This window comes from Malaya genurostris, chromosome 2 (assembly GCF_030247185.1).
Source record: "Malaya genurostris strain Urasoe2022 chromosome 2, Malgen_1.1, whole genome shotgun sequence".
In the NCBI taxonomy this organism is placed as follows: domain Eukaryota; kingdom Metazoa; phylum Arthropoda; class Insecta; order Diptera; family Culicidae; genus Malaya; species Malaya genurostris.
In genome coordinates, this window is record NC_080571.1 from 9,404,095 (window position 1) to 9,525,990 (window position 121,896).

Below are 121,896 nucleotides of genomic sequence, written 5' to 3' on the forward strand. Positions count from 1 at the left end.
TCCATAGCAAACGGGATCGGACAAACCGCTTTCGCTTCGGGTTCCAGTTCAGAGCAAATAAACCGAATAACTGCAACGGTCGTAAGACTAGAGCTCTGATGATGGTCACAATTCGATAGTTCGTTAACATTACTTCTGTTAGAATGCCGAAAGGAACGCTGCGGTGAGCTGTTGTTATATTTGGAGAATGTTTTTATAATCAATTATTGAACGATATTTGATTGGCATCAGTGGCGAAGAGAAGAGAAAACAGTGTAGAACGAACCGAATCAAAGGCAAATACGTTCATCATATCCATTGAACATTCATAAATGAAAAAATAGTAGAGTTGAAATAAATATGGATACGGTTCTACGGTTGCCTGGGTAGCCCATAGATCCGACAGTAATCGAAACGAATCGTCTATGTTACATGCTGACTTCTAGATCGATAACGATTCATACTTGCGAAAGCAATACTAAGAAACGTTCAAGCGTGTGATATTGCTGATCAATTCGAGTCTTCTCCACGAAATGTATTTTATATAATGTCTTTTTTACACAGACAAAGACGATCGAGTAATCCTTTAATTCGTTAATTACTACTTCCCCCGGTATATTAGTTTATTTATGCAGATGACCAGAAACTTAAGTACGATTCAGACGGTCCGGCCTCTTCCGTCACCGTCACCGGAACGTCAATGTCCGTCACCATCATTCTGATTCACACGATCCGGTTTCCTATCCGTGTCCGTCATGTCATTTTCTTACATATAGAATTTGAAAAACTTAGATTCGCACAATTTTATTCCACTAATACAAAATCTGGGAGCTTTTGAAGCCAATCGATCTGTTGTTTTCCTACCTTTTAATCGAATAAATAACTTTCAAAATTAACTAGAAAGAGGAAAAAACAAAACAATCAGTTCCACTCAACAACGTAACGTTCTTTGCAAATCTACAGATAAGTTTAATTACTTATATGTGGTATATTTCGTTTAAGAGTGGGATCTTGACACCGAATACATACATAGCAAATGTCAGCTCAATACCGTAATCATATAAATCGTGCATGTGTCACAGTCCGTCAAATATTCTTTCGGAGAAATGTTGACGGAGCTTGCCGTCGACGGACGTTGACGTTCCGGATCTATGCTGGATCGTGTGAATGCGCAAAGGGAAAACTCATTTGACTAATTTTGACGGAGGCTGACGTTCCGGTGACGGTGACGGAAGAGGCCGGAACGTCTGAATCGTACATTACTCTCATCATTCGATCCAGAAAACAGCATTATGTTGAAACGTCAACACGATGTATTCTGCGACAGGTGTACGCGAAACCGATTGACTCCAATTCTGTATCCAAATGCGAAGTAATTTCAGGAAAACCCTATTCTCTAAATTCAAAAGTCGGGTGGGTAATGTCAGAGACCTAACCGGATTGACGTGAATAGGAATTACATTGGCATTAACATTAACACCGGCAAACGATAAATCCAAGTTGAGATTGAACACCAATTATATAATTATAATAAGTCCAATATCTGCTATACGGTTCATTCTATAAGCGTAAGGTCTTCGGTATTGCTTTCCAGTATGTCTTGTTTCGACGACCGTTGCACAGAAAATAATAGGAAAAAGTTGAATGTTCTACTTTTATACCGATACAGATCCATACATTTGTGTTGTACGCATGTATTTGTGATGGTTTTTTATGCTCAGATCACAGCATGCTGTGCGTTTGGCTGTCAGCTTTCGTTTGTTTACTTTTTTGCAGGACGAGGTAGGAAGAGGCAGAAAGCCCGGTTCTTCTAACCCGAAACTGGACCAGAAAGTGTTATCTCTAATCATGAAGAACAAATCAATGTCAATACGTGATTTGGCCAAAAAAGCGAAACGAGTGTCGGAATGATCCAGCGTATCAAGAGGCGAAATCACCTGAAGACCTACAAGAAGCAGAAAATCTCAAAACAAAGTTTAGAACAGAAGAAATGAGCAGATGGACGATGAGAATTCTGTAAATGAGGACTTAAAAACCCTTCCAGATCCACAATACTTTACTGTCGTCGTTGAGGAGGATGTGAGCGATGCGGACAGGTCGATTCAAGTGGAGAAATTCGGTCGAAAGGTACTAGTATGGCAAGCAATATGTTCCTGTGGTTTGAAGTCAACCATTTTTTACACTACTGGAACTATAAATGCAGAAATCTATCGATCTGAGTGTCTCCAAAAGAGATTGCTGCCTTTATATAAGAAGCATAGTACACCTCCACTGTTTTGGCCGGATTTAGCGTCGGCTCACTATGCCAAAACTACTCTCAATTGGATTGCGGAAAATGTATAAATTTCGTTAAGAAAAATATCAATCCACCAAATTATCCCTTGATCATATTTCCGAAGGCATGCAGCAAAAATTATGTTGATATGTTAGATGCATGAGATATTCACGATCAAAACCTTATCACTCTACCAGAGGGTTAAGTTTTGAAAAGGCACAAAAGTAAAGTAAGATGTCAAAACCTTTTTTAATCCACTTAGTGGCGTAATGACGCCTTTCTCATATTTTTTTTCAAACTTGAATAAAATCAAAAACTTTCTTTGGTAAAAACTACCATCACATTTTCGATTTGTAAACAGATATGTTAAGTTAATATAGATTTAAATGTGGCAACCCTGCACGCTATATAAAATTGAACAAAGTACACTGTGTGCTAGGCGGATGCGTTTTCTTCTTCTTCCGTACCAGCACGTACCGATTTTGCATAATTTTGTGTGACAGTTTGAAAGTTTTGATACTTATTGCCCTATATCTACGGACCAGGAAGTCGGATCTGGATGAAATTGCACAGTGTCTCTTAAGACACTGAGAGCTTTATTTTGAATCATGATCTGTAAAAATCGGTTTAACCGTTGCGGAGAAATCGAAAAGTTCCGGTTTTGAATGTTGTTTTTCACTATTACCGGCGCGTTTGGAAGCAGAAACCGTGCACTAGTAGATTTATACATCCACAAGATCTGCCATTTTCCAGTAAATTTCCAGTAAATTCCGAATTTTCCAGTAAATTTTATTAAAATGTGCACTTCGTTTCGCTTGTGAAAAAATACACATAATAAATAATCGCATTGTAATTCCGGAATCGAAAATCAGGTCTGAATCATCTTCTTGGACACTTTTTAAACAATTTTAAGGCCTTTCATTTGCATCATAGTTTGTAAAAATCGATTAAGATATTTCCAAGAAAATTGAATACGTATTTTCCTATAGATTTGCTCAAATAGACTTGTAATTCGGGAACCGGAAGACGGATCGGGATAAAATTCAATAGCGATCTTTGGGACCGTAAGACCTTTCATTTGAATCTAAGTTTGTGAAAATCGGTTCAGCCATCTCTGAGAAAATCGAGTGACATTATTTGTCACATACACACATACATACATACACACACAGATATTTGCTTAGTTCGTCGAGCCGAGTCGAATGATCATTCAGTCCTCCGGGTCTCGGTTCAAAAGTCGGTTTTCACAGTGATTGTATAGCCTTTCTATATTAGAAAGGCAAAAATAGAATATTTGTGAAGATTCCCATTACAGACCAACCAGAAAATGAAGAGACAACCAAATTTAAACGTCCGTCGTGAGCTAAACATGATTTGTGAAATACAGAGGCACTGATTGACTAAGAAGGGCCAAATTTTCAGGAACTTGACTGATTTTTTTGGAAACGGGAAAAATTTACATACTCAGGGTTGTTGGTACCGTTCAAACCCGGGACAATCAATGAAAAAAAGTACAGTTTGAAAATCGGCTCGACATAAGTCTATTAAAAAAATGCAGTTCAATATGCAAAAATATCCAGAAATTTCATCTCAAGACCATTATCCCCATTGGGGGTATAATCATATGCTGACAGGAGAGACGGAAACAAGTATCTATCCCATGTCAGCAGAATTCCGTGAACAAAAAGCATGCAAGACCGTGCTTTGACGGAACATAAGAACTGTGCGCTGATCGATGACGAAGCATAAGTCAAACTCAATTTGCACCGTGACTGGACATGGGGATTTGCTGCGAAGACGTTCGTGTTTGTCGACCAGTTAGCGAAAAAGGCCACGATTTGGCCATCGATTTGCAGTTTACAAGTCAAGTTTACATCGAAGAATTCCAGAAAAAGTGTGTATTGCCGTTTACCCGCGAGCATACGGCAAAGCCATTCAAGGTTCAGGAGTTATATGCTGCCAACAAGTTCAATTTTGTCTTCAAGGTAATGAATTCTCCGAATTATCCGGAATTTTAATCAATCGAAAATACTGGGCAATTTTAAAGCAGCATACTGTGCGGGCGCTGAAATTTCCTGTTCTAGGTCTTTACGAGGTAATTGCCTTTACTAGGTCTGGGGAGAGGCGGTCTCTTTACTATCCAGCGAGGGTTGGGATTCGCTAGTCACGCCTTCGTCCATTAATTCGTCGTCGCTATTACTACTTCCGTTGTTACGGTTGTTGTTGTTCATTAAGAGGTGGATTTGTGGTGTCGTTGTAAGCTGTAGCTTTGTAAGTACCTTGTTGTATTTCATTATTACTTCTTGTTACAGCATCGATGTGGTTGCTTGGAGCCAGAGTAGAAAACTGTTCGATATCTTCAGTGTTTCTTTTGACTGATGTCTCGCAAGATCTTTCAAAGCGGGTATGTAACCGAATTGAACAAGCTCGCTCGAATCGAGTGCAAACAGATCTAGTTCCGGAGAGATTTTACTAAATATTGAAAATTTAATCAATGAATAATATGACGGCGTTATCACACCACTAGGCATATAATCTTTGCGTTACTATCACCTTATTTCCTGTTTAAAAAACCAATACTATGGTACGGATGTCGAGTATCGAAATCCTTCTTTTCCTCTGGTTAAGGCCGAAGTCGTTCTCAACCTTTACTGGATGTGTTAGATTAATGAGATATACTCAGCGAGAAAACAATAATTCTTCTGAACATTTGTTGATTTGTTGATTTTTACCTGGAGGAACATAATTCGAGTCAGTTTGTGATAAAAAAAAACAACAACATAATCGTTTTGCGTTCACTTGTTTAATTTTGCTGTTAGCACAAATACAATTTGTTTCGGTGACTAACACAAGACAATCGTTACTTTCTTTTAAGAGGAAAATAACCTATTTCAGAAAATGACTGAATTTTTGGTATCTAAACATCCTTCATTGCGAATTGAACCATGATGACAAGATATTGCGTCATAGTTGCAGCTACCTAAGATAAATGCAATAAAAGGATAATTGTTACAATTCGTTTCTGAAATGTACCAACATATTTAGAAATCAGTGTGGTGTGATTTGGGAATCCGTAAGGCATAAAACATACAAAAAAGATTAACTTATTTAATTATTAACATACGATAATTAAGAGTATCTGAAGGTCGAAACATTGGTTATCATCCCCAACAATTCAAACCAAGATATCCTTTGCTCTTTAAGTATGCAGTAACGGATTTAACTCTAAATATTATGAATAGTGAAACCGAAAACCTAATGAACATTCTCTTAAAATCCATACTACAATAGCTTTAACATATCAACTAGGAAAAAGACTTCCTTTCAAACTAGTATTTGTATCTACCGAATAAATTAGAGTGTAATCCACCGAAAAAAGTCCAGATATTTCAATGCTATAGTTGTGATGTAGCATTTCCAGAGAAAATGTCTCAATCTATAAAGAAAAAGTGAATATATTCTATTAGATCTAGCATGTTGAACTCATAGATTCCAATGAACTGAACAAGTGAAGTCATTCGAGTAGAAACATCATTATTTTACGTACACTGAGCTCAGCACGCACATCCACGTCATCTAGGAAAAAATCATTTATAATAATTCCGGTTTCCTCAGCCTGCAAAAATTAGATATCAAGAATACACTTATTTCAACACTTAAAATAATACTAACCCTTCTCTTGAATTGAGCACAGAAAAATACTACGCAATAGAATTGAAATCCCATTGTTCCGAGAAACATAACTGAACTTAAGGTGAGAATATAATTTGGGTGACGGCCGGCCAGGAAATCCGTCACTAGTAGAACATAGTTGTAGTATAACTGAAATGAAATTAGTTTTCAGTCAGCTACTTTCTCAGGCAGCCAGTGTCAATTATACCGATGTCAGCAAAATTATGCAATAATACAACATCATTAACATCACCGGGAGTCCGAACACTTGAATCATTTGGCAGACGGTTCCGTGGACAATTCGATGATAATAGGAAAGGCGATCAATTTCAGATGCTAGTTCACGGCAAACGATGACCTTTTCCGCTTTTCGTCGGTTCCAAAACAATCGATCTTTATCAATTTTAACCATTTGAGCAACTGTTTTAGCAATTCTCTGGTTAATGCAGCGGTAGGACATTGATCCGAAAATTGCCGTCGCTTGAAAAATGTTGCCCACCAAAGTTATTTGGAAGAAAGTAAAGCAATCGACTATATAAAATACAAGTATTTCAACTGTTATGCCTGGGTATTTCACTAAAGACATGATAAACGTTCCCACATGTAAGATAACATCAATAAAAACGAATTTTAATAAAACTTTGATCAATAATTTTCTTTCAAGATGGTTGGAATCTATGATCACATTATGGAACAGTTGCATGAACACATTTGAATAAAACTCCACTTGAGTAACGTTACGAAGTACTTGTACGTATGAGAAAACGATCATCAAATATAACATAGATATTTGAATTAGGATAAAATTTGAACTGAACTTCCACTCCCCTCTCAAGAAAACTTTAATGATGGGCCTCAAGATAATTGGCAAAACAAAGGTAGCAAATGTTGCGAAAATTGCACTCGTCAGCAACCATTTCCAGGATCGAAAGAATCGTTTCCGAGTATGACTCCATTCTAATGGAACTAATCCGAAAAACTGTAAGGTGCTGAACAGCAATATCCTTATACAAGTTACGAGCTGGTGATTCGTGAACATCGTTTTTGCTATTAGGTGCACGAAGAAGCATTCTATTTTCCATGCGAGTATATTGCCTGAATAATTTATATAATGATGATTGACGTGTTCATCGGGATAGTAATCACTTTGATCGTTTATGTGTTCTTGGAGGCATATTTCGAACAAGAATTCCATGATTAAGGATCATAGTTACAAAAATGCCTTCACCATAGTTCATGAGTTTCCTGAGCTGTATTAAAGTGCGACCCCAAATCACCCTCCTTGATTGGCAGAATAATTAGAAGTGCGTATTGAACGAATGATAAGATGCTTAGAAAGAATGAATGATTGCATAGGGAATATATTCTTAACATCGAACGAAATTTTTGTTGGCATTAATAAACCCCAAACACTAGGAAATTGCTTCGCGTTGCAACCAAATTCCTGTCGTATTGATGAAAAAGTCATGATTTTACCCGTGGTAATAATAAAATTCCGATAGATGTCATGATACACATTGTGTTTCTATTGGTAAAACATAGGTGTCGTTTCATTTCGTTATAGTCGTTCTTGATAGTTCCTTCAATCAGTTTTTATCACGCATCAAAGATGTCGGCGTACGGACTACGCAGATAAATATATAAAATAAAGATACTTAACACAATACTATATATTTACATGTCGTGTATTTTTTTTCTGTGCGAACTTCAAACATATGGGACATGCATTTCCATTTTTGTGTTCATTCGAGGGAAAAAGTGCCATTAAGGTGAAATGCGCGCAAAATTTTAACCGCTTAAGTTGACCGAATCTTCGCACAAAGCATAACAAGAAAACCCGACACATAGAAACCAGGAATATTTTCAGTGATTGAGCACAGTGGGCTAACCACTCGTTTTGCTGGCTTGTAGACAGAAATGGCATTTCACCAGAGTGATACACGCTAGAGTCAGATTTTTGCCACACCGAGGATGAAATAAACGAAGCACCGCACAAAGAGGAAATCGCACTTCTTCTCAGTGTCGAATAGACAGCATTTGAGTGTGTGCTTGTGGTTAAAGCAGCTGGCGCGAGTGAAACACATTCTCTTCGCATGAATCGCTCACACGCGCTCTCGTCTAAATACACCCAAGTGACCACTGGCGCGTGATGGTGAGCGAACACTTCTGTGAACTTCAATTAATAGAGAGTAGATCTGGCCTTGCTATGAAAAATTTGCAAGGAAAACGAAAATTTTACGATAAATTGTTTTGCTGATTTTGCGTGTCCACGCTTCATCTACGCAAACCATACAGCAGAGTGCTCACCGGCGTGTACACCTCTGTGAAAGTATCTGCATCCACCTCAGAGAATTTAATAGCTAATGCTCTAGCACTTTGGTGCGATTCAGTGGAAGAGGTAAAAGGAAATAAACAAACGCACTCATGATGCGTGCACACTTCATACAACAGTGGTGTATAAATGTGAAAGAGAAGAGCTCTCGTTGATGTTGTAAGTGCGAGGGGAGAAATTTTGCTTGCTCTTCGTCACACAGAGGAGATAGACATCTCTGCTTGTAGAAAATACTCATTCGTTCGTAATGGATTTTTGAATCCTTCACACTTTGAATATCTCTTAATTCAATCGTTAATGTTTGCGATTACTATTACACTAGAACTATGAATCATGAGTAATTATGATTGTCAAGCATGAGGTTATATGCACATGTGTTGACTAACTTGCTTACCATGTATATGCCTGAGTTTAGTAGCAAGCATGGATTCTCTTTCAAAAGAACGATTGAAAACAAGAAAACATTCAAATGTTTTCGGTATCTTTGACAGAAGTTCACCAGACCCGTCACGCCGATAAGATGAAATTTATGTAAAAGTATTCACTTGACACGCATAATAGAGCAAGGTCAAATTTCCTTATCGAATAAAACACTGTTAGAATAAATTACTGCACTGGAATTACTGCCAATATATTCCATTCTAATTGATCCTTCATTGTCATCTTCGAATAAGTAGAAAGTGGTTATATTATTATTTTGCTTTGTGTCAATAGGATTGTAGCTCTAGCTATGTAAGCTATGTAGCTATGCTACGAATCGGCCAAATTCTACAATAAACGTAATACCAAGACGTTGTTTTACTTGACGATGATTTTTCGAGTTTTTTTATCTAATGATGTTCTGAACCTCTATTCAGTATAATGAATAGAATTTTTAGTTTTGCTACAGTCTGAAGTAATACCTATTATATGATATTACACAGCCATGCATTATTGCTTCAGCAACATCAATGCATTGAACTCAACAGACTTGGACACAGTTATTTAGAAAATTTTAATTGTACTCAACTCGTTTTTATTTCAACACAAAATCGCAGCATTGGTGGTTACATTCGTGTCATTATTTGATATGTAATTTTTGCTCACGATAAAATGCCACCGTGCCCACAGTGCATTTCTCACACCATCTCAATACGAAACAGCAGCGCGCAAGCAATAAAAAAATGCGGAGAAGTTTATGTCAAATTTTCCAAATTTCAGTTGTTTTCGTTAAAGTTTGATAATTTTGAGTTGCATTTTCAGATTCTTTGCGAAATTTTGCTACAAATACTACTTTTCAATTCTAAAACCATCCCCGCGGAACGGAACAGTAACCGTTTATAAATTACAAAACCCAATTACAGCTCGGCGAAGCAAAATTTCAAAATTCCAAGAATACTTAGTTGTGATAAATTTAATTGCGAAAACTTAAGTGTTTTTTTTTGTTTTTCGAAAATCGGTCTAGTTTTCGAATAACTGATCTAAAACGCGACGCGCGCATTCCGCTACATTTCACCTTAATCATTTGAAAGTTTATGGCGATCGGGTTCTAACACTTCGAAAATGTGACACGCGATCTCTCTAATATAAGGAAGAAGTATTCAATCTTAACGACGTCACACGCTTCGGCAAGCGAAAATTGTTCAATGACTCCGAATTGTAAGCATTACTGAACGATGACGACACGCAAACACAACGACAGTTTGCAGAGACGATAAGAATTCAACAATAAGCCCATTCCAAATTTCTACAAACCATGTGAATGATTAAAAGTGTGAAAAGTGGGTGCCGCATGAACTGACCGAGAGACAAAAGTGGAACTGAAAAATAATGTACTTCAACAATACACAGTCTTTCCTTTATCGTATTACCGAAAAATGGATTTTTTTGGAAAACCCCAAACCCCAAAAATGGATTTTTTTGGAAAACCCCAAACACAGTCATCGACGGCACAACCAAATCGATATGGTGGAAAGATCATGATGTGTGTGTGTGAGTGTGTGTGAGAGAGAGAGAAAGAGTGTGTGCGAGAGAGAGAGAGAGAGAGAGAGAGAGAGAGAGAGATTGAGAGATTTATTATGATAGAGAACGATTGAAACTAGCTTGCGTTAAAATAGCAAACAATGCAATATTTACTTAAAGATACGAATCCTTTTCAAAACCAATTTCTCGATTAACACATTTTTGTTAGTTGTTGAAGTATTCTCAAAAATAAGATTCGTTAGATTCGGAGAAAACAATTTATTACTTAAATTTTTCGATAAAAAGCCAGTTTGTTTAAGCAAGATAAAGTTGTTTTTTTTTTTCCTTTATGGGCTACTCTGCCCGAGGGGAGTGATTACAAAGATCCGCACTTTCCATACCAGACGAACTAGGCCATGGTGCCCAAATGAACACTAGTAACGAAGGAGGAAACCCTCCAGCATGTAACCCAAGCGAAATATTCCTTTGCGGTTATCAATTTGCAACTAAAGATACGGCCGGAGTCGACAACTCGGTACATCAGTGAAGATATTGCACTTCGGTGTGAAACAAAAAAAAGTGTTCTGCTGATAGCAAAAACTTTTGCGTCTGTATAACTGCTATGTTGTATTACAGTTCGACATAAACTGTTATACACTGATGAGTCAACACAAAGAAAATTAAAAACGGTTATGTGCCCCAAACACAAAATAAGCCTAGCCTAGGTATTACATTCCTGTAGTGGAATTTGACCTTCTGTTTCAACAGACTTCGCAGCCGATTCAGAGTGTACAGAACCATTGCATGGCTGGTGATACGATTCTAATGAAACTACGAATTCTTCCAAGTCGGGGCTCGAACATACGACAACGGGTTTGTGAGACAAAATAAGGCTAACCGCTGAATGACCTTTTTTAATTATTTCGTAGTGTACGTTCAAGTATTATTTTTCTATACTTTATGCCTTTCTCATACATTTCTAATACAAATTCATACTCATATTAAATATCCAACTTCAGTAAATAATGTAAGTCGCATGAGCCCTGAGGAAGACCCATGTAGCTGAATCGTTTTGTCGACAAATCACCATGTGCGAAATACATGTGTTTCTCAGACAATAGATTATATAAAAAGTTGTTCAAAACTGGTGAAAGACCATTCTGATGCAACTTCTTAGATAGAACATTAATGGAAACTGAATCGAATGCCCCCTTGATGTCGAAGAAAACTGATGCCATTTGTTCTTTCCGAGCAAATGCCATTTGAATTTCTGTTGAGAGCAACGCTAGACGCCCCTGCGGAACCCAAATTGTGTACGTGAAAGCAATCCATTTGTCTCGACCCAATTGTCTAGGCGGAAGAGAATCATTTTCTCCAACAATTTCCGAATACAGGAAAGCATAGCAATCGGTCGATACGAATTGTGATCGGAGGCTGGTTTCCCAGGTTTTTGAATGGTGATAACTCTCACTTTTCTCCATTCGTGTGGAACGATATTACCCTCGAGGAACTTGTTGAATAAATTCAACAAGCGCCTTTTGGCAGAGTCAGGCAGATTTTTCAACAAGTTGAATTCAATTCTGTCTAACCTCGAGGCTTTATTGTTACACGACAAGAGCGCACGTGAGAACTCTACCATCAAAAACGGTGTTTCGTTTGTATTCGAAGTCGCGACGCGGGATATCTTCTGTTCCGGAACAGAATCAGGACATACTTTTTTAGCGAAATCGAATATCCAGCGGTTAGAATATTCCTCGCTTTCGTTCGCGTGATTTCGATTGCGCATGCGACGGGCCGTATTCCAAAGAGTGCTCATTGCTGTTTCTCTCGTTAATCCGTCAACAAACCTTAACCAGTAACCGCGTTTCTTAGCTTTAATCAGACTTTTCATTTGAAATTCTAACGCCGCGTATTTCCGATAATTATCTGGGGTTCCGTTCCTTCTAAACGAGATGAAGGCTGAAGCTTTTTTCGTTTTCAGCTCTAAACACTCTTTGTCCCACCATGGGTTGGGAGAACGCCTACTAGTGGTCGCGCTGGGTACTCGTTTCGTCTGAGCTTGAATTGCGGTGTCAAGAATCAAGCCAGACAAAAATGTATACTCTTCCTCCGGAGGAAGCTCCTGTGATGTTTCTAGTTTCTCACATATCGAGCTCGCGTAACTTTTCCAATCAATGTTTCGTGTGAAATCGTACGAAACATTGATTGTTTCCGATGGTCTTACACGGTTGGTGATAGAAACTAAGATCGTCAAGTGATCGCTACCGTGAGGATCACAGATTACCTTCCACTTGCAATCTAACTGTAGCGAAGTAGAGCAAAGGAATAAATCTAGCGCACTTGGTTGTGCTGGCGGTCTAGGGTTCCGTGTCATTTCTCCCGTGTTTAGAATTGTCAAATTGAAGTTGTCACACAGATCTTGGATTAACAAAGAACAGTTATCATCATATAAGCAGCCCCATCCTGTAACCATGCAAATCAAAGTCCCCTAAAACCAACCGCGGTGAAGGAAGAAGTTCTATGATGTCTGCAAGCCGACGATGCCCTATCGCGACTCTAGGAGGTATGTAGATGGAAGCTATACATAGATCTTCGCCTTTAATATTAATTTGGCAAGAAACAACTTCAATTCCCGGTGTCGAGGGGAGGTTAATACGATAAAATGAATAGCACGTTTTGATCCCTAAAAGTACTTCTCCATAAGAGTCTTCTCGATCCAGGCGGATTATGTTGAAATTATGGAAGTCGAGGTTGATGCTAGTAGTCAGCCAAGTTTTACTCAAGGAGAATACATCGCAGTTACGAGTATGTATTAAGTATTTGAAAGAATCAAGTTTTGGGATGGTAGTTTTATTTCTGTAGAATTTTCAAAAAATCGGAATTTTTTTCATTGCAAAAGGTCATGTATGTATGATCTTAAAAATAATATTCCAAACGATGAAAAGCGGGAAAATTTTCTAGACGTCTTAATTTCGAGTTTTACCGCGAGACTACGACTATTATACTCCGAGCGCCTTTTGTGTTCGCGCGCGTAATCCTTCTTTGCAGGTGCAAAACAGGCTAGAATCGACTTAAAGGAAGGCCCAACAAAAGGAGGATATCGACAACGAAGGCGAATTGTATGGTCCAGGCATGTAAGTATGAGATACGATCTTACAGTACCGAAGACTTTAAACGCGTTTATCTCAGAACCACGTTTTTGAGCTCCCGTTTCAAATTAAATTTTCTTGGAAACGGTGCAGAATATAGAGAAACCCACCTGATAATGTCTTAGGAATTTAGTTAAGAATATTTTGTGAAATTTTCAGAATGATTCATTGAGTTTAGCGGTCGTGTTGTATTTTTTTCTGACTGAAGAACTGCTGAAAATTGGAACGCTCGGAAATGCATACCTCTACTTCTTCATCGAATATCTCGGCTTTGAAGGCTTGTATCATAAATCTACCGTGAAAAAGTCTAGATAATTTAGTTTAGATGCGATTAGTACATAAAAATATATATGTTATCGCGATAAAAATAAAGTCTTGTATTTTTCTGTGAAACAAAGTCAGTTTCTGGAAATCCGGTACAATTTGCTCATATACGAAAGAGTACAAGAGAAATACGATGCGCAAAGGGAATTGAGCGAGCCACGTGGTCGATTCAACACGTGACCCTCTGTCACAGACTAACAGACAGGACACTCAAATTAGATGCTTTACCCATATAAACGGTCATTTCGAATATTCCTTTAATTGGGACAGTACTCGCATATGTTATGATGGTGCCACGTTACCCTATCAAATACATTCTGTCCGTCATCTAGACTGTGTTTATTTTTTTTTTCATTTATCAACCGAGTTGCCATTCATGCAGAATTACCTGTAATGTATTGATTTGTATACCTCCATGCGACTTTCATGCAGGATACAGATTTAATACATATTGTCAAAACTATATACAGAATTGTGCCTACTTCTCATCCTCCAACGTAATAATCGCAAAATCGAACCCGTTTTGTTACAATATTTACTTGCTTCTGGTCTGAAGCCACTTAATTTCGGGTGAAAATTACCAACACAATCAAAAATAGTCTAGATGAACAACATTGAGAAAAATAAATGTTTACCTTCCAACATCGCTGAAAAAGTTAAATATATTATCAACGTAATCCAATAATTTATTGTGACGATTCATTATCAAATATTTTAATGAAATCAGGCATCCCTGCAAGCAGTCTCACGAATCGAATGAAATAACGTACAGTGGCCGCACACGTTTTCACGAATATTTTATCATAATTCCTCTATTAAACGATATCTTAGAGTAATTCGCCCTTTATATCTTGGTGAAACTTGCACGAAGTTTACTGAAACTATAGCTTACAACAAAAGAATCGAATGAAATAACTTACAGCAAAAGAATCGAATGAAAGAACTTACACATGCCGTAAGAAAAGTTTATATGATTATTTTACCCTTAAGATCTCATAAAACGGAGGGATTAGGGTAAAAAATTAGTTTTTTATTCGATTCGTCTCCACACTATAAACAAGATCTAGTAAAAGTTAAACAAGTTTCCTTTAAGACTAAAAGGTGATTTACATTAATATATCAATATGAATATTAATATTAACATGATCTCATGAAACGGAGGATTTGTGGTAAAATTATCATTAGACCTAATATAATGAAAGATCTTGAAACTGGATCGCGATTTGTGTTAACATGGTGTATTATTCCATTGCGCATTTCTTAGACATTTTTGAGCTGAGCTGAGCTGAGCTGAAGTAGATCGCCCGTAGTTGCACTTCGTGATTGACCGAATGAGTGGAAATGTACAATGAACCAAGAAAATGAAGCTTGGGAGAAGCAAATCATTTTCACTGTACATACCCACTCACTCCAAACTTTTTATTGAATGATCAATAACGACGCTGGCTACGACCAAAGGCTGTGCTACTGAGGGAAAGGAAGGAATGTTAGTCCGATACTCGTTGTTTCTAGAGACCGCGGGTACCACTGTATCTCCACGAGCATCACGTGATAGGGGATTTGTTAGTAGAGAGGGAAAAAGATCCGGATATGTTTTGGTAAACAATATGATCTCAACAAAACCTGATTTTCGATACTCAGGAGCAATATAATATGCAAGAAAAATACAAAATATCTCCAAGAAACGATCTCACCAGTATCCCCTTTCTCCTGCTCGCTCTGCTGTCAGCAACGCGAGAGGAAACACGACCGCTGAAAGAATAAAATAAAAACACTCGCGAATGGGTCCGCTGCAGACCAACCCTAGACCCTCAGTCCGAATGACATGATCTACTTGTAAACTTTCACACATTCCACAGAAATCCGTCAACACCGACAATGACATGCAGACGGCGCTTCGATCGGTTAACAGGTTAACATCGTTGAATTTTGGGGCGGCAAACTCACAGTATCCGCCGCTTGAGCATTTTCAGTTTTTGCGAATCAACACTATTCAATAAATAACACTTTCACCACTAAAAACGCACTTTCCACACCTGCACTATCACTCAAAAAAACTATTTCAACAAAATTCTTAACTATACGTATCAAACAACACATTTAAATTATACCTTTTTTGAGAGCAGCACCAGGACACCGCATCACACTCCCAGTGATGCCAATTCTCCCCATTGCGCATTTCTTAGACATTTTTGCATGAGAAACGCTGTTGTTTATTTCTAGTGATTTAATGGTATTCTTTAAAAATCCTTACAATAATATTTTCGAAACGGGTTTGATGAGTATATGTCGGAAAACAATGGCGACTTCAGGTTTATTGATATTTCTTGAAGTCACCTACAATATGGGTATTTTCGAATCCAATTAGATGACTAGATGCCGGGAACGAACGTTTGAGGTGGTTCCGAATTTCATGATGATGACTTTTGGTTCAATTAAATTTCCTGCAGCTACTCATCAAACCTGTTCCGAAAATACGCACACTGTAAGGGGCTTCAAGAAATAACAAAAAAACGAAAATCCTGGATTTCGCAACGACTTAAAGCATCGTTTTCTTGCATCTATTCATCAAAGTCGTTCCGTGCATATCCACATTGTAAGGGTTTCAAAAAAATATTATTAAACCGGATGTCGCCATCTTGAATATCAGAATCACTTCGAACAACATTCTCTGACACCTACCCATCAAATCCGTTACGAAAATTGTGAGAGTTTTTAAGGAATTTCAATAAATCGCTGGAAGTTGAATTACGGGACAACCTAAAAACGTCGTTTTCTTGCATCCAATCATCAAATCCATTCTGAAAGTACCCCAATTATAAGAGTTTTCTAGGAATATCTTTAAACCGGAAGTCGCCATCTTGTATTTTGAAACGACCTTAACCATAATTTTCCGCCTACTCCTCATCAAATCCATCCCGAGAATATACATATTGCAAGGATTTTCAAGGAATATCGATAAACCGAACTCGCTATATTGAATTTCAGAGAAAAAAACTCAAATATCTTTTTCACGCATCTACTCATCAAATCCGTTCTGAAAATACCCATATTGTAATGGTTTTCAAGGAACCGGAACCTTAGATTTCGGAACGAAACCAAACATTGTTTTCCGGCATCTATTCATCGAATCCGTTCCTAGAATACCCATATTGTAGTGGTTTCCATGGAATATCAATGAGCCGGAAATCGTTTTCATTTTATGAAAAAAAAAACCCTCTTATTACGAAGTAGTTTCGTAAAATAAGTTTACGTAATTTGGGATTTGATTAGTAAAAAATGTTTACCTTATTTGGGATTTGGTTCGTAAAAAAAACGTAAAATGAGGTAACTTATAAAAGTGTACGTTTGGATGGGTACTACTTTTGAAAGAATTTAAGCTGGAGACAATTTTACCAAAATTTGAACCTTGGCGGAGTTGGAGGGTTTCAATTGATTTTCATTTTGCTCGATTTTTGAAAAACAATTTTTTTTTCAACTTTCGAAATATCAGGAATATTTTAGGCATTGCCGGGAAGTTTTTAAATTTTCTTCAAATTTTTTGAAAATTTCTTGCATTGAAAATTAGTAAAAAATTTTGAAACCAATTTCTTTAAACTTTTAATTTTGGTAACACTGTATTTTTTAGTAATAAATAAATTATTTTGGGTGCGTTAAAGTGTTTCTTTTTCATATTTTTTTAAATGTGTAAGACCACAATATTTGATCAAACACAAATAACAATCAACTATCCATAAAAGTGCTATGAAAAAACAACGCATGGTGCTTAGTTATAGCAGTTTATGGAATTCAAATGCAGGACTTGGAGATTGCAGCAGTGAAAAGAAGGAAATGGGTTTCGCCCTCTACGTTCATACTCCGCATATAACCTAGAAAGCTCTAAAGCAAAAAGAACCGATTCAAATGCTCATAAACATGTGTCTCATATTACGATAAAGCTGATTACCAAGAACAAAACACAACTTGCTCGTTTTTCTTAAGAGTAATATATGATTGTCGCGAGTATCACACATATTAGAGTCGGCTACGGCAGTATCGGGTCTCAATTTTCTACTGAAGATTGAGTGTCCGTTTTCTACGTGTTACTGATAATTTTCTTTCCAAAAAATTTTCTTTCCAAATTTCAAGGCTATGGTTATTTGCTGTATCTCATTTGCTATTCCAGTTAATATGGTTTTTTTTTTATTATTAAAATTGAGATTTATTTTTAGATCTGTTTAGCAATGTTCTGCTCTGCTTGAAAATCTCACAATTACAGTCGTAGGGGTATGAGGTGAGACCATCATCATCATTATGCATTTTATAAAAAAGGAACAAAATTTTCTAAATGATTTGACGGGTGGTGAAAATGCAGTAATTTTACAACAAATTATGGAGAGGTTTCTAACTTTGACTCGCGTTCTTCGTACGCGATATTCCAAACAATACACTTCATTTAGAAATGTTCACACCTTTATTCCAACACCTTGCTGAATGATTTTTGGCATTCCAATTTACGGTGCACGTTGAATGCAAATTAGCGAACATTTCCGAAATAGTTACCTAAAATAGTTTGTATGGGATTTAGTATGGAGAAATTCACTTTTAACTAGAAAAAATCGGTAGGAGGCCAACCCATAAGCTCTAAAAATCAGTGCATGAGTGATTTTCGTAGGAAGTTTATCGAGGAGGAAAACCTTAGAAGACCGCAAAACAATCCGACATTTGTAGAAAAAGTTATCAAAGGAAAACCGACACAATGCTCATCTCTTAATATATCTAGCATCACTGCTGCTAGTGGTGGTAATACGACTTTGCTTTCTTTTATTATGCTATAAAAGATGATTTGAGTTGTATGATGTCTTCACAAAAGTATCTCAGTCTATTATGAAGATTTTTTTTAAGTGAAAAGCCATGTTCCAAAACTCACTGTAAAGACACAAAAAATCTAACTTTTTTATTTGAAGAAATAGGATTTTGGAGTCTTCTAAAATATTTTAGACAAACTCAAATCCAATAACTTTGGCGATTATACAAACTTTCTATCTCTTATAGTTTGGAAGATACAGACGATACTATTTTATGCAAACAAAAACACAATTTACATAAATATTTGTGTCTTTACAGTAAGGTTTGGAGCATGGTTTGTTATTTAAAAAGACTCTTTATTCTACGCTGAGTAACTATCGTCAAGACATCAAACAACTCAGAACAACCGTTATAGCATAATAAAAGAAAAGCTAAATCATATTACCATCATTAGCAGCAGTGGTGCTAGATATATTAAAGAATGAGCCATCGTTCGGACGTTGTTTCGGTTTTCCTTTAATAACTTTTTCTACAAATGTCGGATTGTTTTGAGGTCTTCGAAGTTTTTCTTCCTCGTTAAATTTCCTACAAAAAAGACATACGCACTGATTTTTTGAGTTCATAGGTTGAACTCGAGCCGATTTTTTTTTTTAAAAAGTGAATTCCTTCAGACTAAATCCCATTCAAACTTTAAACCTCGGGCGCGAAAATATAGTTTCGAACTAAAATTTGGCATGGTGCTTATGGGACCCAAAAGAAACACGAAAAGTTGAGTGGAGCTGAACTCAATATTTTGTACCACCCTATTGTACACGGATTGTATGTATTATGCAAAGGGCGAAACACATCTACTTTTCGTTGTTTCAACCTCCAAGCCATTTGTTTAAGTTGCATTAACTACTAGAGCTAAACACAATGCGTTTTCTTCTAATAGAATTTTAATGGGGATGCATGGTCTTCCACATTTCAAAAAAATATGAAACTAAAGTACTTTATCACGTCTAAAACTGATTAATTTATTACTAAAAAATCCGAAGTGGTTCCAAAATTGGAAGTATGAAAAATATACATTAATTTAATTTAATTTAATTTTAATGCAAGAAATACATCTTCGAAAAATTTGAAAAAATTATAATGCTTTTGTAATGCCAACAATGCCTAAATAACCTTGATTTTTTAATTTTGTTCGGTAAAGCGCGATTGCTACAAAAATCAAACAAAATGAAAATCAATAGAAAATCTGAAATCGCTTAGAACAGATGATCTCTATGGACACGAGAACTGAACTATTTTGATGGAAGTTCAGTGAGCCCATAGTGTTCTCGAGAGGAAGGTGAGGCGAACAATCAACGGTGGAGTGGAGCAAATACCACTATATTTTAAAATCAACTTACAAATATTATGTCAAATAACAACAGTTATGGTAAATGATCATTATACCAAACGATCGTTGTAGCATGCAACATTATGTAAATTTTATGCTGAATGACCATTCCTCATAATGGCCTGTATACTAAGTAACTATGAAAAACGGTATAAGGTCTAAAATTAAATTAATTTACATTCTCATTCTCACAATACTATAGAAGAATCAAAATTGGTTTCCATTCCATTTTTTATCTGAATTTTTAAACCTACAACACAGTTTTAGCACACTGAAAATGATCGAAAAGTACAACTTGGAAAACATTCTTTCAGATTTTTTGATAGAAATAACTATACGAATTACTGTAGTTGAATTGACGTTTAAATATCATTATATAATCATTTCTTAAACAAAACATTATTCGTATTATTAAATGCTTCATCCTGAATTTCATTTCAGGATGAAATCTCTAATAATATGAGTAATAAAATTTAAACACAAACCTGCGAATAACCTGGGGAACTAATGTCACTTACTTTGGTTCGGTGTATTTGCCGAAATATAGCCAAACATGTTATAGATGTTCGGTTATCCAATCCTGAGACGTCGTGCTCCTTTACTTTTTCCTTGATTTCAGCCATCGGGCGAAGAAATATCTGCTTTACCGTAGACGATTCCTAATTCCACTTCCGAAAACCGCATTTCGTTTACTGTTTCACATTACGAACCAGTACACAGTTTAACGAATCCTTCATCAATCTCCCGGCATCCGATAGTTTATAAATGTTAGTGGTATTTCTTTCCTGCTCCACTGAAGAGCATTTTTTCGATACCATGTATCATGGTTTTACTCAATACCAGGAAATATTGGTTTGTTGTTGTCTTCAAAAGACAGACTGCATCAGTCCAATTACTTTGCAGAACCGGGTAACATCAGATCTTAAAAATTTCGGATTGAATATTGTCTCTCGGTGCTGTTGCTCCGGTGAAATGCTGACCAATTTCCGAGACACTTACAAATTTCTTCCGAAATCAAAGATAGTCCGTTACGATTTGGATGGGTAGTTCCGATCGTTCAATCCTATATTCAAAATAGTCCATCAGTTATATAACTATAAGGAGACGCAGTTGAATAGGCAATGTGAATAACGTTACAGTCGAATTCACAATGCATACATGGTACTGGTAAACTGTTATTCGTAGTGTATGTGTTCAATAATCAGATCATATCATTTATCATCAGTTGTCAAAATATGTAGGTTTTAACGAAAATTATAATGAAGACTATTACGCAAATTTCAAATGTTGTACAAAATAAAATCCCTACTGAGTACCATTGATATTGAATAAGACAAGTTGTAGCACCCATATTTATTAGATATAAAAAGACCAGAGATTTCGGACAGTAAATAACACAATTTATTTTACTAGTTACATTATTTAGTATTCATTAGTATAATTCATAGTATTTTTCATGATGTAATAATTATATAAGATTAGAATTTAGTCTATTCCATTTATTCGATTATGAAAATTGCATATCGTTCAAAGAAATGTTACTCATGTATCGTCAAAATAAGGCTTATTGTAATAAATTAAATATATGCTGTTCAAAAATACTCTCGAACCGATGAGGCATCGGTTCAGCTCTACCAAACAATGTGAAAAATATATTCTAAACACAGACTCTACCCTTCAACGAGTTCGAAAGTGTTATATTCAATGTATTGGACATCAGAGAGAAAGTATAGATATATAGCTCAAATTCAAACTATCAACGCAAGATAATGCATAATCTTTCCATTACTTTTCCTCATAAATTGTTGTTTAGCATCAAACTTTATGCTAATTAATTTTTCGGCATCCGATCGTTATTTGCAAAATATGTCTGAATTACTTGCTTGCTGCAGGATATCAATATACTATCCAGTATAAATAATATATTTTCTTAACAGTTACCTAAATCGATATAGTACCTAGCAATTAAAGTGCACTCACCTAAAAGAGAACAAATCTCACTCAACAGAAATACGGCTGCTAGCATGTCTATTGTACCGTTAACCCCAGCCTGCAGTTCAAAAGTTTCTTCGCACGCGCTCGATATACTTAGTCTTAGTGAGCGCACTGCCTCCCTCGGTTGGATCCATCATCCGGGACCAATCGGTAACGCCGACCACGAAGCCCATCTGGCGCATCTTGCGCTGCGCCTTGCGTTCCTCGATATCCGCCCAGCGTACGCGCTTCTTTCCGGATGACGATGCACCCCCCGCTGTGTCGCAGTCGTCTGTGCCGAAATCGTCGCCGTCCATCTGGAGGAAGTCCTCTATCGTCGGTGGACGGCGCGGTGGCTTGCTGATGCCATCCAGACGGGCTGCCAACGGCGCAAAGGAAGAACGAGATTAGATTTTTCCTGCGAAACTATGACCAACTTCGGAGAGTGTGTATCAGAGATATTCTTGCTAGAGAAAAATCATTTTTTTTTTCAAATGAAATAATAGTTCAACAGATACTATTTGAATAAGTGTGTGATAGAATATTGAATGATACCAACCTAGATTCTGCTCGGTCGTATCGGTGTCCCATTTGCTCGCGAAAAATCCAAGCTAGATATGTATTTGCCAATAGGTTCAGAGATTAAAATCGGTCGACGGGGCGGTTCGTCTCAAACGTTATTTGTTGTGATATATTGCTAGGTTGGTAGAGTCCCAAATATTGCTACAAACATTGGATCGATGAGGAGAATAATACGCCCATACCCTCTCTTAAAATCCCTCTAGTCTATTCAAACATCATCGTACTTAGACTTCAAATGAACGAAAGAACCGACATGGTCAGTTCGTAATAATGATATGATTTTTATCGCCGTCCGTTATTGGGGTAAGGAACGTAGGTATTTTAAAACTGACAGGATTCTAGTGATCATAAATTATTAAGGTTCAGACATATTGAAAGCAGGAGTGATTTCAACTATTTTAGTATTTGAATCATTGATTATATTTCCAACAATGATCTGTTTTTTTAGGCATGGAAGAAGCTTTCAAGAATTTGTGAGAAATTTTGTTTTTTTTTTCAGAATGGCTTCACTTATAATGCAAGAAAAGAAGTAGAAGATTAGGAGGAAGTAGTAAGAAGACAATATTTCCTGAAAAGTAAAACATCAAAAATCTTTTCCTATAATTATCCATTCACAAATATCCCAATGGCTGTTTTTTAGCTAAGAGTCTGAACAACTATCAGCAGCAATTTGAATTCCATTAGATATTTACTTAGTAAGCATTTTTGTCGTAGTTTTCAGGTCGAAGAAAACAAACGCGAGGCGAGCAGGGATTGTCTTCGATAATCCGAAGCGAGAACGATTGTGGATATGCATAGAAGAAAGATGAAACTGTAAGTTTGGTAGATTTTGAATGTGAACTGGCAAACTACATACAAAGAAGCACCCAGCCAAGGTGTCGTTTTCCATCGTGACAACGTTCGCTCACATACAAAAATTGAATTGGGAAGTTATGCCACTTCCACCGCGCAAAACCTCGACCTTGTATTTCCGAATTTTCATTTGTTTCGATTTAATCAAAATTATTTAAAGCACCAACAACTTCGAGAATGTAGATTTATGCAACTTTCCAAAAGATGGGCGAAGGCGATCGAACGAACCCGGTTAGAAGGACGTTGATTGGTTTTTAGCCGGTGTTTATAAATTACTCATAAATTTGATGAATAAATCTAACATGACTTTTTTGCCAATTCAATGTACACTATAAAATGTATACAGACTATTTATCGAGCACACTCGTTAGCAAAATTTGAAAAGAAAATCTTCCTTCGTCTGTTGTAGAAGTTTTTGACAAAATGCTTTGGGACGCAAGAGGCGTGAATTATTTATCATTATAATTATTTACTCTCTTGTTATCAAGTTCAAAATGAAGACTGTTTAAACACATAAAATATGCAAAGATTCAAATACTTATACGTACTGAATTTCCATCGTAAAACCTGCAATCGATTTGGAGCATGGTTGGGGAAGCTCCAAATTTCTGTCAAGATTAAGTATCTGAGTGTTACCCAAATCTATGCGCGATGGCTCTCTTCTAGCACCACTCCTTCCACCTCTGGGCATCTCCATTCAACTCCATTCATCCATCACTTTCCAACGTGTGGTTTGTTGAATACTGATAAAAAAAATCTATTCTTGTTTTACATGGAATTACGTTTGAGAAAATAAGTTTCTTGAAAACAGTGTCACATAAATTTAGAGAAACAAATCGATGCTATTTCATCTAGGAACATCAATCCAGAATATCTGAATATCTTAAAACGATCCGATGCTGTAGGAAAAGGAAGATAGGTCATTTTTGCTAGAGTAAACTGAAACGGACCCAGAGTAGTTTAATCCAACAAAAACTTTTCACGAAACTGTGTTGGTTTTGCACTTAGCAACGGGGGTGTGAGCAAACCCGATATAAAAATCAGGTTCGAAATTCAGTTGAATGACGTTGAAGGTTCGAAACTGGCTTCAAACACACGGTTTGACAGCAGCTGGGGTGAAAACTGGGTCCGATTTGGCATCAAACCAAAACGACAATAGAAAAAACCGACTGGAGGTCCGTTGAACGGTTCTGCAATATACCTTATGAATTGCCATTTTGCTTCATGTAATTTTTTTTCTTCAAGCCTCGAATTGTTCTGAGGACTTCGAAGATCTACTTTGTGTATCATTTGCTATGGTGAAAAAAATGAATTGATTTTAAAAGGTTTTTCAGCAGTCGGTTAAAGAGTTCCTGTTAGAATGATTGGAAAAATATTTGCGAAGAAAGGTATACTGTTTATATTGAAAGTAACTCTGGAAAATCAAGTGCCAACGATTTCATCACAGAAAAGTAGACATTTAAAACTTAGTTATGCATATAAATAAAAATTTATAACTAATCATCGTTGCGTTCAAATTTGTACGCATAACTTCATATACCAATTACTAGTTACTGATGTTCTTCATTCGTGTGTTTTTATATAATTTAACGTTTTTCCTATTACGACACGTAGAAATATCCTTTATGGACAACTCACAAACTGTGTAATTCTTTCCTTTCCCAGAAAGGAGTAAATGGTCAACAGATTGTGCGGAGCCCAATTTCTCTCTGTACCTGTAAACCTGTTTCTTGTGTTTCCAAATTGAAGCTATACTTGTTTCATTCGTAATTGTTACAAAATACTCATCACTAAAACTCGATTTCTAAAAGTTGCAGCTCATGATTACTTATTCTCACTAAATCTCACTCCCACCAAGACGATGTTACTCAGTTCTGATTGCGGAGTTAAACGATCACTCACAGAGCTGACAACAACTGATCATTATATATCAATCATTTATAGGAGAGCTTCTAAGGAGAATTTAATGGATAGAAGAGAATTACATACAATGATAATATATTACAATATATTACCTTATATATTACATATTTCTAAAATAAGGTGGACTATACCGGAATACAATCGATATTTTTTTAAGATGGTGCGAATTTGACGAATAGATCTGAGTAGTAATGTTTGAAGTCATATCAAAATCGAAGATGGAGACCTTTGATTTATCAATGTCTATTGAAATCCCACACAATACAAGTGTTTTTGAAACAGATTGAAGAACTATTCATACCTTTCCGATTAGGTTTAGTGCCGGTAAAGTTCCATGCACGGATAGTAATATTCTTTTATACTTTTTAATGCGTATACCAGCGTAATCCAAAAGTTCCCGGAATTTATTCAGAAAATTAAATACAAGATTATTGATTAAAATCGATACTGTCCCCTTCAAAGTACTTCCCATCTACTGTAACACACTTTTGCCAGCGCTTGATCCAAATCTCGAAACATTCTTTATATTCAGTTTTCGCTATGACCATCAGAGCCATCTGCGATTTTTCCATAATCTCATCTCGGTTGCTGAAACGCGTTCCACGGAGCGGTTTTTTTGAGTCGACCGAATAGGAAAAAGTCGCACGGAGCCAAATCAGGTGAATTCGGTGGTTGATATTCGTTTCGTTTTTAGCCAAATGTTCACAGATAACGCGTTTCAGCACCCGAGATGAGATTATGGAAAAATGCACATGGCTCTGATGGCCATACCAGAAACTGAATATAAAAAAAGTTTCGAGGATCAGATCAAGCGCTGGCAGAAGTGTGTTGCAGTCGATAAGGAGTACTTTGATGGGGACAATATCGATTTTGATGAATAATCTTGTATTTTTAATTTTCTGAATAAATTCCGGAAACTTTTTAATCAAGGTAGTATTCGCACTTGTCCAGCACCGTTTCGTGTCGGTACTGAGCCGGAAAAGTGTGAATACACGCATTAAAACGTGTGAAAGAAAGTTACCGTACCGTACACAGAACTGTGCCGGTACTGAACCTAGTCGGAAAGGTGTTGATAGTCCATTCATGAATAGATAGCGTAAAGCGATGTTTCAAGTCGTTTAGAAGTCCAAGAACTTCCGACTAATCAAAATTATTTTTTTAAACCTCTTACATTATGGGAACGTTTTGGGTTTTTCAAGTAACTTCGAACATCGTTTTCTAGTATCTACTCTTCGAATCCGCTCCAAGTCCATCCATATTGAAAAGATTTTCAACGAATGTCGATCAATCGTAAGTCGCCCTCTTGGATTTAGAAACGACTTCAAACATCGTTTTCCAGCATCTACTCGACTAGCCTGTTCCAAAAATACTTTTATTCTTAAGGTTTTCCAGGAATAAATAAACCGAAAGTCGTCATCTTTGATTATGAAACGATTTCAAATATCGTTTCTAATTTCAATTTTCACTCAGAAATAAGTGGAAGCTCGATGGAACAGAAAATCAACCAATCGCATCATATAAAGATAGCTCATCGTATCATCATTAATGACATTAATGACGCTCACCTACTGATTGATAGATTTTGCGAGGCATGAAATGTTTCTATTTTCTCGCTTTAGGTTGTGAATTATTTTGCGAATGATTTTAACTTAAAATGCGACATTTCGATAGTACATTTTTAAACTAGTAGTTACGTTTGACTGTATCATATGGAAAGTTATTTGGATTTGATTGCACTGAAAAAAATGATAATAACAACAGTATCACTTATAGGAGAAAATAGTAAGTTCGAGTTCTGTCTGAGGGGGAGACAGAACAAATAATTTTTCCGCTTATTTTTATTTTTTATTATTAAGATGAACAATTTCATAACGTGACCAAATCAGGATCGACTTGCTTCAAATTGGATGAAACTAGACACACATCTTCAGTATGGCGAACCATTTGTTTTGCCCGGATGAGAATACCCATTTGACTCAAGGCTGATTTTTACGATGATGGCGAATGTTTTTCGCATGCACTTTCTTCAAATCGTTGCAACATGGAAGTTATTAATTGTGCAAAATTGGTGTCCAAGACGAAATTATGGGAAATCGATAGCACATTTTAAACAATATACATTGAAAAATAGGTTTAGCGCATTTTCAAGAATTAGAAATCCATCGAAGAAATAAAGTTAATTGAAAACAACACCATTTTTTCAATATTTTTGTTTTAAATACGACAAAAAATCACATCTTGACGTTAACGGATTAACCCTTTTCAATAATGTAGACTTTACAGCAAAAACAATTTGCATGCATTTGTAAAACAAGTTCGGAATGAAAAAACAGTAATTTATATAATAGAGTATGATTCTACAGACCAATAAACGCAATAAATTCGCCCTTACGAGTATGTTTCCTCAACAAATTATGAAATTCAAAATACTCAGATTTTTCTTTTATTGCTCAAATTCAACAAGCTACAGATAATTTTATATTTCAAAGAAATAAACTGTTGTAAGTATAAAATTACGTTTGTCTTGTTAAAAGTGCGAAATTCAACAAAAACCTGTGTTTAGAAAAATCTAGGAGGAGGGACATTATGAGCAAATTTATTTATTTGAACCTGTGGAGTCATATTCTTAGATTCAAATTACTATTTTTATCAGGAACTTGAAGTTTTGCAAATGCCAGTTCGTTACCTGGACTGAAACTTCTTTACTTTTGAAAAGGTACTTTTCATTTTTATATTTATAGTAAAATTACCCGCTGCACCACTGAAAAAACATCTGAGAAACGACCTAGTAGAGGTTGTATAAATAGTCGGGTAATGCACGATTTCTTATATTTTCTTATATTTTATTGTACCCTCCAAATTTAGTGCATTACTCGACCATACACGGAACCACAGAACTACCTAGCTTTGAGTACTTTCCACCAAACTTCGGAGTTCCGTTCAATAACCTATTTTTAGGTAAAGTGGTTCTAATTAGTTTCCGGAGTGCGCTTACAAAATATGGTGAAAAATGAAATATCTACATTAAAACCTTACTTTGTTGCACCGTATTATTGAAAAAATGGATGCGTTTTTTAGTTTTCCGGGTAATTTCCTAATTATTGTAATAGCATTAACCTCTTTTCAGTGTATATTTTTTAGATTATCGGATCAATATTGTACAACTTCTTCTTGAACACAGCTTTTGAACAATTTACAGTTTTTGAGTTACAAAGATTCGAAAAAAGAACATGCAAAAATACATGCGCACTTTTTAAAAATCAACCGGAGGAGTCGAATTGATCTCTCCATCTGTGCAAAAACAACTGGAAAACGTGTGCGAAGTGTCAAGTAAATCGAAGTATGTCTGATGTCTGATGACTTGACCCATTTTTGGAATTGCTAATATGTTTCATTCTTCTGTAGTTTTCTCTCGATTCGTTTCTTGTTGGATAGTGTTAAAGAGTAAAAAATAATTGACGACGATTTTACGTCATTACACAAACCTAAGAAAAATTCATTAATATGTAGTTCACACGAAAGTTTTGCCAATATGACGATTCGAAAAGATTTTTTTATTGTTGAACTTGGTATAGTTTCAAAACATTAATTATAATATGGTACGTTTTAAGTAAATTTTCACTGATATAAATAAATTGTTTTTCTAGTTTTTAATACAAATATTAGTCTGATTTACCATTGTGTCAACATATTTAATATATAAAAGCAAAAGTCCAATACAATCTTTCTTGCAATTCTAGACAGAAATATTGCTATTGGACTTTTGATCACTTAAGTATTTTATTGGAAAAGTCAACCAAAAATATATTTGAAACAAGTATTACATTTCTTTAGCAGCATTTTTGTTTCTTTTTTTTCATTCGTTCCACCATTAGCCATTTTTAAACATATCTTTGAAATCACTGAACTAATTTTCTATGATTATAGATTAAATGAAAGATCTTCATCGTTAGTTTTCAGGAAAAAAAAGGAAATCATATACTAGGATTTGGTATCAAAAACTTCGATTACAATTTTTGGTTTCATAGTTTTTTCTTCTTCATCTTCTTCCTTAGACCAAACGACCTATAAAAAATCAGCAATGTTTCTATCATCGTTTTCGAATTACACTTATTACATTTACTTTCTTCCACTACCATTGATCATGGACTACAACGAGGGTAAATCGTCCAAACTGTACTAAAGATAAGAATATCGAGCTTCTAATCTATAACATGCTAATTTCTAAACAATCATTCCATCGGAACATATATACAATTTTATCTACATTGTCACGAAAAACTGTAATGATTGAAGTAACCAGAAAGTAGTGGATGGATTGATACGTATGACAACGTACAATTAGAACACGAAAATTATTGTACGTGATGTGACCTTGTAGCCAGTGATGGCATTTCACCAGAGTGATACACGCTGGTGTAAGATTCTTGTCTACACAGGGGATGCAGGAAGCCAAACATCACACAAAAAGGAAAGCGCACTTCTTCTCAGTGCCGAATAGACAGAATTTGAGTGTGTACTTGTGGTTAGAGAAGCTTCGCAGCAGCTGAAACACATTCTCTTCGCATTAATAGCTCTCACGCGCTCTCGCCTAAATACACTGGTGCGTGCTAGTGAGCGAACATTTCTGTGATTTAATTTTTAAATTTATAGAAGGTAACGATGGCCTTGCTATGACAAACTTTTTCGCACACCAGAGTCCTCACCGGCGTGCATACTTTGGAGAAAATATCTTCATCCACCTCAGAGAATTTCAGAGCTCTGCTCTAGCAATTTGGTGTGATCCAGTGCTAGAGTTGAAAGAAAATAAACACTCGCTCTTGCGATGCGTGCACATTTTATATAACAGTGGTGGACATATATGTGTGAAAGAGGGGAGGAATTATACTTGCTCTTCGTCACACAGAGAAGCACTCGATAACAATCATGACATGGATATGTAGCTATATGAAATGGAATGTTGCTGATTTTTTAAAAAAATTTAAATCTATGAAACTGTTTAAAAATACTACACTAACACAAACCAAAAGTCAAACAAACATTATCATTTTTCGATACAACATACTGAGAATATGAATATTTCTATAATTTACTTGAAAACATAAAATTAAAGAGCTTTTATTTGACATAAAACAGAAATATCAGTTACAGTGAGTCCATAGACTAAAGTCCATTTTTTAAACACAAAAGTAATTAAGTCAATGACGAAATATAAACAAAACGAACCTCAAAATTTTATAAAAGAAAGAATACTACCAATATTTACTGCATATTTCAAATCTATCCATGTAATGAAAAAAAAAACCAACACATATGAGTCTTATTCTAATCTGAAAATATCAAATTAAATACAATCTTTTCATTCTTTGTATCATTTTCTACAACGAAACTATCGAAAACTATACCATACACTGAAAGGTAACTCAAATTTGTTCCCAATTTCTCTAATTTATTTGGTTGGAATTTAATCAAACACAATAGTTTTCTTCAGTATGGCGTACCATTTGATTTGCACGGATGCAGAGACCGATTCGAATCAAGATTGAATCGTTGGAACTCAGAAAATGTTTATTGTATACAAATATTGCTTAACAAAAAGTTGCAGGACGACGATCGGACACTCTAGAAAATACACAGTGATTTCAATAATGTTTCTCATTCTTTCAAAAGCATTCAACTTTTTTGTAGGGTAGTAAATCGATTTCCTATAACTTCTTTTAAGTCATTTTTTAGTACAAATAACCGTTTCCGAGTTACAACGATTTGAAAGAAGTGCATACAAAAATATATACGTTTTTTACAAATCAATCTTAAATAAAATTGGTCTCTCCATCCGTGCAAAACTAACAGTCGTTCAACTAACTGAAGTCGTGAGCAAAGTTTCATCGAAATCGAATGATCTGTATTCGAACAACTTTTTATTTATTTAAGGAACCACTCAAATGTTCTTTATTTCGATTTTTTTAACACAAATGAAGTTTTCTTTGTTTATGGAACTCTTTTCTTGATTATTCTATGAATGAAATTTTTGAAGAAAAAATATAAAAAATATAATACCGGAAAATACTAATGTCAGTTGACGTTTAATTGAACAAAATAAATAAGAAAAACTAAAATTAAATGTGGTGGTAAGCCTGTTTTATGCTTCGTGGGAAAAATAATTGCCTGATGAAATCTCCAATCATTCAATTTCTAAATTTCTAGCGTTGTATGTGACCTCAATTGAAAACAAAGACAGTCCCACGCCCAAAGTGTTTTTTGTACCTCGATGAGCTTTTCGCTTGTAGTACCTCTAAAGATATATCATGGGTTCATATTTTGCACATTAATAAATTATATTAATTTTTTAATAGAGTCAAAGTGACAAATTGATGATGGAAATGTGATTCCTACATGTGATAAGAGCATCTTGAACGGTAGGCCCTTGCGAATGCTACCAAATAGAATGCTAATTGCTCGGCTCTATAATTTTTATTTGCACAAAATCGTGATGATCTCTTAGGTGGATCCTCAAAATGAGAAATTATATACAACATGCTTGAATTTAAAGCTTAGAAGCCGACTAAATAACTTTTTTTTGTAAACCTGACGAAGGCCTATCGTATTTGCTGCCAAATTTAAAAAAAACGAAAAATATTTTTTTCAAATTATTCAAACAAACTGCATGTTTCTTAATTTCATTGAAAAATCAGGTATAAACGGCCAAAAAGCCAAGATTGACCACAAGTAACATGGGACAGTTATGTGTAGAACGGCAGTATGATAAGGTAGAATATAGGTTATTTAGAAAAAAAAATAATCCATAAAATATCTTTTGAAACAACTACACACGAAATCGTAATCGAATCGTCTCTATGAGCGTCTATTTTAGGTTTGGGACTACTTTGCCTTATAGGAAAAATGATAACAACTATTACTAGAATCTTGCTTTGTTCTACGCAGAACTGTCCCATATATTTAGGAAATACTATAAAATATGAGACAATTATGCGTAACATAGAACGGCAGCTTGGTGATTCTCTTGCAACAAAACAGTTTTACAAAGTAGAATACAAAATTCCGAATGTCATAATCCAAACATACAAGTATTTTAATCTCTTTCAACAAATTACTTTTATGAAAATCATTTGATTCTATTTTCTGTTAATGGTTCAAATATAAATATTTATAGTCATACCTAATGAATGTGCAACATGCTTGTTCATACATTCGGGAAATTTGAAATAAAATGATGATAAAAAATCAATTCAAATCAAAAAACGGTTTTGATACTTTGTTGTAATTTACCTATGTTTAAGGAAATTTTTAACGCCAACCAACCGTTTTTCTAATCAGAAATCCGAAGGCTAATTGTTTTATTTTTGTTCAATGTAAAAATTTCTGCATATCAACTTGAACTATTTCAGCCTGTCTATGTTTTGTTATTTGTTGTTAGTTTTTGTTCATGACTTTTAACGACATTTTTCAAGATTGCCGGTTAAACCAATGGAATGAATTTTGTGTTTATCTTTCAACGATGGAACTGGTATTTTTGTCTGAATAAGCTCAGTATCGCGCTAGTTTTATTTGGATAACTTTTAATATATTCAAATTTTCTTTCCCTGAATATATGCTCACTATCTATTAAACGGATTAGGGTCATTTCGCCGAAAGCCATTTCGCCGAATGAGCTATTTCGCCGAAAGGGCCCATTCGGCAAAATGACCTATTGGGCGAAACGACTTTAGGTGAAGTGGCTTTCGGCGAAATGACTTGCCCCCTATTAAACTCGAAATTAACAACTTAGGCTAATTTGAAGCTACTTTAAAATATCTAGAAAATTACACTATTATTTTCCAAAACTGCGAATGTTAACGGAAACTTCACCAGACCCTAAAATATCCTTTCAATTATTGTTATTATTATTTTTATTATTATTATTTTTATTATTATTATTTTTATTATTATTATTGGAAGTATAAATTTTTGCAAAACTCCTTTTAGGAAAACATCGTGTTAATCGTTCCGGGATGTTCTATGTCACAATCAATTTTTATTGTTTAGTTAACCATAATTTCTCAAATAACTTACAAGACTTCTAACTAGCCAAATTTGTAAATTTTGATTATATATTTGAGGTTGCTCAAATCAGATGATTTAAAACTTATCTAAGTAACAATAACGTGAAACTGAGGTTATTAAGATTTTGGACACGATCATCAAAAACCCAAGTATACCGATGATAGATGCGTTCTAGCCCCATTCCACTGGTTTCACGAGCAAACTAATAGAAAAAATCCTAAGAGACATGTTTATAACTATATAACAGTAAAAGAAAATGCTGCAAAAATTACATTACATTGAGTAAACCAAAAACTTAAATTGAACAATACATTTAGACTGTTAATTTGAAACGTAGCTTGTTGATGTTACTTTTTTCTTAAACATACACAATTTACAACTGGTATTCACAATTGTGCATCGATTTGAACCTACTTCTCATAAATTTATTTCAAATGGAAGAATACATGCACAAGATTTGCATACTTCAAATCGTCGGTACATGTCCCTATTGTAAAACTTCAAAAACTAGAACACAATACATAAGAAACTGCAAGTTGCATTACAAGGTTTAAAGTACAATCAATAAATTCACCAATATTCGACTAACTCGGAGAAGGAAATTTAAAAGAGAAAAATTTGTGATTTTGCTCGGTAGAAAAAGTTTCATTTCTGACAACTTTCTTAATTTCTACTCAATTCTATAAGGAAGATTTAAAATTTGTTTCTATTAATCCGTAGCAATTTACAACAAATCAAAGTTGTTTCTTATTTTTCACATTTTTTTTAAATCATACTTTTAATAAAAGTTATTCACAATTAGTTTTTACTTAGTTTTACCCCTGAATTGTATAATTTCACAATCACGTTACTACATGTTATAACAAACGTTACATTACAGATACACATCTCGCGCTGTCACTTACAATCATTATCATTGTATCAATTTTATAAAACTCAGTCATCAGTGCACGGTGGTCCGAAACGGGGAGTTGGCGACACAAATATTTTGAATCTATTAAGTATAATTTTTTGGTGGTTGGTGTCTTCACAAAAGTTGTTTGTAAAAAAATGGTGTTTTTTTTCGATGTAAGAGGTCATTAGGATGGTCCATGGTTAGATTGAATTCTGGAATCTAAATTCTAATTCAATTTCAAGTTGATCTTAGTTTAGCGATTTTGCTGTAGAAGCCATTTTTCTAGATCTTCATTTGGTCGAGTTTCATTAAATTTTGGAGTAAAAGTAAGGATCTTTTATAAAAGTTATTTAGTTTTACGATTCGCCTTGGGCTCATCAATGCGTCAGCAGTTTATGTTTTATTGCTAACACCACATAACGGATCAACACCGTTGAGCAGACATAAAGTTAATGCTATTTATGAAACACTTATTGAAAACAACGTTCTGCCGTCAACAGGTGCTCACCGCATGGGTACCGGTTTTGTGCTAAGCTAGATGGCGTAAGCCGAAAACGAAACGTAAAAATGAAAATAGTTATGTGCACTTAGCACAAAATCGGTACCCATGCGGAATCAAACCCCCTAAATAAGCAAAGATTGTTTTTTTTTCAAAAACAGTCCTCGTTCAAATATCAAAATTTGATAGATGCCAGATCGATGAAAACAAGTTCTATATGGTTTCTAAAGGTCATAAATTAAGGAGAATTCGACAATATATCTGAGAGGTTGTTATTTTTGTAACTCTAAATGAGTATTCAAAAATCCTTTTAACATTCAAATCACTTTTAAACGCTATATCGTATCAACTTGCCATCTTCAGTAAAATAATGGTTTCAAACGAGTCCTACAAGTGTCTCATCCATCACTTTTTCGAAAAATGATGCATAAAAAAACTACAATCGAAAATAGATTTTCTGCTAAACAATTTGTATCACAAAATTTGGCTAACCCCTGAATGATCAAACCTGCATCGGCCAGAAAAAGTCGAAAGTTCGGCACGTCAGTATAGACATTGCATTTCGATGCAAAGAAAACAATTGTTCTGTAAGTAGCAGAAACTTTACGTCTGCTTAGCGGTTCAAACTGAACTGCCGAGTTTTGCATAAAGCAGTTCAATTTGAACTGCTATGCACTGATGAGTCAAAGACGAAACGTAAACATATCAAAATCGGTTATGTGCCCTAGCACAAAATTTGGCCATTGCATTTATTACCAAGATTGATTCGACCTGATTGATTTATTACCAAGAAGATTGATTCGACCTACATAACTACAAGAATCATATCGTAAACCCTTCAGAAACCGTATAGGGCTTATTTTTATCGATCTGGTATCTATTTCATTTTGATAAAAAAAAACAATCATAACTTCTTAATGGTAGCCGATATTAAAAAAAACTTAGTTCAGCAAAACTATACAAAATAATTAACTTCCTTCTGAAGACGACTTTCTGATAGAACAAAAACAAAAAATTTAGAACAAAATAAGTAATTTTTAAAGGTCCCTATTATATATCGAAAAATTCATGTAATTCGACAAAGTGAAGAATTAGGAGGATAGCTTCTACGGCAAAGTTGCTAGAAATAAATTTTCCTTTATAGTAAAGAGCAATCAACTTTAAATTCAAGTGATCCAGATTTCAATCTAAATAGAAACCATCCTGATGACCTTTTAACATCGAAATTTTATTACAAACAACTTTTTGTCGCGCTAATTTACTGTTTCGGACCACTGTTCAGTGTTTCAGTTTTATGAAACTGATACACTGATGATAACTGTAAATAACGCCTGGAAATAAATATCTGAGTTGTCGTTTTTTATATAATTAGTGAGTGTTGTAAAGAATTCTATGACGACGGAAAAGTGCTAATGTGTATATTTCTACAAAAAATATCAAAACCAAAGCAAACCTGTTTCCGGATTCAGGATTAACAACAGATGTTTCAAGCATCGTGATAAATACGGTGTAAAATTTTCATAAATTCAACTAATAACGCATTTTCCATTTCATGTTTGATTGAAGTTTCCTCAAAGATGAATAATTCACCAACTGAGGAAAATGCAAGAGAAATGATTAAGGAGTGTATCGAAAATAAGCTGTCCACATACATTTGTATTGTACGCATGGATTTGTGATGTTTTTTTTATGCTCAGATCACAGCATGCTGTGTGTTTCCCTGTCAGCTTTCGTTTGTTCACTTGTTTGTGCGGTTGAAATTCTGCGTTTTCAAAATGTCGTGTATTGAAAAGGAAGTGAAAATTAAGGTTCTGGACACATGGCTAAGTGAGAAGGGTATTACTATGCGAAAATTGGCGAAGCGGTTTGGAACTCATCATGCCAGTGTTAAAACCTTCAATAATAAGTTTAGGGAACACTATTCTTTGGATGAGCTACCAGGAAGAGGCAGAAAACCCGGTTCTTCCAACTTGAAACTGAACCAGAAAGAACAAATCAATGTCAATACGTATCAAGAGGCGAAATCACCTGATGACCTACAAGAAGCAGAAAATCTCGAAACAAAGTGTATAACAGAAGAAGCGAGCAGCAACAAGGGCCCGGAAATAGTATTCGCGTCTTTTGCAGTGTCCTGATGCATGCGTTTTGATGGAAGATGAGACATATGTAAAGGAGGACACAAAAACCCTTCTGGGTCCACAATACTTTACTGTCGTCATTGGGGTGGATGTGAGCGATGCGGACAGGTCGATTCAAGTGGAGAAATTCCGTCGAAAGGTACTGGTATGGCAAGCAATATGTTCCTGTAGTTTGAAATCAACCATTTCTCACACTACCGGGGAACTATAAATTCATAAATCTATCGATCTGAGTGTCTCCAGACGAGATTTATACTTTTATATAAGAAGCATAGTACACCTTCACTGTTTTGACCGGATTTAGCGTCAGCTCACTATGCCAAAATCACTCTCAATCGGCTTGCGGGAAAGTGTATAAATTTTGTTGAGATAAATATCAATTCACCAAATTGCCCTCAGCTTCGACCCATCGAACGTTACTGGGCAATCGTGAAGAAGGTCTTCAAGAAGACTGTTTAGGCAGCTGGGAACATGCAGGAGTTCAAAAAAAATTGGGCTCAAGCGGCCAAAAAATGCGATGCAATACTTGTCCGGAACTTGATGAATACGGTCAAAAGTTCGAACATTTCATCCGGTTTTCATTATGCTGAAGTTTAACCTCGTACAATAAAGGATCAATTTTTAGTTTGAATAAAATATCGTTTTTTATCATAATTTGAAAGAAAATTTTGTGGATAGCTTATTTTCGATGCACTCCTCATTTAGGAATCATAAATAATCCCAAGTTACAATACCGATACACATTTCGAACTGTTACTTACAGTTATCACCAGTGTAACAGTTTTATAAAACTGACTCACAGCTATTTACAGTCAACATCAGTGTACCACTTCAATACAACTGATACACTGACACTTACTGTAAGTAACAGCTCAAAATACGCACAGTATTTTGAATCTAATGCACTGATGGTCAATGTGAGTAGAAGCTGTTAATGTAGTTTTTTATTGGATTTATTCTCTTTGTAAAGCAATCGTTAACTCGTTGAATGATCAGTCGGTGTTGAACAGTCGTTCGCACCGCACGCGTATAGCTCTTGGCTCCTGGAATTTTTTTTCTGGCTACCTAGAGTTTCATTGATTCAAGGCTTCAGTCTTTTTCAAGGCTACCTGAATCACTATTTAAGTGACTAAGTGATACAAAGAGTGATATTAGAGTGACTAAGTGATACAAAGAGTGATATTAGAGTGACTAAGAAATTAATCAGCCTTTTTTAAGGCTAGCTAGGAGTGTAATCGAAGACTAATTTAGCCTAGTTAATTTAATTTAAAATTTCATTAATTTCAAAAATGCCTGCGTCCAACCGGAAAGGCAACAAGCCTAAGGCTAAAAATAATGCAATACGGAATAAATCACAATCCGTTATTCAACATTTTTCTAATAACATTCACGATCTTATAGAATCTGAATGTAAAAATAAAAGACAACGGACGGATTTCCCTTCCGTTGATCCTATGCCGTCTAACAATATTTACGAGATTCTTCCTGAATCCGATTGTAGCGACATAGAAGAAAATTCTTCAAAAATTCCCAAAATGGACGCTTGTCGTTCTGGGAAGAAACAACAATCTATGCCACCAGTGACGGTGATGATTTCCGACTTCAAAGCATTCCGTACTGAGCTTTCTACTTTTCTCCCGGAAGTAAAAGTCTCATTTCAAATCGGACGAAGAGGAGAATGTCGAGTCTTGGTGGATGGATTGGAAGATTACGAACGTCTTATTCGATATTTGTCCGAGAAACTTCATAAATTTTATTCATATGATATAAAATCAGACAGACCCTTCAAGGCTGTCTTGAAAGGATTATCAAATGATCAAAGTATTGATGAAATTAAAAATGAATTAAAGGAATTGCTTGGTTTTGCCCCTTCCCAAGTAATACTTATGAAAAAAAGAGCGAATGGTACTTCTAAACCACGCTCTGGAATTTCCCATGAACTTTACCTAATACACTTCAATCGAAGTGATGTAAACAATTTGAAAACTTTAGAAAAAGTACGTTTCATTTCCCACATTAAAATTCATTGGGAACATTATAAACGGCATAATCGTATTGCAAACTTAACGCAATGTCGTCGTTGCCAAGGCTTCGGTCATGGAACCAAAAATTGTCATATGGATATACGGTGTTTGAATTGTGGTAAATCGCATTCGAAAGACGTTTGTCCAATGAATGAAACCACTGATAAATTTTCATGTTCAAATTGCAATGGAAATCATAAATCCAATTATTTGAAATGAAATTTGAAAAAAATTTTAAACGCTCGTTCGCTTCGACAACAAGTCAAATCAACGACCTTAAATTTACAGAACATACCTGATAATCAAAAAACCGTTACAAATGCCACGCCTAATTCTTTTAAGGCACTGATTTCTTCGAAACAAAAAACAGGTACGCCTGTCAATTCGTCTTCTAACGAAAACAATTTATTGACAGGTAGATCGACCTCGTCATCATCTTCTTCTAATGTCAGTTATGCTGGTATATTAGGTAGAAATCTATCACCTATTTCTTCTAATGTAAATAATCAAAACACAGAACCGCCTTGCAGTTCTTCTTTTAACGAAAACAATTTATTAATAGGTAGACCGGCCAAATCATCTTCTTCTAATGGCAGTCTACCTACAAATATTCCTTCAATGCCATTCTCTTCTTTAAATGAAGTCGATTTAGGCGATATAACTGAAAATAAAATGATCTACCTACAAGATCAACTTTTTCAAATGATCATCCAAATGAATTCGACTTCATCACTTTTTGAAGCATTTCAAATCGGATGGAAATTTGCAAATAATATTATAATGAATTTAAAATTTAACAGTGATGTTAAATAATTATTTGAATATTTTAAATTGGAACGCTCGATCTTTGAAATCGAGTGAAGATGAATTTTATAATTTTCTCAAAGTTCACAAAATTCATATTGCCATTGTGACAGAAACTTTTCTTAAACCAAATGTAAAATTGAAAAGTAATCCACATTATGTGGTTCATCGATTTGACAGGTTTACTGGAATGGGTGGTGGAGTTGCCATTTTTGTCCAACGGCAAATTAAACATCGAATTTTACCTTCTTTCAATACTAAAGTTATTGAAAGCTTGGGAATCGAAGTTGAAACCATTCATGGAATTTATTTCATCGCTGGAGCATATTTGCCATTCCAATGCACCGGCGAACAATTAAATTTCTTTAAAGGCGATTTGCAAAAACTTACAAGATATCGATCGAAATTTTTCGTAATAGGGGACTTAAATGCTAAGCATGTCCAGTGGAATTGTAGGCAAAATAACAGTAATGGTAAAATACTTCATAATCAACTCTCAGCTGGTTACTTCACAGTTCTTCATCCCAGTAATCCTACTTGTTTCTCTTCCGTGAAAAACCCGTCTACAATTGATCTGGTTCTAACAGATCAAAGTCACATTTGTAGTGAACCGATTACACATGCTGACTTTGACTCAGATCATCTTCCTGTAACATTCAGACTTTCCAACGAAGCTATAATTAATCCAATTAGTTCTATTTTCAACTATCATAGAGCTAATTGGTTGGATTACAGATCTCACATTGAAAATCATGTGGATCATGAAACTATTTTAGAAAATTCTGCGGACATCGACACAGCAATTGATAATTTGAATCATTATATTATCGAAGCTAGAAATCTTTCAGTTCCCAAAGCTCAAACTAAATTAAATTCTCCTATCATCGATGACAATCTTCAACTGCTCATTCGGTTGAAGAATGTTCGTCGACGACAATATCAACGTTCTCGTGATCCTGCTATGAAAAACATAGTTAAGGATTTACAAAAAGAAATTAAACATAGATTTACTCTTTTGCGAAATGAAAATTTCGCTAAAGAAGTTGAACAAATTAAACCATATTCTAAACCTTTCTGGAAACTTTCCAAGGTTCTTAAGAAACCTCAGAAACCAATTCCTGCTCTCAAGGAAGGAAATCAAATACTTCTTACAAATGGTGAAAAAGCTCAAAAACTAGCTCAGCAGTTCGAGAGTGTCCACAATTTTAATTTAAACGTTGTGAGTCCTATTGAAAATGAAGTCTCACTGAAATATGATCATATTTCAACCCAAGTGTTATCACACGATGACATTATTGAGACGAATTTTGATGAAATTAAATCAATTATTAGGAAACTCAAAAACATGAAGGCTCCTGGTAATGATGGAATTTTTAATATTCTTATTAAAAATCTTCCCGATGTTGCCTTGAGACTCCTGGTTAAAATTTTCAACAAGTGTTTTTCATTAGCTTACTTCCCAAAAAGATGGAAAAACGCTAAAGTAATTCCTATCCTAAAACCTGATAAAAACCCAGCAGAAACATCAAGTTATCGCCCAATTAGCTTACTTTCTTCTATCAGTAAACTTTTTGAAAAAATTATCTTGTTGAGAATGATGTCTCATATAAATGAGAATTCAATTTTTTTACCAGAGCAGTTTGGATTTCGTCATGAACATTCAACTACTCATCAACTTGTCAGAGTAACGAACATGATAAAAGCAAATAAATCTTCTGGGTTATCCACTGGAGTTGCTCTTCTAGACATAGAAAAAGCATTCGACAGTGTTTGGCACAAAGGTTTAATAGCAAAAATGTCTGATTTCCAGTTTCCTATTTATTTGATCAAAATGATTCAAAATTATTTAACTGATCGTACTCTTCAGGTTAGCTATCAGAATTGTAAATCTGAATTGCTACCCGTACGAGCCGGTGTTCCGCAGGGTTCGAGTGTAGCTCCAATCTTGTATAATATTTTCACTTCTGATCTTCCAAATCTACCCGTTGGTTGTCAGAAATCGTTATTCTGTGACGACACAAGTCTGTTAGCCACAGGTAGAAATCTAAGAGTGATCTGCAGTCGCCTACAAAGAAGTTTAAATATTTTCAGTGATTATCTGTCAAAATGGAAAATTAAACCAAATGCAGCAAAAACGCAATTAATTATCTTTCCTCACAAGCCAAGAGCTTCGTTTCTTAAACCAAACAATAATCACATTCTCAAATTGAATGGCTTGGAATTGACATGGTCTGATCAAGCTAAATACTTAGGTTTAACGTATGACAAAAAACTCACTTTCAAGGATCACATTGAAGGAATCCAGGCAAAGTGTAATAAATATATTAAATGTTTATATCCTCTTATAAACAGAAATTCTAAACTCTGTCTAAAAAACAAATTATTAATTTATAAACAAATTTTCAGACCAGCCATGCTTTATGCGGTACCAATTTGGTCAAGCTGTTGTGCCACCAGGAAGAAAACGCTTCAAAGGAATCAGAATAAAATTCTGAAAATGATTCTGAAGCGTCCTCCCTGGTTTAGTACAAATGAGTTACACAGACTCACAAATATAGAACCATTAGATGTAATGTCACATAATATTATAAGCAAATTCCGACAAAAATCGATGCAATCTTCAATTGAATCGATTCGCTCTCTGTATTAGTTAGTAAGTTAGTATATAAGTTCCTTTTCCCCATTACACAATACAAGTAGGTTTAGAATTTTCCCTACACAAAAATCTCAGAATTGCGGAAGCAAATGATGTCTTCATGGTAATAACCAAATCATATATATATACAGGGCTGAAAAGTCACCACTTGTGGCTGAACACCCAATTTAAATCTTAATAATTTAATTTTAACTCATATTCCAATAAATAGTCATTAAAAAAAAAAAAAAACTCGTTGAATGATTGTGTTTTTATTGATCTCTCGTCGTTGGTTGAGATCGTTATGTGATAGCATTGACAAAAAATCGCATAAAAACAGCGTAAAAAAGATCTCAGTATTGATATTTAAAAAAAAAAAACAAGCTTGTAACATTGTATGCAAATTTCATTCAAAATGGACAATGTTTTAAATTATTTCTAAACCTAAAAAATGGGTGATCAAATATCAAGAAAAAATATTACAGATTTCAACGACCTAAATAATTTTGCAATTGCTTTGGAGCGATGCTCGAATAGACACACTGTTTCCATTAGTTATATCATATTGGCATTAAACGCCTTATTCAGGAGAACTGACCTCAATAATCCATCTCATTTTAAATCCGAAAAAATAATTCTACTAAAGTACAAAAAAAAACTTTACTTCATTATGCACAGTTTCAAATTTTATTTGGACATTAGCAGATTGTTAATATCAATAGCATTTGAATAGAATTATGTAGTTAATACAGGTAATCTGATTATTCAACTAGAGGCAATCAGGTCACATGCTTTAACCCGAAACATAGCCGATATCCTAATAAAATCTTCACATACAAAAACCATAATATATTTTGTTTTCCCTTCAAATAACCATAATAAAATGAATATAATCGATACAGTTATATAAGAATACATATGACATAAACGTACCGGAATGTGGATTTGTGTACAATAGTGAATAACTGAGCTATTTGAATTCAAAGTATTTTTTCAACAAAATTGTTTCCAAAAATGTTTCTCACTAATTATTTGTTCTCTGAAGTCTCCATTTGGATGAAAACATTGAGTACAGAACCTTATTATTGTATCATTATTATTATTTCCTCTAAATAAAGTATTGTGAAGATGATTGGAATTGTGATGAGATAAATCTAGACCAACATTTGAAATGGGCGGAAGTGCCAAAAGGTAAACAAAGTATATTATACTTTATTTTGGTAGACTTTCGCAAAAACTACATCTTCTATGGAAAAGTGATTCAAAAGATTTTCAGCTTACGAAAGGTCTTCAGCGTCTGAAATTTTGAAGTGCATAAACACTCTAATACTTGTAAAATCCATACCTTCCAAGTTGAAGCGACAAGTCCTGTTACCGGCGCATTTGAATAGCCTCAACAACTTGCCCATGGATCGTCATGACAGTTTTCATGTAATAAGAAAACAATCCATCCACATCCACTGAAATTCAAATCTGTGGCTATGTTTGAATATCGCTCTTATTGCTCTAGTGAGATAAACGATTTGGCATCTGATAGCTCCATTCCGCTGCCATATGAACAATTTTTGGATCTGAAATCATTGATGCCCTTCGTTGGGAAAAAGCGTTACTATGAAGCACTACTAAAGTCTCTAGTTATTCCAAAACGAGGTCGAAAACTGACATTAAAGATGATGATTTTGATAACGATACTGATGATAATCTGAATGAAAATTTGGAATACTGTTTTCAATTTTTGTAGTAGAGAAAATTATTATTCGTACGATATATCAACAAATAAAATTGCTTTTGTGCTAATGTATTATTTTATTTTATACGCGTGTAAGTTTATCATCCATATGGCACAATCAAAGAAAAAATATGAACTACTGACAAGGGTAAATAGCAGAAAACCAGCGAAGACGTAAAAACATATGATGTATGTGGAATGGCATAATTCCACGGCGAATTTACAGTGATACCAGATTTAATGGAGAACAAATGGACGAAATGACCACGTTCATGCACAACAGGGCTATTTTATTTTTAGCTTTTTTTAAGGATTGAAACACTTATCTGCATCAGTTTTGTTGTAAGATCGTCAGTAGTTTTATTTCAGAGGATATACGCGTATATAAGTTATTGTTTTAAACATTGTTTGTGAAATAGGATTTGATTATTGCGTCTCAAGTTTTCCAAGCTATTTTTTCGAATGCATGGGTTTGGAATTCCACTCAATTCAAATGTTGGTCTTGAAATAATGTAGATGAAACCGGGACAAATACGCGCACATTTACCACAGTTTCGTCCGAGATATAGATTCTAAGACGAAACGCAAAAAAACACTAATGATTATCGAATAACCACGTTTGTCACGCGCTTGTGTCTTTTCTAAGGAACAAAAGTCCCATAATCATTTTAATGGATTATTAATTATTAATTTTAAAATTTCATCGAAAAGTTTTAAATAGTGTCGAATTGACCATTCGAGAAAACCTTTCGGACAAATACGATTACCGCCCAGGGCAAATACACCCACACTTTATTCATTTAAGTATCGGGGATAAATGTAATAGAAAACAACAAACAGCTTTTTATGGACGTATACACTGTAACAGTTTTTAAAATTGGAATTAAAGTCCGAAATTCGCACTGCGGCGTTATCAAGTTTTTGTTAGGTTGATGTCAGAGTGCGCGCGGAACGCGGGTCGAAGCGAAGCGATTCGATGCGATGTACTGTTTTCACATCGCATTAACTGTGACAGGTTTGCTTTGATCAAATGCAACTAGCTCGCACGCGCGCCTCGACGTTTCGCGTGACGCTTTCACTCTGACAGCAACCTTAGGTTGATGTCAGAGTTAACGCGATGCGAAGCGAAGCGATTCAATGCAATGTACTGTTATCGCATCGCATTCACTCTGACAGGTTTGCTATGATTAAATGCAACTTGCTCGCACGCGCGCCTAGACGCATCGCGTGACGCTTTCACTCTGACAGCAACCTTAGTCGAAAAGTTCTCCGAAATCGAAATTATCTACAAATTTGAAATTTCAGCAATTAAGGCACTCTTTCAACAAGACATTTAGGAACCAGTTCATTGCTTTGTTTCTGAACTGTGAAGAAATGTGAATTGAAAATATGATTTATTAAAATTTCGAACTCGAATATTTTCTTAGATTTTAAGTTCTGCGAAAATTTACGAAGGGTTTTCCAAATTTGTAAATATGCAAAACAATTTTCATTTCCTGAGCTAGGTGTTCAATATAGCAGGTCGTTCATCTGGACCACCCTGTACATTCGGTAGCTGTATATCAGAACCAACCTGTGTTTTGATATAAACATTTATAATCTACAGGCAGTGAAACTTTAAAGAATGTGTTAGGTGAAACAAACTGGTCGTGTTTCACCCAAGCAACTTTTTTTTTAATTTTAAAAACACAATTTCCAATACGACAAAACTACTTGGGCTTCTAGTTGCTCTCCTACTTCAAATGACAGGAAAACCTTATTTGCCAATATTTGCATATCGGTTTGAGGTTGCTTGTTGTATGGAGCTCATCCTGAATACACTCAGAAATTGCAATAAAAATTCTGGGTTCGTTCAGTAAAACGTGAACAAATATCAACTCTTGTCTGCCCTGTATGCAAAGTACACGCAAATCAGTTCCATTTTGTGCAAATTACATTGATTTAATATAAAGAAATATTTATGGTTTATTACTGGTATTTCGTGCAATAATACCAAGATTTAGCGTTTCGTAGCAGAAAAATATAAAAAATTCGTTAATTAATTTTGAATTGTTTTTTTTTTCAAGCCGATTGATTATATGGGACTGAGATGCAAGTATCGGCTGTGCATAAGCAACGAGAAACAAAGATTGTAGATGTTATTTTTCCATACGCAAAACTTAGACTCTGAGACTCCGTAACGTCAAAACTATTTGCTTTTATAACCACAATATGAATCGAATCGATTTTTAGTGACTATGTCTACAAGTTTAGGTGCACTGGTGCGGAATCTGAACGAAAACCTTTGTAGAAAGAGCCACGTTTATCCCGGTTTCCCCAACCACGAATTTTGGCACAGCATTCAATCTCCATAAAGTTTATAACCAATCCTAAGATATAAGCCATTTACATAGCTGACACCAATGGAGAATGGAGCAATCAAGCAGATCTTGTATTTGAACCCTGGACCTTAGCTCCTAAGCCATTGACGCAAGAAGCACGGTCATAAATACTCGGAGAAAACAACAAAAATGAATGTTTAAAGCAAAGAAAATATTCGAATGAAGTTTAAATTTTTCTCTTGAAACTAATAGAAACTTGTAGACCTGATTCGAAAAAGCAACAAATCGGTTATTGAGTACAAACTTAACTCAACATCCGATTTGTTGGTTTCTCGAATAATCGAATTTCTTTCTTTTGTTACGATTATAGAAATTTAAATCATTTGATAATTCCGTTCTTGAATCAGCCACTTTTTGGCTCTATGTGCAGAGATTGGTTATCTAACCAAAATTTAGCTGCGTGAATTAATCACTAGATTTTTATATACGTAATGTTTAACGTCTCTCTCTCTTTCTCTCTCTCTCTCTCTCTCTCGTTGCTGCGGGAAAAATCTTCATCAAACTATAGCAAGAATATTCACACCAGTCTTTTGTTAATACCGCTTGAATCTATAGTAGTGTGAAATTTCAATGTTAAATTAACAACAATTTTAAGTGAAATCACAACAATTTTAATTCAAAGAATAGTTTCCAGATTGATGAAAACGTTTATTAGTTTTTGGTTGGCATAAATTCAATCAGAAGTGTTCAAACAATCGCGTGAATCACAGAGCAGACAGTATTTAAGAATATCCAAAAATCTTCTAGCAAAATGGTTACTAAACAGATATTAACTTACATTTCAGTGTCTACTCAAAAGCAGTCATAGTTTGTTCGGTATGTCGCTTAACCTGGGTTGCAATACCTAGCTTCGTGAAAGGGCTGCCTCCGGTAGTGATGTAGTCGACGAAGTCACCCTCTCCGGGTCAGACGTTGTTTTGAGCCGCCCCTAATATGAAGGAACAGACGTTCGTAATTTGATTACAAAATCTTCTCAAGAGGCATTCGATCTCATAAATATTTCCTAACATTTCTGTTATGAAATATTTCTCCGACCTCTCCTAGTAATAGTTGGTGTAAAAAATGACAGGTATGTTGACGAAAACACACTTATATTACAGAGATTCTCACTATAACAAATCAATCGACGTATATTTCTAGAGCTCTAGAGTTTAATAAGCAGCACATTTTGATTTGGTTCTCATTCGCCGCACAGAGTTTATGACTTTTTCTGATCAGAAACGAAACTAAACACAAGATTTAAACTTCCATAATCGAAACCAGACGTAAAGTTTTATCACATCCCATCGGGAATACGATTGAGTCACATTATATGCTTAGGTGAATAATTTTCGTGCTATTCTATATGCTAGCTAACCCAGTTTGCGATTTAAAATCGAATAGACCATATTCGACTCTCGTGGAGGACGGAAAAGTCCTCGGATACGATATAATTATTAGGTATTCAAATGATGCCGAATATACATGAGTTTCATTAAATCATTTAAGACAAATTGGATTGACATAAATTAGTATTGTGATGAATATTATTCAAACATTGTCCAGAAATCATTTGATTTACAGCACATGTTATAAACGTACGGCTATCGTATGTTTTCTTAAGATGTAGTTATGTGTAGACGAGCTTAATTGCAGGGCTACTGATTATAATTTTGATCCGAAGGATTTGATGAACATTTTCAATTCGTAGAACCTTTATTAACTGTTCTATAGATATAAGAAGAGACATAAGGCGAAAGAATGTCCAAAGTTATCAGACAATCCTCCGGTTATTAGAATTCACAAATCAATAATACCTAACGCAGCTCAAAATAACTATTATGAGGTATTCATTCAAAGTACTTGAATCCCAAAAGCTTTGCATGTTCCACTACAGAATAGTGACACTGAATGGTTATTTGGTGCAATAAAATGATCGTTATATTTAGCCGAGTGTAAAATAAGTTCTCTGAAGAACTTTGATTTGTGCTCGAAAAAAAACACTTGTTAATTCAAACAGGTTTACCCTCCTGCGAGAAAAAAAAAACGAGACAACCAAGCAATGGAAAGATTAGGTAGGCGTCACTAGCATCTCACCTCTGGAACATCAATATTTGAATCCTCATCAATGTCTTGCGGTTCAGGGGTTACCTGTTGAAATAGTTTTTGTTTGTCAGAAGACAAAGTGATTAGTAATCCCAAATAAACGCTCGGATTCAAAAATATTTAAAACTCAAAACTTAAGAACTCATACTTCGTGATTCGGCTCAACGGCATCGACTGACTGTGGCTGATCGTCTTCTTCAGTGCACAGGTCCATGTCGGCCGGTACAATATGGTTGTTATCATTCGGGTCCAGTAACGTACATGCATTGATCAACACATGGTCTGACGGACCGAGAGCCCACTTCTCAGCATAAGCTTTAATTTCCTCACCAGTACGCTTATGAATGTTCTGCTCAATGCACAGGTCGATATCTGTTTGCATTGTGCACGTGTAGACCTGTGGGTGGGAAATTGAAATGTTAAAACCAAAGAAAAAAAACCCTTCACTAGTAATACTTTCCTTAAATCCATTGCTACGAGCAAAATTGTGGAACTCGTTATAATGCTGCAGACGCTCATTCACACAATCAACGATGACAAAATTGTACAATTGTTCGGTGATCGTTCTTTTAAATGCTTTCACCAAGTTTTGCATGTACACCTCTTCCATCTCTGCATCGAACTGGTACTCGGATTTCGTTATCAATACTGGACGTCCAGTAATAGGATCCGGTTCACGTTCTTCGTTTTCTACCAAGAAATAATCGTCGATGCTCAACACCCGAGGAGCTTGTCCACCATTTTTGACTTCACATTCCTTAATCATACGGGCTAAATAAGATTTACCGCTACCGGGAATACCTCTCAGAATGAAACAAATTCTGGGATGTCTTTTAAATCTTCCAGGAGGCAGTAGAAGATCGTCGATAAGCACAATTGGATTGACAGCCAGATTCTTCGGATAATCGTCTGATCCACGTTTCATTTCCAGTTCGTAATCTTTAGGAGGACTCAGCTGAGGGGCGTCACTTTTACACAACTCCTGATTCGGTTCGTCAACATTGTTGGAATCCTCAGGATTCCCAATTTCGTCATCCTGTCTTAACTTTTGCTTCCGAATCGAAGAGGCTCTCTTACCTCGTTTCGTTCTTGGACGATTCGGACGATTATCGTTCATAAGAATGAACTTGCTTGGATAGCACGGATTACTTTCCTCTGGGTTCGGATTATTATGCATGCTGGTCAAACGATTGATCGAACTTTCCGTATAATGAGCCGGTCTGTCAACACAGAACGGAGTCAAATTTGCAACGGCTGGACCCACTGCGGTAGAGTTTGAGTGGTTGTAGTCAAAGCGCTGTGGTTGTAAGCCATCGTTGTGTGAGTCTACAGAAACATACAAGAAAAAAATATCATTCAGAAATGAGCAACTTTCCTTCTGGTTTAAATAGAAATTGTGTTGTTTTATTTATAAATTTTAAACTACAAGGAACAGTGAACTCTGAACGTAGAACTATACAACTAATGTCAAAATTGCCGTTAATATTTGTTTTGAATGTTCAAGCAGTAGTTTTTTTGTGCTTCTCATATACTTATTTGTATGTAGATATATCGAAAAATTTTTTTCACAATTTTGGATGCCCTGAAAAGGGACCCCGGGACTCAATCTCGAGCAGCTACGTAGCATTCGTACTGCAGAGGAATACGCGCAACAACTGGAGTTAGTGCTACCAACGGAAGAGCAGCTTGGCGCGGCGATTCTTGAAGACGGCTGGAGGAACATAAGGTCCGCCGTGAGTAGCACTGCTGCAACCTTTCTAGGTACGAGGTTATCGAATCGAGAAAATGACTGGTTTGACGGCGAATGTCAGCAGTTGGTCGAAGAGAAGAATGCAGCAAGGGCGAGGATGCTGCAACACCGCACTAGAGCGAACGAGGAACGATACAGACAGGCGCGGAACAGACAGAACACGGTTTTCCGGAAGAAAAAGCGCCACCAGGAAGACCAAGATCGCGAAGCGATGGAACAGCTGTATCGCGCAAATGACACACGGAAGTTCTATGAGAAAGTGAACCGCTCGCGTAGAGGCTACACACCACAGGCCGCAATGTGCAGAGATACCAGTGGTAGCCTTCTCACGAACGAACGTGAGGTGATCGACAGGTGGAAGCAGTACTATGACGAGCATCTGAATGGCGAAGGACAAGATACAGAGAACGGTACAGGAATCAATCTGGGTGCACGCTCAGCCGACGACAGATTCCCAGCCTCTGATCTGTCGGAGATAAGTGAGGAGATCGGCAAACTGAGGAACAACAAAGCCGCGGGCAATGACCAGTTGCCAGGCGAGCTGCTCAAACATGGAGGAGAGGCACTGGCTAGAGCGCTGCACTGGATGATTTCTAGGATTTGGGAGGAGGATTCTACCACAGGAAAGGATGGATGGAGTGGTATGTGCCGTCTACAAAAAGGGCGATAAGCTAGACTGTTGCAATTACCGCGCAATCACATTGCTGAACGCCGCCTACAAGGTACTCTCCCAAATCCTTTGCCGTCGTCTATCACCAATAGCTAAGGAATTCGTAGGGCCGTACCAAGCGGGATTTACTGGAGCCCGCGTCACTTCGGATCACATATTCGCGATAAGACAAGTACTCCAGAAGTGTCGTGAATACAACGTACCCACGCATCACCTATTCATTGACTTCAAAGCGGCATACGACACAATCGATCGAGAACAGCTATGGCAGATCATGCACGAATACGGTTTCCCGGATAAACTGACGCGATTGGTCAAAGCAACGATGGATAGAGTGATGTGCTGCGTCCGAGTATCTGGGACGCATTCGAGTCCCTTCGAATCTCGGAGAGGGCTACGTCAAGGTGATGGACTTTCTTGTATCTTGTTCAATATTGCCTTGGAAGGTGTGATTCGAAGAGCGAGGATCGACACGAGTGGCACGATCTTCCGAAAGTCCGTACAACTTTTTGGCTTCGCTGACGATATTGATATTGTAACCTTGAGAAGATGACGGAAACCTACATCGGACTGAAAGTTGAAGATAGGCGTATCGGACTGGCCATAAATGCGTCGAAAACAAAATACATGAGAGGAAGAGGCTCTAGAGAAGAAACACTACGCCTCCCACCACGAATATTGATAGACGGTGACGATATCGAGGTGGTTGACGAGTTCGTGTATTTGGGCTCACTGGTGACCGCCGATAATGACACAAACAGAGAAATTCATAGACGTATTTTGGCAGGGAATCGTGCGTACTTTGGACTCCGAAAAACCCTCCGATCGAGAAAAGTACGCCACCGCACGAAATTGACCATCTACAAAACGCTAATTAGACCGGTTGTTCTCTATGGCCACGAGACCTGGACTATGTTGGCAGAGGACCAACGCGCCCTCAGTGTTTTCGAAAGAAAGGTACTGAGGACCATCTATGACGGAGTGCAGATGGAAGACGGAACGTGGAGACGGCGTATGAATCACAAATTGCAACAGCTGCTAGGAGAACCACCTATCGTGCGGACAGCTAAAATCGGACGTCTACGATGGGCTGGGCATGTCATAAGGATGTCGGACGACAGCCCAGTGAAAATGATTCTTGAATCTAATCCGACTGGTACAAAAAGAAGAGGAGCGCAACGAGCAGGGTGGATCGATCAAATGGAGGGTGATCTCAGAAGCATCCGTGCCTTGAGTGGCTGGCGACGAGCAGCCATGGACCGAGTTATGTGGAGACGTAACAGATCGGCTGAAAAGTTCGTATCGTTTCTATGAGAGGGCGCCACTAGATTTAAATCCATACCATTTTCAGTTAGTACCAACCTTTAAAAGATACGTGTATAAATTTGACAGCTGTCTGATTATTAGTTTGTGAGATATTGCATTTTGAGTGAAGCAACTTTTGTTATTGTGAAAAAATGGAAAAAAAGGAATTTCGTGTGTTGATGAAACACTACTTTTTGATGAAAAAAAGTGCCGCCGATACCAAAAAATGGCTTGATGAGTGTTATCCAGACTCTGCACCGGGCGAAGCAACAATTCGTAAGTGGTTTGCAAAATTTCGTACTGGTCATATGAGCACCGAAGACGATGAACGCAGTGGACGTCCAAAAGCGGCTTTTACCGATGAAAACGTGAAAAAAATTCACAAAATGATTTTCAATGACCGTAAAGTGAAGTTGATCGAGATAGCTGACACCCTAAAGATATCAAAGGAACGTGTTGGACATATTATTCACGAATATTTGGATATGAGAAAGCTTTGTGCAAAATGGGTGCCGCGTGAGCTCACAATCGAACAAAAACAACAACGAATTGATGATTCTGAGCAGTGTTTGGAGTTGTTATATCGAAATAAAACCGATTTTTTTCGTCGATATATAACAATGGACGAAACATGGCTCCATCACTTCACTCCGGAGTCCAATCGACAGTCAGCTGAGTGGACTGCACGCGATGAACCGAACCCAAAGCGTGGAAAGACTCAACAATCGGCCGGTAAGGTTATGGCGTCTGTATTTGGGGATTCGCATGGTATGATTTTCATCGACTAACTTGAAAAGGGAAAAACCATCAACAGTGACTATTATATAGCGTTATTAGAGCGTTTGAAGGCAAAGGACAAATCGTACTACAAAAATGCTATCGAAAAGTTGGAAGATCGCTATAATCGCTGTATCGCCTCTGATGGCAATTATGTTGAATAATAAAAACGAATTTTGGCAAAAAAAAAATGTGTGTTTCTATTAAACGATACGAACTTTTCAGCCGAACTGTTATGCTTGATACAGCAAGGACACCCCAGGCCTATAGCTGTTAAGTAAGGGGTAAGAAAAGGGCCATTTAGTTTTCTAATAATGGTGAGATAAGATGAGAAATGCCGATCAAAATCATCATTTCCTCGAAGACGGAAAATCAGAAGAATTCCGATGAAAATGATAGCCCCCGAATTATAAATGCAGAAATCTATCGATCTGTGTGTCTCCAGAAGAGATTGCTGCCTTTATATAAGAAGCATAGTACACCTCCACTGTTTTGGCCAGATTTAGCGTCGGTTCACTATGCCAAAACCACTTTCAATTGGCTTGCGGAAAAGGGTGTAAATTTCGTTGAGAAAAATATCAATCCATCAAATTGCCCTCAGCTTCGATCCATCGAATGTTACTGGGCAATCGTGAAGAGTGTCTTCAAGAAGACTGGTAAGGCAGCTGAGAACATGCAGGGGTTCAAAAAAAATTTGGGCTCGAGCGTCCAAAAAATGCGATGCAACACTTGTCCGGAACTTGATGAAGAGCGTTCGATCAAAAGTTTGAAAATTCGTGAAGGAATAACTTCAATTCCATCTGGTTTTCATTATGCTCAAGTTTAACTTCGTACAATAAAGGATCAATTTTTAGTTTGAATAAACTATCGTTTTTATCATAATTTGAAAGAAAAATTGGTGGGTAACTTATTTCCGATACACTCCTTATAGGACAAAATACTCGTCCAGTTCGATGTAACTGTTTGTTGATGGTTTTTCCCGCAGAAAAGTGTAAACCTTTTTTAATCCACCTAACGGTGTAATGATGCCTTTCTCGTATCAATCATACTATTATAACGTGTAATACTGTGATAGTTGTTGGTGCCTCTTAGGTTCTACCGTCGAACTCCGGTGTAAAAGCTAAACTAGATACACGTGTGATGCGCATTAACAGCGATTTATTATTTAATTTTTCAATACACAAAATGGCGTCTTTTTTATATTGCGACTGAAAAAAAACTGAATGAGAATGCCTTACAAGAAAACGGAATGATGAAGTCGCTGCTGTTTTCGCTCCTTACATGCACACATTCCAATTTAAACAAAGAAACCTTCATACGTTGAATTACGAACGTCATCATTTCCTATAATATATTTACTTATATCTGCTTGAACATTTACAATTTTTTTCGGAGCAAGAAGTTGGTTGATAACCATTTAATTAATTGACAACTACTGATGTAAATTCCGCGCAGTCGTGATGATTATTGTTTACGTTGCGCCAGCGAATAATAGAAAAGAAGTGTTCAATACAATCCTGAGAAAGATTCCTTGTTCTTAAAAATATAAAACCTCAGTTGACATTAAGCTCCTGCCACAATTGTCTTAACGCAGTAATGTACACGAAAGAGCCAACCGTCAATAAAATAAGGCTGTCTGGAGTACTTCGCTAACGAAACGCTTTCGACAGTTAAATTTTCTTCGTATCGAGGGGATAAATTTTCTCAAATGGAGGGGAGGACAAAATTTCTTCAAAGATATACTTCAATTTTAATCTCGTGTTCTCACACTTGGCTTCTATTGAGATAATTTTTGAAATCATTCTCGGTAAAGTGAACTGAACACAAGTAGTCCTCTTTCGTGAACTAGGAGACGTCACATAACTTGTTCCATGCCTCAATATTGCGTGTCCTGTAGACCACTTTTGAATTTTGAAATTTCAGCCCTTATATAGAAAACATAAACGTAGTTCTACGTCAAAACATTCTAGCACGAATTGGAATTTAAAATTGGAGGCTACATTTTAAAACATTTTCCAATCTACTTACGTCCTCTTTCTCCGGGCAGACTTCCTCTGTTAAACCAATCTTGAGTTCCTCCTGAGCTGCTGTGGCCATAATCGATTACCCGTGGAATGCCGTTAGAATAATCGATTACCTGTTTCGGGCGGAAAATATCGTCCTCGTCGGCAAATGGATTCGCACGCTTGTAGTTTGTTGGTTCCTGTTTCAGCGGCTTAGGCATACCACCCTGCCAGCGGCTGGAAGTGTTCGAGTTGTTATTGCTGTTACTTCCATTACCAAATTCCGGTGGTTTGATGTTGCCAAATTCAGATTTAACAGTTCCAACGTCCACTGGTTTTTTTCCAAGCCCGGAAGGCTCACTTCCAAAAGACGGTTTATTTCCGAGCCCAGGAGGCTCGCTTCCGAACAACGGTTTAATTGCGAAACTGCCTGCAGCACCAAACTTTCGTTCAGCCTTTTTCTTGTGTTCTAGTAAGCGGATAGCAGTTTCCATCCTAAATTTACGCTCCTCAAAAACTTGAATGTGCTCAAAACGGTCGAAAATTTCTTGATATTCATCTTCTTCCATCCAATCTGGTTTGGGAACGGCACACGGTCTGCCCAGTTCTGGATCAATTTGCAATTCGTCAGCATGACCATCGTAAAGACTGGGATCTTCATCATCAGGAAAGTCAGAACCATTGAATGGTTCATCCTTCATGGGCTGAAGAGTTTGCTTTTCGAACGGTACTGGATTCGATTCCTGTTTGATACCAGGCAGAGTTTTATCTCCCCATAAAGAATTACGTTGTTTACCACCAACTGATGAAGTGTTGCTTAAAGCTGGTGAAGATTGTTCAGAACGTTGGGATCTAACTGGTTGAGAACTAAACATCGGCGGTGGTCTACTCAAATCGACATCCATTAGTGGAGGGGGAACTTTGGCATTGAAAGCTTGTGTATTCCTTTGTTCATTTCGATTCAAATGACCCGGAGGTCCAAAATCTGTACCGGGTGGCGCACGTAGATTTGGTGGACCACGATTATTTCCAATCAAGTCAGTGGCCGGTGGCGGAACACGACTAAAATCACCTGGACCAGAAACTGGAGGAGGGCCACGATTAGAAGCACCTAAATCATCATATCCTTGCGGCGGACCACGACCGAAATCATCGAAATCGCGTCCAGACAAAGAATTACGTTTAGGAAACGTATCTGGTCCCGAGCTACGATTGAAATCATCGAATTCCGGACCTCGCATAGGTCCACGTTGAAAACTACCGCTAGTACCTCCTCGTTGTGCATCCCAGTTGGGGTTATCGAAATCACGACCACGATTGGAGTCGTCAAAATTACGGCCGGGTGGGCCACGATTTGGACTATCAAAATTATTTCCTAACGAATCTCGGTTAAAATTTTCGAAATCACGACCCGGCGGTCCACGGAAAGAGCCGTCAATGTTACGAACTGGAGGAGGACCACGATTAAAATCGATAGGCGGAGGGACTCGATTGAAATTATTAGGATCCCCCGGTGGTGGACAACGATTATAATTGCTACTAAAGAGTCCAGGGTATTGATTCCGATTGCATTCATCGACGTCCCGGCTACGTTCGTCACCAGACTGTATCGAAGTATGATCTTCATGGAAAGAAGAACGACTGCGTTCGTCGTTCAGCGATGGCTGAGCTCCTGGCCAAGCACTTTGATTTTGATTTACCAATCCAGAGCTGCCATTTTGATTTGCGTTTATTACAGCTCCAGCCGCATTCTGTATTTGCTGTAATAATTCCGAGTTCCCTATGCTGGATAAGTTGACCCCTTCTCCGTTGGCATTCGCTGAGATTACGTTCAACAAAGCACTCACTTTTGGGTCCTTCAAAAGAGATGCCAAAGCGTTAACCGGATTCGACGGTTTATTCATACTGGCATTCAATTGATGAACATTCGGCTTTTCTTCCTTTTCATCATCCAAATCAATTACTTCGACGACGTCATCGTTTCGCTGATTCAATATTTGACCACTCTCGCCTATTAGGTCTAATCCAGGGATGCCTCCTCCTGAATTTACACCACCTCCACCAAGAGCATTTTTAAATAATCCGACGTCCATTTCACCACTTTGCTCAGGTGGAGGAGGAGGTGGTGGTTGATTGTATTGAGACTGATGTTGATAATTTGCAATCTGAACAGGATTAGCAGTAGTGTTTGGAATCGAACCGGCTTTGGCTCGTTCGGCTTCAGCAATCCTTTTCTTTCTTAGATATTCTCGACGTTCGACCAGTTTCTTTCGACAATCTTCAAACTTTTTTTCATACTCGCGATACGTTGCTTTGTCGGGATGATTTGCATTCTTACGTTTCCAATTGTCAAACTCTTCCTCCCACTTGCGGAATTGTTCGTCGAAAGCTAATTCCTCCGCTGTTTTCTGTACTTGTGAAGGATCTTCCGATGATGGTGGTGGCGGAGCAGGAGCTAGAAATCATTGTAAGCATCACTATTGTGCTATTTACATTTCAGACTGATCTATCTTACCCTGACCGGCAGACAATGTATCCGGATGTGGTTCCGACGGTGGTGGAGGAGCAGCACCAATTGGAATAGGTGGAGCAGTCGTCATTAAAGGCATCACCGGTGCCATCTGTGTTGGGACAATTGCCGGTGGAGGTACGTTGGTCGGCATGCCCATTGCAGTCATTGGCATAGGAGCCGCAACGGCTGGTAGCGGTTTGCCCATCTGACGAGCATATTGTTCGCCGTATTGTGCATGCCATTGTGCGTACTGCTGTTGGTATTGCTGCCATTGTTGCCACTGCGCGTATTGATCCGGTGCCATTGCTGTATATGAGTTTGGAATCGCAGTTGTAGCCATGGGAGCGGCTTGCGGTTGTACACCAGTTGTATAACCAGCATAGCTTGGCTGCATTTGCCAACCGCTTGGCCACGACATTTTTGTCTAATTCAACAGAAAGAAAAATGAAAGAAATAAGGTACCTCAGACTTCAAGAAAAAATCACTTTTCTCGCTTACAGTCTACTTTTTTATCCAAAACTAAGTAAAAATCAGATGCAACGATTATAAAGTTGCAATTGCAGCGCAATTTACCCAGGTAAGAACACTTTTACATATAGTATCTTCACTTTTTCCACTTCACAGCATTACTTTCCAACATTATCCATTTTGTTTTACACTATCAAACTGACAGTGTGTCTAGATGAAGTATAGGCAATGTCGGCGACGTGACATCGGTTCCAGGGATGCCAGGTAATTTTTCGACAAATTATATTAATCGTCGATATCAATTTGTTAATACCCACATTATCGAAATGACGGAATGAGCAATGAATTCTTACTCGACTGCATGATTTTTTAGTGCTCGATCGGTTCAGTGCTAGAATTTTCGCCTGAGTTGGCTGCTCGATCAACCTGATTGACAGTGACATTATAAATGTCATTGAATATTCGCTCATTTTATGAATGTGTTAGTGTAAAATTTAGGCGACTCAAGCCATTTCACTACACTCCAGCTAGAGGAATGGATGATGCTGACTAAGGTAGCCCGTTTTGTTAATTTCCAGCGAATTTCAACAGTTTAAGTTGGAATTCTAAGAAGAACCGAGGGGGACGACAGATCTGGTTTTTTCAAATAAAATACAAAAAGTCAATGGAAAGCGAAAAAAACTACATCTATTCAAACATCTAGATCGATCCGTTTGAAAGCGTTTCTAACCGTGTAAAAGAAAGTCAAAGAACATATGATCTCTTAAAAAGTTTCTGTTACTGGTCTTGACATTCACTGAGCGTCAACATTGATTCGTCAACAGATTGGTAAATGAAACATTGAAAATTTGTTCTCTTAGTAGCTGGGAGCATGAAGATGGAATATATTTCAATTTATTGTAGCCCTTTGAAGGTTTACCCGAAGATATCTCAGATATCGCAGACGTTAAAAAAATCAGACAATGGAACGTCTCTACAAGAGAAACTCTACAGTGTACGATGTAGATGAAATTCGGAATAATTTTTGGTTCGAGTTGAATATAGAAATTGTGGAAAATGACGCAGATATTAAACGAGAATGGCCAACATTCCGACAGGATATGGCAGATAATCCGAAGCATACGCTCTCGGTGTGTGGGTTCGCTATGCACCAGAATATAACAAAACTGATTTTACAGGACGATAGTTCACAACTCTCCGAACTGTCTGCATCTGGCATCTTCATGTGACATTTGCAACTTTCAGGTTTCATGGCCTATTACGATACATCATATCTCCATGATTATGTTTTTAACCAGCCAAAATCCAAGAAAAGACGATCGATCCATATTCAACCGTTACTATGTGTAGCAAAGAGAAGGAAAGTGTGCATAATCGTATGCAGCGTGAAAAAGCCTAATCGAAGCGAAGTGCAGTTTTTTAGTGTCGTCCCCCTCGAGAAGAACTGATTATTTACTAGTTCTGTATATCCGAAAAACATGAAGATTTAAATTTTTATATTCAGTTATATAATGTTTTCGTTTAAAAATAAACTGAAAATTAGCACGAAAACGTGCAAAATCGGGAAAGAAGAAGAAAAAGACGAAATGACATTTCAGCTGTTTTTCAAAGAACGGCGAATCTAACATTGACAGCAAATGGAGAAAATCATCGATGAATGTTTCGACTTCGGTTTCAAATCGTGTTTAGAAATTATCGTATATTCTCTGATCAATTTATGATTAGTCGATGAATTGTTAGTTTATTTTCAAAAGGCACGCAAATGTTACCACTTTCCTTCTATATTCATTGAATAAATCAACATAAAAAGAGTTTCGCCCTTTTTCGATTTGTTTACTTTTATACTTCCTGTGTGAATTATAAAGATACGCCCTTGCGCATTTTTCATGAAATTGACTGGTTTTCGCTACTAAGACAAATCTGTGAGTAGTTTTATTGTCTCTTTTACTATTTCCAGTAATAAAAGGTTCGGTAACTATCTAAAATAAAGAAAATAAAAAGTTTCGCCCTTCCTTACCAGCAATTGAAGTATCGCCCTGTTTGTTGGCATGGAACACGGAGGGCGAAACTTGCGTAAACAAATGGAATGACAGTTTCGCCTTTTATAGTTCTTGGTATTACCAAGATTGAAATTTTTGTAGAATACGAATTTTTAGACAAAATTGTAGGATTTTGAAGCATTTATTGGTAGGAGAGAGATCCTCGATTTGTTTATTTTTGTAAGATACGTCCTTCTTTGAAAAACAGCTGATTTGAGTCCGCATCTTCTCACTCAATTCCGAATGATTTCCGAATCAACCGGTTGTAGGCGAAATTCATTCGGAATCGGTTGTTGCACTGGAGTTGGAATTGATTCGGAATTCCACATGATTTCCACATGGAATTCCGAATGAAAATTTCTCGCCGATTCGGAATTGATTCGGATTCCATTCGGATCTGATAATGTGGGTATCTGTGCCTAAGTTATGACCGACAAAAACCGTTTTGAATTCGACGTCAACATTTCATAAGGTCACATAAACCAATGAGAGTTTCTCTTTGTTTACTTTCTCTTTTGTTAATATCTCCTTAATTTTCACTTTCAAAATATTCGTATAGAATGAAAGACAATATTCCCATGTTTCTAACAGTACTAAATATACAACGAAGATTCGTATAATAACGTAGATATAGTCAAAAGAGAAAGTAAACAAATAGAATCTTATTATTTTCACGTTTCGTCTTTGACTCATCAATGCAGAGCAGTTCAAATTGAACTGCTTAGTGCTAAACTCGGCAGTTCAATTTGAACCGCTAAGCAGACGTAAAGTTTCTGCTACTTACAGAACACTTTTTGTTTTGCAACGGAGTGCAATGTCTTTTCTGACGTGCCGAACGAAAGAATCTGCCAATTGTTTTATGCCCTTTTGAAATGTTGACATCGAATTGTGCTAATTTCACTCTCAAGTCTTGCATATAATCGCGTCAGATCTAAATTTTAAAATTAGGACTCTCGTGTTTCTCATAGGGTAACAGAAGTATTTTGGCCCACTTTAGGATTGATTTTATTTTGGTCCACTTTGTCAAAATATCCACCAAATGTTGTAATATCTATAAAAAAAACCCTTCCGCAATAAGTAATTTATTGTGATTAGCTTCAAATTGATGCAACATGGGTTACTTAACATCGATAAATCCATAAAGTTTGTTAGGTGGGCCAAAATATATGAAATTTCCAAAATATATCTGTTACCCTAGGCAGTATGAAATAAGATTCTTATAGAATTTTCATAGAAGATTTTCATGACTTAATGTCACAATATTATGGGAAATACGTTTTAATTATATATGGTTTTTACCAATTATTACAAATCCTACTAGGTAAATGTGACATAAACACCCGCTACATTTTATCTGTAAAACACGTAATTCTTACTGGATTAAGCTTTAAACAGCTTCTAAATGCCGGTCCATTAAAATTTTATTGGAAATTAGGGTGGAAAATATTCACATAACTTTTCACGTAACTATAATGAAGACATAAAATATTCGCTCATCTTCTAATAATCCGCGCATTGTCCTTGTCTGTTTTCGCTGCACACAGTAGCGTATCTAGAGAAGGGCAAAAGGGGGCATTCACCTCGGGCGCAAAGTTTTTAGTGGAGCGATAAACCATCCTTGAGATCATTTTTTACTCATCCAAGCGATCTCTCCGGATTCCAGGCTGAAAAAAGGTCACAAAACCAACGATGGGGACGCAAAACATATTTTTCCTCGGGCACCAAATTTCCTCGATACGCCATTGGCTGCACATGATGGTGAGGGGGAATTCGAATCCCTCTGATACGAAGTCTGATTTAGAAATTCAACATCAAAGTTCTAGAACAAAATTCAATGTATGAATTTTAGATCTGAGCTCCGAACCTGAATTTTGAAATTATACTCTAACCCAAAATATTATACCTAAATTTAGTTTGAGCAATGAATTTTTAGATTCAACTTCAGGATTCATTCCAGAACTAAATTCAAAACCTGCATGAGGGAACCAGATTCTCGAACTGAATTCAGTTCCTTAATTATTTTCCTTCAGGAACCAGGATTGTGAGAGTGAGTTTTGGACACTTCGTATATTTTGGCCCACCTAACAAACTTTCAATCTTACACTGATGTAAAAACATTTTTGACTCAAAATCATACACTGCGGAAAATGCATATAAAGTTTCGTAAGCTATGAACTTATGAACCAAGTAGAATAGAAGACAGTTCCATTAGGTGTTATAGAGTTTCATAAACGATTTTATGTCAAACGACTTGCATTTACCTAAATGTTAAGGTCATCATTCGTTACCTAAAATTTGGGAGATGCGCTTTAGTTGATTTTGGGTAGGTTTTGACCCAAAATTAGGTAGCGGCTGGTAAGAGTGCTCATCTCACAGTACCCCAACTTCATTTCTCATCCTACTACGATTCTTGATTTCTTGTAAAATTTAGAAGTAATAATGATTTACATGAATAAACATATGATAATTACTAAATAGGAATTGAAACCTAATTCAAAACATTCATCGATGTTGCTGTCAACAAAAGTTTCGCACTACTTTAGAAAACAACTGAATTTGTTAACGTTTAAAATATATTCGTACCTTTTCAAATATTATTACCGAAAACTTCAAAGCATTTTTTTTCGATGCGTGTTGACAACAGTGCTGTCAGAGAAGAAACTGATTTTGCGACCAACTGGATTATCCTTATGGAATCCAACACAAAAACTAAAAATCGGTATATATCTGTATGAAAATAGAAATATCGGTATTTTGAGAGCGCATATCTGTATTCCTGTATCGAGTCCAAAAATCGGTATAAATATCGAGAAATCGGTATAGTTGGCAGCGCTGGTTGACAATCAAACGCCGATTTATGTTCAGTATAGTGATGCCATTTTCACATATTTTTCAACAATTTTGCGGATTTCTAACGAGCGCTAATGCCCCGTTTACACTTCTGCTGGCTGCCAGCATGCTGGTGTCAGTGTACTGCCCTCTGAGGAAAAAAACGTTCAACGGTGGTCCTTCGTTGGTCTAATACTTTGGATCATTGGACCACAGTTGAACGTTTTTTCCTAAGAGGGCAGTACACTGACACCAGCATGCTGGCAGCCAGCAGAAGTGTAAACGGGGCATAAACATCTTTTCCATGCTGCACAATTTAGCGAATTTTTAGACCTTTGTCATATTGCTTAGATTATCAAATATCCATAAACGGCCCCTACAAGAGAATTAATTATGTCATTTTTGATGATTACTAAAGTAATAACATTCCAAATTTGTATGGATCATTACTGCCCTTACACGCTTATTAAAAATGACATTACTTTTTAGTAATTATATTGTTAATGATCGTTTAAGACAGCGCTGCCAACTATATCGACTTATCGGTATTTATAATAAAAATACCGATAATTTCAGTTCTTTGTTTGGTTCCATAGGGTTAAACCAGATGGAGCGACCTTTTTGTTTTCCTTTTTGCTCGCAAAACCAGTCCTGTACAGATTGATTGTTTCGCCAAAGAGATTTTTGAAAAAAATAGTTGGCAGCTCTGGTGTAAGGGCCGCTTTCAGAGATGCCAGATATTTTCATAGGAAATCTGTATTACTCTCTATTAAAAATCTGTATTTATCTGTATTCACTAATAAAATTAAATTTAAACAATAAAATGCTGTTTAAAGATGTTATGCCAACACATTATGGCTGTAGAATGGTAGATTCAATGAGTAATCATTCTTTCCATCTGTCTGTTGGAACAGAAAGGTCAAATTCCACAAAATGAATGTAATGCCAAGACATTGCTTCTCGGCACTGCAATCAAATACTAGTAGATTGCTCATACGAAAAACTTTTTATTTTGCTTCTTGTGAAATCCGTATTAAATTTATAAAATCTGTATCAAATCTGTATTCTGTACGCGTAGGAAAAAAATCTGTATAATACAGACAAATTTGTGAAAATGGCATCTCTGGCCGCTATAGATTATTAATGTCGTTTTCGCTTAAGAAAACTGAAACTGACTCAGGGTAGTTTCAACAAACAAAAACTTTTCACAAAACTTTGTTGATTTCGCACTAAGCAATCCTGATATAACAACCAGGTTCGAAGCTGACTCGATTTTCAGTTCAACGACGTTAAAACTAGCTTCAAACAAACGGTTTGACAGCAGTTAGGGTGGAAACTGGGTTAGGTTTGGCATCAAGCGAAAACGGCATAATCTTTGTCCAATTTTACAAAAAACATCAATATTTATTCTGGCATCCCTTACTATGTTGGCACGTTTGTTTACAGTCTGTTAGTGAGAATCCACGCTGAATATGAATATTTAATTTTTATTAAAGTTGTTAAAACCAATTCAGGCATATTGAAGTAGTTATACAAGATCAACAGATGGCAAATATTATTATACAACCATCCCTAGTTCAGCTACAGGGACACTTCAAAGAAGTAGTAGAGAATATTTTCAATCGGTGGACGGCACTTCGACTCGCAGTAGAACATGGAATGGGTGGATCCTTGGGGGTGAACGTAAGTCAACGGCATTTATAACCAACAATTGTTTCATGAATCTGTTTTCAGACTGCTATCGAGATCATAGATTATATTACTTGTTTCTGTACAGAAAACAAAATCGACTCGCATGATTTAAGAGAAGTTCTAGAGGAGATCATGGACCAAGAATTTGAAACTATCTGTGAAGATGAGTCTATTGATGGTAATTGTTTGGGTTGAATAAACTGAACAGTATCGAATTTGTTTCTAACTTATTTCAGAAATTAGCGAAATTTTGATCCGATATCTATGTTTATTGAAAGAGAACAAAATCGAACAAGTGAAAACGGAATTATCTCGATTGGGACCATGTGAAATTTGGATCAAATCAGGTAATCGAATTCAAGCCCGTACATTGGATGATAGCAGTGGTAGCGAAGACGAAGAAATGGACTACCAAGATCAAGATATGGAACCCTTAGCAATGATTGGAGCACTTGGCTCGAGTTCAACACCAAGTACCCATGGATCTACCTCAGACTTTTTAGAAGAGGACACGGAACCTGGTTGGACTCAGGTTCGCAATAGAAGGCGGAAATAATGGCGGAAAGATATAGGCTGTAAATAAATTGCGTCAATAAGAATAATGTTGTTTCGTGGTTTAACTTTGCTGATTTTATAATCATGTAACTATTTTTCATCTTCAAAACTACTGATATTCCAGTCAGAATCTTCTTCTGGTTTGTGTACTTCTATAACGGTTGAAGACAGCGGTTGTACAACCAAATTCGGCCCATTCGATGCTTGGCTTTCCAAATTGAAGAATACTCTCTTTTTAGGAACTGGTCTCGGTTGCAATAGACTGGAAATGTTGTTTTGCTCAGATTCAGCCTGCTCATGCTTGTATTCCTGAGCGACGACTATTTTGGGTGGTGTTTGAATTCGCTTCACTGGTGTCTCGAGTAATCGTTCTAAATTCCGCTCATACTCAAGACTGTTATCAAACGTATCGGGCGCCGTATTGATCTCTGCTTGAACTGTTATTATATCTTCGCCAATGAGCTTAACTTCGGGAGCCTCTGCCAACATGGACGAATCGTGCACAGATTTTACTTTGAATGGATTCGTTGGAGAACTAGGGCCAAATGCCAGTTGTTGATCAGGAATAAACTTGAGCCTGTTGGGAAGAATTTCAATGAATGATTTTCTAGTCACATTTGATCGCGTTTTGGTATTTGATTTTACAATCGGACCAAAGGGCTCTCGTTTCTCATTATCTGTTGGATGTTTGGCGGAGTTTACTTTCGAAAACGGTTCCATCGAATTCTCGATTTTGTTTCTCGCTAACTGATCCACTTTGGCGACCAATTGATTTCGTACAACAAAATAATTTCGGTTTTTCTTCTTGTTGGCGTCTCGACGTTCTGCTAGAGCAAATGATGCGGCATCGAGATCTTCTTTCAGTAATAATTTACATTTGGAATCTATTCCTATTCCTTTGAGACGACTCTTGAAAATACTTAATATCAATTTTTTTGGTGAAACGGGAGCTTTTTGATGTTTGTTGATATTATTCGAATTTATAGCATGTGGACTCAAAACCTCACTTAACAATACTTTATTTGATGATTCTAGTTCCCTTATTTCTTCATCAGATACCGATTCTTCAAGATATGTATTATTAGATTTGCTTTCCGTTACTCCAACTATTTCGCCTTCTTCGGACTTTTCCGAAAAAGAAACTAACGTGTCTGAGTTACTAGGTTCTGGTAATACAACATGTATATTATTTTCTGAGGGGTTCGCAATCTTTTGACATTGGTTTGAAGTATTTGTGGACGATTCTACCTTTTTAACTGACGATGAACTTTGCTGAATCATCATTTCAAACTGCTTGATTTTTTCCTCGTAAACCAACTCGATATTTTCCACTGTTTCACGCACCTGTTGTTGACTTTTCTGATACATTCGTTCAAGTTCATGAAATCGTTGCTTCCATATGTTATCAAAAACTTGATTCTGATCGTCAATAACCAACGAAGGCTTCGACAATAAAGCTGGAGGATTCATAATATCTCGTTGATCCAGCTCCCGTAACACTTCGGTTATGTTCTGACGAATGTTTTCAATCTCTTGATTGAATTGTTGGCGTTCCTGAATCTTCCAGCATTCAAACTCTTGTTTTTGATCGTTTAAGATTGTTTCAAGACTAGATTTAGATATGTAATCATTCGGTAATAACTGTTGCTGCATTGGAGATGATGTATCACATGTTGGTATTCTTGAAATATATTTTTCTTAATGTAAGATTTCAATTGAAAGTTTTAACAAAACAATTCTTACCTTGCTACATTATCGGTACGATTAGTCTGTACTTCCTTTTCATTTACATCTTTTAAATCGTCCAGATTGGTTTGAATACCAACATTGAGACGCTCACGATGTGGTCGGTACCTATCGTATTGTTTTATGTCACTTGTTCGTTCCTCATGGTTGCAACTATGGCAAATATACTCTTTTTTACGTTGATCCATTAAATTTTTCTCCGCTGCATTTAGCCGTTCCTTGAGTTGTTTAACTTCTAATTCTAATTTGATGGTGTTGATTAGATTAGTGTCTGTTTCAGATAGCTTGCGATCGGAGCAAGATTTCACTTCACTTGGGACAGTACGAACATCAACATGCTTTCGAGTAATGTGAGCATTGAGAAGCTCTAAACTTATAAAATTTTTTGTACATTTCGAACATGGATAAACAATTTGTTGAGTAGGATGTTCTTCCATTTTTTGCAATTTTCGATGCAACGCTATCAACTCTTCATTCTTTTTTCGGCATGTTTTTTCCAGACGATTGTTCTCCTTTTGAACATCCTGAGCTGTATTTCTTATTTCTGTAATGGTCTCATCAAGGAACTGCTTACAAAACATCAAGTATTGAATGCTGAATTGAGCTAAAATAAAGTATTTTCCAATCGCAGGGTCCAATATTCGATTCTGGAGCACTGATCCGATGGAAACTTGCGAAATGTGCGGAATGAACTCGTCTAACTTTTCGTAATCCTTTTCCGAAACTACTGCGTATGGCTCGATCGATGCTGCGATATGTTTTTTATTATATAAGTGTATGGCTTTTTGTTGAAACCTACCAATGAATCTCCAATCAATACATTGTCCTGTAGAAAGTTCCCTAATTGTAAAACCTGCTTCACGGGCAATTTTGGGAAAATTGTGATTCCATTTGTGAGCCATTGACATCTCTCTTAGAAAAAAAAATCAACACAATTAATTTACCATCATAACGCTTATTTTTATTTGTATTTATTCAATGCAAACATACAAAATCGAGCCAAACAATTCGTTGCCATGGTATTGATCAGATACGCTAATAACTGCAGTACTAGTCTTACCACGTGCAATTTAACCTAAATGCCTAACCATATTCTAACACTATAATAATTCTACTATCCCTTCTAGCACCAATGGTTCTACATCGCGATACTTGAACATATGAATTGAGCCCGCGGCAATGTTTATTGTATCATGCTCGGCGCTGATCGAAAATTCAGCTACGTTCTCCTTAGCCCGAATAAACACATAGCTGTCTATATTCGGGACAACTTTCCGCACTTGTTCATCATCCTGATGATTCTGAGGCATATGTCTAACCGCAAGCTGATAGAAATGAGTTTCGACGCCTTTGTAGAAATCTGTCGCAAACTGCAACTCTCCTGAGGACAATCTCTTCTTGTCTATCGAGCGCTTAGATTCCTCTTCAAGTATATGAAACGCATATTCTTCAATTTTCTGCAATCTACACCGATGGTAGCTAGCCAAAACGTACCTAATCCGTTCGACTTCCATTCGATGCGCTATATATAACATTTCATTTTTATTTGTGTTGGCTAAATTCTCTTCCATATAAACCAGCTGACTCATTACCATGTCCACGATAGCATCCTCATATGGCAGAATTTGAACGGCAAATTTTTCATTGATCCAGGCTCGCTGCAATGTATCCAGTACCTGAAAATTATTTTCATATGTACAGGATGCACTATACTTCTAACAATTTATTGACCAATTATATACCTGTTTGGATGTCATCGGGATTTCCTCATCGGTGTCATCATGGTTATCCTCTTCCCCTAAGGCTACCATCTGTGCCACTAACCGGTCATCATCTTGATTGAAGTCTGACTGTGCCATTGGTACCGTTTCCAGTAACTTAAGCTAAAAAATATCATGCATACCTACTAATCCAAAAATATAAACAAACCTAATTCGATTCTATTAAAATGCTCGCGCCGCTTAATCTTTGTGCATTTTTGCTTTAATCGATTAATCGATTATTAAGCAAATATAATCAGTACACTGCTAAAATTCAACACTTTTTTTAATATTCATATTCAATATTCTCTAGACTCTTCAAGAGATCAAGTGTGTTCATATCGGTCCTAAGAGGTATTTCCAGACAATGGACTTGCGGATCATCAAACTAAACCGAACTAAACTGATTAAAAGAGAGGCGATGACGTAAACAAGATTTTCACATTGAAAACTCAACCAGATAACTTGAATGAAGTAAACTATGTGCATCAAATTATTTGAAATCTGATATCTAATTGGTGATATTTAAATGACAGATTCTAAATCAGTTTAAATCTAGTTTTTTTTTAAATCAATTTATTTGTACTCGTTTGACAAATCGACCGTAAGTGTAAAGCTGATTGAATATAAGGTGTAATACATTAGGAATTCATATTTTGTTTGGTTGAAAGAATTCTATTGTACTATCTAAATGTTTTGATGTGCTTTCATTTGAATGAGATTTTAGATTTTTTACATTTGCAATTAAAATGTCGAGGTAAAAAATTAATGCAAAACACTTTAGCGACCCTTACCCGTGACAAAATTATTGTCAATCCAATGTATTGTCAATACAGTCAATCCAATTGTCCAATAACTTGAGTTCGCATTTTTCGAAAAAATCAAGCTTTTGGAGCTTCAAATATTGACAAATTTTGACAATATTGTCGTCAATCCGATGAAGTTTTCATTACACAATCAAAAGCATTGTCAATACTCCAATATTGTCAATAATACAATAATATTGTATAATACATATAATAATATTGTAATAATACAATAATATTGTCTCGTATGAGGGCCGCTTTTAGTCCAAACTGTCGATTAATATCAGTGTACTGCCCCGCATACGCATGGCTGCCAGACGGCTGACTAAACGCTGCCAGCTGGAAAAATATGGCTGGCAGACATTCTGGTAACCGGCTGCCTCACCGCTGCCAGGAATACAACTCAAACGATACAACCGTATCCACCAGGATTTTTCCACATTGAAATCTTTGACATTTTCAGCGAAGGTGAGAAGATGAAAACGCTCGGCTAACTTGGATACAGGCGACTTTGTTTTGTCAAATTGGATTTGACAACCGTAACTGAATCAATTTTGGTAGCCTTCTGGTGGCCATGGCTGCCCAGGTAGCCAAAACGCTATGCGGGGCAATGGTTCGGTACACTGCAGAAAAAGCACAGAAAAGTTCACTTATGAACCAAGTAAAAATTAATTGCGTTAAGCGTTGGAGATTTGAATAAATTGTCTTATGATTTCTCGTGTTTTTTTTTCTGATAATTATAATATGATAGATACGCCACTGTTGACCATCGTTTTATCTGAATTACTAATAATCAATCTGTCAATATTTACTTTGAAGAATTCAGGATGACGCGGCACACACAGAGACCCAGTTATAGAAGTAATTGTAAAAAAATGTTTTCTCTTTCGTCGATGTAGAAACTAATACTCGAATGATCCTAGTTCGTCAGAAATTCGTCTTCAATCTGAATGCTGACAGATGGCTATTAGCCATTTGTAGAAGAAAAAAAAGTGTGTATTGCATTCTATAATTTTTCACAAATGTTGTCTTGTGCGCGGTCTCATGCTTTCCTTATAGGCAAAAATACGAACGAGTAATTTCGGATCAGAAATTTTCGATTACCATAAGACAGTCAAAATAATTCAGAAAATAATACTGCAAATTATATGATTTTCGTTAAAGGCTGTCCATAAAAGACGTCACGCTTTTTTTTCGGTTTAATGGATAAGGCGCTGGTCTTACAATTCAGTTGTCGTATGTTAGAGCCCCGACCTGGAAGGATTCGTAGTGTCAGTAGAATCGTAGTACCAGCCATGCAATGGTTCTGTACACTCTGAATCGGCTGCGAAGTCTTTTGAAACAGAAGGTCAAATTCCACTACAGGAATGTAATACCAAGAGCTTTGAGCTTGATCAGTGAATTTTAAATCACATCGATCAATATCGATGATAAAATGATTCTTGATTTATGTAAGTTCAATCATTGGATGATTCGATAAGCTTTGATGTTGGTGGAGGAAAATCACATATGATCAAGATAAGAAATGACATGATCTACGTCTGAAATCATTGATCTCCCGCCCTTTTTCAAATGGAGTACAATTGAATAAACTGCATCAGAATCAGATAAGTGAAATTCTTATGATATACTATTATCAATGCTAGAAAATCAAATTACTGAAAAAATTGTCAGTGCATAATTTAAGTTAAACCGTTTGAAGGCATCTTCTTCTTTTTTACTCATATTAGGCAAAATTTATTAATTTCGCTAATTTACTCGCTCCTCCGTGCACTTTTGCTGATCACAATAGAAATAATTTCCTGCATAATTCATTTCCGAATTTACAAGAAGAAGCTTTTACATCAACAAATACACGTTTTCCTATAGAATGTAAACATTTATTGTGGAGATTTTTCCAGGAAATATGGCAAAGCAGTCACCCCTTGCGGCGTGGACAGCCCCTTAACATATATTTCAGAGAACCGTAATGTATCGAGAATAGATCATAACGGAAAGGATTTTTTTTTTCTTTGAATCAAGCTCAAGAGCTCACTTTTTTGCTCGAACCAATCATAAAAAATGAAAATACTATTTATGTGATTAGTTAGTATGGATGGAATTATTATGCAAAATGTTCCAACATGTTCACTACAGTTGAAATTTTCATTAGAAAATTTCCAAACATAATTACACAACAAAAATTTAAGTATCACATTATCGAGAATTTCACAACTGTAATATAAATTTTGAGCGATAGACTTGGAAAATTTTCCTTCTGTATCATAAGGCTAATACGTAACAATTCTTCATGACTTGATCAAATGACAAAAAATTTCGTGGATAAATTTAACTTTTTGTTAAAGCTTGACATTTCGGTGTTTAGATTTTATGGATTAGAAAAATTCGACTAAAATCGTCGATCCAATTCAGAATTGGATTTTTTTTTATTTAAATGCACTGGAAATAGAGCGATTACCAGTAGTATAATTGAAATGTAGATGAGAAAAATTTCGAACTACAAAATATTCTCACATGTGGATTGTTTTTTCATCAGTTATATAAAAACAATTTTAATTATTGACAATTGAGTAACTACTAGGCTGTCAGATTTTAACCAAAAGTTAGAAATATTCACGAAATGATCCACAGCCTTACGTGGTTCATAAGCCCCAAGCTTACTTTCAGTCAAAGAAAATGTCCCAATAGAAAGTTTTAATACATTGTCAAACGATGTTAGTTTCTCTAGAAATTCTTCTTTCGTTCTGTGTTTTGCCATTATTATATCACTATTTTAAGTGCAGAATAAACCCAAAATAAGCCGCAGTTTTAGTTAAATTGAACTACTCGACAAAAAAAACCGATCAACTGTCGAAATGAAACTAAAAGTCAAAATAATTCGCGTGATGGCTCACGGCCTTAATCTCTTACGAATCAGAATCGAACATGTGCTTCCAGCACATTTATAATTATACATATTGAGTACTTATACCCTTTACCCTTTGTTGTGATATGTCTAGAAAAAAAGGTTCACTTTAGGCTCTTTCCCCAAAAGACTAATCGTGTGCGCATTTTAGCAACCATAAGCCAATCAGAATAATAAATCAGGATTAGAATTAATCATGAGCCAATCCACAAACGGCTGCTCTATTAAGACTGTATATTCATTCAATCGGCTGGTAAGGACCATAAACAGATAAAACATCACAGTTTGTCTTGCTACTATATTTAAAAAAATAATCAAATGGTTACCCAACATAAACAACATCAACTAAGAGCACACTAGGAATTGCATTTAAGCCTTTTCATCGGATGCATTCGTAGCATCTGATACAACCGACTGAGAATCAGCTGGACCATGGTTCGAGTGGTCGTCCTGGCAGGAAAGCGACGGGAAGGTCTTGTACAGAGCAGCGCGGTATTTCGGATGGCTGATACCGTAAACAATCGGATTGTAGACGGCATTGGCCTTGGCGAAGACCGATCCCCAGATAGTGGCCAGAGGGCTCAACTTGGCAGTTCCTAAGACTCCAGTAAAGTTGATGACCAAGTACGGAGTCCATGCCATGAACCACAGAGAGATGGTGACCAGAGCTACCTTAGCCAACTTGATTTCAGCGCTGGTTTGTTGAGCCTCCGAGGATCGCAGCGAAGCGACGTTCATCTTCTTGGCCTGCTCACGCATCTGTTTCTCGTGGGCGGATACAGCCTTCAGGATGAAGTAGTACGAGTAGATGATGGTGAACAGTGGCAGCCAGTAGCAGAAAACGGCGTAGACCAGGATGTACGATCGGCTGAGCCAGTCCTTGGTCAGGTAATCAGTTCCACAGGCAGTCATGTTTCCTTCCGGGACATATCGGTTCCATCCAAACATTGGAGCCAAGGTCCAGATCAACGAGAACAGCCAGATTCCAAGGATTCTCAACAGAGCGCCATTGTTGGTCATGGGCTTCGCTGACAAACCTTTCACGATGACATTGTATCGGTCAAACGCAATCATTGTCATTGTCCAGATCGATGCACAGCCGAAGATTGAACCGAACATGGCGTACAGTTCGCAAGCGAAGGCGCTGAAAGACCAAGTCTCATGGTAGCAGTTGATTACCATCGGCGGTGACATCGTAAACATCATAAAGAAATCCGAGAAGGCCAAATTGACCACCAGTAAGTTGGATGGGGTGCGGAGTGATTTGGTGGTTGTGAAGATGTACATCACGCAACCGTTGCCGGCCATCGATACGATTCCGAGGCAGAAGATGGCAAATCCCAGGATTGAGTGCCACAGTGGATTCATCGGTGGAAACTGGTTCCAGTGCGGGTGCACTAGATGGAGAATTTCAGGAGATACCTTGTCGACAACGGTCATATTGCCGCCTCCCGACTGCCAGGCTTCATAGTGTGGTTCCACGAAAGCTGCCATTGTTTCTTCCTTGGTGATTTTATTGAATAAATGTTCTGAAGAAAATCGTTGGTTAGACGAACTACTCCAGATTTGCACTTTGTACTGTCGGTGGTTGCTTTTCAACCCCAAAACACGACTCGAAAGTGTGTCAATGTGCCGTGGTAATTTATATGAAAGCTCTAATTAGATTTAAGATCCTCCTTGAACTTAGCGAAAGGGATAATTGGTGGAAAATTTGTTTTCCTTTTCTTCGTAAAAGCAGCTTAGCATCTTACCCCTTTTGCTTTGACTTGCATAAGCACATGTGCTTCTTCGAGTATTCCGATGCACACAGGAACAAACTATTATATCTGTCGGTCAAAATCTGACGAAGCTTGTCAACTGTTAATTACAACATGGTGCAATTTTAACATTGTAATCGTCTTATAATACCACTTCAGTTAGGCATTTTTAAGAAGTGTTTATCGATTTCTCTGCATTAGAATATTAAGCTTATTCAGTATTATGCTAATATCAGATAAGAGAATTAGAATAATTTCATATTAATGCAATTTCGTTGTAGTCACTATCGACCTGTTTCCAGATTTGTTTTCGTTGGACTACCAGAACTTATTTGAATTTTGACTTGCAAAATAACCGAAGCACTATGTGTGGAATTTCTTTATCAACCTTAAAATATGTGACGCATTTCGAGCATCACTTGGAAAAGAAACAAACAACTCATAGACAATTGATAACATTCGAAGGTTTGTGCGAAGATATAGCAAAACTTCTTGTAAAAGGATTGTGACGATATACAAAGAATGCGATGTTTTCACACCTAATTCAATTACTGTTCGTTGCTATAAAACTTAAAAATGCTGTCACAATCGTCTGAGTTGTAATTTGGTGCTGCAACAGTAACCATTCAGTTCTTAGTGAAAGTCTGAAGTAGTTCGTCTAACAAACGATTTTCTTCAGTCTTAGCACACGTACTACACAAGTTCAAGTACAATTTTTTATAAAGTTACCAATAAAACTTTGCCAAAAAAGGAACAATGGCAGCATTCGTGGAGCCACACTATGAAGCCTGGCAGTCGGGTGGCGGCAATATGACCGTTGTCGACAAGGTTTCTCCTGAAATTCTCCATCTAGTGCACCCGCACTGGAACCAGTTTCCACCGATGAATCCACTGTGGCACTCAATCCTGGGATTTGCCATCTTCTGCCTCGGAATCGTATCGATGGCCGGCAACGGTTGCGTGATGTACATCTTCACAACCACCAAATCACTCCGCACCCCATCCAACTTACTGGTGGTCAATTTGGCCTTCTCGGATTTCTTTATGATGTTTACGATGTCACCGCCGATGGTAATCAACTGCTACCATGAGACTTGGTCTTTCAGCGCCTTCGCTTGCGAACTGTACGCCATGTTCGGTTCAATCTTCGGCTGTGCATCGATCTGGACAATGACAATGATTGCGTTTGACCGATACAATGTCATCGTGAAAGGTTTGTCAGCGAAGCCCATGACCAACAATGGCGCTCTGTTGAGAATCCTTGGAATCTGGCTGTTCTCGTTGATCTGGACCTTGGCTCCAATGTTTGGATGGAACCGATATGTCCCGGAAGGAAACATGACTGCCTGTGGAACTGATTACCTGACCAAGGACTGGCTCAGCCGATCGTACATCCTGGTCTACGCCGTTTTCTGCTACTGGCTGCCACTGTTCACCATCATCTACTCGTACTACTTCATCCTGAAGGCTGTATCCGCCCACGAGAAACAGATGCGTGAGCAGGCCAAGAAGATGAACGTCGCTTCGCTGCGATCCTCGGAGGCTCAACAAACCAGCGCTGAAATCAAGTTGGCTAAGGTAGCTCTGGTCACCATCTCTCTGTGGTTCATGGCATGGACTCCGTACTTGGTCATCAACTTTACTGGAGTCTTAGGAACTGCCAAGTTGAGCCCTCTGGCCACTATCTGGGGATCGGTCTTCGCCAAGGCCAATGCCGTCTACAATCCGATTGTTTACGGTATCAGCCATCCGAAATACCGCGCTGCTCTGTACAAGACCTTCCCGTCGCTTTCCTGCCAGGACGACCACTCGAACCATGGTCCAGCTGATTCTCAGTCGGTTGTATCAGATGCTACGAATGCATCCGATGAAAAGGCTTAAGCAGTTGAATTTCTGATGATGATGGACGACAAATGACAGAAACCTTACAATAGTTAGAAAAATAAAGCAAATTTTGAAGCAAGCAAGATTAATTTTGTAGTTTTTTTTTCTTCATGTATGTTAAATTTAGTTCCATAAATTCTGGTGCTAGTCGATACCTTTTTCTTTGAAGAGAGGTAGTCTCTTTACCATTCAGCGTGGCTTGGGGGATAATGATTCAGTAATCCCTTCGTTCATTGATTTGTCGTCACTGTTGTTACTTTCGCTGTTTTAGTGGCTAAGGCTTGCTTGCGACTAAATTTGGACGCCCCTAAATCTCTGGAAATACTGAAGTATTTCGTAGACTGATTTTGGTGTGTATGTTCATTGTGTAAAATCAATTTTTGATGGTACTACTTGCTTTTAGATCGAGAATGGCGTCCAAAGAAGAGCAAGTGCGAAAAGCAATTGTGCGCAATCGCAATGAAAATCCGGATCTATCAGTAAGAAAACTGTCAGAAAAACATTGTTTTCTTGCATGCACAGTCCATAACGTTCTTAAATCTTTCGGTACACTGGGAGTGGAACAAAAATGGATCTCAGGAACCACCAGAAAGTCGCGAAGATGAAGTAAATATCGCAGAAGATACCAGATCTTTCGGTACGTACAGTGACTATCAAAACAAAAATTTCTCCAGCAAGCGAAAACTGTATCGTACTGTATGAAAACCGTAATGATAAACAGAATGTGACGGCTAAAACCCGGGTTCACAAGTTGTAACGCGAAGATTTAACAAAGGGTTCCGCGTGATAATGGACGATGAAACTGTTCTGGAAAACTTTAGCAGCTTCCTAGAATGTATTTTTGAATGTTTTCCGAAAAATATTTGGTTTGATATGCAATATGCAGCTGTGGTCGAAGAAGCCAAAGCTTCATCACTACCGGGACAGTAAACAAGGAAATATACAGTGAAATAAGCTTTGAGAAGTGTTTGTTACAATTCCTACGCAGCCATGGCGCTCCCTCGTTATTCTGGTATGATTTTGGCATCACTACGCCAAAGATGTTTTGGAATGGTATAAAGCGAATGGAGCTCATGTTGTACCGAAAGAGGTAAATCCACCTCACAGAGAGGACATCTCCTGAGAAGAAAACTCTCTCAATATAAACAATTCTTCATGCAGCCTAACTGTAATTAGTTCTGAGATGTCTAATAATGCGAAATTAAATGAGTAAAAATGCATCTTGGATTCAGATAACAGCGAATTTGTGTTATTCCAAGTTGAATCTGTCCAGATTTTGTCATGACAAGCTTTGTTGTTGTTGGAGGCATCGTTATAAGTTTTTTTTTTGTTATATTTTTGTCTTTATTATCAATTAGATTGTTAGTGTCGTACCATTCTATAGTTATCAAATTTTAGCTCAGGAGTTCTGGTATACTTGGAGCCGGCGTGGAAATGTTTTTGATATCCTTGGATGTAGATATTCGCATTTTCAATGTTAATGTCTACTATGACATTCTCAAAAGTAAATGTTCATATAATAATTTAAATGGTTATAATCCGACTGATTTATTATTATTATTAACTTTTAGCGATACATTTGTATAAGTCATTCCCTGCACATGAAAAAGCCTAATCGTCAACTCACAACATCGTCACAATCGTTTGTATATAATTGTTTTCCTTTACTTGTTTCCACATCTTTTTTTTAATATAAACCGCTATTTGTAAAAAACTGCACGGTTGCATCTGAGTGGGATTTCTAAACTGATGTCTCGAACGAAACAAGTTTCGGCTCAATGGCCGTACAGGTTGAGGTTATTTAGGGGTTAAATCCCTAAAGTTTGTGTTAGATGCAAACACCGTTTTGCCTATTTTTACGTTTGCTCTTCGAGTCATCAATTTTTAAATATTGTCCATAAATCAATTACATCACTCAAAAACATTGAGAGCAGAAACCGGATACGGATTCAATACAAGAATCATTAACTTTTTACAAGAGCCACTACAGTGCTCATTTCACTATGCGTGATACTAGTAATAGGTCAAATCAAGTGAAGTGATGTGAAAGTGGAAGGGGAAGTGAGAACGGTAATAAGCGCCCTTATTCTGAATAACGACGTATTGATTTTTCGATCGAATGTGGTTCGATCGAATCATAGCTACCTTTGATTTTGCTAGCGTTATGGGGAATACAAATGAAATACGAGGGAAAAAACGATACGACGTTATTCAGAATAAGGGCGAAGGGCCGATATGAGAGTGACATAAAAGTGGAAGTGGAAGTGAGAACTGTGTCTAGGATACGGAATATTTACATCTAGCAGGTTATAACATTTCTCGTAATCCAGAAGGCCATGAATGAATAATAAGAATAACGATACACGATTCGATGCCTTTGTTTAATTGTTGTTTAAGTAAAAAAAGAAAAGTTCGACCAAAAGCTAAAAAATCATCCAAACTGATAATTTAGTTGCTCACTGATGGGTTTCGTAAAATTTGTGTTCCTTCTTCTACACGTATTGGGTCTCATACGATAGCTCCAGAAAGTTGTCATATCGTCCGTTTTGTAAAGGTTATACTGTGGATCGTCACTTGTGTCCCGGCTCATGTAATAGTCCGGTTGCTTCCTCAGCGGCATACGTTCCTGCTCCTGTCGATGAATAGTTTCATACTGCTCCTGTGCTTGTTTTAAAATTTTCTCTGTTGCCTTCAAGCGAAACTGTTCGCGCCACAAATCCCGTTCCGATTCTAGAACAGTATCACGATATTTGAACAAAAATGACTGTACAGCTTGATGACTTACTCGGTTTGTTAACAAATCTACGACAAACAAAATTGCTGTCATATTCTGTCTCCGGCAGATCAACGCACTCCTGTTGTTCCGGTTCTTCGGGATCTACACGAAAGGGATAATTCTGGGAAAGACAATTTTTTTTCGCCGTTTGAATGTTTCCCGCGACGGACTGCATTTTTTATGAGTTGAACAATCTATTTCTTTCACAATTTACAAAAGTCAAACAACATGACACGGTTGCTTGGATAGTAAAAATAATTAACTCGTAGCGCGTGAATTGTTTGATCGATAATTTCCAAAGGCGGCTTAACACGGTACAATATTATTGTCAATACGTATCGGAATCGGCAAAACTTTTGGTCGTGTAGTGAAAACTTCTTCGGATTGACGAAAATATTGTCGGAAAATCAAAACTTTTCATCAATCCGTCAATATTTTCTGAACCATAAATGTGCATTCAACGCACCTCTCTGATTGTAGGCGTCGATTTCTAATCACTTGACACAAAATTTGGAAACAAATTACCATGCTGTTGGTTTGATGTATTGCAGCGGTATTGTCATTACTTTGAAGTGACAAGAAAATTGTTGAACTGTTTGGAAACGAGTGGTTAATAAATTTATGTTTTCCGACATTCTGTCTTTCTCATATAGAAAAGATATGCAAGCACTTTGGAAACCGGCTATATCGTTTGACTCTGCTCATCGAGATCGAAAAACGTCCTGTGTGTGTATGTACGTGCATGAGAGGGTAAGGAAAATATGTACCGGTTCACGACAACTTTGATTCAAATGAAAGGTCTGATTTTCCAGATCTCATTTCCAGAGTTTTATCTGGATCCGATTTCCGGTTTCGAATTATATAGTGTCATCTGCAGTTAGTTATACCGGTACACTCCCCTATCTACCACCACTACAATAAAATTCACTCTGATCTCTCAGAGATTACTACATTGATTTAAATTAAATTCAAATAAAAGGTCTAGTGGCTTCAAAAGTGACAGTCAAATTTTATCTGGTTCCGCTATTATAGGAAAATCGAATATTGTGAGTTGGAGAACTATAACTTTGATTTGAATATAAGTTCCCGGTTCAGCCATCTCTGAGTGAATTTAATGAGTCACAATTTATAATTTTTGACCGCTTTTACCTATCCTTTTGGTAATCGTATCGGAGATTGCTGTTATGCAAATTGCAAGTTAGTGTTATATATATTTAGTGAAGTAAACATGTCGAAAATCTTTACAAATGAAAAGTATTTGCGGGAATTTTAGTACTGTTGGTTCGTAACTTTGTTTTGAAAAAAAAAGTGCTACTGAAGCCCATCAACCTCTTGTTGAAGCTTCCAGAAAACATGCTCTAACGGCTGCTACTTGTGAACGATGGCTCAAACGATTCCAAAGTGGGGGGATTTCAGTTTCAAAGACAAACAGGTCAAACCAAAGAATTCAAAATGCTGAATTTCAAGGATTGTTGAACGAAAGCAAAATTGGCGGAAATTAATCGTTAGTCTACACGTCACGGGAAAGATTCAAAAAGTGGCAAAATGGTTTCCTCATGGGCTGAATAATAGACACCAGGAAAAGCGAAAACGTTAAGCGTAATTTTCCTCTCTCGACAGGAACCAAATGCACTGGTTCGTGACATCAACTGCAAACCAATCGCTGCGGAAAAAAACCGATGCTGGTCATTTGGTGGAAACAAAAATTGTCTTGTACTATGGGCCTGGGTAAACTGTAAATAATAATCGCTAGCGACAGCAAATGATGGAAGTGAATCAATCCATGCTTGAAAAACGACCAGCATGCTCCACAAGACAATAAGAGTTATTTATCACCAAGACAACGCCCCCGCACCGACAACGAAAGTGATCGAATTCATCATTTCTGAATTCAGATTGGATCTTTTGCCCCAACCACCATACTCCCCAGACTGGGTCCCTTTCGACTAACATTTGTTTTCACCAATGTGTCACGTACTTGCTGAGCAGAATGACTTCACGATAGAGATCGGGTTTAGATTCGGGTTCAGGTTCGGGTTTAGAATAAAATATGTTTAGAAATGCTATACAATCACTGTGAAAATCGATTTTTGAACCGGGGCCCGGAGGGCCGAATGTCATGTATCATTCGACTCAGCTGAGCTGACAAACTGAGCAAATGTCTGTATGTGTATGTGTGAATGTATGTATGTAAGTATGTATGTATGTGTGCATGTGACAAATAATGTCACTCGATTTTCTCAGAGATTTTCACAAACTCAGATTGAAATGAAAGGTCTTATGACCCCATAGACCTCTGTTGAGTTTTCATCTCGATCCGACTTCCGATTCCTAAATTACAGAGAGATAAGCACCAAATAAATAATAAAATTGTAACTCACTTTTCTCAGAAAGGGCATGACCGATTTTCACTAACTTAGATTGAAACGAAAGGTCTTATCTTCATCCTACTTCCGGTTCCGGAATTACAAGGCAATAAGTGCAAATCTTTGAGAAAATACACACTCATTTCTTAACCGATTCTTACAAACTGAAAAGTCTTAAAAATTTTTATAAATACCCCGGAAAGTTGATCCAGATCCGACTTTTGGTTCTGGCATTGAAGCGCGATAAATGAAAATTTATCAATTTCGTGAGTATTTTTGCAAAAGTGTTGGCGAAACGAGGTGCAAACTTTTATAAAATTTATTGGTAAACTCATCTAGTTGGCAAACCTTGTTAGTTAGTAGATATATAAATCTATTTTGAGACTATTAGTCCCCGGTTTCCGCTTCCGAACGCACCAGTAATAGAGAAGAAAAACTCTAAACCCGGAACTAACTTCTCGGGTTCGGATCGGTTACGGGTTGGGTTCTGATCGAGTACGGGTAATATTTTTTTACTTTCGATCGGGTGTGGGTCGGGTTCAAGTTTAAGAAACTGCTTACCCGACCATCTCTAATGTACGGCTGGATCGCTGCGAAAGATGAACAGTTCGTTCGACGTAGTATTCGTGAGTTGGTGGAAAGATATCCATAGCTTCCGAATGTAACTACTTTGAACATAATATCTTTCACCTATTACTTACAACCAACAATTTTTTTCCTCATCGATCTGTAATTCTGGAATCGGAAGTCGGAAAATTCAACACCTTTTATTTAAATCTAAATTTGTAAAAATTGATCTGTGGGAAACTGGATTTTGGTTTTCGTTCTCTGTATTTTTTTTTTCTTTTTTTTTTTTTTTCGCCTCGAACAGTCATCGGGCGCGGTTCGCTTTTTCGAGCGCTCCGCAAGTAATTTATATTTATTTATTTTTTGACGCGTAGCCTACATCGTGCGCGGGCTTTTTTCATAGCCTTTCGGACAAATTTTATCTAGAATAATGAAGTGCGGTGTAAAATCGTGTATTAATATTGACGATCGCTTCCTTTGGAAATGCGAATTTTGTGAAAAATCGTACCATTCAGCCTGCATCGGCGTGCAGCGGCATCAAGAAAATTTTATTCTGGCATTTATGGTACCAGTGTGTGCCGACTGTCAACATTTAATAAGCACAGGAGCTGAAACTCTAAAACTACTTCATCTACAGGAGCAACTTCTAAAGCACACAAAAAATCAAACGGAAACGTATCACCGGACCACTGCAGACATGAAAACCCATTACCTGGAAATATTCGACAGTGTCGAGCGCTTGCTCATCGACGTGAAGCAGTCATTGTCCAGTATCAGCAGAAACGACCACAACATTTGCGGTAAAGTAGGTCAGCGCATGCAGTCATTCGAGGCCTCGTTACACAGTGCCATAAAAAACGTTTGCGATTTTAGTAAAGTCAATGACCAGCACATCAAGGAAATGAGCGAACGGCTTCTTCGCCTCGAAGAAAAATTCTTACTACCTACCAAATCTGAAGTCCATGCAATAATACCTAACACTATTCTGGAAGAATTGAGAGATGAAGTCAAAGCAATATCGACTTCAATCTCCAGTATCGGAACCAAAGACCAAAATACCAAACCTAAGTCTCTAGCTGAAGAACTCAAAGAGAAGGAAATTCAAACATGCGACAGTGGCTGGCGCTTCATTGGAAGTAAAAAAATCTGGAAACGAGACTGGAGTGAGTATGACAAGAAACAGCGCACTCGACGGCTGCAAGAAAAACAAGCTGAAAAAGCAAACATCAGACGAAAACATCGGAAGCGGAAACAACAAAATAATACAAATTACAGTATACGCAGTAAAAACAACAACTACACCAACAACAGCAAACACGACAACAACAACAACAGCAACAACAACAGCAGCAGCAACAACAACAACGACAATAATGTGCACTACAACAGCAACTTGAACACTAATAGTAACAACACCTGCCACAACAATAACAATAATATGTCATTACAATATACCTTACCATTGGACAAGGACTTACTAGCAGCTGCACGGGTTCAATTCTCCGGGCATCCAGGTGCAGATATTGCCTCAAAATTCATAAATTTTCAAAAAGGTGAAACCATCAACCCTTACAAAGGAACAAGAATTATTCAAAACAACACTACTCCGGTCTTAGGAAGTAATGACATCGAAGCTGCACCATCCACTAACTATGATCCAATGCGTCCTCCAATTGTACGCCTTACTTCACAATCTGCAAATGGCGACGAACGCTTCTTGAAAGCAAGACTTCGTGACCCGAAAATAATGCACGTCGTCCGTCTGTATTTGTCATACATGAAAAATCAACAATCTACAGTATGCATCGAGGGTATGACACCAACTAGTATAAAAATGCTATTAGCATCAGAAGGCCTTCCAACAACACCTGACCACCTTCTACGAATCTTCATCGAAGTGCATCAGGAATATGGAATGAAACCTAAGGAAGCGCAGGCCGACCTGGACTCTTATGGGAAATTTTTGACAAGTGAACACATCCGCCGACTCCAACTAATCCGGGAAGCCGAACACAATTTTACAAGGCCGAATTTTCGGAAATAACGACGCCCTTTGACGAAGGAATAGAAACAGGAATTAGTAATGTAAGTATTCCAGAATTCTCAAATACTTCTTCGCTTCATAGACAAAATGTGACTGAAATTTTGGTCTATTGCCAAAATTTCAACCGCATGAAAAGCCCGGCCAAAATGAAAGAAATTCATCAAAATTTAATAACCTCCTCTTTCGACGTAATCCTTGGAACTGAAAGCAGCTGGGATGAAAGTGTTAGAAGCGAAGAAGTATTTGGAAATAATTTTAACGTATTCCGGCACGACCGAAATTTATCTCTCTGTCAGAAAAAATTTGGAGGCGAAGTCCTCATAGCCATAAACTCTTGCTTTACTTCTGAAGAAATTATTACTCCTAAATATAAAGAATTTGAGCATGTATGGGCCAAAGTCTCAATATTGGGAGAAGAACATATTTACTGCTCTGTCTACTTCCCACCCGAAAATGCGAACAAATTCTCTTTTGAATTATTCTTTCAATCTTTAGACACAATTATTTCGAATATGGAACCCGAAGTGAAGCTACATATTTTTGGCGACTTCAATCAAAGTAATGCGGACTTCATTTCTGACATTGAAAATGAATCAATCTTACTCCCAGTCGTTGGAGAAAACGAAACATTGCACTACTTTTTCGACAAAATTTCTAATTTTGGCCTACATCAAGTAAACTCCGTAAAAAATCAACAAAATGCATATTTAGACCTTCTTTTCACAAATTGCACAGAAGACTTTTGTGTGAACGCATCAAACCTGCCATTATGGAAAAATGAAGCATTTCACACCGCAATCGAATATTCATTATTTACACACAATGCATCCCTTCCCTACGACTTGGAATATGAGGAAGTGCCGGAATACAATAAAATTGACTTTGAAGAAGTCAAGTGTAGACTAAGTATAATAAACTGGCGGAACATACTGAGCACAGAAGGAAATGTCGACGTCGAAGTAAACAAATTCTATCACATTATAAACAAAATATTATCCGAAACTTTGCCCATGAAAAGAAGAAGAAAAAATCATAACAGCAAATTACCCGTATGGTTCAATTCACAACTAAAACATTTGAAAAATAGGAAACAAAAAGCACACAAAACTTACAAACAAGAAAAAAGTGACGCTCATCTTCAAAATTACTTAAATCTATGCAATCAACTCAAAATAGCCATTAACACAGCACACGAAGAATACAACCGCAAAATTGAAAACGGAATAAAGACTTGCTCTAAGAACTTTTTTAACTACACAAAAACTAAACTAAAAAGCAACAATTTTCCATCTCAAATGCACCTCGACGAACATGTAGGGAAAAATAGTACAGAAATCTGCAATCAATTTGCAAATTTTTTCCAGGAAGTATATACATCTTATTCAGAAACTGACCGTGACCGTGAATACTTCTCTTTCATACCTGCATTTTCTAGCTCCATCTCTGTAAACTATCTATCAGAACATGACATTTTGACAGCACTGAAAAACTTAGACGCCTCAAAAGGGCCTGGACCTGACAGTATACCACCAATATTTTTAAAAAATCTTGCTGAAGAACTTACACTACCACTACAACTAATTTTTAACTTATCACTTAATAAATGTACTTTTCCTAAAGCATGGAAATCTTCCTTTCTTGTACCAATATTTAAATCTGGTGCAAAATCTAACATTCGGAACTACCGTGGAATAGCCATTATCTCATGCATTCCAAAATTATTTGAAAAAATTGTAAACGAAAAACTTTTTCATCAACTTAAAAATGTAATAACAAACAAACAACATGGCTTTTTTAAAGGCCGCTCAACTACAACAAATCTTTTAGAATTTATGACATTCACTCTGAATGCAATGGACGCCGGCAACTACGTAGAAACTCTGTACACTGACTTTAGCAAAGCCTTCGACCGTATTGACATACCTTTACTTCTACACAAACTACAAAAATATGGCATAAAACATACTCTTCTGGAATGGCTCAAATCATACTTAACGAATCGTGTACAGGTAGTCCGCTTCCAAAACATTCTGTCTGAACCAATTAATGTAACATCTGGCGTACCTCAGGGTTCTCACTTAGGGCCTCTCCTTTTCATTTTACATATAAACGACATTTCCTTCATACTCAAAAATCTGAAAGTGCTTATATATGCAGACGACATGAAACTCTTCATGGAAATTAAAAATATCAACGACGCTGTAATATTCCAGAACGAAATCAATCTATTCCACATTTGGTGCTGCAAAAGTCTACTCCAACTCAATGTAAAAAAATGTAACTCAATAACTTTCAGTAGGAAAAATGAAACTATACCCACAAACATACATCTAGGAAATCAGCTTGTAGAAAAATGTAAAATTGTAAGAGATTTAGGCGTAATCTTAGACGCCAAGCTCACTTTTGTGGAACACTACAATACCATAATCAATAAAGCAAATAGCATGCTGGGCTTTATTAAACGCTTCAGTCATAACTTTCAGGACCCATACACAATAAAATTATTATACACTACATATGTAAGACCTATTTTGGAATATTGCAGCCTAGTATGGAATCCATATAATATTATTCACGAAGAACGCATCGAATCTATTCAAAAACAATTTCTTTTATATGCACTTCGTAAATTAAACTGGACAGCATTTCCTCTACCATCATATGAAGCACGCTGCATGCTCATCAATATACAAACACTTAAAGAACGCCGCGACCTTGCAATGCTTTATTTTATCAGCGACATTATTTCTCAACGCATTCAATCACCTTCTTTATTATCGCAACTAAATTTTTATACACCTAGCCGTCAATTACGAACCAGGAAATTATTTTTAGAAAGAAACACTAGAACAAATTATGCAAAATACAGTCCAGTCAATCGAATAATGCGCCATTACAATCAATACTGCGAACATCTTGACCTTACTATGTCAAAAAATCAAATCAAATCTCAGCTTTGTCGTAGAAATAATGCGTAGTATGTAAGTGAACATTGTAAACAATTTATATGTAGTCTACATTTGCTTGACGAAATAAAAAAAAATAAATAAATAAATTTGTGACTCTACAACCGGAAGTCGAATTCGGTTAAAATTCAATAACATACTATTGACACTCTAAAACCTTTCAGTTCAACTAATGGTCCTAAGTAACGATTTAGCCTTCTTCTAAAAAATCGATTGCACTTTTATATTTTTTATACATTTTAGCCTGTAATTCCGGATAGGAGAACAGGATTCGGATAAATTTAATAATAGACTATGGTACCACAAAATCATCGTCTCGGGTTGGCGGTTCAATGCATAGGGCACTGGCCTTACAAGTTCGAGCCCCGACCTGGAAGAATTCTTAGTGTCTGTAGGAAGAACTAGCCGGAACGTAGAACTAGCCATGCAATGATTCTGTATGCTAAGAATCTGCTGCGAAGTCTGTTGAAACATACGTAAAAGGGCCAGCATATTCGAGAGAATCGAATGCATATTTTTGTTACAAGCACACATACACACACGAACTGAATCGATTTTTCTGCCGTATTGAATCATAGGCTGTGAACCATTCCGTGGTTAATTTTAACTTTTGGTTGAAATCTGACACTCGAGTGGTTATTTTGATGTTGTCAAAAATAACCCTGCTCAAAAGCATGGTTATTTTTGACAGATCGGTGGTTATTTTCCGACACTGAGAAAAATATTGCAAAGAAAATTCAAATATCAATTCTTTAGTCAAAATTACTTCCAGTGCAAAATAAACCCAAATAACTTTCCATTCGTCAAAATTTGAAATGGGTCGCAGTTTTAGTTAAATTTAACTACTCGACACAAAATAACCACTCAAGTGTCAGATTTCAACCAAAAGTTAAAATTAACCGCGAAATAGTTTATAGCTTTAGAGCCGAATCATAGACATAGTACTCGGGTCGAGCAATCTGCAAAATAACATGGCGGCCATCCAAACCGTGGTTTAAAAGTTGCTTTTCACAGATAATAATATTTTGGAATTTACATTTTTTACAGTTATTTGGCACAAAAATTTATACTTTATACAATGGAGATTTAAAGCAAAACCAAGCGTTTTAAATTTGTAGTCATCTTTGGCACTTCGGCGAATGACCAATCGTTCAAAACCGAGGTTTAATAAACGAATAATAACATGAAGATTCAATGCATTCTAAATTTCTTCAACATCGATAATGGATTTCATTCGAATTTTCGATTCAAGTGCTATTTATTTCATATTACCATTGATTTACATGTTGTGTAAACTTCATTATTTTTTCAGTACTGTCTTTCTATACGAAAGAGGTATAAAAAGCATCAATTAATTGAAAAATTTATAATATTGACCTACTGGAGGTATCATCATAACCAAACAACTGGCCTGAAGAAAGGAAAGACACCTATCCGGTTTTACTTTGACGCAAGAACAGGCACATATGCGAACAAAAAATAAATACGTCAATCTACTTCCAATCCTATTCGCGACATTTTTGGCTCTTGACGTCATTCTCCAGCATTGATACTCCAGAAATTTACTTAGTCTGGAATTCATTTCACTTTTGAGTCGAAAATCAGCCAATGGCATTTTAGTTGAAACAGCTATTAGAATACGTATTTAGGGGTCTACCAACACTCATTTACGTTCTCACATCTTTTTAACTTTCAAACGTATGATATTCTTTGTTATGATATTTGCTCTGTTTGAAGTGATTTCTTTTTGTATATCTTAGATTTTTTACTTTTGACCATTCAGCTCTCGGTTCAAAAAACAAACTTTCTAACGCTATACTAACGATTGAATTCTCAAGTAGTTCACATAACTTAACTTAATCCGTTGAATGTGGTGTTAAATATGTAATCAAAACATTATGATACCTCGATTAATGAGATGAATTTCCCTAACTATTTTTAACAAATATAACAACACTCGTGAAGTAAATAGTTCCTAGCACGAGATGGTTTCAAATTAAATTTGGGAATAATTATGGATAGGTCAGCGCATCAACGCAAGTTGGAACATGTTACTCATACAATGGAACCCAATGCCAATGCCAAACGGAAGAAGAAATTATCCTCGCCAACTTCCTGTTCGAAGCCCCAAACGCGAAAATTCAAAGCAGTTCCCCGTCAAACATACGTGGATCTGAGACTATAATGAGGATTAAGACATGAAATAATGCATCCAAAATGAGAGTACAGTTAATTGAATTAGTACACTTTCAAATATAAAAGCAATCATCATTCAGAACGTTAGTTCGAGTTGTTCCCTAGTGTGATGTTCCAGTCCTCCCGAAGTAGTTCGCCTGTACAAGCGATTTTCTTCGACCAGCCTAAGCTACATAGTGGATCCTGAAAAAAAAAAAAGTTCGGAGATATAGATAAACCATGATTACGTTTGCGGGACCGCATATTTCAGTTGTGCCTCAGGCCGTAATATCCAATATAACTGTTGTGGATAGAGTACCACCGGAAATGCTCCACTTGGTCGACTCTCATTGGCACCAGTTTCCACCGATGAACCCACTGTGGCACTCAATTCTTGGAATGGCGATGTTCATTCTATTTTGTATTTCATTTATCGGAAACGGATGTGTAATGTATATATTTTCAAACACCAAATCATTGAGGACGCCATCGAACTTACTGATAGTCAATCTGGCCTTTTCGGACTTCCTGATGATATTCACAATGACTCCACCAATGATGATCAACTGCTACTATGAAACCTGGGTATTCGGCCCACTAGCCTGTGAGATATACGGCATGTGTGGATCACTGTTTGGCTGTGTGTCCATCTGGACCATGACTATGATTGCATTCGATCGATACAACGTTATCGTCAATGGTCTTTCGGCAAAACCGCTGACTAATACTGGTGCTGTGCTGCAAATTTTTGGTGTGTGGATCGCTTCACTTGCCTGGACCATAGCTCCACTGTTTGGCTGGAATCGATACGTACCGGAGGGTAACATGAGCGTATGCGGAACTGACTATCTCACCAAAAGCCTGCTCAGCAGGTCGTACATTTTTGCCTACGCGATATTTGTTTACTTTTTACCTTTGTTCTTAATCATATACTCGTACATTTTTATAATCAAGGTAAGGATTCGGGATGAATTTTTATCATGATTTATTATTTGTTTCTCTTTCTCTATCCGCGAGAATTTAGGCTGTGTCTGCCCATGAGAAAAACATGCGAGAGCAAGCAAAGAAAATGAACGTTGCATCACTGCGATCGCAGGACAACCAAAATACCAGCATGGAAATGAAACTGGCAAAGGTTGCCCTGGTTACCATCTCCCTGTGGTTCTTGGCCTGGACACCCTACCTGGTGATCAACTTTACCGGAATATTCGAGAGCGCTCCCATTACTCCGTTGGCGACTATATGGGGATCCATTTTCGCCAAGGCCAACGCAGTCTACAATCCAATCGTCTATGGTATCAGTCATCCGAAGTATCGCGCAGCTTTGTACAAGAAATTCCCATCCCTGTCCTGCAGCGAGACGGCGATCGATGATGCGCAATCAAAAGTCACTACCGCTTCATCTGTACATGCGGAGGAAAAATTATCAGCATAATTTAATATCTGTGGTTCTGCAATTGTGATTTTGATCGACTTTGACAACGACTAAATATATGTAGAGAGCAAGCAAATACCAGTCTTTAGCTGTGGAAAAAAATCAAATGATGATCATCATGTCAATTCATTGAAGTAGTAAAAGTATTCAATCAATAGGTTTGGTTCTAACAATCATGAGATTATTGTAACACAAGTCCAATTGATTAAGCTTATAGCTTAACCCAACAGTTCAACACCGAACAAAACTTCCCCACTCAAGGCACGCAATATTTTTTCCCATTCATTGGCTTTCGGACCCGTTGTTGTTCTTTGAATTCCCCGAGAGCAGCCTACTGCTTTACAACTGTAATTCCCGGAGGCATCTGAGTTGTGTTTTAAATTTATGTTCATGTGTCCACACGGGCAATTAATAAAAGCAAACGAGGCGCAGTAACAGGTACTTTACTCTGACTATTGACACTCTTACGCGTTTGACACAAAGCCAACAACTTAGATAGGAAAGGTGATTTTGCATAACGACTGGACGGCATCTAGCTCCCTTATTTTGAAACAAGTGTCAAGTGTTGAATAACATGCGAGGTTTGTGCATAGATAGGGGAAATTCTTAATCAAGAGAGGTTGTTGTCGCGTTCGATGTGTTGATTTTTTTTTTTTTTGGTTTAGTTTCGAGAATGTGGGTTTATACTTTTTGGAACAACGGGACAGACGTGTTCCTTAGGGTTCCAAAAAATGGGTATCACCCGTTTTCTACAGCGGTAGAGAGCAAATGATTAAATAAGAATCTTGAAGAAAAGTCCCTCTGCATAAGTGTCTCATCGTGATCGAAGTTCAAAAATTTACAATCTTTAAAAATCATCACATGAAATTTCCGGAATCAAAAACTATTTTTTGATGTCAGATGTCTTAGAAATATAAGAAACGTCGAAACCTGATGTCATTTCATTTTTTTTTACTCCGAATTAACTAAATTGATTCGAAAATAAAAATAAGTTCCATTTAGTTCAACTATATTATAAAATTCTTTACTATTTCGTCACTAATGTCTCGAGATAGTAACAGACACAGATGCCAGTATTTCGGTGTGCTATTTGCAACCTTCTTCAGTGTGATTTTACCAGAACTAATACAAAAAAGACAGCACCGCACTTTTCTTCCAACAGACTTAGAACTGCAAATAGCACACCGAAATACCGGTATCTGTGTCTGCTACTATCTCGTGACATTAGTGGCGAAATAGTAAAGACCTTCAAAAAATAATGGAATTAAGGGGCGGGTAGGGTCTAACACTGAAAAATCATTTATTATTTTCTTTATGTTTTCTTATAGCCCAAGATTTCTACTTCGATTGTCTTAAAAACTTGACAAAACGTTCTTGAAATGTTTTATTATAATAAATTATAAAAGAAAAAATATGATTTTTAAAAAAATGTTAAGACCCTACGAGCTCCCTGGAGTAAATTATTGTTACCATTCATTTTACAGACAAGCATTTTTCTCGAAAGCAGGTTTTGAAAGTCCGTGTCCATCGTCATTCAAAAATAACTGCACCAATTTTTTTCAAATTTTGCACACACTTTCTACATATAAAAAACCAAACCCCAACGTTTTCCTTTTCATTGTTTGTTCTTTTGGGAAGGTTTCACACCTACAAAATGGCGTGAAAAATAGTAGTTTTCATTTTGAACAACCACCAAAAATTAAAAAAAAATTAAAAAAAATCAAACAGAAACGTTGGGGTCTAGAAAAACTTCTACTCAATCTAAGCTGCTTTGATATGTTCACTTCTGATTAGTCTGCGCTGAGATACAGTGATTTTGAGGAAGCGTCCTCAAAAATACCTCTTCACCGACTTATTTCTCAATATTTTTCCACAAAAAAATTACAAAATGTTTTTCGAATGATGCTTTTTGTCATGCAAAACATTTGATTCTATTTTGTTGAACGATAATTCTGGAAAAAAATCGCAAAAATGATGATTTTTTTATCGTTCAGACCCTACCCCTATGTCAATGTATTTAAAAACCCTTTACGCGTTAAAAAGTGCTGCTAAAATAATGTGAGTGTATTTGTATTTTCTTGAAAATGCATCTGTACACCGAAGAAAACAAACTTAATAATTTCATAAGTTGTGATTTATGAATCAGCACAATTTCGATTTCATTGAAGACTTATGCACTCAGTGAGCACACATATGAACTTCATAAGCATGACTTATGAAACTCATATCAATGATATATGCAATCCTAAAACCACAATTTATAATTTTTATAACAGTCTACCTTGTGAAAATGTCTTTCCTTATAGGAACAATCAAACCATAAAAATGGAAAACGAAGACACCGTTGTTTGGCTTCAAAACTTTGTGCAAAGTGCACCATCTGAAGCGTGCAAAACAATTTTTCATAACTCGAAATTACAATTGATAGAGTTGATCGCCTGTGGAGATAAAGACATAAATTCGTTGGCTTCAAAATATCCCGTTCTTTCAGAAATTGTTTGGAATTAGATTGCGGATTGGAGGAAAAGAAATGTAAGTCTTTATTCATTATTTTATTTGATGATAGTAACACTTTGTTTATGCACGATACAGTAATTAGGAAATATTGTGTTTGTGGAGGAAAATAACATCCAGAAATCGGAAGCTCTTGTTAATCCGGACTCGTTTTCACATGACTTAAATATATCCTTTGGAAAGATTTCAAAAAATCCCAATATGTAGAAATTCATCATTTGCTATCCACGAAACAGGAAATTATTATCTATTCAGACTAAATGAAATTTTTTTTGTAGTAGGTAGGTGCTTTTTTATTGATAAATAATGTAAAGAATAAATTCTGTATTATGAAAATATTAATACATTCACCATGGAAATCAGTAGCAATCATCATGAAAACCATAAGAAAGTAGCGATGAATTTCATAAATTGGGGTTAAGAAATACATAAATAACTTATTACATTCATCTCTACATATCTACATCAATCATAAGTCTACTTCACGAACTTCATAAGAATGATTTATGAAACCCATGAGTAGGTAAATGAAAATTTTTTTCCGAGCATATTTCCATATGATACACTTGTAGCGGAATATCATAAGTGTTTCTTATGGATCTCAATAGCTTTTTTGCATCCCAAGAAGCTGGCAAGTGTTCTTTGGCGAAACGCGCTATAGAATTCGTTGAAAGCAATCGGTCTCTCATAAATTTCACCCTCAATAGCACCACGTTTGGCTAAACTATCGGATCTTTCATTGCCTGGAATGGAGCAATGAACCGGGACCCAAACTATTGTGATTTGATAATTATTATTCAATATGACGTTCAGGCACTGTTTTATTTTGCCCAAGAAAAACGGTTCATTTTATCCAGCAATGTTTGAGCGAATGGCTTCAATTGCATTCAGACTATCTGTGAAGAGAAAATAATGGTTTGGAAATAATGTGACGATTACACTCAAACTATAATGAACTGCTGCTAACTCTGCTATTTAAACAGATGCTGGTTCTTGAAGCCTAAATGAAGCCGAACCATTATTGTTGAATATACCAAACCCAGTAGCCTTTTCAATTCGTGATCCATCCGCGTAAAATATTTTCTCAGAGTCAATATATCAGAACTTACTTGTAAATACTTTTGGGATTTCCATCGGTCGTAGGTGTTTCGGGATTCCACGCACTTCGCGCTGCATGGATGTGTCGAAATATAAAGTTGAATCAGGGACATTTAGGAGGCTGTCACAGATAGGAATATATCTTGAAGGGTCGATTTCCTGTGACATATGGTTAAAATATACTGTCATGAATCTTATTTGAGATTGAAGCTCAACTAGCCTTTCGAAGTTATTAATAACCAGGGGATTCAGCACCTCACATCTTATTAGCAGCCGCGATGAAAGCTCCAAAAAACGATCCTTCAATGGAAGAACTCCCGCCAGAACTCCAAGACTCATTGTATGTGTCGAATGCATGCAGCCTAAAGCAATTTGCAACCAACGATACTGAATTCGCTCCAGTTTGATAACGAACGAACGTTTGCGGAACGAAAGCAAACGCATCCATATTCCATCACTGAAAGTATCGTTGTCTGATACAATTTTATTAGATCTTCCGGATGAGCACCCCACCAAGATCCTGTTAATGTTCGAAGAAAATTTACTCTTTGTTGGCATTTTGTTATCAGATACCCCACGTGCATTTGGAATCAAACCACACCCTGAGGTATTTGAAAGTCAAAACCTGTTGGATCGTTCTTCCCATCATATGAAGCTGAACCTGCACGGGATCATGCTTTCTTGAAAAGACGACCAGCTCTGTTTTATTTTTTTTTTTTACTATTCTATAATAGTCTGAAAAATATGTTTTTTAAGAATAGTTTCTACAATATATCAAACATAAGAAAAAACGATGCGTTAAAAAAAACAAAATTCTATTATCGTGATTCATAAACAGTTATTGGTAGAAATAGGGAGAAGTGAAATATGAAAAGACTTCCTATGCTAAATTTGCCAGCTGGCGGTAGTATGAAGATTTTCATTTTCTTGAAACATCACCGGAGTGAAGAAGCGTCTGCTACGTAAACTTTCCGAAATCTTTAGTTTATTTAAATCTAATTCAAATTTTTGAATCAATTCAAGAAGAATCATAATAAAATAAGTAAATACGGTCCTCATATTTAAACAGAATGATCGATGTAATTGAATGTTTAATGAACCTATGAAAAAACAACGATCAAACAACAATTTACCTTTACAATTCCATTTTCCCACCAAGTCAGAGGAACAAAACCAAAGTGTGAAAATTCTAGTCAGTATTATTTACTCGCGCAAAGCTAAAATAACGCAGTGAATGCAATCGTCTATGTCACTCGCCCTTACATTCTAGAGCAAAAAGAGAAAAATCCAACAACTACAAAAAGTCCAGAATCTCGAGAAAAGATTTCCATCGATCCGGTTTGGTAAAACACCCCAGTTGTGAACCCCGATCGATCGACAGCTTCCTTCATTAGAATAGTCATAAGTCGCCTCATCTAAGATCTAACTCTCCCACACACACGCACACATCCATACAAGCGCGCTTATTCAACTTCGATCGCCAGGTATCAAAACACCCAAAACGATCGTGCTAAGCAGAATGGTAAACATTCGTAAAGTAAGCGCCGCGTAACAAGATCGATTCCGTGCTCATTTCCTCCCGGTCTTTCGTCTGCATTTCCTCTGGTCATTTTGTTATCAATTACGCGTATCGAAACGCGTCGCTCACGCGCGGGGGCAGTAGCGTTGAACGCTTCATCGAGTTCCACTTTACCTTGGCGCGAATTTTTTTTCCGTTCCTGGTGACCGACGTTTATGCCGCCGTGTTGTGTACTTTGTTTATTCGCGCATCAGACGGATCGCCGCGTTCGCTGATCTTCACAGTTCGATACAAATCAGTACCAGTGATCCTTCTAGTCAACGTCATACTGGATCAACATTGCACTGTACAATTAATTGGTTAATTCAATAATCACATTAATCAAATTTCCATACCCGTCCGAATTTGACAGTGCCAACAAGGAAGATCAGTTCATTTTTGAATCAGTGATATTCGGACCATTGTGAAAAGTAGTTTTAACAATTCGGAAATGCTAAAACCAATTTGGAGTTGAGCAAGCAGAGGAAACGTTTGACAGGAAACGAAATGGAAACCTCGTAAGTTTAGGTTGATTGATAAAATAAGAAGTGCTGTACCAACGTGTTGGAAACAAAAGTGGATTTATCATTCAAAAGTAAGCTCTAGAAGGTTTGCTTTACGAGCGTTAATAAAGAACAGCGTGATTCAACCAAATAGAAATATAAACCAATTAGTGTTTGCGGGACCCAACAGGTGAAATATGATTGTGGTTTCATGACATTAGACTTAAAACAATGTCCCGATTGGTACCGTTTTTGCTTACATAATGACGCTAGATGTAAGTTGCAGTTTAGTATTATTCAATCAACTATTCACCTTCAATGGGCATCGGTTCTGTTAATCAAAGGGAACATATCCGACGTTGCCAGCGAAATCCTGACTATACCTTTTTTATTGAAATTTTTGGTGATACATGAAGTACGGAGGCATTTACTTCAAGGGCTCATTTCACATTTTTAACCGAAGTTTATAGAGAAAGTTTTCTTATTCTTCACACACCTGAGACAATGTGATCTCAATGCTACCGTTTTCCTTGAAGAAAAGGCATTCTCATTACACAGATCGCGTCTTCGTCCATATTTTTAGTCGGTGCAGTTGTTGTTGCCAATTGCGACGTTGTTGGAGCAGTAGGCATGTCATATACGAAAACCAATAAGTTGGAGTGAGATCTGCTTACTCTGTTCGATAAATTGAATTTAAAATGAAAGAAAAAAAGTAGGTGCACTCGCTTCGAGTCTTCGTCGATATAGAAGCAAAGATATTGTATTTGATTTTATCACAATTCGTTGATTGAAAGTCCAATGATCCGTAAAATAACATGGCGACTCTACTACTGAGATGATAATTGGTACAATAGCCCTATTTGAACTGATTGAAAAAGAAGCGTAGCACAAAAATTGATTGCATAAGAGGTGTAGCTTGAAAAATGAGAAAAGTTCTGAACAACTTCATGAATTTAATTCCAGTCTAGGTAGGCGTTAGAACTAAAATTTTCGGAACAACGCTTCATTTTTTGTAACAGCACTTCTAACACGTAGGTCAAAAAGTCCCCGGTCTGACAAAATTTCAAAAAACAAAAAAAAAACTGTTTTAATCCACCTAGTGGTGTAATGATGCCTTTCTCACTCAAAAACAACACGGAACCACCCGCGATCCCATTTCAACCAGAATATTAGTTAATTTTCTGAATTCGATTGGTTAAAATTTGGTACAACTAATCGATTGTTGTTTTAACTCAACTGTCATTTTCGTTTTTAGATTAGCAGAAGCGATGGTTGAAACAACTAATTTAATTGGTTGAAAAATAATGCTGTCAATTAGTGAGGATACATACCTTTCAATTTCAACAAATATTTTAATTGAAATAACTGGTGTTGTTATTGAAACAAAATTCTGTTAGTTGAAAAAAACGGTTTTATTTGTTTTAGACATTGCAAATAGTTGAATCAACTCGAACAATGTTATTGATTTGCGAAAATAATCAAAATTACTAAGTATTACTGATACACGTCATGATCTATTAGAAATAAGTTCGGTATGTTGAGATTCATGAAATAAATATCGTTGTTAAAATATAAACAGTATTTTATATTGACATGTAATATCATTAGGGCTGGGAAAACCACCGATCACTGCTGATTTCAAGTTATCTTAACCAAGGAATAAATTATCATTACGAAATCAGAATTGATCTGATCTCTAATGTCGTTTTCGTTTTTAAATTGCACTACACTGGTGTAGCGAAAGCTGCACTGAAACCGTTCGTTTTTTCCAATTGTACTACACTAGTGCTACACTTTTTCTGCGCCGATACCACTGGTGTAGCACTCATCAAAAGTTTGGTGTAGCTCTGTGCAATGGAATCGTTTATTGTAGTCAATGGTTACTGTTTATGTTTTCGTCATTTTTGTTCGTTTATTCATGCCATGGTGTAGCACTGCAGCAGTGTAGTGCAAATTAAAAACGAAAACGCCATAAGTGATTTTGATTTTTGTATGATCATGTCAAGTCGAGATCAGTAAAGATTTAAATTCTAAAAATAAACTTCTGATTCGATCGGAAATGATTGATGTAGAAAAACGTTTTTAATCAGCTAAAGCCCGGAGGGGCGAGTAAATCAGCGAAATTATTAAATTTACCTAAAATGAGTATTGAAAGATGATGCCTTCAAACGGTTGAACTAAAGTTATGCACTGATAATTTTAGTCAATTTATATGAGCTTGGGTGCATCAACCGCTGGGAATTGGAATTTTGTGACGGCAATCCAAACGCGCCATTCAATCGCAGCGTCAAACGACTAAGTGATTAACGTTTCTCTCCAATATTTATCTGATTACTTAACCTATAATCAACGGAATTCGACACACATTCGCAGCCAAAAAAAAAATATCACCGAAAATTAATGTGATAATGTGATACACTTCTGTTAAGCAAAAATAGAGCAAATGAACAGACTGTCTTCTCATCCTTTGAATCAATGCACAGAACAGAGATCCCTTTCTAATGATTTCGACATCATGGATATAAGGTGCCACTTATCATGAATATATTTTACCACTTATTAATTGCGCTTCTAGAGCGCAATCTTTTCATTGATTCACAATGACCAGTATTATTCATCTTACTTTATTACACACAATCCATCAACTGGTGACCGATATCAGAACTTTTTATTCTGCCTATAGCAGTTTTTCTAGAACACTCATATGTATTCCGCCAGTCATTTATCTCGTTTTTGCTTGAGAAAACTGAAACTGAACCAGGGTAGTTTCATCAAACAAACGTTTTCGCAAAACTGTTATAGGTTCGCTTTTAGCAACGGGGGTTTAAGCAAACCTGATAAAAAACGGGGTTCGAAACTGACTCGATTTTCAGTTCAACAACATTGAAACTTGGTTCGAAACTTGCTTCAAACAAACTGTTTGACAGCAGTTGGGGTGGAAACTGGGTTAGGTTTGGCAGCAAGCGAAAACGACATTAGTAAACAATAATTTAGATACGGCCACCCGTCGGGCCATCGTAGCCTGGGGGTGTTTCCCGCGGACCCACACGGACCGGATGCGGCCAATATGGACATTCACTAACGCCATATGGAAGGCCCTCATGCAATATTCAATTCACCGGCCACTGCTGATCGCCAGCTGAAAGCTGAATTCCCGATACTACATTACATAATGATACTATTCTAGTTTTAAATTAGTCGTAATTAAGATTAGTAAATACTTTTGGCATCTTAGAGCTTAAGCAGTGTGCCTAAAACTATATTATACTATTGATTAAAAAAAATCATTTTGATACCCAATTAAGCACGTGGCTCGAAATGCCAAACACATGGATCAAGTATGCATGTGAAATATTCACAAAAAAACAACTTGTGGCGCGCCAAATAATTTTTTCAACGATCTAGTATTCTTTTCTTCGACGGCCAAACACTTATGCAACTCGTTAGGTGCAAAACGTATTTTGTATGTATGTATAAAACTAATTAATTTTGTATATAAGTTTAATTCAATTTGAATTTTTGTTTCTGAAATTTGATTAGGCTTTTTTGAGAAAACGATTGAGCTTTGAGAAACGATTTTATACTGGAACCGGAATTCTAAAATCGGTATGGCCGAAGTCAGATAAATTCACCTGAATAGCTGTATAGTTTACATTTGTTTCAAAATATTTGAAAATCAGTGAAGACATCTTTGAGAAATCATAGCACGAATTAAATTTTTAGGTGCCTTCTGAATCGACAACTGAATACCACTAAAACTGAAAAAAGTTAATTTTTTTATCGACTATTCAAATCTGCTAACCCGATAAACCTGATTAATTTATGTGGAATAGACATTTTTATACTAATCACCCTGTATCCCCGAAACCGGAAGATGGAGCTGACTGAAGAGCAAGATGTTTTAAAGAATCTTGAAACTTTTCATTTGCATCTTAGATGATTCTTAGATTTCATTTGAATCTTAGATCGGTTCAGCCATCTACGAGAAGAATGAGTTACACAATTTTGATTTCGTTTCATATATCATCCTGTAGTTCCGGAACCAGAGGTCGGAACCAAACATAATTCAGGAACTTTGTTTGGGAGCATACGAATTTTCGTATGAATCTGAATTTGTAGAAAAGAAATTTTCTGAGAAAATTGAGTGAAATTATTTGTCACACACGCATTTGCTGATCTCGACGAACTGATTCGAATGGTATATGGAAGTTATGTTCTTCCAGCTTTTATTGCTGTAAGTAGTTTAAATCAATATAATTATGGAATTACTTTCAACTCGAAAATGCTGATATCATCTGGTTTATAAATGCCATATTCGAACGATTATGTTGCCAAAAACGAACCGTGCTAAAATCGGTTCAAGGCAAATTGTCATAAAAAAGGATGCTGTACACAGTCTTTTTGGTACTTAGAAACAATTGTATGTAACAGAATAAAAAATCGTGTTTTCCGTCGCTCCCAAGCATTGCTTTGTCATACAGCGCTCAAAACTCCTACTGCTGGAATAGGGGGAAAAGTCGTTTACACAAAAATTTCGATATCTCCGTTAAGAATGGACGGATTTTAACAATCTATGGCTTGTTGAATAGGTATTATCGTGCGGAATCTAAGTCTGAAAACATATTCTGTTTTCAAGGTCAATTGTGACAGATATTGTCAAAAAACTGAAAATTTTGACATAAAACTTCGAATAACTCAAAAAGTAAACATCCGATCTCAAAACCATTCAATAGCGTTTTGGGTGGCGGAAAGACCTTTCATTTGCGACTAGTTTGATCAAAATCGGTCCAGCCATCTCTGAGATCTCGACCTCTTAGTTGACAACACACATACAGACACACACACATACACACACACACACACACACACACACACACACACAGACATTTGCTCAGTTCGTCGAGCTGAATCGATTGGTATATGTCATTCGGCCCTCCGGGCCTCGGAAAAATTTTCGAAAGTTTGAGCGAATTCTATACCTATTTTTTATATATATAAAAAAAGGTAAAAACATTTATTGTCTTCCCTCAAGCAGCATTATGTTTTCGATTTGCTTTGAAAAAAAAAGAACCGATTAACGCTCACAATTTGCTTCACAAATTTTCGATTGTAACATTTCATTTCGTTCGTAAAGACTAATAATGTTGCAATCATAGATTACGTTTTAGGAGATCAATATTTTCATAACTTAAACATAGATCGACAGATTACAAATTTCTCTGAAGTTAAATCAGATTAAAAATCAACCAAACTAACAGTACTAAGTCACATCCCTGAACCCATGATTCCTAAATTAAAAGTTCCTCATTTGAGTTCCAAGCAACTTTCAGTAAATTTGATTAAGAGTTTTGACTACGTTGTCATATTTTGTTATTCTGATTCAATTACTTGAGTTCGATCAAAATTTACGAATTATTTTGGACTATAAAGACATAGTACTACACAAATTATTACTTGACCCAGAGTATGATTTTTAGCAGACCCTGTCAGCTTGGAGCGATCTCAATCTTCAGTTCAGCAACGCCATCGCACGGCGTCTCATTCAACATGTCATGTCAATTGTATGGATGCGCAGCCCTGCTATTTTGGCGCGTACGAATTTGACATTTCTCTCCCCTACTTCTATGTATGAGATTCGATGTGGACTCACCTGAGGGCGACATGCTCGCAAAAAATGATGTTGCCAATTATTTGTTCGGGAAATGTGAGAGCTGGATATCTTGTTAATATGATGTCTTTGTTTTTAGTCAAGTGTGTTGGTTGGATCACCCAATGTGTTGGGTCTGAAATAACTTCGGTCGATAATCAGTTGTTAATCCTCACCAATAGTGTAAGTACTATATTATACCACATTCAACAATCAAATTCTTGTCGTAATGCAAAATACAAGCCAGCATGAAAGAAGCATAATCGATGATAATCGCATCGCACAAAAAAACATGCGCCACTTGATTGAGAACTAATAAACGACAATAACATGCGCGAAACGTGTTGTGATTTTTTTATTGCCGGTGTGAATGCCGTAACCATTCAATAATACCGTTTAAACCAAGTTCAACGAGCCTATGCCGTCGGGTCGCGGCAGATCACTCGATGAACAAATGTATGTAAGGACATAAGCATTGCGTGCACTCATCGCTCGTCATCGGTGGAAGCCACACCACAGGCATCAGGATGAATGAGATGCACACTAGTATGGTTCAGTCTAAGATGATTTTTGTTTTAGATTATATTACTGTTGAAAATCGTAGGATTTCTCGACCTCGTAGCCCGTTACATTGACTGATTCATCTCAGATATGGGACTTTTTTAACTGGTTAGTGTCTATCGATGTCACCTGGATAAACAAAAAAAAATCGTAAATTTCGATATCTGTAACATTTCTGTCAAATGAAAAAGATTATATTACACTACTCATTTCGAGCAAAGGTACTAAAGCAGTATGAATGATGGATTTTTACTACTGTTTTTCGGTAGATAGCTATAGAAATGTCTACAGATGAGTTTATAGAATTGAATTTATAGAAATAAATTATTATGGATATCGTGAAACTCAAAATAAATTCGAATGTTCTTAGTGATCCAATACTCATCTAACGTCGTATAGACATTACAGTTTAACAAATAACATATACTGTTGAACATACCAGCAAACATGGGATATACGAAAGACCGATTTCTTTATGAATCGTGTTCTATTCATCCATGCATTAGCAGCACAAATTCAGCCGCCATTGCCACTTAACAGCTGAGCTCGAATCGCCGAGTTGGATTAAAAGTATACCGCCGTCAGAACGTTCAATTTGAACTACGATTGATAGAGATTTTGATATGATAAGGAGAAGTCTACATGCGGGTCAGTTTAGATAAATTTCAAATGTGCGGCAAAACTCCATTCTTTTTTCACAACCATAACCATGCATAATATTCTTATTTTATTTACATGACTCCAAGATAAAGTACTTTTTTGCATTTAGTATTGAATGTGCTAAGCTTTGTATGTATTCCAAATATTTCACCACTAAGTATTCTAACAACAAATACGGCTTTAGAACTGTTTCGTCGTCTTGGAGTAGTATCAATATCAATTAGATGCAGGGATCAAATCATGCAAGGGCATGACGCAGAGCCCTGGTTTGAATACATCTTACTCGTTCAATCTAATTAATCTCATGAAAACAACTGATATTCTTATTTTTACGCTCATCAGAACATTAGCAGTTTATATTGAACTGCTAACACCACCTCACATTCAACATAAACTGCTAGGCAGACGTAAAGTTGATGCTATTTGCAAAGAAAAACACTTTTTGCTCCGAAGTGACGGCTTTCTGGTCGTCAACAGATAGTAGTTACTTAGGAATTTCGGTGGGGCTACTACGTTTGGCATAAAGCCGTTTGGCATAAAGCCGTTTGGCATAATACCGTTTGGCATAATACCGTTTGGCATAACGACATGTGGCATAATGGTTATTTGGCATAATGGTGATTTGACATAATGGTCATTTGCCATAACAGTCATTTGACATAACAGATGAACATGCTACTTAATATAAATTGTTCTAATTTACTGAAATTTTGAAAGGTTTAATGCGGCTACGCCTCATCGTTTTCAATAACCTGCTGTCCGGACTCGCTGCCGCTCGTTCGGACTCAACTAAGAGATAGCTCCTAGCTTGAAGTAATCCGGGCAAACGCCCGCAACTAGACAGAGCTGATTCCTGCGGGGCGCTGCCCCCCGCAGTGGCCGGCGCTTCCGACGGCGGGTCGCGGCCTTCTGCCGTCTCGACCTGAATCATCTATGACGAACAGAATATTGTGCTAGAACTAAGTGAGTTTCTTATATAAAATGATAGTGTGCTATTTACTACATAATTTTAAATATAAAAAAAAATGCTATTTCACCTAATATTATCGAAATGGATTGGACCGAATATAAAATTCATATATTTCGTTCGAGTTTTCCTTGCACAACATCACTCGATCGAAGCGCAAACGAAAATTTACAAATCCAATTATTTTTATGACAAATGGCTTTATGCCAAATGAGCATTATACCAGAAGACCATAATGCCAAATAATCATTATGCCAAACAGCGTTACCACATGAGTATCGGTTTTGTGCTGAGTGCACATAACTATTTCTTATTTTTGCGTTTCACCTTTAGTGAAGTCGTGACACTCCTATGGTGAATTCCCACATCTTGGACTTGGACACTACCCACCAAATTCTGTGTAACACTTAAGCTATCTTGCTTACACACTTTTATTCACTCCTTAAAATCATTGTCCTTTCTGTTTTCCAAACCTTCTCTATTTTCCTACGATTTGTGACGTGTTGCGTGGATTTGTCCCGTTGGTTTCGTACCACTCCATCGCCGATTTCGCGCAATGGTTCGATATCAGATCCTCCCAAAACAGAGTTTCATCTTCTTGGATCCGGAGGAAGAACAACGAGCACTTCTAGAGGCATTCTTCTTTATATACTTCGTCGTTGATGTTGTCGGTCGTTATTTTCGGCTGGTTGAGTTTGCTGTACCCACAGATCGCTTGCCACACTAAGTTCTTCTTGGTAAATTATTAGCCCTTTTTCCTCCAGAATTTCTCCGGAACATTCAGGCGGGCAAAGGAAAGTCGGAGTATTACATTCCTTTTATAAGAGGAATATGTTTTATTGAACTCAAATCGTTGTGACTAGATTAGTATTATATTAGGATAAGAATTCTATGTAAAAGTGATGGTACGGCGAAGAAAAACTGTAAATTGCCTTAAGAAATAAACGTATTTATGGAAAAAAATTACATTCCTTTTCTGGTCTTTCTGTTTCAACAGACTTCGCAGCCGATTCTTAGCGTACAAAATCATTGTATGACTAGTACTACGATTATACTGGCACTATGAATCCTTCCAGGTCAGTGCTCGAACATACAACAACTTGAGTTTACTGAGCCATTAGGGTTTGAGCAGACTTCTCTGCAACCGATTTAGCTGCGTTTATTCAAGATAGGTCGCAACTCCGGGAAGTTCGGTGGATTCGTCTCTTTCGGTACAACATGAACTCTATTCGCTTTCAACCATTCTGAAACATCTTTGGTGTAGTAGTAAGATGCCAAATCAGGCCAGAGTAACGAGAGAGAGAGTGTAATTGCTGCGTAGGAATGGTAATAATCGCTTCTTTAGGTATTCTCCACAATATGTTTCCGTTACGGTAGAGATGAGGCTTGCTCGACCACAGCTGCATATTGCCTGCCAAACCAAATATTTTTTGGAAAACTTGGCCTTTTTTTCGTTCTGAGCTGCTCCTCTACGCTATCCCGTTGCATGGCATTATCCGATACATTTAACCTTAGCTACACAATATTTACTAAGGATATATTGACATAAAATTTCGTTTTCATTTCAATTGACAGGAGACCGACTTTGATACTTAATGTAAAGCTTTAATTAAATAAGCCACATAAATTCACACAACAGTGGTATGTCTATGATAATGTTTTCGATAAGTGATGCATATTAAACAAATTTATTGACCAAAAGCTCATAAACCACCTCGAGTACTGAGTAAACCGCAGCAAAACCAATCTTCGTATAAACGTTTTTCGCAAGTTATACCTTATTAAATGGTATGGTTGTTCTTCTGTACTAACATGAAAATTTTTAAGTTTGAGATTGGATTCAGACTGATATATTAAGGATGCCTAATGTGATCTCCCGTATTCTTGTCCGAAATTTTGAACATATTGACTCGCTTACAAGCTGAATCATATTTGTGAAATATCCAAACAAGAAGTCATTACCTCACTCTCCTTCCTTAAAAGCAGTCATTTACTAATTAATTAGTTTAGTTAAGAGTTTAATGCAGAGTAACCACCATGTATGTTTTATATAAGCATATAACACATACGTATGACAATGGAGTTTTATAGTTGTACTAGATTCACATGCAATGCGAATCAAGAACTTGGTGGTTACTTGGGTAGTTAGACATGAAATAAGTATTTTCAATTTGGAGAACCACAATAAAGTTTAGAATGATTTAGGCCTAGGCACACAAAAGATTTAGTTTACTGGATTTGTTGAATCACATAACTCTAGTAGTTCACTGAAAGTAAGTTCCTAGAATAGATATGATACAAATTTTTAAAGTAATAATTTTTTCTATTTCATGTTGTCACTTTTTAATATGGCAAGAAAGCCTAGTAAGACAAAAATTTCCTAAAAAAATATATGCTCAACAGATTAGATTAATTTGGTTGAGTGTACGAATTTCAATTCATGAGGAATCATTCTAGCTTTAAATTCTTCCGTGATCTTACACCAGATACAAAAAAATGGAATTTTTTAACAGATCGCTGAAAAGCATGCATACGAATACTGACCGTGTCGAAATTATCACCTCAAATTATCACCATCAAATTATCGTCACATGACAGAAGAGCAAATAATTCAACAATACTATCCACAGATATCGTCACAACCCGGAACTGAACGATAACATCGGGGGCCCAGTGAAACCATCCTTCTACAAGGAACATTTCGACCCGAGAAATCCAGAACTCTGTGATAGCTTCAGCAACTATCGCGAACTCACCAGGGGAAAGAAAAAGCGATACGATGCGAGCAAGTATAACGATTTTCATGAACTGCAAGCCGACTTCAAAGAACTTCGAGTCAAAGGTAAAAAAAGGGAAGGTCAAATGATGCGCAAAGGGCGACGAAAGAAGAAATCGAAATCCAAACTCAAATTTGAAGGAGAGACTTTTAAGGATCCAGATCCCTACCAGTTGGCGGTACGGAAGACCCAGTACGCAAAACCGAAAGGAAAGTTTGTGTTCGAAGGTGAAAAATTTAAAGACCCTGATCCATTTGAACTGGCCATAAAGAAACAGGATCCTGGTCGGGTACAGAATAATAAAGAAATCAAAGAAGAGTTCATGAAGCAACTGCATCACGCACATCCTGGTATTGTACATGGAAGTGCAGACTTTGGAAGAAATTCTTATATCGGTGCTTTGGATGACGAAGACGACAGTTTTGAGGAAATCGAAGACTCATGCTACAATCGATCGGCGCTGGCGCAATTCCTAGCAGTTGGTGTCAAAAATGTGCTACTGCTTGGATACGGAATGACATTGGGCTTCCCAACTATAGTGATTCCCGCTATCCAGGGCGGAGATGGACGAGTACCTAGTTACGAAAAAGATTTTATTCTTAACAGAGAGGAGATTTCCTGGCTGAGCTCAATCAACTTGATCTGTGTTCCACTGGGATGCGTATTCTCCGGAATGTTAACCCAACCGATCGGAAGACGACGAGCAATGCAGATTGTTAATATACCGATGCTGATAGCATGGCTTCTTTTTCATTTTGCTGAAGATGTCCATTTTCTATACTGCGGTCTCGCCCTAGCCGGCTTTAGTGGGGGCCTCAGTGAAGCACCGGTGAGTGTCCTTCGGGAGTTGGCGTTTTTAGTATTCCGTACTAATGATAAATTTTATATTTTGAAGGTTCTAACTTATGTGTCGGAAATCACACAACCCCGGTACAGAGGAATGCTGGCGGCAACTGGATCGACGTGCGTTATTATTGGAGTACTTATTGAATTTTTGATGGGAAGTTTTCTCCGATGGCGTATGGTAGCACTGTGTAGTGCATGTGTTCCGGTTATTTCCTTTCTGTTGCTGTTTTTCGTGCCCGAAAGTCCAGTTTGGCTGATAGGAAAGGGTAAATACAAACAAGCACAGCGATCGCTGGCATGGCTTCGTGGATGGGAGCCTGTGGAAGAAGTCGAAAAAGAGTTCTACGACATTCGGAAACACATGGACGAAAGTGTGGAGCGAGATAAAGATTATACAGTAATTCAACACATCAAAATGTATGGGACAAAATCATTCCTGCATCCGTTTGGTATTATAAGTTTGTGCTTCTTTATCGGACATTTTTCCGGCATGACTACACTGCAAACCTATGCTGTTCAGGTACATTGTTGTGAAATGTAGTATAGTGTAAGGCTTATTTCAAATTATTTGCAGATATTTCACACCCTCAAAGCACCCATTGATAAGTACTACGCCACCATTTTGTTAGGAGTAGCAGAACTACTTGGAACACTTTTCTGCGTATGTCTTGTTCATTTCAGTGGTAAACGACCTCTAGTACTCATTTCCAGCATTGGGTGCGCAATATGTTTCTTCTCCGTTGCTGGATACGCATACTTCCTAAATTCGATCCCTGGATCAACAGTGAGCAACATAGTTGCAAACGTATCTGCCATCAGAACAGATTTCCATGTGATACCGTTGAATTCTACAGAAGTAATCTCTGCTATTTCGAAAGATAGTTTGAATTATATGGACACAAGTAATCAATCTTCGAACAAAGATGACGGAACAAAATATGATCATCAAAACTTCACACCGTACTACTTGAATGGCTCGTACGATAATGCAGTCAGCAACAGCACTAGATACGGAGAATACATCACCTCAGCAATCCCCAAGGAAGTGTTGGTTCAGATACCAAATGCAGATGAAAATAAATATCTATGGGTACCGTTAACTCTTCTACTGGGCAGTGCTTTCCTAACGCATGTAGGTATTCGCTTAATACCTTGGATATTGATTGGTGAGCTGTTCGCTCCCTCAATTCGAAGCGGAGCATCCGGTATAGCCGGTGGAACTGGATACATTTTTGGGTTTTTAGCCAATAAATTATTCCTGAAAATGTTGGCTACTTTCACATTACCCGGTACATTTTGGATATATTCTGCGATTACTGCCGTTGGAGCCGTTGCACTTTATCGAGTTCTTCCCGAAACGGAAGGTAAAAGTCTCGTTGAAATTGAAAGTTACTTCGCTTCGGAACGCAAGCGAAGCATTCATTTTGATATGGAAATGGCGCCTCCAATGCCGAAACCACGAGGAATGGCTACACCTTTCACTCCTCCGCCCCCTCTGCCACCCAGATCTCATCCTTTGAAGGACGATATCGGCCGAATACGCAAAATATCACAACAATTTGGGGCCCAGTCACGGAAAAATTCTTCCAGCACACCCTCTCGTAAGGTATCGGTAAACTCTAGTAAAGCAAATGAAGCGCCAGATAAAGTGTCCATCAACTCTAGAACAAGCTCACTACATTCCTATAATTTAGAATCCTCACGACCTAGTCAAACATCTGTCGAGCATTATCGTAAGATTTCAGCAAATTATATACCTCGGACACTCCCATCCATTTCTGCTAGTCCAGAAGGTATCAGAAAACTTGAAACCAAAACCAATTCAAAACCTGTTGGAATCACAAAGCCTCAAGAGGAAACCAGTGCACAGTCATCTCAATACTATCGAAAAATCTCTGATGCTGATTACAAAACTTCGACTAAATCAAACGTTCCGAAAGTTGTGCTCACTCCACACGATACTACTACGAACAAATCTGCATATAAAAAATCATCAAGTAACCAAATGTCATCTACTTTGATTCACTTCGATGTTAACAATTGGGACAGTAACAAAAAGTTCGAAGAGCTACTGCGTCGTCGAGAGCAAAACCAATCGGTGGGAGATAACGGGGATATAATGAATCATATTTCCAGCCAGCAGGATCTAGAGCACTCTAAAGAAATGCAAAAGCGGCGGGATCTTCAATTACTGCGCGTAGGCATGCAGAGGCACCGACAGAACTCTGGCAGTATGAATGCACTTACTGACGTAATTACCAATAATGGTGTGAATCGTGAAACAGAAACGAACGAAACTAGGATGTGATGTGTTCCTTCATGTAAAAAATGTATCGTAGATGATTTTACAATATTAAAGTATAGAATAGAACGAAATTAGAAGCATAACTTCTAAGTTGCATTTTTCTTCATTCGAAATTTCTGGGAGGGTCATCATACTGCTCAATAGAACCCGACTTTAAGATTTTTTCGCATTTATATTACAATTCTTTCTAGTATACTTCTAAAATATAATTTAAAAAAGTTCTTACCTTACTCATACTCGCACAAATGACCACATTTGGGACATTTGGGGTTGTTGGCGAACCAACCTTTGAGGTGATCCAGATGTCCGCCATGAGAGCAGCCCTGGCACCAGGCGTATAGCCCCCGCACAACACCATTGCAAACACTGCACTTTGAGCTCTGTGCTGATCGACACTTAGAACAGTACCACCCGACCACATTCAGCAATGGTCGCCCACAATCCCCACAGTTTGTGTGCATCGTAGTTGACTGCTGGTTCATATCGGACACCGATCGGATCCAGCTCAAATTGATAATTTGAGTTGCTTCGTTCCACAGCTGGTGGCGATGAAGAAGTTCGATGTATGAGAGAAGCCAATTTTCGTGAATGATTTCATCGATTTGTAAACTATGGCGACGATCACCGAGGGCAATCAAAATGCAGGTTGAGGTCTGAACGTCCCCTATTTCCGTCTGCAAAGTTAAACAATCGGCAAGAACTTGATGAGGCTCCCAGAGCGGAGGATGAACAGGATTGTTGTCCGAAATTTTCAAAAATGATGGAGGATTCGGTGGTGGTGAATGTTCGGAGGCATTATCTGATCGCGGTTCCTTTCTGGGACGTGCTTGATGTAGGTCATGGGCGTTCATCAGATTTGACGATGGAAAGGTATAGTCTTTGATCAAATCATGGGGTCCGGTATAAAGGAACCCATCCCGAAATCCTTTTATGCAATTAACATTGTCGAATGTTAGTTCTGTTTCACCAAACACAAAATCACAACAGTTTGGTTCGATGTCTACTGACAGAAGCTGACCTTTGCTAGCTATGTTAGAGCTGACATCACTTTTTGGGTTCAGAAAATCTAAAAAGTCATCGTTACAGGTGGATGCTGTAGCCGCATTCCCGAGATTGGGATTGCTTCCTACTTTATCATCAGTTCTTCCGGTACTAGACTGGTTAGAATTTTGAGCCATCAAGCGGTTCGAATGATTCTGACTTGCATTGGAGTTGCGTTGTTCCAACTTGAGACTAGCCATTGAACTGTAGGCGTACAATTGACTAATAAAGTTCCACAGAAAACTAACATTTGTCTTGCCATATTTTTTTGCAATAGTCGCATTGTGAGCACATATCTCCGCTAGAGTGGCACCTGTCAACATATATTCACGAGCACAACCCTTCAAAGCATAATAATCCTTTAGTAGAGACGTTTTGGTTAAATCTTTGGAGTTCGGCACAGGTGATTTTGTTAAAAAATGGTGTAAACTCGACTTTGCCAGATGAAATTGGTCTGTCGAAGGAGGTGTTTTCTGTCTACTCCCCAGAATACTTGTTTTTTGTACTAACGGAGGAGTTGGAGGTCCTACTAGTTTCATTTTGTAGGCATATAGCAGATCACCTTTGAAATTAAAACTGGCTCCTTGCGGATTTGCCTTGCAAGCCGGTCGCACTGCATCCTTGAATACATGTTTATAAATAGTAGAATCTTTGCTGGTTGATAACAGTATATGGGAATCATTTCCTTTGAAAGCGATTCCTGTAGTAACATTTGAATGCTCGTTGAAAGATGCATAAGGGATAAAAGGGCGACGGACATCCCAAATGTATATACTGTAATCTACAACGAGAGCACAGCTTGCGATATGGTACATTTTGTCTGGACGCCAGCGAACTCGACCAACAACAGCAATCGTGTGGATGCTATATTCCAATGAAACATTTTTTGGATTCTCTAGTGAGGAATTTTTTGGATTCGTATTCCAAATCTATAACAAAGAGCATTACAAACCAAACACATTCATAATCAACCATTTTACCTTGATTTGTTTATCTCTGCTTCCGGTAGCCAACCAATGCTGTTGGGGGTGCCAATCGCATGTATAAATGGGACCACTATGTGCCGTAAACTGAGATGTACAACGATCATTCTTCCGTATATCCCACAACTGAACCGTACCATTTTCTGATACGGCCGCAAACGTATTTGGTGCATGTGGACTAAACTTGACATCTCTCACACTTTCAGAATTACTAAAGTACGTATTAATGGCCATTTTGTCGGATCTTAAATCGAAACATTTGATTGTGCCGTCTTGGGAGCCAGATATCAAGAAATTGGCCTCTGTTCCATGGAAAGCTACAGAATGGGCAGTTCTTTCATGTTCGTTGTAAACCAACAATTGTTTCTGACGACCAAATTTAGACAAGTCCCATACGGAAACAACACCATTAGTAGCCGCAGTAGCTAAAATATTAGAATCTAGTGCACTCCAGGCGACATCGTTCGAAGAATAGCTGAGATTTTGATTCTTCCCACCGCGCATATTACAAACTTCTGTGAAGCCATCGTTTTCGATGGAGAACACTTTAAGAACTGCAAAACGAAGTTTTATGTTTGAAGTTAGAATACAATTCATAGCAAATCAATTAGACAATACTTACGACTTCTGCCTGCCACAGCAATTTGGGTGCATTCCCTATTCAATGCCAGGGCATTTGCGTGGCCATCCTGACAAATTCGAATCGAACAGGTTCGATCGTCATTCATATTTATTGAAACAATGTGTAGTTTTATAGAAATAAAACACTATTTGTTAAAAAAAAGTTTGTGAAACTAGTATAAAACAAAATCGTCTGTCTTAACGCAAATTGACAGAACTGATAATACAAACCAGCTGATTTTGGTTTGATCGATTACACGTCTAATACAAATACACACAATATATGTAATATCTGAATATATCTGTAAACTGCAAACACGCTAATCAACTAAAGTGCATCTTCCCATTTTTAGGAAACGAGAGAACCTCAAAATTTAGGTAAATGTTAGTTTGCCCAAAGTGTTGTCATAGCAAATTTGGCGAAGCTCGCTACTCATTCTTTACGATCAAGTCAAAGTTTGAGTAGATAACGACATAATTTCGGGTAGCTTATAGAAGAGCTCGACCGACGACACGACCAGACACTTCGAAGAAAAATCAGCAATAAAATTGTCCGTTAACGATTTACCGCCAGTTACCACAAAAATAGCGACCCCTTGTAAATGATAAAAATAATCTTCTCGAGCAACACTGTTTTCGTTGCTACGAACTAGTTACCTAGGATCCACAGAATAAATAAACAAACATTTTGGAAAATTTGTGGCATTCCTGATAGCGACTCATGGATGTAGAAATGCAACAGTCATTATCACAAAGAAGGTGAGTCCCGAAATTTTGTGTCTGTGTTTTCTGAGTAGAGAAACATTAACTTTTTGTATGTAAACTAACCATCCTTACGTTCCTAACAGAGATTTCTATTCCTCGTAGTGCTCCTAAAGTTGAACATGAACTACAAATACAGAATCGAAGCTCTGGAAACGTAACTAAAAGAATATTATCAGGCGGAAGAAAAAAAAAACTGGTGATAAAGATGACGCTCGAATTTTCGAAATAGATTGCAATGAAAATGAAACATAATGTGGTGTCGATAATAAACGGAAAATTGCTTCTTCTGAAGATATTAGTCTAGATGTGAAACATTTTAAAATTGAAAATTGGATGAAAAGTTTGATTCGTTCGTTGCTTGGGCTCGTGAAACCCGGTCGACCTATTCAGGTGGTGACCAGTACAACAAATGAAGCTGAACTGCTACATAAGCAATATAGTATATAAATAAAATTTGGGAAGTATGTAAATTGAAAGCATTTGGATACACAAAACAAATATTTTTTTATTATTCAAATACATTCATTGCATAGCTTTTTTCTTTAAGAAAAGTATCTCCCTCACTTGGTTTCTTCTGAAAATAGCATTGAACGAGTTATTTATCAATATATTTTCATAATGTAATATTCGTATTCAAAGTATAATTTCGACATTCACTTATTCATCAATTTCCTACTGTTTTCTCCGAACAACTGATTATTATGTACATTCCAACCAAAATTGATTCGAAAATTGAAATTGTTAGATTTTCAAGGTGTTGTTCTCTTTATATCATTTGATATCCTTGCGTCATCTTACAATCATTGATTATGGCTTGTAAATGGGAAATACACTCATAACCCGCATTATTCTTATCTCAATCTACTGTGTGGCACATGAAAACTTCGTGCGAGGCTGATTATAAATATAAATATATTGATACAAATCACAAAAAGACTTCTATAACTCACTCTTGTATAGTATAGTAAATTCCCAAAACAACAATTATCGTTTAATCGCAAGTGGGCCCATTTCAAGTTTCCCAACAAAAGAATTTTGTCAGCTATTTCGAATGACAAATCGATCCACTGGTATGATGCTGGAGCATTTGCAATTTACCACAAGAAGAGGATTTTCCACTCCGCAAACCCATTTGAATTTATCGTTTTAAAAATACCCGATATGAAGTTTGTTTTGTTTACTTATTACATTTCTGCAATATGCAGTAACCATGGTTATGCTATTCAAAATCAATAAATTATCAACTTGTGTTGCCAGTTTCAACCTCTTTCCAAGCGATTACGTTTTGACAGTATCAGTTACTGAGGGGTAGTTAAATTTGCGATACAGTTTTTAAAGCGAGTGGCAGGTCGTGTCGTCGGCTCGACCATGAGTCAAATCATTTGAATAAGACCCCTCGATGAAATCGGTTCACCGTCAGGCTAAGTTCAATTATTATTTTGAACAAAACAACAAGCGTCTGATCGCCACATGCATCGTAACTATGACAACGTTTGTGTATGTAGAATTAAAATCAAGTTATAATATGAAGGAAATTGTGGCATTTTGTTGCATATCGAGTGCTTCCCCTAATCCATTAGTATTATTACCACAGACTAACAGACATGACACTATGAGTAAATTCTTCTAAAACTAAATTTTCGTGAGACACTAGTTCCACTGCGCGAACTATTTACTATCGGTACACCCCTTGTGTTATATAAACTTTTTTTTACTAGTTGGCTTCCCCCCGTTTGTCAACAAAGATCAGCTTCTTGCAGAGATTCCAGATTTCATCGAGCTTTACATAATATTTGAAAATGAATCGTCGCAATAAATTATGGAATTACGTTTATATATTTAACTTCTTTAGCGATATTGGAAAGGAATGATTTATTTTTCTTAACGTAGCTAAGAAAAATGGCTTCTCAGGTAGATAAAACTGATTACTGCTTTGTAGTATATACTTAGCTGTAAAGTTTATTTCTTTTAGTTAGTTTTTGGATTGGTCCGATGAAAAATGAACTTGTAGTCATCTAGGCAATTTTTGATTGTATTGATGATTTTCACCTGGCACACTGCACTATTAGGTTCTCTGACAGCTCACTTACAACCACAAATGCAAATGAGATTGGTTTGTTTTCATCAGGAAACGCATGCATTAAACACGATTCAAACGATCAATCAACTTCGGTCGACGTCCAGATTAATTTATTAATTTTTTTAGCCGAATATTGCTCACGTATCCGACGTTAAAATGTTCCGTGAACTTGACGTAGTGTCCTTTCATATGAATTGCTTACAAATTATGTTGTTCCGTAATCGTTCCATGCAGGTAATAGTCGCTTGATGCTGCGTGTGAATCGCTTTTACATATTGTTTTGTTTTCATCAGGAAACGTGTTGGCCACCCATTTTTAGTAGGGCCGCCATTCATTTTTCACCGGGCATAGAAACCTCAATAGTCCGGAAAAGGAAATTAGCGTGACAAAAATATTTTCACTACTAAATATTAGTTTTTTTTGTAGTTGGTGTCTTCACAAAAGTTGTTTGTAATCAAGAGGCGCTCCTTTTTATGAAAAAAGTTACTAGAGTGGTCCTCATTTAGATTGAAATCTGAAATCTCGTTGAGTCAAATACAACGTTATTCATCTAGACTATTTTTTATTGTGTTGGTAGTTTTCACCCGAAATTAAGTGGGGGCAGACCAGAAGTAAGTAAATATTGTAACAAAATGGGTTCGATATTGTATTGCGTTGGAGGATGAGAAGTAGGCACAATTATGTATATAGTTTTGCAAAATGTATTAAATCTGTATCCTGCATGAAATTCGCATGGACGTATACAAATCAATACATTACAGGTAATTCTGTATGAATAGCAACTCTGTTGGTAAATGAAAAAAATAAACACAGTCACGACAACAGACAGGATGTTTTTGATAGGGTAACGTGGCGCCATCATGACACATGTGAGTACTGTCCCAAATAAAGGAATATTCGAAATGACCGTTAAAATGATTGGAGAATCCAATTTGAGTTTCCTGTCTGTTAGTCTGTGGTTCAACTACAGCACTATTACACTTAGGAATCTAGGTTTATTTTATTTATGCCATGAGTTATGATGGAAGAGCGTGCAAAATCCAAAGAAAACGACATTAGCGGACCTTACACGATCATTAAAAGTGTCATTACTAAAAAATAATATCATTTTAATGAACGTCATTTGCAGTAATAACGAGTTTTCTATGCAAATTTGAAATATCATTACTTAGTCATCTTACAATCATTGAAATGACAAAAAAAATTCTCGTATAAGGCCCGCTATTACCCGCATTGGCTTGGCTGCCAGACGGCTGAATAACGACTGCCAGCGGGCACAATATGGCTGGCAGCCATTCTGGTATCCAGCTGTCTCGCCGTTACCAGACATATATAGTGATTTTCACTGTCGGCTAGAAAAGATTGCGATGCGATAAGATAGCGACAAAATGCCGCAAAGATAGCGAAACTGTCATTCGCATCGATTCAACCCCTTCGAGACCACAAGCCAGAAAAAAATATTTTTTAAATTGACCGTTACAACAACTAATTATTAAGAAAACTGCAGTCATAATTAATTAATATTGATAATGCGTATGATTATGGCTTTAACTTGCACGGATTTTTTAAGCGTGTGCTATTTATTTGACATAATGTACGATTCAGACGATCCGCCTCCTTCCGTCACCGTCACCGAAACGTCAGCTTCCGTCAAAATTAGTTTAATACTTTCTTTACCGGAACGTTCACACGCTCCGTCCGTCAAGACTTTCCGTGACGGTGACGTTACGTGTGAATGGCTCCATAAGAATGCATGTAATTAATGTTGACGGTGCCAGTGACGGAGATTGACTGTGACAAAAAAAGACGGATCGTCTGAATCGTACGTAATTATTATTTTGTGCTTAGTATGTACCCTTTTCATTTATATTTTGTATTAATCGACGCCTTGGTTTTCAAAACCTCGTGCTTTAATCGATTGTGCTATTTGTCTACTCTAAAAGGTTGGTCGTCTTTGACAGATATACATTTGTTGATGCTTTCGATGAAATAACAATTGTCGCTAAGGAATTTTACCAGTTGAAAATGCAATTGGCCTCAATCCAACAGCCGATTAATTTTTCTTTTGGCTCTAATGCTAGTTAATTTCAATGCAACAGACAGCGAAGGGGTTAAAAAAACTGTCCAATTTTCTGGCAGCGATGCCAGGTGAAATTTTAGGCGTCTGCGTATTAGAAATGGTCCTATGCGACCTCAATGTTTAGAAGTATGACGAAAAAACCAAACGAAAACCCTACAGTAATAGCAAAAGTCATTAAAATGGATGATTGTTTATAAAAAATTCGAAAATCTGCAAAAAAGTCGGCTTAATTGCAAAGTCTGCTAACAAACGAAATTTCAAATTTACATATCAATCCGCAAACCTGGCATCAGTGGTTCTGACGCTCATTATTTCGCAATCCTGCGACGATTCCGTCGCATTCTATGTCAAGCTGAAAACCACTATACATTAAACGATACAATCGTATCCACCAGGATTGCTGAGGTAGACGTGACTGCCGGCCGTTTGTCATACCGATTGAAATCTTTGACATTTTCAGCAAAGGTGAAAACGACGACCCGACCAGACACTCCGAACAAAAACGAAATAAAAATTGTTCGTGAGTGATTTACCGCCAGTTACCCAAATACAGCGACCCCTTGTGAAATATGAAAATAAAACTTTCAAACAACACTGTTCTGGTTGCTACAAAATAGTTACCAAGGTACCCTAGCAATATGAATAAACAAACAAATTAAGTTCTTCTGAATTTGAAAATTGCCATTCAATTGATTCCTGGTAAGAAATAAAGAAAATGGTGGTCCTGGAGAACGGCCAATTACTCAACCAGATCTGTATCTGAGATAAATATTGATATGTATATTGAATACTTATTTCATTTTCTCTTTTTTCGGTAGGATATTTCGCTTTTTCCTGTAAGTTCAGATTGTACATGTACCAACTTTAAAAATGCGGATAGATTAGCTTAACCACATTTAGACCACTGCTAATCTATTACAACAAGATGGAAGAACTAAAAGACGCAAAAAGCCAAACAGGAATGCATACTCAATAAATTATTCATGAGTTCCCCGGATATTTCTGTCAATCTCGATTACATGCTACGACTTAAGAATATTAAATATTAAAAAGAGCAGATACGAAATATGGATATTTGAAGTCTATCTTTACTTTAGTCTATCTTCCTTTGCGCCCTGATTCAGAACCGTGGTGAAATACATACAACATATTGAATCGTTTTGTCCTATTTACATATGAAGCATTTTTGGGTAGCAAGTAAAACAGCAGTCGATACCAGCGTTGCCAGGTCATTTTTCCAAAAATCTGTATTCGGCGCAAAAATCTATCGGTACCATATCGGTATCAAAATCCGGTAACATAAGTACCAGGAAAATGTCACCAGAGCTCATTTTGGCGAGCAAAAAAAACAACCTTTTCCTATGTCTATCAAACCGAAAATCGGTATATATCTGTACCATCCGTGAATTATCGGTATTTTGTGAGTACATATCACGCGATTTTTTTTATAACGGCCAATAAGCCATTCATCAACATTCACTATGAAGAGTATTTCCGAATGACTCGGCACTCGCTGAGAGTAAGTCATAATAGTAAACGGCAGGAAAAAGTTTTCTCTTTCGTCTGGTCTTAAATTTAATACTCTATCTTTCATAGCTCGCTTGGAATTTCTTTCGTAAGTGGAAGTTGACAGGTTGCTTATAGGCCGTTCTAAAAAAAACGCGTGATTTCGTGGTCGAATATCTGTATAAATACCGAGAAATCGGTATACCTGGCAACGATGGTCGATACTCGATCAACATTTTTTAGAACGTCAAATGTTTTGCACGCGCGCTAGCTGATTACTATTTCGTTTACTATTTCGTTTGTGAAAATGGAGGAGATTGATTCAGAAAATTCGGATTTTCTACTTGCTCGCCAGCTACAGGATCAGTTTGACCGAGAGCTGGTGGAAGTCAGTTCCGATGAAGATACATCGGAATGTCAGCTGGTTTCAGCATTTGAAAACTCACGGAGCGTTGTTGAACTGTCCGATAATGACGACGATGTTTTCTTTGCCGTGAATATTCCTGAAAAAAATGGTTCGCTTCCAACTGTAAAAAAAGAATCAAACGACAACATCCCCGAGGTAAAGTTGTTCCGAGCAGAGCGAACTGACCTAAACGCTGACGAATATTTCATTGAGGAATTGCAAACCTACGTAGATCCGGACAATAATTTTGAGTGGAAATTTATAGAACCGGTACCCGATATTATGGCAATTTTTCAAAGGTTAGATGAAGTTCTGTTTTCGTCGCGGTTTAAGGCAAAACAATTTTCTGTCATTTGGAGTCATGGAATCGGAAGCGAATGCACCAATAGAAATTTCAACGATTCCGAAGGAAGATATACAATAGCTTTGAACGAAGCGCTTCTAACACTTAGACCTAGAATTGAAATAATTAGCATATTGTTGGTAAGATGTCAATTCGTTCGTAAGCGAAAATATAATTTGAAACTCAATTCTTAAACTTTCTAACAATTATTTCAGCACGAAATGATACATGCTTTTCTAAAGCTAGAAGCGGTCAAAGAATCCAACAATGGACACGGATCAAATTTTCGAAAAATTATGCTTTTCCTTAATCGACAGCTTCAAACAAATATATCATTCAGTCATCGAATGACAAACATCAACACTCAATGTCGCACGCAATGGTATCGTTGCACTGGGATCTGTCACAATTACAAACCATTCTACGGCATTGTTCGATCTACAGAAGGAGATCCTGGTCTGCAAAACGAATGGTGGAAGACGCATGCTGAGGATTGCGGTGGCACATTCTATAAAATTTATGAAATGAGTAAAGTTTTAGACGGTGAGGTATCTACTCGATTTGCCGTGAATGTCAAGTATATGAGACCGAAACGGGAAAACATACGAGGTCGTTTCAAAACCTCGCTACTGCCGAAGGAATCTATTGATTTGACCAGTGATAAACCACAGTTTATGCCAACCATGGCCGAAACAGTTGCCCTAGATGATGAAGGATGCAGTAACGAAGATACCAAAGCAGCTGATAAATTCATTCAAAGTTTTCATCAATCAGTTGCATTGACTAAGGATTGCTACGATATGCAATGTCCCATCTGTCAGGATCGTATCAAGAGAAAATTATTCGCAAATCACATAGATGGGTGCAAAGGAATTACTCAGCGAGTCAGCTGGAAAAGGCCTGGTGGTATGGTTGTTCAAAACGGTTTGCATGAGCATCGTGCGAACTTGCACAATTTGGAATCGTCTTCGAATTTCAAAGATAAACGTCTAGGAGCATTCTCTACTATTGGAGATTATCAACGTATAAAAAGGAAACGTTTCATGTAGACTCATGTTTGTAATATTGTTCTTAAGCTTTCCGTTATTAAGTGGTTTATAAATTGTAGAAGTTTAATATAATTTTTTTTATTATCTAAAAGAATTGAATCTCACTTAATAAAAATCACATTCGTCCATATCATCATATCGATCATATTATTCTTTACACATCATAGCAATAATTTCTGTATAAAATGTTCAAAACGACGTATGTAACAATGAGAGATTCTCTTTGTTTACTTTCTCTTTCGATTATTGCGAAAAATTCCTGCTTTTTTCGGTAACTTCTCCAGAGCAGATTAAAAGATGATAGCTTTAGTTGTTATTATCGGTGAATGATTGGAGAGAAGGATTGCTAAGAGTGCCGTAATAATTAAAAGAGAAAGTAAACAAAGAGAATCTCTCATCGTTACATACGTCGTTTTGAACATTTTATACAGATTTGGCCTTTTGACAGCTGACACAGCAGGTTATACTGGCAATAAGAAATAAAATAACCTCGCAAATAATGATATAATTATATTATGAGTTGGTTATTCAGGCTATTCATCAAAGATCAGTTGTTGGGCGAAATGAAACAACTATGGACTTATGCTGTCAAAAGACAACACAAATAAAACTAAGATCAGCTGTTACGAAGAATCATATGTTTTTATTTTCTTTGCTGTTTTTTTTTCTCTCTGACTTTTACTGGCTCAGACCTTCAGATCCATAAAGCCAAGTTTGTGAATTTTGTGGGTTGCTAGATGCATCTTTATCGACCGTAAGATACAAATCTTTGCAGCCACTACCGTTATTTCAAAGTATGTTTATCTATAGTGGCCCTTACACGATCATTAAAAGTGTCATTACTAAGTAATGTCACTTCTGCTCAAACGCTCGTCATTACTGCATTACTGTACATCATTACTTTTTAGCATTACACGTTCATTATTAATGATGAGTATTTGTAACTACTCCAGCAATAGCAATATTTTTATTTTCGTTTAGCTGAAAATAAATTTGATTTGCCATTGAAACGTTAAGGTTAATGAAATATTAACAATTTAAATCTACACTTTGTCATTTTTTCGCGTATAGTTCTAAAGATATTCATCACTTCCACAAAAAAAATAAGAAGAAGAAATAATGTTGGTAATGATGGAAAATCCACAATTCCATCATTACTGAACTCGTAGACCTTACACGATCATTAAAAGTGCCATTCCTTTTTAGTAATGACACTTTTAATGATCGTGTAAGGGCCGCTTATGACTCGCATCGAATAATTTTTTTTTTCTCTATATTTTTTTTATTTTTTATGGCAAGTTGATTGACTCAAACATTTTTTTTTATGGCTTTAAGAAAATCGGTTATTGCTTTGTATTCTTTGTTGTCTTTTT

General features: G+C 36.9%; 13 protein-coding genes across 17 annotated transcripts; 5 read left to right on the plus strand and 8 right to left on the minus strand.

The window, feature by feature from the left end:
* Positions 1-5,046: 5,046 nt before the first annotated feature.
* On the minus strand, positions 5,047-6,059 carry LOC131431137 (putative gustatory receptor 2a). The gene is made up of 4 exons (XM_058596654.1): positions 5,927-6,059; positions 5,802-5,870; positions 5,601-5,690; positions 5,047-5,234 (listed from the first exon to the last, which is right to left on the minus strand). Exons 1-4 carry the CDS (start codon positions 5,993-5,995, stop codon positions 5,172-5,174), a joined length of 291 nt encoding a protein of 96 aa, XP_058452637.1. The 5' UTR covers positions 5,996-6,059; the 3' UTR covers positions 5,047-5,171.
* Positions 6,060-6,126: 67 nt separating this feature from the next.
* LOC131431136 (uncharacterized) lies at positions 6,127-7,121 on the minus strand. Its single transcript, XM_058596653.1, has one exon. The coding sequence runs from the start codon at positions 7,119-7,121 to the stop codon at positions 6,129-6,131; it is 993 nt and encodes a 330-aa protein (XP_058452636.1). The 3' UTR covers positions 6,127-6,128.
* Positions 7,122-21,272: 14,151 nt separating this feature from the next.
* On the minus strand, positions 21,273-58,104 carry LOC131431134 (YLP motif-containing protein 1-like). Of its 2 annotated transcripts, none has more exons than XM_058596648.1 (7): positions 57,942-58,104; positions 57,447-57,867; positions 54,957-57,386; positions 48,575-49,752; positions 48,418-48,471; positions 22,378-22,429; positions 21,273-22,197 (listed from the first exon to the last, which is right to left on the minus strand). In XM_058596648.1, the coding sequence occupies exons 2-7, from the start codon at positions 57,859-57,861 to the stop codon at positions 21,902-21,904; spliced, it is 4,425 nt and encodes a 1,474-aa protein (XP_058452631.1). In that variant the 5' UTR covers positions 57,862-57,867; positions 57,942-58,104; the 3' UTR covers positions 21,273-21,901. The 2 variants fall into 2 exon arrangements, with proteins under 2 accessions (XP_058452631.1, XP_058452632.1); XM_058596649.1 differs by having other exon boundaries at positions 58,017-58,102.
* A 5,980-nt stretch (positions 58,105-64,084) lies between these two features.
* LOC131430796 (uncharacterized) lies at positions 64,085-65,073 on the plus strand. 2 transcript variants are annotated; one of them, XM_058596008.1, is made up of 4 exons: positions 64,088-64,228; positions 64,294-64,462; positions 64,514-64,649; positions 64,708-65,073. In XM_058596008.1, exons 2-4 carry the CDS (start codon positions 64,325-64,327, stop codon positions 65,025-65,027), a joined length of 594 nt encoding a protein of 197 aa, XP_058451991.1. In that variant the 5' UTR covers positions 64,088-64,228; positions 64,294-64,324; the 3' UTR covers positions 65,028-65,073. The 2 variants fall into 2 exon arrangements, with proteins under 2 accessions (XP_058451990.1, XP_058451991.1); XM_058596007.1 differs by having other exon boundaries at positions 64,085-64,462.
* Positions 65,074-65,091: 18 nt separating this feature from the next.
* LOC131430791 (cilium assembly protein DZIP1L) lies at positions 65,092-67,721 on the minus strand. Of its 3 annotated transcripts, none has more exons than XM_058596000.1 (3): positions 67,572-67,721; positions 66,770-67,520; positions 65,092-66,707 (listed from the first exon to the last, which is right to left on the minus strand). In XM_058596000.1, the coding sequence occupies exons 1-3, from the start codon at positions 67,678-67,680 to the stop codon at positions 65,117-65,119; spliced, it is 2,451 nt and encodes an 816-aa protein (XP_058451983.1). In that variant the 5' UTR covers positions 67,681-67,721; the 3' UTR covers positions 65,092-65,116. The 3 variants fall into 3 exon arrangements, with proteins under 3 accessions (XP_058451983.1, XP_058451982.1, XP_058451984.1); XM_058596001.1 differs by having other exon boundaries at positions 65,467-65,603; positions 65,672-66,707; positions 66,770-67,721; XM_058595999.1 differs by having other exon boundaries at positions 66,770-67,721.
* On the minus strand, positions 67,722-68,768 carry LOC131430795 (DNA replication complex GINS protein SLD5). The gene is made up of 2 exons (XM_058596006.1): positions 68,515-68,768; positions 67,722-68,448 (listed from the first exon to the last, which is right to left on the minus strand). Exons 1-2 carry the CDS (start codon positions 68,629-68,631, stop codon positions 67,873-67,875), a joined length of 693 nt encoding a protein of 230 aa, XP_058451989.1. The 5' UTR covers positions 68,632-68,768; the 3' UTR covers positions 67,722-67,872.
* Positions 68,769-72,527: 3,759 nt separating this feature from the next.
* LOC131430794 (opsin-1-like) lies at positions 72,528-73,866 on the minus strand. Its single transcript, XM_058596004.1, has one exon. The coding sequence runs from the start codon at positions 73,735-73,737 to the stop codon at positions 72,613-72,615; it is 1,125 nt and encodes a 374-aa protein (XP_058451987.1). The 5' UTR covers positions 73,738-73,866; the 3' UTR covers positions 72,528-72,612.
* Positions 73,867-74,584: 718 nt separating this feature from the next.
* LOC131430793 (opsin-1-like) lies at positions 74,585-75,973 on the plus strand. Its single transcript, XM_058596003.1, has one exon. The coding sequence runs from the start codon at positions 74,757-74,759 to the stop codon at positions 75,879-75,881; it is 1,125 nt and encodes a 374-aa protein (XP_058451986.1). The 5' UTR covers positions 74,585-74,756; the 3' UTR covers positions 75,882-75,973.
* Positions 75,974-77,485: 1,512 nt separating this feature from the next.
* Positions 77,486-78,912, minus strand: LOC131430797 (uncharacterized). The gene is made up of 2 exons (XM_058596009.1): positions 78,670-78,912; positions 77,486-78,614 (listed from the first exon to the last, which is right to left on the minus strand). The coding sequence occupies exons 1-2, from the start codon at positions 78,833-78,835 to the stop codon at positions 78,316-78,318; spliced, it is 465 nt and encodes a 154-aa protein (XP_058451992.1). The 5' UTR covers positions 78,836-78,912; the 3' UTR covers positions 77,486-78,315.
* Positions 78,913-88,614: 9,702 nt separating this feature from the next.
* Positions 88,615-90,386, plus strand: LOC131430792 (rhodopsin-like). The gene is made up of 2 exons (XM_058596002.1): positions 88,615-89,732; positions 89,803-90,386. The coding sequence occupies exons 1-2, from the start codon at positions 89,019-89,021 to the stop codon at positions 90,211-90,213; spliced, it is 1,125 nt and encodes a 374-aa protein (XP_058451985.1). The 5' UTR covers positions 88,615-89,018; the 3' UTR covers positions 90,214-90,386.
* Positions 90,387-95,375: 4,989 nt separating this feature from the next.
* Positions 95,376-109,732, plus strand: LOC131427791 (uncharacterized). Its single transcript, XM_058591305.1, has 4 exons — positions 95,376-95,901; positions 106,352-107,327; positions 107,394-107,864; positions 107,919-109,732. The coding sequence occupies exons 1-4, from the start codon at positions 95,891-95,893 to the stop codon at positions 109,650-109,652; spliced, it is 3,192 nt and encodes a 1,063-aa protein (XP_058447288.1). The 5' UTR covers positions 95,376-95,890; the 3' UTR covers positions 109,653-109,732.
* Positions 109,733-109,819: 87 nt separating this feature from the next.
* LOC131427793 (GATOR complex protein WDR24) lies at positions 109,820-112,498 on the minus strand. Its single transcript, XM_058591306.1, has 3 exons — positions 112,296-112,498; positions 111,671-112,227; positions 109,820-111,619 (listed from the first exon to the last, which is right to left on the minus strand). The coding sequence occupies exons 1-3, from the start codon at positions 112,399-112,401 to the stop codon at positions 109,877-109,879; spliced, it is 2,406 nt and encodes an 801-aa protein (XP_058447289.1). The 5' UTR covers positions 112,402-112,498; the 3' UTR covers positions 109,820-109,876.
* Positions 112,499-118,739: 6,241 nt separating this feature from the next.
* LOC131427794 (DNA-dependent metalloprotease SPRTN-like) lies at positions 118,740-120,580 on the plus strand. The gene is made up of 2 exons (XM_058591307.1): positions 118,740-119,614; positions 119,690-120,580. The coding sequence occupies exons 1-2, from the start codon at positions 119,033-119,035 to the stop codon at positions 120,521-120,523; spliced, it is 1,416 nt and encodes a 471-aa protein (XP_058447290.1). The 5' UTR covers positions 118,740-119,032; the 3' UTR covers positions 120,524-120,580.
* Positions 120,581-121,896: the final 1,316 nt, after the last annotated feature.

Bases quoted from the DNA above. Each gene is read 5' to 3' on its own strand.
- LOC131431137 (XM_058596654.1), bottom strand. From the start codon at position 5,995: ATGTTTCTCGGAACAATGGGATTTCAATTCTATTGCGTAGTATTTTTC. The intron at 5,871-5,926 runs GTTAGTATTATT...TAATTTTTGCAG, and splicing joins GTGCTCAATTCAAGAGAAGG to GCTGAGGAAACCGGAATTAT. The intron at 5,235-5,600 runs GTAGATACAAAT...CATTTATCTTAG, and splicing joins ATTACACTCTAATTTATTCG to GTAGCTGCAACTATGACGCA.
- LOC131431136 (XM_058596653.1), bottom strand. From the start codon at position 7,121: ATGGAATTCTTGTTCGAAATATGCCTCCAAGAACACATAAACGATCAA.
- LOC131431134 (XM_058596648.1), bottom strand. From the start codon at position 57,861: ATGTCGTGGCCAAGCGGTTGGCAAATGCAGCCAAGCTATGCTGGTTAT. The intron at 57,387-57,446 runs GTAAGATAGATC...AATGATTTCTAG, and splicing joins TACATTGTCTGCCGGTCAGG to CTCCTGCTCCGCCACCACCA. The intron at 22,430-48,417 runs GTGAGATGCTAG...ATACATATCTAG, and splicing joins CAAATATTGATGTTCCAGAG to CTTGGATTTTTCGCGAGCAA.
- LOC131430796 (XM_058596007.1), top strand. From the start codon at position 64,325: ATGGCAAATATTATTATACAACCATCCCTAGTTCAGCTACAGGGACAC. The intron at 64,463-64,513 runs GTAAGTCAACGG...ATCTGTTTTCAG, and splicing joins GTGGATCCTTGGGGGTGAAC to ACTGCTATCGAGATCATAGA. The intron at 64,650-64,707 runs GTAATTGTTTGG...AACTTATTTCAG, and splicing joins TGAAGATGAGTCTATTGATG to AAATTAGCGAAATTTTGATC.
- LOC131430791 (XM_058595999.1), bottom strand. From the start codon at position 67,680: ATGTCAATGGCTCACAAATGGAATCACAATTTTCCCAAAATTGCCCGT. The intron at 66,708-66,769 runs GTAAGAATTGTT...ATATATTTCAAG, and splicing joins CGTACCGATAATGTAGCAAG to AATACCAACATGTGATACAT.
- LOC131430795 (XM_058596006.1), bottom strand. From the start codon at position 68,631: ATGGCACAGTCAGACTTCAATCAAGATGATGACCGGTTAGTGGCACAG. The intron at 68,449-68,514 runs GTATATAATTGG...AATAATTTTCAG, and splicing joins TCCCGATGACATCCAAACAG to GTACTGGATACATTGCAGCG.
- LOC131430794 (XM_058596004.1), bottom strand. From the start codon at position 73,737: ATGGCAGCTTTCGTGGAACCACACTATGAAGCCTGGCAGTCGGGAGGC.
- LOC131430793 (XM_058596003.1), top strand. From the start codon at position 74,757: ATGGCAGCATTCGTGGAGCCACACTATGAAGCCTGGCAGTCGGGTGGC.
- LOC131430797 (XM_058596009.1), bottom strand. From the start codon at position 78,835: ATGCAGTCCGTCGCGGGAAACATTCAAACGGCGAAAAAAAATTGTCTT. The intron at 78,615-78,669 runs GTAAGTCATCAA...ATACTGTTCTAG, and splicing joins TAGATTTGTTAACAAACCGA to AATCGGAACGGGATTTGTGG.
- LOC131430792 (XM_058596002.1), top strand. From the start codon at position 89,019: ATGATTACGTTTGCGGGACCGCATATTTCAGTTGTGCCTCAGGCCGTA. The intron at 89,733-89,802 runs GTAAGGATTCGG...GCGAGAATTTAG, and splicing joins CGTACATTTTTATAATCAAG to GCTGTGTCTGCCCATGAGAA.
- LOC131427791 (XM_058591305.1), top strand. The intron at 107,328-107,393 runs GTGAGTGTCCTT...TATATTTTGAAG, and splicing joins GGGGCCTCAGTGAAGCACCG to GTTCTAACTTATGTGTCGGA. The intron at 107,865-107,918 runs GTACATTGTTGT...AATTATTTGCAG, and splicing joins TGCAAACCTATGCTGTTCAG to ATATTTCACACCCTCAAAGC.
- LOC131427793 (XM_058591306.1), bottom strand. From the start codon at position 112,401: ATGAATGACGATCGAACCTGTTCGATTCGAATTTGTCAGGATGGCCAC. The intron at 112,228-112,295 runs GTAAGTATTGTC...TTCGTTTTGCAG, and splicing joins TGCTGTGGCAGGCAGAAGTC to TTCTTAAAGTGTTCTCCATC. The intron at 111,620-111,670 runs GTAAAATGGTTG...TCTTTGTTATAG, and splicing joins GCAGAGATAAACAAATCAAG to ATTTGGAATACGAATCCAAA.
- LOC131427794 (XM_058591307.1), top strand. From the start codon at position 119,033: ATGGAGGAGATTGATTCAGAAAATTCGGATTTTCTACTTGCTCGCCAG. The intron at 119,615-119,689 runs GTAAGATGTCAA...CAATTATTTCAG, and splicing joins AAATAATTAGCATATTGTTG to CACGAAATGATACATGCTTT.